We start from the raw sequence: 131,398 nt of genomic DNA, 5'->3' as shown, positions 1-131,398 counted from the left end.
GGAAGGGAAGGGAAGGGAAGGGAAGGGAAGGGAAGGGAAGGGAAGGGAAGGGAAGGGAAGGTTAAAATGGGTCTGCTTTTGGTAAAGGAGTTGAATGTCGAAAAACAGAGTGGTTTTCTCTGGATAGTTGTCAAGTCCAGGTCCTTTCTTTTCATCCACAGGAGCAAAGGAACTGCCAAGTGGTGTCAGATGCACCTGGAATCACACCAACAGGCATCACTCACCTCATGTGCCTGCAGCACCTGAAGCAAGCAGAGCTGTGGGAAAGTGACGTATAAGCCTCTGTCTAACGAGCCATAATCCAATTTCCACATTGAGAATAATCCACTCTGGCTTCAGATGGGTACTTCATGCATCAAACTGAAGAAAAAGAAGCAGATTATTGCCTTAATGAATGAAGCAACCTAATGCTCCCTAAAAAGGCCCTTTTCCATGCACTGTTTTAGCTCCTGGCTGCATGCAAGGAATGACTTTTTGTTACTGCTGCTCTCCTTTAATATATATGTATATTCATCCTCTACCACAATGATACTGCTACCTATTTCCTAGCTACCCTTTTCATCTTGTTGTTGGGAAAGAGACTTGACCACAAAGTGGCATTTGGCTTCTTAATCAAGGGAAGTCAGGAAGTTACTTCATCAAGTTTTGCCCAAGACAAATAGCAGAACTTTATATATTAGTGAAGAGTCTCTGAAACACCCCAGGTTTGTGAGGTTAAAGATGAAGTGAATCAGTGCTTACAATTTGCTATTGTTTTCTTTTCTTGGGATGTGTTGTGTATCTGTTCTTTGGTGCAGCTGGTGACACCACCTGATTGCTGTATGTCATGGAGTATGTCTATGGCTGTTGTATTGAATTTGTAGTGGCCACCAGTCAATTATTTATAGTATAACACATGCACTGTTATTTATATACCCTCCCTCTGCATAGCAAGATGAATCACTAGGATGTGGAGAGTGATTCAGGATATTCTTCACTGAGTTTCACAACAGTTTACAACTGCCAGGAATCATCTCCAAGAGGCTTTGCCATAATTGCTATAGCAATTAAGACAAGGGACTGTACTGCAGACAATTCCCATTTTGGCAACAAACATGAACACATTTCTGGAGTCTATTTTAAGGTGTACAAGAATAACTACACCAAGGCTACGTTAAGCTTCGTTCCTAGTGATCTGGACATACACAATGGCTTTAAGACCTATCATATTCTTTCCCCTTTGTATATAAAAGTAATGAATGCAAGGCTTATAAATCAAAGGGAGAATAATCCAGATTAAATTTGCTCTTGGATGTCTCAGTATGAAAGTGCATCATACGCTATTGTTCAGGTTCAAGTTCTTACTCCAAGCCTCATCTACCTCCCTGGGAACAGAAATCTGTTGTTTTAGTTTCCAGTAGTTAAGATCTATCTTTTGAAAGAGGAGGCACACTCATAAAGAAACTCATTTTTGGCCCTCTGGGTGTTTAGTATGAAAATTAGTAATATTGAAATAGGCACAAATGTTATAGACAATATAGATGGAGATATATTGAATTCTGAAGAGATAAGATATATACACAAATAGATATGCATGTTTATGTATATGTCCAAATTTATTATCAAGAATTCTCACAACTTTAGTATCAAAGCATAAATTTTACAAGTATCAATTCCCCTGTGCTATTGTGCAGGCTAAGAAAAAAGGCGTGGGGAGGGAAGTGAGGAGAAAGAGGACGGATTTAAGTAACTTGCTGGAGGACACTGGCAATCCCCTACTTCTTGCACCACGTTAATGGGATGATCACCTTTCTCACAGAGGTAATATAGATTGCAGTTTATAGTGGTGAAATTACACTTTGTTTGGTTTATCTTAATCCCACCCTCTCCTCTTTCAGTGCTGATAAGAGCGGTGAAACCCAACAAACTAAATAACAAGCAAGAATGTTCTCCCTCGATCCAAATGTTTTTCTTCACATAGGATTGTGATCCGTGCAGAATCAGCTGGGCCCAGAGCAGCCGTGGAAGCAGCCCTGGCAAGAGTTGTAAGTGGAAGATTAGATTAAATTTTACAACATTTTGCCTTGTAAAGATCACACAGATGGAGAGGCCTGTTTTTAAGGAAACCTAAAGGTCATGCATTGCTTAGGCAGAATTGAAATTTTTGTCCATTCTGCTAACTTAAAAAAAAAAACTGTTAAGAATGTAATAAAACCGGACTTAGAAATGGAAGCATTTTAATTATTTTGAAATACTTATGCATGAGACATGTACAGAACCATAGAAACAGAGAATTTACATAGTAATTAAAAACACGAGCAAGAAGACTGTAAGCTCTGCAAGACAGAAGCTGCATTGCTGTCCCAAAATCTGTTTCCCCAGATTTAGGACTGGCACCTCCAAGCACCACAATAACAGCAATGTTTATGAACAGTAGGTGCATAAGACTAAATTACTGAAATTGCTAAGGATTATAGCACCTCATCCACTGACTTCAGGGGCTTTGGAAAAATACTTGTTATCTTATATGTGATATAGTACCATATTTTTTTCTATTTAAACTCTCTGGTAGATAAGATTTTGAAGAAAGAAAGAACTCAGACTCCTGCCCCCAGAGGAAAATATACAACCCCATATCCACATCAGTTTCAATTAGTCTTAAAAGGAAAGGTGAGACCTTTTGAAAAACTGACTCAGTAAAGGATAACTGCCATGAAAGAACTCAGAACTCACAAAATTAAAGCAGTTTTTTTTCAGAGAGAAGCATTTACAAAGAGGCTGCAACTTGCAAGAATCCTCTTAGCAATTCATGCAAAGACTGATCTGATGGATGTCTCTGTTAAACACACCCACTCATCACGTATGCCTCTGAGTCTCAGGCCAGTTACCATAGGTGCAAATGGCACAGAATTTGGTGGCAGAGCTACCTCAGCTACTGGTACAGGTGTCATATAAATGCCACCTGGCTATTCACAAGATCTATGGGGGATGGAAGCATAGGAGATATTGAAACAGCTATCACTGTTATAAAATACCAGGCAATCACCATCTGATGCGTGATGCTTCCTTGAAGGTTATCAATTTAATATGATATTTTGACTAGACCACCTGGTATAGAAAGACATGCTAGATATATTATACCATCAGAACGAACTTCTACCCTAAGGGAGGCATACTGTTCTGATTTGTTTGAGGAAAGGGTAGCCTAATGCCAAAATAAGTACTTTGAGGCCTTTTAATCTACCAGCATGAGATTAGACCTCATATCCTGCAACTCAACAAGCAAATACTAAATCTATTTCATCCCCTGAGGGCTCCAGTGGAAGCTGAGGGCCTCACTTGCCTTCAAGATCTGACTGCCAGTAAGGAGGAAAGTCCAAGAGGATGGACTTATGCTCAGTATGGGCCTTGGTTCACCAAACAAAATTTGATTTCTCAAATGCATAAGACCATTTCATACATAAGCAGAACTTACCCTCATCAGGATCTGAAACCCATGAAGCAACTACCAGTGAGAGAAACTGGGAAGACTTATCTTTCAGTGGGGATGACAAGCATCATGGTAGGAAGGACAGTGGTATTTTGAGTGATACAGCCTACAGGAGACTTGCACACATCATGCATCTACGGAGAGAGAATATACTTCTCCTTCATTACACTATCACAGAATCACAGAACTGTAGGGTTGGAAGGGCCCTCTGGAGATCATCTAATCGAACTCCCTGCTAGAGCATGGTGGATCGCACAGGAAAGTGTCCAGATGGGTTTTGTTTTGAATTGTAAGATTCACAAGGAAATGTGTACCATGCATGAAAGTAAACTGATAAAAATCCCAGACTGTTTCATGAGCTTGTCTTATGTGAAATGGTGACTGGGATTTGGCCAATAGAAAAGTGGCCATCCCGAAGCACTTGTAAGTGCTAACAAAAAATTCAGAGAAGGAGCCATACATAGGTGAGACTTTTCCCACAAGACGCGGCATGCACTGACTGAGAAAATAGATGGTGATAACACTTTAGGCTTTTCCATCCTTTATCTTTGCTATATAGCAGCAGAACTTTTTGGAAGTCTTCCTATGCAGAACTCCAATCCACACTGATTGAAGTTCTGCATAGGAACAAAGATCTCAGATCCCAGAGAGCTTTGTTGAAAATGTCTTGTGTTCGAGAAGAAACTTGCAGCAGTGAAAGAACATTTGCTCTGCATCCCTGCCACTCCCCACCATAAAGCTCCCTTTCACTGCAGCCGATCTTTGCTGTGCACCTGACAAGGACATCAGTATGATAGAGAACAAATTTTGGAGAGCTTCCAGATTCAGAAAAGTGGTTTGAATCCAAACTGCAGCCAAACACACTGAAAAAAAACAAAGACAGACAGCAAGAATTCTGCTTAACAGTTGGCTTCATTTATCAGCTCCTCCAGTTCATAACCTAGATCTTTGCTCATAACATGATAATGCTATTAAACATCTACCAAAAATTGGCACAAATAGGACTTAGATGTTTTACTGGTTTATTATGCTTATTGATAAGGATTACGTCCTTCTGGGAGACTTCAGACTTCTAAACTGGTACACTGATTTTGACTGGGATAGAGTTAATTTTCCACATAATAGCTTGCGTGGTGCTGTGTTTTTAGTGATGAAGGCAATGTTGACAACACAGTGATATTTAATTGTTGCTGAGCAGTGTTTACAGAGTACCAAGGTCTTTCCCACTTCTCATGCTGCCCTGCCATTCGGGGGCTGGGGGTGTTCGGGAGCTGGGAGGGGACAGAACCAGGACAGCTGGCCTAAGCTGACCAAAGGGATGTCCCATGTCATGGGACACTGTGCAACAGCTGGTGAAAAATTTACCAGGGTTGCCATCGCTCAGGGAGCAGCTGGGGATAAGTCAGCTGGTGGTGTGCAATTGCTTTTTACATCATTTGTTTTAATTTGTGTGCTTTATTTGTTTGTCTATTTACTTTAAAAATTGTTTTTACCTCAACCCATGAGTTTTATGACTTTTGCCTTTCCATTTCCCTTCCCCTCATCCTGCTGGAGGGGAATAAGCAAGCAGCTGTGTGGCGCTTATCTCCCAACCAAGGTAAACCATGACTATCAAATTCAGAGCTAAATTTGAGTTTATTCAAGGCTGACAGTTTCTTATATAGTGTAATTGTATTAGGATCTGCATCTATCTGGTTTAATACAATTCCCTTTGTTTCACAGCCCTCAGTGATGCTTTTTGCTCCACAAATGCAACAGTCTGTAAGGAAATTAGCATCAGAAAGTGAATTCTTCAATCTGTTGGGCAGATGACAGTGCCTCTACAGATACACAGAAGAAGCCTAGAACAGAGACGCATTCCTGTTTGCACAACTCATTAATGCTGCTTTGGTTTGGACATACCTCTTTGCTTCCTGTGCTATACTGAAGTGTGAGATGAAGAAATTCACTGTGAGAAGAAAGGAGTTCTTGAAACATTGGGCCATGTCCTTGCTAGGGGCTCCCCACATATCTCTTCTGAGTTCATTGCTCAGGAGTGTGTTCTGCATACAGACGTACGATTAGCAACCTGTTTACACCCAGCTGGACACTTTATCCCCAACTAGTTCTTCCCCAAACCAGGTACACCCATCCCTTAAACATCACACAACCTTCCAAAACATTTTGTATCAGATAAAGGGAAATCTCAGGAACAAAGTACTGGAGGTATCCCACTCCTTGCTGTGCCCTTCAAGTTGTATCTTACAGTCTCACTGCAGTTTTGAAAAAGTGTGTGCCATGGGAGAGCATGGGTGGAGAAGGATGACTGCCCAACCTTGCAGAATTAATAAAGTGCACTTTGTTAATGTCTGTGAGTTATTGCCAAAGACTTGGTTGAGAAAAGAAAGGAATGCTGAGTTAATATTATGAACAAATGAAAGGCTAGAGGCAGGACTGTCCTGACAGGATACTTTCTGGGGCTGTGGGACATTTAGATTCAGAGCACTTGGAAAGGATCCATGGTCCTTGCATCATGGAATAAGCCTTCAGGGGTACGAAACAGCATAAGTCCAGAATCCTAGATTCGCTCTACCATGTATTATCACATACACTTTATCCCATACTTCACAACTTTCCACAGCAGCCTGAAGGGACCATAGTCTGTCTCCCTCAGTTTCGGCATTAAACCCAGGTATTGATCCTTCTTTCATCTTCTCCCTTGAGTCCAGGTGAAAGTACTATTGTACCTTCTGAATTCATCACAGTGTGCAAACAATATTTATACGACAGCAAATCCATACTTTCAGCTAGTAAAAAAAAAAAGGAAGCCCATCAGGTCCTTGCTAGAGGGCACAGTAGTTCCCTCTTTTTCATACCTCAGTGCAGATTCTTTGCATTACATGAAACCAGCCAACACAGAATTTTCCTTGGTTTTTCTTTGGGGGGGAGTTGTTGTTTCTTTCTTTTTAAGATGAAAAAAAACAACATCCTGGATTCTAATCAGTGATGTTTTTTTTTCTCAACAGTAATTCAGCTTTAACTTGTTTGTTTTACAGATAGCCTAGTCCTACAGTGTATTACATACTTTCCGTTATCCACAGGCATATATATAAACTAATCAAATCAAAAGAATAGAAAAGAAATATAAAACCTAAGCACAGATACTGAGATAAGGGAAGGAGGGAGGATCTTGGTCTGTCTGTGCCTTTCAATCATAAAATGATGGAAATCACTACTGTGAAGTCTTTGAGCAATCCAATGGAGTGTTTATAGGGGGCTGGAAATAAGAATTGTGCCAGAATAGCAATCTAATACAGTCTGATAGCTCCAAACTGAAAACAGGACTAGTAGATCTCAGATTAGGCACTGAAGGTGCTTCTTTTATTTTGGGGAGACTTGTAAATTTCTAGAAGACTTCTCAGTTTTCCTTGTTGTTAGTCACCTTGGTCTTCATATACCACAGTGTAGACTTGGAGGGATAGGTCTTACTGCTGTAACGAGAACAGTCAGGAAACAAGAAAGTTTTTGCTAGATAATGTCAATTTGAAATATTCATGGAAACGTGTCAGATATAGTAATCTTTCAATAAACTGTAAACTTGCTCAGTCCCTTTGAGGACTGCTCTGGAACCCTGAGCCATCTTGGTGGGATGAGACTTCGGAAACCGTAGGTGGTCTCAGGTCTCTTTTCTATACATGTAGGTGCCGAAGATTTAAATCTAACATCAGTTTCCAAGTATTCACAATTCCTTAATTAGTATGTTAGAATTTTGGCATGTATCTCAAGTCTGTTATAAAAGTTTTGAAGATTTGAGAGCTCCAGGTCAACATGAGACATTCATACCTTCTATGGATTCTGAGGTGGATGGAGGAATCTGGAGATTAAGAGACAGGCTTCAAATATTAGGAGGTATGTGAATAACCCTAATCAACAGATTTCTTTGCATTAGAGGTATTAGTTTGCCATGTTTTCTGGCTTCAGACTGAGCCCTCTCAGGCACACAGAAGCCTAATGTCCCCCACAGTCTGGTGGGATTCCCTTACATCCATTTTACTTATGTTGAGAGAGTCATTCCTGACATGGGGGCTGGAGAGTGATCAGCAAGGAAATTCAATTAGACTGGAGTTGATTAACCTGTGCATTACTCTGAAAACCATGTTTATTACGTAGCATGGATTTGCTGAACCCTTAGACTGGATTGCCAAATCCATCCTGTAAACATATTGGAGATATCTGAAACAGTCTATTTTCCCACAAGTTCAGTAACCATATCTTTACAATTTTTCTAGAACCACTTCATGGAAGAAGATGCTGGCAGGACATTAAATATCTGGTTCTGCAAAGGAAAATAACAGATTTATTCTCTCTGGCCACTGATCCTTTTTCTGCTCCCTGTTGTCTTCCTCAAATCTCACAGCTCAGCAAAGATAACTCACACTGATGGGATGAAGTACAAGTCTGTTGATAACCAGATCTCTTCCTACCCAATAATGTTTTTTAGCATGAATTTAGTATCTAAATATTAAAAAACAAAAAAATCTGCCCTAAGTGTTATTCAAATTATTGCAACGAACCAGGTTCAGTGAGTCCATGCATCAATGTTTGCTGATGTCAGAGGCATGACAGTCTGTATGAACAAGTGGAGTGGGGCTGTGGCACTGGTGGCTAGTATTACCGGAGAGTATAACTGGGGAGACTGGTATCCAGGGCCATCTACTAGGCAGACTGAGTGCCTGAGCCTAGATGTTCAATGAATGATGCTGTACATGTATGTATGTATGTATATGTATGTATACATACTCCCTTCTGCTCAGCCAGAAAGGGGAATGGGATGAAGTCGTTGGTGCTGTGTATGTTGTTCATATGTGTACTCTGTGGGTTTTCATGTGTTTTGCATGCCCAGACATGTCTCTATGTATATTTATGTGCTGAATAGGTGTGCTGAGTGTGTGTGTCTGACAGGAATCTGGGCTCAGCCTGGCCACTGCTGGGACCTGACCATAAGACCACTCCAGCATCACCACTCTCAGGTTGCTGGACTCATGGAATTACAGAATGCCTGAGGTGACAGGGGACTTCTGGAGGTCATCTGGTCCAACCCCTGCTCAAGTAGGGACACCCAGAGCAGAGTGCCCAGGACCATGTCCAGGTGGCTTTTGAAGATCTCCACTAAGGAGACTCTACAACCTCTCTGGGCAATCTGTTCCAGGGCTCAGTCTCCTGCACAGTATCAAAGTGCTTCCTGATTTTAAGACAGAACTTCTTGTGATTCAGTTTGTGCCCGCTGCCTCTTGTTCTGATACTGGGTACCACTGAAAATACCCTGTCTCTTCTATTTGCATCCTCCCTTCAGGTACTTATAGACATTGATAAGAACACCCCCCAAAGCTGCTTTTACTCTAGGCTGAACAGTCCCAGCTCTCTCAGCCTTTTCTGAGGAGGTTCCCCTGTTCCTTGATCATCTAACTGGCCCTGCATTGGACTCTTCCCAGCATGTACATTCTGCCTTCTCCTAACAGTAATTATCACCACTGACAAGACATCACCACCAAGTACAGATGGAAACTCTGTGGTTTCTGGTAGCCCAGAAAAAAAGTCCAGGGAAAGAAAGAAAGGGTAAGCACAACTACAATGTCCAGGCCATGGTGGCAACTGCACCCATCAGCCATGAGCCCATGTGACCAGTGGGTTTCAAAGCCTCAGCCTCCTTTCTTTTCCTTCCATCACCAACCGAGATAGTTCCCATCATCGTACAGGAAACGTAGCCAACAGTTCTTCTCTCCTACCTTCCCACTTTCTCAAACCTCATCTGTGATCAAATCCACCCACCAAAATCAGACGTCTTTCCAGGGATGAACTTTCACAGAGTCTTGGAAGACATTTCCTAGTTCTGTGGTTGGCGAGAATGAAAAATTAATGCAGCTTGTTCTGTGTAGAAGCATCAGTCTCACTTTGCATTTATGCTAGATTCACAGGGTCACAGAAATTAGAGATTGGAAAGCTCAGGGGAAACAGCTGCTCCAGCCAAGGAATTGTGCAAAAACATTGCCCGCACCACATTAGAGCAAGGAAGACCTTTCATGATCTGCCATGCTGTCCTTGTTTTCTTGTCATCTTCTTCCTGAAACATGGGCGTGGGTACTGCCTTTTCCAGAGGAAGCTGTTTATTAATTTTAATGAGCAATCAAAATGTGGAGTTGAGGAACAAGCTCAAATTAAAATGTTATTATTAAGTAATGAAACAGACCTTTCACAGTGACATTAAGAGCCTTGTCTTTATTTTTGGTTACAGCTGCACTGAGCTGATGTGAGGTCCATCAGCCTACCTGTCTAAAGAGCTGACCCAGATTAGATATATTTGTTTCAACTCTCAAGCTATTATTTAATTGTGGATCTCATTTTAATGCCAGTTAAATGCTGTTGAAAAATCTCCAAATGGCTTTAGCTGAGCAGGACTAGGTTCCTTTCAGACCATGTGCTTAAGGTCAGTTGCTGCTCTCAGTTATAAACCCAGCGCAGGGCCACTGAAGGCAGTATTGCTGATTTATGGAAATAACACTGGCAGCAGAAATTGACTCATTGGAAGAGTCTATCCATGGCCTTCATTCAGCACAGAGCTGGATCCATTGTGTGGTTATCTCCTGACTCTTGTTTGAGTTCTTTTTAGTTGAACTTTCTGATGACACCGTAATGATGGGATAAAAGGTGCCATGTCTGTTGCAAAATTGTTGCCCTGTGTTTTCCTAGCCCTAAGCAAGTGGCCATCATTGCAAAGAAAGTGACCTCCTTCACTTCACCTTCCTAACTGAGAGTCAGCCTGCATTTCTTCATGAAAGCTAAGACCTTTGCTCTGGGGTACGGCTCACTGCCCTGCACCCTCATGTAGCCTCTGCAGAGCCACAGGAGGTGTCTTCAGGTGCTCCCTCTCTTGCATAATACCTCCTCCACACTCCCCAGCATGGGGTGTGACTTCACTGTTTGCTTTGTTCGTGTCCCAGATTCACTCTGCTTCACAGAATTAACAGTTCAGCAAACGGGCAGTCCCACATGAGGATTTAAAGGGCTCCTAAGCTGCTGCTGCAACAAATCTTTTGCTCTCACTTAAAAGTAGCAGAGTGCTGGACATGAGAAGAAATCCACAAGGAGCAGGAAAAACATATTCATTCGCAGTGACTTGCTGACGATGTGGTTTTGCTGTCAAAACCTATGACCTGAATTACCGCCTGTGCTGCCAGAGGGATTATTGGAAAGTGGATAGCTTCGCTGGGAAAAGAAATCTGATTTCTGGGCAAAGCTTTTTTAAAAATAAAAAGAAAAAAATTACTTATCTCTCCGATAAGCAAAGAGGACATGACCTGAACATCCCTATTGCTAGACCAGGCTGCAGAGTGCTGCTGCTCCGTGTGAACCACAAGTCAGGTACACTGCAAACTGTCTTCATGCCCTCTTCAAATAAAGCACCCAAAACATCATTCCCCAACTGACAGTTCTTTGGATGCTGCTCTAGTTTCCAGTAAGCTGAAAAAATCACAGCCAAGGAAGTGGCATGGCAAAGGGTTGTCCTCAGATCATCTCCAATTCTATGTGAACATTCTCCGAAAGGAGTTCTGGAGGCCTTTAAGGCTGCTGGAAGTCTAGAATTCTCTTTCAGATGATGTTTCTGAGCTATTGCCAAAATATTGGGGGTGGAGGAACTTTCAGAGCAGCTGTGAGCATGAGAGCCTGCATCCTGCCCCACTCCTGGGGATGCATTGCCAAGAGGACACTTAAAAGGCTCAGCCACAAAGTCCTTTGAGTGATCCACAGGACTTACTTGGATGCCCTGCTCATCCCACATTTATCATTGTGGAGTCTTTTGTGCTTGGCTGCAGGATCAGGTCTGTTCCTATTACTTTTCCCTTGTTTTGAGGGAAAAAAAAAAACCACTAAAAATCTACAGTGTTTTGGAATCATAAAATCATTAATGTTGAAAAAGACCACTAAGATCACCTAGTCCAATCATCATCCTCATCATGCCCACTAAACCATGTACCTCGGTGCCACTTCTACACTTTTCTGGAACATCTCCAGGGACAGTGACTCTGTCACCACCCCCCTGGGAAGCCTGTTCCAATGCCTCACCACTCTTTCTGGGAAGAAATATTCCCTAATAACCAACCTGAATAACAATATCTTGTTCATGCTACTTTGAGTTATTCTTCTGCCTGGAGTTTAAGGGGCTCCTTGAACAGCTCGAGCTCTGCACCCTGAACAACCATGCTTGACCAAAAGAGAAAATCACATCACGAATACTGCTAACAAACTTGTCTCAGACAGGTGTCCTGGGGATGTCAAATGCTACAGCTCTTCAAATGTTCTAAAATCACCATGTGACTGGAAGTGAATCATGTTGGTTTACTGACTTCTATTTTTACCTTTAACTTTTAGTTTTATTGCACGTAGCATCACCTGACAAACCCCACAGGGCAAAGTTTAGGATACAAACCATGAACAATAAAAACCTCAGCAAATATGTTCAGGCAAGTCATTAACACTAATGTTTATGCATCTTTTCTTAGAAATCAACTTTCTTTATCTCAAAAATACTTTTAACTTTATAAAGATTAAAAGGCCTTTTCAGATCACTTTCTCTTCTAATGAATGGAGTTATTAAATATCAAAGGTTTCAGTGTTTATCTATTGTAACATTTCTGCTATTGTGCTCCTGAAAATTGGATGCTGATAGGACTCAGGACTTCAGTAAGCTTCAAATCTTCCCTCATGATGTTACCCTTTGTAAAGATATCAGTGTCTTTTTTGTTCTTGCTCGTAGACACCCTTGCTGACTCTTTAAATATTGTGGCTGACTTTGGAGAGGAGTTATTTTCGAGAGGTAAAAAAAATACATTTTTCTTTGGTGTGTTTTGGCATATTTCGACACACTGCCCTAAAAACAAACTGATGGGCATTGACATTTTTTCCCTCTGGGGTTTCAGTTCTGATGGTAGTTTATTCAGACTGAAGCTTTGTCTATAAAGGGGGATTAGCTTTGATCTCAAAAAGCCATCTTTCCCTGTCCTTTAAGATAAATCCCTTTTCTTGAGTGAGTGTTGGTATGATTGGAATCAATACGTTTGATCCTTCAAATATTACTGCTTCCCTAGTAAATACTATGTACATTCCCATGCTGATCTAGCACTTTCTTGCAGACCCCTGCTCAAAATCCTGCTGTAAGCTGCATCCTGCATCACCAGGTTATGCTTACTCAGTGCATGTCCTGAAGGCATGTGGTAGTTTTCAATATGTAGGTTGGTAATGGCATCAACAAAACTCCTGTGCCCTACTGAAACCTGGGCTAATCTCCAGTATAAACCACTGGTGACATTTTCAACAGCATTTAGGGAACACTTCAAAGGCTTTAAATTCTTATAGGCGCTGATTTAATTGGTCTACACCTAGAAAATGATACTGCTGTGTCTATACACATAGAAACCTCTAAAAGTCTGTTACTCAGTGACTTTGAAATTCATGTGTTATCTCTGAAAATGAAAGGCACTGACATGCCCAAGCATAAGTGAAAGCCAGCATGCTTTAAGTATGTAAATTAAATAGCTGATTTGATAACTTGACCTAGGAATCAGGAAAGAGATTCACATGAATTTCCATTGCCGCCCCTGCGCATCTTCTCTCCTTCTTTCACTATCTTCTTTCAAAAAATGTCACAGCTTAGCCTTTCTGTCAAATACTCCATCATGACTCATCCTCTCCTCTGTCTTTTCTCATTAAAATCTATTTATTATATCCATGAAAACATATTTGTCAAGATCCATCCACAAATGCAGCGAGCAAAGTGCCAACATACTTGAATGGAAGCTAAGGCAGAAGGATTTTTCTCCTACAGTAATATGCTTATTTGCCAAAATGTTACGTTTTCATGTCAAATTGGATAAAGTGGTCCAACCGAACAATATGTACATATGTGTGTGTGTATTAATGTATATATGTGTATAATAATTGACTATCAACTTTCTTTTCTTGCCATCATAGATTATGGCAGCCTCACATTCTGTAGGATAACTAGGTTCAATTTATATCTTTCAGAATATCACCCCAATTGTAAAACTACTAAAATCCATATTTGCTCTTTTGCTGTAGTTCCATTTTGCATAAAACATTTGAATTTTAACTAGCACAGCAATAGGAAACCAGATGGCTTACCACCCAGGTGAATCTCTGAGTATCTGACACTGTTGAACTCTCTACTCCTATCCTTTCCCTGTTTTCTAGGTCAGGGAATAATTACTTAATTTGTGCAAAAGAAAATATTATTAAGAAAAACAATAAGAAGAAAACAAATTCCAGATGCATCCACAGTACTCTGGGAGATGTAATTCAAGGAGCAGGTGAAAGCTAAACCTGTTTTTTTTTATATAACTCTCTGTAGATTACATTATTATAAGTGATATTATTATATTAGCGATATTTTTATATCATCCTCTGTAGATTGGTACACTTACATGAGGGTGCAGGGCTGTCTGGAAAGCCAGGCTATTGCATGGTGTCACGACCACTTTGTGATGGATGTCATGGGCACCTTTTCTACCCATGACTGGACACCACCTATGCAGGTGGAAGGGAATGGAAGGGCCTGGGATTCCCTCTCAGAAGTACATATTGAGGGGTTACACAGGTGCAGATGCTTGCCCTAGTTTATCTGACAGTTCCCTGTAACACTTATTGATGCTTTCACCCAGTCTCTGAAAATGCAAGGCAAACTGAGACTCAGAAATAGGCTAGGGTCACACTAACAGTTTCCCTGAGATAAAAACAGCCAAGATATAAAGGGATTTTTGTCCTCTTTTGGGAAGAGGGAGTTGGTGTCAGTTAAGCTTGACATGTCAACTGCTGCCTTAATGGGCAAAAACTGTTCATAAGTTTTTCCACTCATCTGGAGAGATGGGCAATGAGATAGGCTGTAAAACAGTTAACAGCTACAGTGCTGTTGCTGGTAATTCCCTCCTTAGCCAAGAATATCTCAGAGACTAAGCCAATATTTGGACAGCCTGAGCCCGTTCAATACTACCTTCAGTAAACCTCCAAACAGGATGTTAATACACCACCTTTTTCATTGGTGGTGTGAGAAAACAGAGAACAGAAACATGAAAAGGTTCCTTACACGTGATTTGCTGCATTTCAAACCTCATGATGGAATTCTGTCCTTGCTAACCACTACAGGTCATCCATTTTCATTCTGTTCTTGAATCCCTTACCAAACTTGTTGCTTAAGCTCATATTAAACAAGAAAGAGAAAAAATAAGGACAGGAAAACTAAAGAGTTTCTGAGAGGCTTGGGGCATCGTAGAATCATAGAATGGCCTGGGTTGAAAAGGACCTCAAAGATCATTGAGTTTCAACCCCCCTGCTGTGTGCAGGATCGCCAACCACTAGACCAGGCTGCCCAGAGCCACGTCCAGCCTGGCCTTGAATGCCTCCAGGGATGGGGCATCCACAACCTCCTTGGGCAACCTGTTCCAGTGTGTCACCACTCTCTGAGTGAGGTATCCTAGAGACACAGAACAATGACTTCACCACGTGAATTTCCTGAAAGCAGGAACTGAAAGCAGGCTAGCCATGCTGAAGTCTTCCACCTAGGTAATTAATCCTCCTTGAAAAGCAGGATAACCTAGGCAGGAAAGCCTGACTGTCTTATTCATGGCTGCTGCAGTATCACTACATGCTATTGCACTGCTCTGTGTAGATACCCTTTGACTTACAAGTTTCATTTCTTTCACTAAAATTAATGCAACAACATGCAGTTACTATAGTGATTTACACTACCTATTTTAGGCTACTCCCATACTCACACGTGAGCCAGTTCCCAGTTCTCGCTGTCCCTGAAGTTTGCTGGCACCTGACTACAACCAGATTGCAAGCCAAAATACAAGCACGGATGAATAACCAGGGAATGTGAATACGACTGAAATAGGGAATTGTGCTCTTCAGTAGCTTTGGACTTGTTTGGGTATGCCCATGTACTTAAATGCTCCATGTGCATATGGGGGACAACAACAAATGGATTTTGGTCTTTATGAAGACAACAGCAATGCAGTTAATGTCTTCCAAAGTCGATGCTTGTGGACCTGCGTATCCTGCTTTCATTTTGCCAGGCTCCTGCCTTAGCACAGGAGGAAAAGGTGCTTCCGCGTTTTGTTCTCAACTATAAAAGGCAAGACTTTGGAGGAAATGGAATTCACCCCAAGATAAGAGCCTCAATGTCTCTGAAATGCCTGGGTTACTGAGGCACTTTGTATCTCCAGGACTTCATGACACTGAATAGATACTTACATCGGCCCTCTGCATTAAAAGGCTCAAACTGTAAGTACCATAAGCAAGCAGAGGACTTCCAAAGGATCTGTTAGCCACTAGAAAGAGGGTGAACTTAATGAAAACTATGATTTGCTGTTCGTCACCTCCTCAGCTACTGCTGGTGAATGGCTTTACTCTGCTGCTTCTTCACAATCCCTGGAGTCTCCGTACCTGAACATTGCCATGGTGATTTTATTTCACAGAACCTTTTCTTTAGAAATAAATCTTTGTGTCCACTGATGGCTTAGTCAGCAGATTTGCTTCCCCAGTGCAGCTCACTCTGGCAGATGGTGCTGTTGCATATTCTGAAAAAGAACAGAGTTGCTCTGATTTACTATAATGAGGACAGCCTTCCTGGTATGGTGGCACAGAGATGTTTATTTTTTTCAAGATTGGGGGACATCTGTAGAGCTTCTACTGACAGGAGTGTGCTGCTGCAGCAGGCTGTTTGCAGAAGCACCCTTTCATTGCTCACATGGCTTTGTCTGCAGCTGCATGCTGCCAGAAGGTGGAAAACGTTAAAAAAAATAGCAAAAAATGGTAATAGGGAGGTGCTGAGTCTTCCCATCAGATCTGCTTCTTAGCTTACTTGTGGCTTAGGGCATCAGCCAATCTCTGACCAATACAGACTGCCAGTCTGTAAAATTATGCAGGAGCAGACTTTGAAAACTGTCTGTAGATGCAAAACTCTTGCCAATAATAGAAAATAAATAAATCTGTTGGAATCAAAGGAAGTTGGATGCCTAAGCAGCCGGGGATTTAAAATCCCACTTTCTGCATTTTTAGATATTGACTAGTTTTGGAAACCAATGCAGAGTTTATGAATATCTTTGAGGGCTTTATCTACAGAGAAACTGGATATCTTTGGATATTCTTCCAATTCCCAACAGGTCTGAAGAACCTCAGGTGCTCTCTGGCAGTGGAGGAGGCTGCAAGTTGCAGTTTTCCGTGGAGACATGTGACAGTAACAAAATTCTGCTTAAGAGCTCTGGGCAAGAGGAGCACTGAGTTGCTTGAAAAGCTTCAAAAGTGTTTCCTGGTGATGGGACAGGGGTGAGACAGAGCAAAGCCTGCAAAGAGGCCAGGTTTCAAAAGAGTGAGTTCTCTCAATGAGCATCAAGCCAACAACTCTAAGGATACATTTGTAGATTGTTTTAACCAGTACAAGCATCCCAGTGACCATGCAACAACAAGCCTGCTGGGAGATGCACTGATGCGTCTGAGCCTTCAGCTCTGTCATATCCCTGCATTTCCAAATGAACCATCTCCTGTGAAACCTCCTATTTCACAGAATGGAGCATCCCAGCTGGTTAACACACTGCATTCCCTCACACAGACCTTCTTCTTAATGCTTCTTTGTTGTTTTTTTTTGTTCTTTTTTTCATTCAGTGAAAAAATTTATTTTAATGCCATTTAAGCTGGAGAAATCTGCCGGCTGTTCTCATGTGCTGTAAATCTGCTGCCCTCCCAGCGCAGCACAGCCCTCCCCACCAAAACAAAAGAAACAGAGAAAGAAGCTGAGAAGTAGATGGGAATAAGATCTGAACTACACTAAGAGATGATTACTTTAAGAAGCTTATTGGCCGGTCTGTCTCCTAGTGCAGGTTACCTGCCATTAAATCTGGAAAGGAATTTGTTCTTTTCTCTAACACACAGCAGTGATTTTTGTCTCACTGAAATATAATACACATAACTGCCTTGCTCAAGACATACTTGCCTGCTCCCGGGACTGCAGATCAGAAGTCACTGCTGTATTTAACTGCTTAGGTAAAGAAAGCGGAAAAAGTATTTCCCACAGTAAGTAGAAGCAGGAGACTGGGCAGAACAAGCAAACTAACTAATGAAACAAAGACATTGTGTGAAATTGCACAGTTCCTCTTGTTTTTTTCACTGTAGGTTGACATTGTCTCAGTCTGAATTACACAATTACTTGTTCACCTCACCAGTAAAACAACTTAGGTAGCTGTGCCTTTACACATTCATTGACGTGCAGTCCAACCTACCCACGCTGGAGAACGACAAAAGTAAAGGCTTTGTTATTCAAAACACTTCACAGCTGTGAAAGCCTGTGCTGAAATGGAAATGCTCATTTTTGCAGTGCAGGAGCTAAACCACAGCTAGAAAGCAAAAGGTCTGAGGAGCACTGAGTGAAATCTTACTTGGTGACAAGCATTAAATAGGATAAGAATAATAGTAACAGTGGTAGTAAGGCTAGAAGGGGTCGTGGTGGTCATCTCTGCTGACATTCTGCATGATGTACACCAGTGTTTCACCCACACCAATCCCATGGCTCATGGCTGACTATAAGCTAGTACCACCCTATCATGCCTGGTAGATGCCAAGTGTGTGAGCCACTGTGCATATTCAAGGTGGAACAAAAGCTTCTTGGTGAATACTCTAACCTTTTGGTAAGCCTCTGAATTATCGAATCATCAAATGGCTTAGGCTGGAAGGGACCTCAAAGCCTGCTCAGTTCTAACCCCATACCATGGGCTGGTTGCCCCCCACCAGGCTGCCCAGAGCCCCATCCAGCCTGGCCTTGTACACCTCCTATGGTCCCCTCCTTTTTCTGAAAAAACTCTCAGGTCCAACCATGGCATTGTGAAATGCTATAACGAACATCGCAAGACATTCAAGCGCTGAGTAACACATGAGTCAGGAACCATACACTGTCCCATGGGTAGGTCTAGCTAGCAGCATAGCTTACCGATCTGTCATTCTTACTAATTGGCCTCACTGTGAGGAATTTTCACTTTATTTATATTGTAAATACATTCAGATTCACCTCCCAGATACCAGTCCTCATTGAGTACAGTAGATGTGAGATTTTGCATGAGAACAGCTGACTCTTTAGTAGGGTCTGTGGTGATAGAACAAGGAGAAATGGCTTCAAGCTCAGAGAAGGCAGATTTAAGTTAGATATAAGGAAAAAATCTTTCTCAGTGAGGGTGGTGAGGCACTGCAACAGGTTACCTAGTGATGTGGTTGATGCCCCGTCCCTGGAGACTTTCAAGGTAAGGCTCGATAAGGCCCTGGGCAACCTGATCTAGCTGTGGTGCCCCTGTTCACTGCAGGGGAGTTGGACTAGAGGACCCTCAGAGGTCCCTTCCAACTCTAAGGATTCTATGATTCTATGATTCTACGAAATATAATTGGAGCTGTGCCTTCACAACCTATGCCCATGCCTGCATTTGGAGTGGTGCAGAAAGGGTGGTGTAAGGTGAGCTTAAAGATCTCTGAGGTAAAATCTGGTTTAACTGGCAGGATGCATGAGCTGCACAGAGCCTGATCTCCATCTGACTTGGCTTCTGCTTCTTGGCTGCAAGCTGAGCAGCTGAAGCCTCTCCCTTGATGTGCTGTGAGCCATGGGCACTGCCTCTCCCTCTGAGTCTCTGCAGCACTGCGTGGAGCTACCAGACAGCTCAAAGGGCTGCAGTAAGCCGCGCTGGGGACACATGATGTGGGTGAGGTGGAAGCTTTGCCATGCATTGATTGCACTCTGGAGATTCTCGCTGATTTTCACAAGAATGCCAAATTCAAAACCCATGAATTAGTCCATCCCCAAATCCCCAAACCGATGTTAAGATATTTTTTTATTCAATGCTGTAATAAATGTTGCAAACTTTTTATATGCCTTCTGCTTTCTGAACCTTCTGGGCACATTCAGTACACTCATCAAAGCTAGAAATATGCTTTTCTTCTAACTTACTTGATCTTCCCCAAACCACCTATTTCCAGAAATGGGGAATTTCAGTGAAACACCAGTGAGAAGCACACGACAGACAGCAGTTCTGATGCACAGTATTTGCTCAGGTAGTGGCAATGATTTTTTCCCCTTCAGGTCTTGTTAGAGATGAAGACATCGCATGTACCTATTCTAAAGCTACCACATAAATACTGCACATTATATAAGTAATTTGAGTGCTTGGTATTCAGAAATGATAATTTAGCTTTCTATAGCTGTGCATTAAAAAAAAAAGCTATTTCCAAAAGTCCAGTCGTAACATGCATCCAATGGCATCCACAAAAACAATGTCAGAGTTTAAATTTGAACTCCATCCTCTTCAGTTTGCAGAACACACTCAGCTTCTGCATATGCTACCTTGGGAGCCGAAGATCCATCTGAAAAAGTCTATAAATTTGAAAAATAACTCTCATAAAAACTAATGTGATTTATGTAAGCACATTAAGGGGAAAATACCCTGAACAGTTGGTTTAAGTGCTTAGGCTTCCTAAACTTAATATTTCCATATGGTTACATTGTAATTTTAGATTTTTAGTGTCTTCATACCCTTCTCTGTTAAATTTGAGAAACAAATCAAGGTACCAGCACAAAGAAATTAAGATTAAGGAACAAAGATGCCTGCAATGAGTATTTGATTGTTCCCACACGAAGCGATGATTCTTTCCTCAAATTTCCTTAATCCTCTAGGAAGCATTATTCCAATTGTCACAGGATTGTTTGTGAGATGTTGCAACCAGATGATTATAAAAGTCTTTTGATATACATAGAAGACAGAAAAATAAGGGCAGAAAAGAACGCCCTACATTTTACTTTATTTATTTTAAATGCAGGATTGTATTAGCTAAGCAAAGATTAGTTTCAAAATTCCAGACAAGGCTGGAATTCTTGCTGAATATTTCACGCCTTTAACACTCATATTTTTCCCACAAGATTTTCACTTTTGCCTATTCCTTGGTGGCTTTGCAGTGAAACACCACTAAAAACTTGTTTTATCTGTAGCACCAGAATTGGCTTATGTTCCAGTTTGTAACTAAAGGCAACGAACATCTTAAAAATGATTATTTAAGCCAGCACAACCCATTGCGCGAACCTTCCCGAATCAATTGGAGCCCACGCTGTATCGACTTAACCTATGCTGATCCCTACTGACTGCAACTAAATGGATATAAATCACCTTTACAACAATGCAGAGGGATCTGCAGGCAGGTTTTGTGGTCTCACCTGCATCACCTCGGCTCACTGACCACAATGGTGTGCAGTGGAAGTTAAGGAAATACAATTCTTCCTGAGGAATCTCTGCTATGATCCATTCTTGCGTTCCCAAAAAGAAAGCCATGGTACAAGCACATTGAAAATAGTGGAATCTGCCTTCACTGTATGTATTGGACTATTTTACAGGTAAAGATGAAGCTGATGAGAAACAACATAGTGAATCTAGGCTACAGCTTGGTTCTACAGCATGACCTGGGCATTTTTTAGGGGCACAGCCACAGGTAAGAAAAAATGGCAATCATGCTTCAGAAGTGCTGTCCATTTTCCTAAAAGTGCCTGCAGTCAGGGGTAGTAAATGTGTGAGAGAGGAGAAGGCAGGGACGGGGAGACATTAGGCAAGACAGAGGGGGAGGGACAGACAGAAGTAGGGCACACCTGAGCTGTTCCTATGATTTGTGGTAGAAGACCTCCAGCAGGATGGGAAAAAAATTCTCATTTCTCCATGCCAGCAACACTTACGTAATTTCCTACTGAGCAGTGGCTGCTGCCCAGGTGAGTAAGCAATAGTCATGTAATAGTGATAATATTTATCACAGAAGAGCTTAAACAGGGCTGTTGGTCAAGAGAAAGGATTTACATTACTTCTTTCATGTAGACCTAATAAAACTCTATGAGAGTGATGGGCAACACACTGACGCTTAAACTCATCTGGTTTAAAATAAAGGGAACTTGTCCAACTACATGAATCCTTTGTCTTTTGTTGCAGAGACTGTGCAATTCTTTGGTTGTCTTCTTCAAGTCGGAGAGAAAAAAAAAAAAACAAAGTTGGATTCATTGCTCTCTGCTTTACAACTCGACAGATGTTTGTATTTATTTAAAAAAAGAAAATCTGGCAGCTGGCTGGCTGGACTAGTGGCTGAGCCTGGTGTGATCAGATACAGCTGAGCAGCTGATGCTAGAAAACCAAGTTGGATGAAAGGAACTGTGGTGCTACAGGGGATGCTAATATCAGAAAAAATGGAAAACATATAGAACAAAAATACCAAGATTAATCGTTACATAACCTAGTCTTTTTCTAGGAGGACCATACATATTAAGGTGTTGTCTCATTCTTGCCACATACTCCTCACTCAGAAAGTACAAATAACACAAAATGCAGACTGTGGGCAACATGTATTTTGAAATCCAGCTATACGTCCCTCACCAAATTTTCAGTCAACTGCCCCAGTATGCAGCCCCAGCACTTAAGTGGGAGTATCCTCATACATGGATATTAAAGTCATGCATCTGCTCAAGATGTTTCTAAGTCTCATTTGTGTGAGGAAGGAAATGATTTGAAGCTGGAAAAATCACAGCTGGAAAGAGAGGTCCATCTTACTTAAATACAGAAGTCTACAATGCAGGCTTTGACACAAGAGGTAGTCACCACAGGCTTCCTTGATTGTTGCTAGAGAGAAATAGAAATGCTGTGAGGGACATTCATCTAGCCTGTTTTCAAACATCCACTTTAGAATTAGATGAATTTCATTCTGGAAGGACTCATTTCTCCGCGCTGCCTTCAAAGGGAGACGATGGTGAGTAGTGCTGTACAGCCATCTGTTGGGTAGAAGATCACATCTGGTCAGAGGTATTCACCTGAGAGACAGGAAAAGCTCAGTCTACTTAATTCATTAGAAGCAGATCATGGTGCTAACGTGGTTATAATGCAGGGGACCTTCAGATGAAGACATTTGTTTCCGATGGATATTGTTATCCAAAAGAGATAAACAAGAATTAACAGCTGGAGGTTGAAACAGTCAGACACATGCAAAAATCCAGAAGGTTTTGTTTGTAAAATGATTGAGAAAGCCCACTGTCAGGTAAAGGTATCTTTCCAAAATACCTCTTCAGGGCAACACTCCTTTTTTTGACTTAATAAGGGCTCCTTGGATAAACCCCTGTGGGCTGGGTTGCCCCAGAAAATAGAGCAGATGACTTGTCCAGATCATTTGGCTAATCTCTGTCTTAAATTTATTTTGAAGCATGCATGCTGAAAAGTCCACACTCTTTTCCACTCTGCTGGAAAACAAATAAACACAAAGAAAACAAACAAACAAAACAATAGAAAAAATGCCCCAAACCCAACAACCAACCCACAACCAATCAACCAGCCAGCCAATCAACTGAACAGAAACACGTGAAAATGCAGCAAATTCTTTTGACTGCTAAAAAAGGAGACCTAATCTTTTTTGTCCATAACTGTACCTTATGAAGTTGTGAGAAAGTTCTCAAGGATTTGATCAGCCACTTTTAGGAAGAACTTCACAAGCCAAAATGAACAAGCTGCCTGAGGTGCCACCCCTGGAAGGAATGACTTACTCCTCTTTTACCTCTTTTAAGTGACAAATGGGGATTTGAGGGACTGAGTGTGTTCAGCCAAAAAGAAAGATTTGCACGGGACTACGCATGTCAGGCTCAGTTCAGACCTTAGTTCAGATCTGCATCTCTCTTCTCAGAGACATGAGAGCATCCCGTAAGGACGGTATCTCAGCTGGTGGTGGCTGGGGTATAAGCCAGGTTCATACTGGATAAGTCCTTGATCCATGATGGGAACTGCTGGGAACGATCAGAGTGTGAGAGATACAGATGTTGCCCAATGATGGCAGCACATAGGATTTAATACAGAACAAAGAAGAGAACAGAGAAACAGCACCTTACATGTGGCAGAATGGGTGGATTTCTGAAGTCCGGAGGGGAAGGTTATGACAGCGAGAAAACCTATGGAGATACAGTGGTAAAAAAAGAGAATGTAACAGCCCAGCATTTTATTTCTTAGAAAACTGCTTCCTCTCAGCTCCTTACCTAAGACCTGCATCCCTATGATACGTAATTTACACTGGTTAATGCTTAGATAGAAATGTTAATGATGTGAATGGCAGAAGAAAGGAAAGATATAATGAGTGTCCTACCCAATGATGAAGGTAGATCACTGCCTGATGCAGATCATCATAAAACCATGAGAGTTGCTAAAAAGCTGATTTATGCTGAGGGTGTAGCCCTAATGTCTGCAGTTATTGATAGATCAAGTTTCAGTGCTCAGGGAAAAACTTCTACCAAGGAAGAATGTCCTCCTGCTGTAAAGGGGGAAGAAAACTGTGAAGGCATTGCAGCCCTGTATGAATTCATGAAACTTGCTTTGAAACACATCCTTTTTTAATTAACAGTGGTGAGACTGGAATGTCAGCCAGTACTGTAGCAGGGTTTTTTCCCCCTCATATCTTGATCAAAACTTCTTTTGACTTCTCAAACTGCTCAAAGTATAATTGAAGGAAGGAAAAAGACAGTAAAGACAAAAAGTGTGTTCAGTGAGACAAACTAGCAGTAAAAATAGGAAAATGAATGCTAGCTCATATTTTGCTGTAAAACATTACTGTACCACTAGCTTTATTTTTTATTTTTTTAATTGATAATCCTTCTTCTGCCAAAACCCCAACATTTAGAAACTATATTTTGGAACAAGATATCTGTGGGAAACTTTAATGTTGCATAGCATGTGACTGATAATGTGAAGATACTAATAGTACCAGATCTCAGTGGCATTTCCCATGACATGCAGCTTCCTCTTTGCAGCTTCATTCCATCTTATCATAACCTCAGTACTCTCATAGGAGCAAAGCAGGCCACCCTTTGCCCCTTGGAGAGGTTGGAAAGGGTGCTGGATGGTGGCCCTGCTGGGACCTGCAGAATCCCTGCCAGGCTGTGCAATGTCATTTGTTTCTTACCCTTTTCAGTGCAATATAATGGATGCCACTTGCTATGCTGTATTTCCTTGAGCATACACGACATCAAACCACATTTGCTTATATAAGGATACTAAAGTCTGATCCATCAAGATCAGTTGTATACTCATACAGGAAACCGCATCATAAAATTTTCCCCATAAATGTATCAAGCCCCATATGTAAACATCACAAGCTTGCTCACCCTTCTCCAGCGGAGGCTTTTTTGCATCATTTTGTCTTGGTTAGTAGCATTATTTTAATTCACAACCTCAATGTATTCACCTGCAGCTGATACTCATTGCTCCTTTACCTGCTACACATTCCCCCCTTCCCTGCCATTTACTTCCCAATTAATCGACAGCAATCAGATTCCCCCTCAGCTTTCATTTCAGTAGGCTGAGCAAATCTCATTTGCCCATTTCACGGCTCCATCATGCTGGCAGCTTAGAGTCATCTCATATACCAGAATTTTCCCCCTCTTTAATTGGAAGCAAATGAAGAGCTGCTATCTCAAGGCAGATGGTTCTATTCATTCCTAAGGGTAGGTTTCACCTCATTTCACTTGGTCTAAAGTGCACATTGTCAGCTCCCTCAAATTTGCTGACTGCTTTCCAGCCATGAAGCTGGAAATCCTAACCCTAACCCCCAGCCCAAGCCTTTCTATAGATGCAGGGAGAGGGTAGAAGATTGGGAACAGTGCAAAGGCATGATAGCCTTGGATGAGGCTTATTTTGAGCCACAAGTGTATTTAATTAACAGTGGTAAATGTGGACTGTCAGCATATAATGCAGGATGGGCCTTCTTCCCCATATCTTCATAAGGAACTATTTTGAATCTACTTTTACATAAAGCATGAATAGTTTGGCTCTGTCTGTAAGTTTTGATAGCTCATACTCAGCACACATACACTTTGACCCACTAGTCTCATTCACCTCTAGCTTCTAGCAGAACCACCAGTAGTCCAAGTAGTACCAGTTCACCTGCTTCATCAAAGACCAGGCGAATATAATCTGCTACATTAATCTTCCCCTGAGAACCACTCTGTCTCAAATACACTTACAAATTTTTCATGTTTAATCTCTTTCTGGTAAATACAGGTTGCCTTTTATCCCATTATCTATGTATCTTATATTTATCTCCAGATCTTAAATTAATGTTTCCTTTTGAATTTGTTCTACAATATGACACTATAAAAATCTTAGATTAACTGTCATTTTTTTTTTTTTAAATAAATTTCTTTCCAACTTCTTCAATGTAGGTTATGATCTAACTGCTGCATCCATCTGGTTTACAAAAAGAGTATTTTCAAGTCTTTGAATTCTCTTGTCCGGCTTTCATTTCTGATCATTAAAGCAATCCCTTAGTTCATCCAACTTTGGCCTTCTGAAATCAGGTACTCGTAGTTGTAATCTTGGTTTTCTTTATCTAGACATACAATTTAAGTAAAAAAAGGTCACGATCAGTTACTGCACAGTCATCTGTTATGACAAGTCCTTCTATAGCAGCTGATTTGTTAACATCAGGTATGAAACAGCGCTATGGATGACTTAATGCAACCTTAGTGAGTAAGTCTGCAGAGAAATAATACAACCTAAATATTTTCCAGTCTACATCTGAGAGATTTAATTTTTCCAGACCACTTCAATTACTAGACTTCTTTTTTTCCTCTAGTAGCATCTCAGATACTCTGTTCTACATGGAGCTCCAAGCCTGTGGGTTAACATCAGCACTACCCCCAGCCCCACTGCTCAGCTGCATTCCCTGGAGCAATTCTGTCTCCACCATTTATCCCTGCTCAGCTTGTCCCACCAGCTGAAGGGATTGTGCAATGTTATCTCAACATTTACACCTGGCAAGACAAAAATCTTTTCTATTATATGTAGCTTATTATGTTCCTTTTCTACCAACGAGCATAAGTGTCATTCCACAGTAAACTGAGCTGTGACTAACATCTGTCAGGTGTGGTTCATAGTTCTTCTCATTGTTTTCCTAGGGGATGACTTCCACATAGAATTAGTGCTTTGTTTTCTTAGTGTGTTTAACTTAACACAGCATGTAGAGCTCTTGTAACACGTGCATTGTCCTTTGAGGGAGAATATTTATCTCAAAAACTGCATTGTGGCAGAGTTTGTGTGCTTCTGTGACATTCAAGAGAGATGAAACAGTTAGCTGGTACTGATGAGACAGGCACACAAGCCTGACTTTGAAAAGGTTCTTCTATGTTACTATATTTATTTTGTTTGAGTCACAAGAAAAAAAAAAAAAACAATCTTGTCAAAATGTTTCTTTAACAGGCTTTGCTTGCCATTCTTCTTGTGGGCTGGAGACTCAAACACAGACCTAATAGACACTTCAACCTCACCAACATTTGTTTTCTGCGTCTAAATCTAATCTCACCTTCTAGTTTATTCCTGATTATCCTGGGGGTAGCTGAAATGAAATGGAATGAAATGAAATGATGCTAATAACTGCACAGTCAGTTAATGCACAAGTTTTCAAGTCTTCAGCTGGGAACAGATGAGGATTTTGAGCTGAAGTGGCTGAGGCACTACAGGCTTAAGATTGCACAAAGATAAATCAGGTGAATTTTAATCTTGGCCCTTTCTGTAGGTGACATCTGAACTACCTAAAATGGTTCTTTATGTTGGGGAGATTGTGCATGTTACAGGTGTATAAAACACTCCAAAAGTACACATTATCCTTCTTTGCCGTAGTTACTTATTTACTACTTACCCTCTTTTTATGTGCTTTTGTCATTCATTGTTCTCCAGTAACTTATAGACAGCTGATGAATGTTTCAACATGAATTTAACCTCCTTTATTCTGGCAGATGTACCACAGTTTTATCTAATTTATAATACCCTCGAAGTGTTTTATTCCTATCTTCTGTTTATTATTTCTTTTGAACTTTATGTTGCCCTTGCAGAAAAACAACAACAACAAAACCCCACAACATTTATCTAAGAGTATAAAAGTAAGGCAGTATTTCATAGCTGGGATTGTTTTTATGTGAGTTTGCTGAGGGCTTGGCTTGAGATCCAGACTTGCTGCATACTTCTGCTAATCAAGCTTCTGGTATTTACTGTGTGTTTTTATGTGCTACAGCACTGAAACGTTTTTCTGACTTTCCCAGATACTTACTGAGAGCAAGTTGTGCCATATCACAACCTCTATCCACAGCAAATGCTCCCATATCCGGCACTAAGGAGTCCTAAAAGCTGAAAATGCTCTCTGCATTATAATTTGATCTCAAAGAAAAAAATGTTCTGATATGAGAGCCATCTCAGACGCAGTCCTACACCCAGGTGCTGAGACCACCAGCCATGCATCAGTCCCACTCAACTCTTGCAGCTTCCTTGCTTTTTGAACTCCAACATCAACCAGAGAAAGGTGTTGCATGCTTCCTTGATTCTTTCCTCTTTGCTTTTAAAGCCCCTCTATCTCAGAGTCTAATTCTGGGCATTTTGGAGGCTGAGAACTTGATCTAAAACCCTGTTTCAAATCTCTTAACAATTCTCAAGAACAGAGAACCAGCTGTCATTTGTACGTTTTGGATTAGAGGACACGATCACAATTATGCAAAATCCGAAGTGAGATACAACATAAGTCCAGGGCATTGTCTGCAAAAAATAAGCCAACACCTGAAATCAGAGTCCACCAATTCTGGCAAAGCCAATTGTCATCAGATACATCTATAATGTTTACAATCTTGTTTTTACTATGTACAAGGGCTTCTTCAAAAGTAATGCCTCCTATTTTATCATGCTGTCCAACAATGTTGGAGGCAGATGGTGGTGGTGTGGCAGTAGAGGTTGAACCTTCCTACCAATATCTCATTACATTTTGTTGCCATGTGACAGATGGCAGCAGAGGGGCAGTGTGACTAAATGGTGTCTGACAAAGAAGCGCGTATGAATCACAGAATCATAAAATCACCAAGGTTGGAAAAGACCTCCCAGATCATCCAGTCCAACCATCCACCTATCACCAATATTTCCCACTAAACCACGTCCCTCAGTACAACGTCTAAACATTTCTTGAACACCTCCAGGGTCAGTGACTTCACCACCTTTTTCCGTGAAAGAAAAGCTTGTCATTTAATTCCTCCATGAGAAAAAAATGGCAACCACTGACATTCATAGACGCTTGCTGAATGTCTGCGGAGACTGAACAGTGGAAGTGAGCACACTGAGGCGGTGGGTGGTGCATGTCAGCAGTAGCAACAGTGACAGTGACAATGGGTCACCTCCAATGGTACAGATTTTTATGAACACACTGTGCATGCTCTTGTTTGTCTCTGTCTAAATTGCCTAGCTAATGGTGGCAACTATGTTGAAAAATAGTGTTTTGTAACTGAGAATTTGTTCTATCAAATAGTGTTATTGTGCTCTTTGTATCTGTTGTAGTTTCCACGGAAATAAGCAGGAGGCACTACTTTTGGAGCGACCCCCATACTTACTGCTCTTATGAAGCAATGTACGCAAAGTAATGGCAGTGCCTTTTGTGCATTCAGATAAAGAATATTATTCATTTTCTCAGTGGAAATGACATTTATGTAGACTAACTGCCTCTCATATCAGTCAGAACAAACAAATTGTGTAGAGTTCTGTCATGGTCAATAATCCTAATGGTTACAAAGTTTTGAAGTATTTAATCTCCTTCACAGCTAAACCTAATAGACAACAGGTGTCTTTCTGTACAATACGTTATAAACGTGTATGATTAGCTGCAATAAAAATATATAGATTTAACAGTAAAACCATCTGTGGGGAGTTGGCATTGGATTGGAGACACTATATATCTCTGTGGCAGGTCAGTAATATCAGTTGTGACAGCAACCAGGCAGCATTTCAGTGTGTACAATGGTCTGCATCAGCAGAAATAGTGGGGAAGCTGGGGATGGGGCACTTGTTGGCCATGCTCCCACATGTCTCCTCTTTCCGCCATTGGTAGCATGGTTTAGTGAATCACAGAATCATAGAATCATTTGGGTTGGAAAAAAAAGATTTCTAAGATCATTTAGTCCAACCATCAACCAATCACCATGCCACTAAACCATGTCCCTCAGTACCACATCTACCCTTTTCTTGAACACCTCCAGGGATGGTGACTCCACCACCTTCCCAGGCAGTCTGTTCCAATAACTCATTACCCTTTCTCAGAAGAAATTCTTCCTAATATCCAACCTGAACCTCCCTTGGCGCAACTTAAGGCCATTATCTCTTGTCCTGTCACAGTTACCTGGGAAAAAAGACTGACATCCACCTCGCTACAACCGCCTTTCAGGGAGTTGCAGAGAGCGGTAAGGTCTCCCTTGAGCCTCCTCCGGACTGAACAATCCCAGTTCCCTCAGCTGCTCCCCGTAAGACTTGTGCTCCAGACCTTTCACAGCTTTGTTGCCCTTCTCTGGACACACTCCGGGAACTCAATGTCTTTCTTGTAGTGAGGGGCCCAGAACTGAACATGGTACTCAAGGTGCAGCCTCACCAGTGCCAAGCACTGGAGGATGATCACCTCCCAGGTCCTGCTGACTGCAGAATTTCTGATACAAGCCAGGATGCCATTGGTCTTCTTGGCCACCTGGGCACACTACTGCCTCATGTTCAGGTGGCCGCTGACTAGTACCTCCAGATCCTATTCTTCCCTGCAGCTTTCCAACCACTGTGCCCCAAGCCCACAGCAATGCATGGTGCTGCTGTGACCAAAGTGCAGGACCTGGCACTTGGTCTTACTGAAGCTCATACAATTGGCCTTAGCCCATTGATCCAGCCTATGGCACTTAAATTTCATTGTGAATATTTTGGAGCGAGCCAGCCATTCTGAATGACAATTTATTTACACAGGCGAGGAGAAATAGCTTCTTGGCAACTGCATACAGACCAAATGCTGGTTTTCTATTTTAACTTACTCTTCGTGGCCAAGACACAATGGCAATTGGCTTGTTTGAAAGATGGCAGGTTACCTACTGCAAAGAGCCCAAATGCAGAGAGACCGAACACAAGCCCAATCTGCACTCTCAACTTCCATCTTGTTGAAATACATGACATTGGTTCTGGTCCCAAAAAGCTTTTAAAATAATCAAAATAATTTATTTTAATTGCAAATCTGGGGTTATTATGAAACAGACATGACGTGCTGGTCAATCCAGGGAAATAAGGAAGTGTGTGGACATAGGTGAGTGAGGCTGAAACCCATTCTGACTTTGAGCATCTGCATCATTGGTTGCAAGCAGTCAGGGAGGGACAAGAAGCAAAGCCAATAAAATGTGAATCACTGGGTACTTACCAGCAATTAGCATCGTTTATTAAAAGTGCCAAGAGTGACTAAGCTAATGTTCCAAGCACTACATTGTTTAGGAAGTTAACAGGAGGCTGGCAAAAAAAAATATGTCCAACCTTAAAAAAAACAGCCCAAAGTCATCATACTGTGAGCGTCAGGGTCTCACAGATCCTCCTCTGCCACTGCCTGGGTCCGGCCCTTCCGTAGCTTAACACTGAGCAAACTGCAGCTCCTCTGGATGGGGTGTTTCGAGGTGAGCGAGCATCAGTTCTGCCCACACCTGGTTTACCAGTGTGTAAGGGGAGAAAAGCAGTGAAATTGCTTCATTTCTCCTCTTTTCTGATCAGTGCCAGTGATAATGATTTCCCTGCTACAGCTTGTAGACATCAGCACACCACTGTGTCGATGCATAGGAGGGCTCAAATCTGAGTCTTAAATAAAAAGGGTTTTGGTTCCAGCACAGCATGTTTGTGAAACATGTACTGACAAGACAAAAAAAATTGTTCTTCATGGCTTGTAAAACATATGTTAAAAATTCTGCATCATAGACCAGCTTTAAATTATTCATTTTTAATTCCTTCAGCCTTGAAGAGCCTTTAAACAATCCTGCCACCGAGGGAACAGCTATAAAATAAAATACTGGCTACTTAAAATTATAGAGAAAAATGCTTTACCTAGACAGTTTCTGAATTTTAAAATATGAACAAAGAGCTGGATCCCCACTTGGTGAAAGCTGATAGAGCTGCTTTGATGTCTGCATAGTGATCCCCCATCAGCAGCTGAAAGCCCTGGCCCTGAGTTTAGAATAGATTGCGTTTATCCACATAAGAAGACAAGCAAGATTTGCATGGTTAGTTCAAACTATTTCATATCCACTGAGCTGTTGAGGAAATATTGTCTGTGAAACAAATCCTGGAGTCTTTCCCAAAAACATCTAAATGACACTTGGTAGGGAAATGCTGAGATACAAAGGGGAGCAGATCCAACCCTCCAGGCTGAATCCTGCTGTAATTACTACGACATTAGCAGAGAGCATTGCTACCTGCACACACACTGGGGAGCAGAAGAGAAGTTACAAGCATCCAAAGAAGTTAACTGAGTGCAACACGGATGGAACAAAGAGAAATAGGTTCCACGCTTGCTGTTGCAGGGGGATGTGGTCTTGTTCTCTCTTCCTGGTTCAGCTTCTTGCTGCTTGTGGTGGCGGTGGTTGAGACCTGAGATCCTCCTCCATGCCCCACAAATGTCCTTCTCCACGATTCATCATGGCACTTCTCCATGCCCCACCAACTCCCTTCTCTGTGCTCCACCATGGCACTTCTCCATGCCCCAGCAAGGCCCTTCTCCATGCCCCACCATGGCACTTGTCCATGTTCCACCAAGGCCCTTCTCCATGCTCCACCATGGCACGGATACAGGATATCATAGAATCAGACTGGCTCGAGTTGGAAAGGACTTTAAAGTCCATCTAGTTCCATCTCCCCAACCTTGGGAGATCTCATCTCTCTCTCCATAACCTCAACATTTTTGTAGGTGGCAACCCACAGGCCCGATAGCTGGCAAGCCATTCCCAGAGACGCCCTTGCAGACAGACCCACTTACCCACAGTCATCAGGAAGCAAACGAAGCAGAAAACTCAACCACTTTGCTCGAAGGTATAGGAGGGTTACAGAAACTGTCATGGTTGACTGCACAGTGTTCCTTCAGGAGCTATACCACCTCCAGCAGCTCCTGGGGAAAGAGCTATTTAATACTCCACTTCCCCCCGACAGTAATTCTTTGTGTTAATATGCTCTTTGTAAAATATTTTTTAAACAAAGTATTTTTTTTTACCCTCTTTACTTTTGATTTAACTTCTTCCGCACCCCGCTTACGAAGGGCACAACATGATGTTGCTCTGTAGCAACCAGAGGCAGAGTTGGGGATGGGGGAGTCCCCCTATGGGTTTACGAGCTAGTTCATGGATCTGTGGGTCTGTGGGTCTATGCTCAGCCTGTTGCAGGCGCTTAAACCCAAATGCAAATATCTGCACAGAGCGGTACACAACGTGGCACCGGTCTGCAATCACACTTTACGCCTTTCACTAATATAACTCTATGGAAATGAGCTCGGCAATGATTGATGACTTACAGCTCCTACGTAGCGCCTTACAGCTTCCAGTGGAAGTCAGTTGTGCTGGATGCAATAAACCAACAACGTGGGCAGTTTCAGTAAATAGATTAATAACTGTAAACTCATATGCATCACAGAGCTAGTTACTCCCCAGCTGCCCAGCATCCTTCAGAGCTCACCCCTGCCATGTGCTGTGGATGTGTATGTTCTACGGCCCACAGTGGGACCGGGGAGAGGAGCAGAGCAGTACTTGCTTTTCTGGAGGTGCTATAACCTCCGCGCTTCTCGGCTTGGCTCCAACCCTCGCACACCAACACTAAAAAAGCCGGCATTATGTTGTTAAATAGTTAGAGCAGACACTTTATCAGTTGAATGTATCTGTCGGGGGGTTCCTTTAATGACGCTTTTTAATTCGACAGCATTTTATAGCAATCTTAAAAATGTCAGATGCGAGACGCAAGAAAGATATTATTTATGACGCGCACTTCTTTTATTATTGTTATTAACGACGCAAAACACACTTTTGCCCCTGGGAAGCACTGAATTTCCTTCCAATTTTTCCTGCTGCCATCATCTCCGGGATCCCTGCGAGGACAGTCTTGGTGACCCAGCGATGCGGGCGGACCGAAGGCCCTTCGGGGTGGTGACCTGAGGAGCAGGTAACGGGCCTCGCGGGGGGGGGGGGGGGGGGGGTGTCTGGGCGCCCACCGGACAGCGGAGCCCCGTGCACAGCCCGCGGGAGGCGGCTGCCGATGGGGGCCGCCCCGGTACCGCCCTGCCCGGCTCCGAGGAGGAGCCGCGGGGGCCCCGCTCCGTCCACGTGGCTGGCTGGGGGCGCGCTATATGAGCGCCGGGCGGGAGGGAAGGGGAGGGACGGGGCGCCCGGAGCAGCTCCGCGGGCGGCGGAGGAAGCAGTAACAGTAGCAGCAGCAGCAGCACCGCCGCAGCGCCGATCGCCCACCGCCGGCCATGGGGTTTGGCCGCCCGCCGGCCCCCCGCGCCCCGCCGTGAGTACCGCGGGACCCCTCCGCCGCCTTCCTCCTCCTCCTCCTCCTCCTCCTCCTCCCGCTTACCTGCAAATCTCGCTCACCCCGCCGCAGACGCGCGGCGGGAGCCACCCCTCCCTCCCCGCTCCTCGTTAAGTTCTTCCTTTGGGGGCTATTTCTCTTCTCACCCAGAAGCAGAGAGCGGTTCCGACGCCGCGCCCGCTCCGTTGCGGGGAGGCAGCGCCCGCGCAGCCGGGAGAGCCCCGCGGGGAGCGGCCGCGGGGGCGGCGGGAGCGGCGCAACTTCAGGACATCCCCGGGGCCGCTCCGGGCCCCGCCCGCCGCCCCCGAGCCGTCCGCCTGCCACAGTCCCGCTTTTCTATTATCATTATTTTTTCTCTTTTTTTTTTTTTTTCCCCTCATTGTGCCATTATTGCTCCGTTAGAGGAAGGAAGCGAATCTTAGGTACCCGCACATCTCCGCCGGCAGAATTAATTTCCAGCAGAGTGTAAATAACTAATCTTCGAGGCCAGCACTTTGTGAGGTGTTCGTACGGCTCTTGGTGTCTCCTGTGTGGCGAGCACACAACCTTGGTGCGTGCCGTGGTGGATCTCAGCTGTGGGGAAAATGCAAACAGAACGGTCAAAATCGCCTTGGAGCGCATCGACTCACTTAGATGTGTGTGGGTTTTTTTCAACTCTGTACGGAGCTTGAGTTTCTGTGTGTTCAGTACTCCAAAATAACTCACTCCTATATAACCGTAAGTCAAAAGTATATCTTTGCCTGCTGGGCACACATGTGAAGGGAAAACCTCCCGAACTACGGATGGTTTCGGGGAGATTGGAAGGGTGACAAAGCCCTTGTAATCTGTTGGGTCCGTTTTCATAAGCTCCGAAAGCTCTCTTGGAAAAGGAAATTAAATTTCAGCATGGAAAAGAGACAGGAAATTTGAGGATATGAAAAAGAAACTCCACCTTTTATTTCGATCCCATCCTCGTGCGTTCCTCCTGAGCATTGGTGCTCTCCGCTGACATAAGGCACAAGGAAGCGTTGCCCCTTACAGGAGCCTTCCTGCCATTGACAGCTGGGAACCCTCTCGATGAGCAGCGTGCTCCTCCTGTGTGTTACGCACATGGCTTTTGCTGGAGGGCTACCTCTGTGCAGAGTGTTTGCTTTGGAATAGTTGGATCCCTGCTTGGTGTCCCGTGTGGTCTTTCTTCACCCCGTCTCAATTTTTAGGGCCTGACCCAAAGCCCGTGGGGTGCTGCCCACTGTAGTGCTTTGACAGAGCTGCTCTTGTGTTAGAAGCTGGGGTTTGCCCCAGGTCCCCTGTCCCGCTTACGCCTGTGCTTGAGGTCCCTTCTGGGCTCTTCTGGGAACATGATGGTTTTTAATGGTGGAACACATTTTCAAGCTTATGAATGGCTGGGTGTGAATTAAAAGGGTTTGTGAGTTTTCTTGTTTTGCACTTATTTTCTTGGTTATTGTGGAGATGGCAGAGCCCCCATGTAGGTCCCTGGGGAACTAGATGCTGTATCCCTCTCCCACTTCCTCACTCCATTTGTTCCATGTGGGTGCTGCGGGGGGGGGAGGGGGTAACATTTCAGCAGGTTTAAATCCTAAGCAGTGACAGAGCCCTGCTCTGTAGCCCTACCCAAGCAGCTTCTGGTGTCTTTACCACCAAGTTTCTGAAGGACGCTTCTGTCAGACAGACTTACGTTGCACTTTTCTGCTAGGGGCACGTGAGAGCACAGTCCCTGAAAGAGCAAAAGGAGAAAAAAATCCAATCCCTTGTTCTTTGGGCTTGCTGTTTGTGCGTGGTCTGCTTGTGCAAGGGAGCAGCCAGTTGCTCTGTTTGGACCAACCAGAAGGGAACTCACAGCCTGGATTGCATTTTTTCTTCCAAACTTGACGATATTAGTAACAGTGGGAGAACCTCAACTGCAAAGGTAACTTTTAGCACTAAGCATCATTTTGTTTAAGGCTTTGCATCTGCTAATCAATTTGCTTTTCTGTTGCTGGAAAACTGGGAGTAATTTGGGGGGAAATGAGGGTCATGCAGATGGAAGTTCCATCCTCTTGGCTATAAGAGCATCCTTTATCCCCAAAACATTGCAAATGCTGCTATTAAATGATAGTAGTAGTACCTTTTTTATTAAGGGCGTCTTGCAGAAGTGTTTTCAGAAGTGTGGTGAAGCAGAAATGTGCTTCTAAGAGCAGATCCGGCTCCACAGCAAATTTAACATGCTGTTAATCCCACCACCTGGTGGAGCTTTTTATGGCGCCTGCTGAGGAACGCCGGATAAGCACGCGTTTTTGTTTGGGTTTGCTGGCCAGATGCCGTGAGTAGAGTTGCTTTAACTTTTTCCTTCCTCGCACCAGGCTGTTTTCTGTGCGTTCTACATATCCTATACTTTGCAGAAGGAAGCACAAGTCTGTGAGCGTCTCATCTGAAACATCGTCATCATTTCTGTGCGGACAGATAAATCGGTGACAGATTCCTTCCTTCCTGCCCTTCTCTTTCCCTTTCAGCACACTTTTTTTTTCCCTCCTTTTTCTTTCAGAAGTATGATGTTGGCATAGAGCACAGCTGTAACCTGGGCATCCAAAAGCCGTTTGCTTTCACTTAGGGGCAAACAACTTCTTGGAGGAAGCATCTGATCAGGAAGGGAGAAGCAGCGATATTTTTTTGCTTATCTGAGATTACTGGTAGAGGCTAAGGCATGGAGGTGCATGTAGGAAAAGTGTTGAAGAGATTCCCCTGCCCTTGTCTGATGTATGTAGTCCTGCTTGATTGTATCAGAATATGTAATGTTTGTTATCTGCTCAGTGAAGATGCTGATAAGTCAGAGGTATGCAAATGGATAAGTCAGAGGTATGCAAATGGATAAGTCAGAGGTATGCAAATTGACTGTCACTTGACAGCTCATACATCAGAATGGAATTAAGTACCACAGTGTGAAACTTTCTGTTAGCAGACATGGTCCTCAGAAAACATCTGTACAGGACAAGAGACTTGAAACATGCAGGCAAACTACTGTTGTGTGTGTTTATATTGCTTTTATTGCCTTAGCGTCTGTTTCTGAAGACAAGAGACTGACCCAGGCTTCAGCTCAGAAAAGTGGCAGCTCCCGTGTAGTCTGCTCCAGCGTACTGTGTGAGCCATGTTCCAGGCTTCAGGGTCTGCTCATTTGATCTCCTCAAGAACATGGGGGAAGTGCAGTTGTCTACCTGTAGGAACCTGTGTTTCAGCATCTTGAACGCAATGTGATTTTTGTTTCCTAACCATACCCACTTAGTGCTATTTGAACTGACCTGGACTACCTGTCCTGGCCTTCTGGAGTGGTCTAGAATACAGTCTGACACCTTGTGTCATGTTAAGGTCTCTAGAAAGGTGGCTCTTGTGTTTAGGGCGTTTCCAATGGCATTTGCAAACACTGTTTGGCACCTGTATTGACCCTCCCATGAACTGTGGGAGCTGGATATGTTTTCTGGGCACTAATCTTTAACTTTTAAAATATATTACCAACATAAGTGGTCTTGTCTATTTAGGAAGTAACTACATGTGACTCTGAGTTGTTCTTGTGGGCTCTGGACCAGACTGACATCCATCAGTGGCATCCACTGAGGAACCACCATCATTATTCTGATCACCCTTCCCACTCTTGCCCAGCCTCTTCTTTCTGTTGGTACTGCCTGTGTTTTTCATGCTGCAGTTTTTAAGTAACAAACTGAAATACTTAATGGAAAATACCCTACAAGCTCCTGTTGGTTGCGTTTGTCCAACATGCATAGGTATGAATTGCTGGGAAGTGCAGAACACGAGGAAGGGATGGCTGGGGTCAGAGCCCACAAGGACCAAACACGACGTTCCCCATATTTTGGTGCCTGTCCTAGAGCTGCTGCTGCCATGGAGGTGCCCACACGTACTTTGGGTGTCCCTAAAACCCTCTGAGCTGGAACCATTGTTATCTGCCACCTTCGAGGGTTGTTCTGCAGAGCAAAAGCCAGCACAGGGAAGCTTAAGTATTCAACTGGATGTTGGAAGCAAGCTTAAATGCCTCTGAACTCAATAATTGCTACTGAAATTTTCCCAAGATTGGTAGATTTCTTTAAATTATTACTTTTTTAGCTGTGATGCACTAATACAAAACGAAGGTTGTTCCTTTTAAAGGACACAACGTTATTTCTGGAAGCTGGATCTTCAATCAATGACTTAAACTTACATATCTGAAGTGCTGTATGTGCTGACACATCACAGTGCTGCACCAGCTCAACAGAGAAATCTAATTCTAGCAAATCTGCCAGCTCAGTTAATATGACCCTGCTAGGGAAGCATAAGGTGTCACCTCCTGATTTTTAGGTAAGAATCAGGTTCTCTATCTCCAGCTCAAATTCAGTGAGCACTGCACGTGGCCAGAACTGGATTTATTTTCAAGGTGCCTGCTAACAGCATGGCATGCAAAACTGAAGGTCATGTTAGAAGATGTCGTCTGAATGTTAGGGTTGAAGTACACCAATTGGAGTCCTACAGAAAGTCCTTGTTTGGGCTTAGTCTGGAAATGGAGTACTTTGTCCTGAGAATTCTACAAAATTGTATGGAAAGAACATGGTGTAGAGCTACCTGCAACTTGAATTGGAGCTGACCTCACTGCATGAGTCTCTTTTACGGCGTCTTGCAGCTATCGGGGTGCAATAAGGACATTCACGCCTATATCTTAAGTTCCTTTAATCTGATGGGATATAGTGATGCCTTTCACATGATCTGCCCATGGGCTGCAGCACACACTAGTGCGAGCCTTTAGCTGCTATTACACCATGCATCTCATGTTTTCTCTTATTAGATCTTGCTAAATAGGTTTGTGCAGATGATCTGGCTTAGCTTTTGGTTTGATGGGGAACCTGAGAAAAATGTTGGTTGATATTGACTCAAAGGAAACCTTAATTAAACGTAACCAGGTCAAGATAATCATCAAATCATAATTTTGATTTTGAAACAACAAGGCATTCTTGCTTTCTGGTTCACTTAAACTTAATTCCATGTCAATTTCAAACCCTTTGAGATAAAGCAAAGAATTTTGACTAGAAGAACCAAAAGGAAAATTTGCCTTTAGAAATATCAGGACAATCCCCGCAGGCACACAAGGTCGATCCATCCACATTTGTGTAGCTCTTCTGCTTGGCAGCCAGCTGCATACCTGGTCCAAGGCCTGCCACTTGGGTTTCTAACATAAAATGGCAAAACTGGCAAAAAATAGCAATGCTTCTGTGATGGAGAGTCAGGCATTAGTGAAATTCACGTGTCAGTTAAGTTCAGATTTCTCAGGAAGCATAAAGTATGGACATACAGCATTGTGCCCTGCTGTCAATGACGCACTGTGAGTTTGGGTCAAAGTTAAAGATACTGGGTGTAGTCTGTGTGTTTTTTTGTGCTGAAAGCCATCAAAGCACTGTGTGTGAGAGGCTGAGATCCTCCCTGGAGCTTTGGGGGGAATTTTCCTTGTTTCCTCTCAATTTCTCTTCCTTCTGATCACACACTGTAATGTTTTTCAGTCTTGCCTTTCCAGTATCCCTCTGATTCTCATCCCCTCTTTTGCATGTGTTCTTTCTCTCATCGGTCCCTGTGCCACTGTTGCTCCTTTCTAGGGGAGAACAGACTATTGCAGGCTATTTCTGTCTCTCTTCTACTCCCTTTCCTCTGCAGTGTTTTGTCCTTTGAGAGCCACGGTCAGAGCAAGCTGAGACATCAGGAGGGCCGAGGACACTTAAACTTTGCACCTGAGGTGATGTCCTGAGTTTGAATCGGGAAAGTCACAGGAAATCTGCAGCCTAATGGACAGAAGATCTTTAGGGACAGTGGCTACAGTGATTCACTGTCAGCACTCCATTGAATAGTGCAGTCATTGGCGATGTGCAAAAACTTGGCAACAAAAATCATTTGAGTTTCTGCTCTGTCTGCTGTAGTGATACCTGTGCTGCAAAGATTGTGCAGTTTGATACTTCTTCCAGATGGCTGTTGGTGCACTGCTTTTGCTGGCTTGGTTCCTGAGATCCTGCAGGGCAACAGAGAGCATCTCTGTCAGTCAGTCTCTGTGACTGCTGCAAAAGATTTTATGTGAATATTGCAAAAATATGTATGTAAAAGTTAAAAAAAAAAAGCTTCAGACCAGAAAAGCTAGAGGAAACTCCTGTAACGTGGTAGCAGGATGTGTGAGATAGCACAATAAAGGTTTAGGGTTGCTAGAGCCATCTCAGTGGCCACTCATTAGCTTGCTAGGGCAGTAACATGTATGGGTCTTGAACATAGGAAGTTCCATTCTACCACGTAGAAGAACTTCACAGTAAGGGTGATGGAGCACTGGAACAGGCTGCCCAGAGATGTTGTGGTGTCTCCTTTTATGGAGATATTCAAGACCCATATAGATGTCTGCCTGTGCGACCTATTGTAGGATACCTGCTTTTGCAGGGAGGCTGGACTCAATGATCTCTTGAGGTCCCTTCCAACCCCTGCAATACTGTGATTCTGTGTGTATACTGAGAGATAATGTAATCAAACCCATTGGAGAGTGTACTGATTACAGGCGGACTTTCTGCAAGCCACCACATTAGGTTTGATAAGATTTGTTTACATAATTGTGTGCAGTATTCAGGTGCTCTTTGGCCATTTTGTGGGACTGGAAGTGTTTCATTCACCTGTAAGATTTGTGTACTGTAAAATATTTTAAAATTTAAAATTTTTAGCAGAGAACTGTGGTGTGTAGTCCAGACAGAGGGAAACTTGGGGTGATTCAGATCTCTCACAAGTGGGAATTTCACTCCAGTTACAGGAAATAAATGTGATTTGAACAGACACCTTCTTCTGTTTTCCTCATGATCCTTAAAAGCCATGGAGGTTTTTAGAAAAAAAAGTACTGATCAATATATATAAGCTTTCCAAATGTTGCTGTGATTTGACGCAATGTTCACAATTCAGACTAGGTATTAGGAACCTCATTTCCTTATGGTGAAGGTCAAACACCGGAACAAGCTTCCTAGCAAGGTGATCCATGCCCCATGCCTATCACTATTCAGGAGATAGTTGGGTAATGCCCTCAATAATATGCTTTAACTCTTGGTTAGCCCCAAAATGATCATTCTGTTGGGCTTGATCTTTGTAGGCCCCCTCCAACTGAAATATTTTGATTTCTACTCTATTCACAGTTAAACTACACCATCATGGGTTGGATGTAGACACCCACTTGAGCCTGCCTGGGCTTCTCATAATGCACTGTCACTCTGATGTGAAGGATGGCCAGTGCTTCAAATGAAAATGCGCCTCAAGCAGCTACATAAGTGGTTGTGAGGCGAGGAGTAAAGGAGCAGGAGATCACAGAATCACAGAATTGCAGGGGTTAGAAAGGACCTCTGGAGATCATTGAGTCCAACCCTTCAGCTAAAGCAGGTTTCCTACAGCAAGCTGCTCAGGTAGGCATCCCGATGGGTCTTGAATATCTCAAAGAAGGAGACTCTACAACCTCTCTGAGCAACCTGTTCCAGTGCTCTGTCACCCTCACTATACAAAAGTTCATATCTGTGTATTTGTATGGAACTTCCTGTGTTCCAGTTTTTGGCCATTGCTCCTTGTCTTGTTGCTGCACACCACTGGAAAGAGTCTAGCTTCATCCAATTGCCTCCTGCACTTTAGATATTGATAAACATTGATCAGATCCCCTCTTAGCTTTTTCTTCTTCAAACTGAACAGACCTGTTGTCCACCAGAACACCCAGGTCCTTCTCTGCAGGGCTCCTCTCCAGCAGGTCATCCCCTAGCCTGTACTGATGCAGGACTCTATGCTTGCTTTTGTTGAAATCAGGTTCCTCTCCACCCTGCTATTCAGATGGATGCTGGCTGTTGAAAAATGCAAGACCGTATACAGTAACTGCAAAATTTGTTAAAACATTTGCTGGTAGCATGGAAACAAAGGAGTTTTGAATAAGTTACCTCTCTGCAACTCAGGAGTCTCTTGTCAATACTGGGTTGAGTGTAAATATTGGCTGAGTAAGCTACTATGTAAATGTGATTCATTTTGGGATTTTTTAATAGGGAAAAACTGGAGGTTTGGATGGAAAAGAATCAATAGGCTGCAATTACCATCTCAGCTTGTTTGGAAGGGGATGCCTGTTTCTTTTTTGCACAGCCAGGGGAGAATAGGATGCTCTTTCCTTCCACTGTCCCACTGTTGGAATAGAAGAGGGGCTCATCAGTTGTGTCTATGCTTCAGCCTGCTTAAGAGGAGGGCATGTTTGTCCTTTACCTATAGCCCTAAAAACAGTGGATGAAGAATGCATTGTTAGGCAAAAATATTCCCAGATGAAGCCAGAAGTGCTCAGTGCGGTCACTGCCTCTGTTGTTTCTTGGAGAAGAGTTTCCCTCTGCCCCAGTCTAGGCAGTAGCCCTTTGTCCTGTGTGTGGGGACTCTCACTGCACTAACTGACAAACAATCCTAGCAGGTCTCATGTTTGCTTCATTTACAGTTGTTATTTTTGGGAGGACAGTTCTCTAGTGGGAATGAGCCTGACCGAGAGTTAGATGCTAGAGCAGCAGGGAGCAAACCTTGGATTGTTGTTAGGCGAGCTGTCAGGGATGTGCACGTCCCAGCTTTCTTCTCTTGTATGTGTGAATTTCTTAAAGAGGCTTTGCTCAAAACATCAACTTCCATTATTTATCTTGCCATGTTGAAACTAAGGGATTTTCTGCATTTTATGAAAAAGAAAAAATGCACCACAGCTTCTCTTTGGAAAGCTGCATTTCATCGAGGTGTCAGTCTGCCTCAAGATTGTTCCTGGAGCCATGAACCATGCTTTCGGCATGTCTCTGAACGTGGCAGTTAATACTGGGAGTCTGACTGTCACCTGCCAGCAAAGTTTTGTGCCATTACTGTCTTGCTTGGAAATGTAGTGGCTGTGATGCACACATGCAGGAGGTGTGGGGATGTATCCTCAGGGAACAGACCAGAGGCAGAAGGAGAGACCCTCTCCCCAGTTCCTCCTTGAACTTCCTGTACGTGCTTCACATTTGCTTGGCATAAATGCATGCGTTAAGTGTTGGATTGCCAGGGTGGAGTGCAACTCTTCCTGCTTTCAGAAACTACTGAAACTTGTATTGCCTATTCCTGTGCCGCTGACATCTGTCTCAGTTGAATTATGAGATTTTACATTCAGGCATCAGTGCTTGAGGGTTGCATCAAGGGTAAAACCAGGTGAGACTTTTGCATTTTTGAAAAGCATCGCCCTCTAACCTCCTCACCTCTACCAAAGGAGCTGCTTCAAATTTGTCGAAGCCAGGATCCCTTTTTTTTGTATTCTTGTATCTAATCAGGTGTTATTTGACAAGTGTAGCTCTTAGAGATGGAAATTCTGTTATTAGGGTACTGACGCTTTTCTGAATATTAAAAACCCTCTTGCTTTTTTCAGCTATCAAAATCAATCTTTCTGATCTCCCCTTGAGCTGTTATGCTGTCTTCCAAGCTGATTGCTGCTCCTGGGCAGGTGCGTGGCAGCATTGCTTTGGCTGGCACTGACAATATTGACTTCCAAGGAAATTAAGGTGTTTCTGCTTCCAGTACCAACTACTGCTTTTGGTTTTTAATCCTCTCTTCCATCAGTAACAAATGCTGCATGACGATTTCACCTTTCTTCAAGAGAGAATAGGGTTGTGCACAGTAACCTTGAGTATAGACTTGTCATATCTAATGAGCTCATTAAGGCTTGATCTGCTCATTACCTGGGGACTCTTTTAAGCCTGAAATGTGTTAAGGAGACAGAGTGGGTAGGATGCTTCTCTCTGAGTCAGCACGGGGCTATTGCTCAGCACATGTGTTCGAATCGATTGCTGAAAGTCTCATCTGCTTAATGAGACTTGCAAAGCGTCTCAGTTCTCATAATCTCTGGAACACATGGCACTTTTTTGAACAGGCTCATTGATGCTGTTTTTCTTACCCAGTTCCAACTGGACTCTTCAGTCTGTCTAGCAGAGTTTGTTTTCCTAGGCATATCTGCCATCACTGTCCAAGAGTATGGGTAGAGGTAAAAAAAGATAAAATCTCCTTTCTTGCAAAGTTACCTCATCAGATTTCCTCCCCTTCTCAAAGGAAATTCTTTTGTTGAGGTGACAGTCCTTGGTACTCTACTTATAGCTCCTATTGAAATTCAACTTACTGTCCAAAGTGCTTGGAATGTGAGATTGTTATGTTGCCTTGAAGGCCACTAGATCCTTGCAAACAATGCATGGTAAAAGATTTCAAACCTGATAAGTGAACTTTAAGGCATGCAGCAGGGACCTGCAGAAAGCGTCTTGTGTGTTGAAAGAGCTAGAGACTAAAAAATTGGTTCTTCTTGACACACTTGGTATCCAGAATTACAGGTGTCCTTCAGTCAGGCTGCTCAGCAGGCTGTCTTGGGAGGCATAAGCACAGTAAGCATTATGGCAGAGACTGAACTACTCCACATCAAATGAGGATAGTATTCATGTAGGCTCATGCTGCCCGCAGCACGTAACTTCACAACCCTCACAAGAAATGAGGAATTGTATCTTGATCTAAATAGGAAAGAGATTTATGTCTTAGTCTTTTACGCCAGGTTTCCCAATGTGCACACTCAGACTGGTGCATTAGCACAGTCATGAATGACAAAACTCGTATGCTTCTGATACAGTGGTACAGGGATGCATAGTTTTATTAAGACGGTGACTTGCTGATATGTTTTTGTTGTTGTTCTTGCCTGAAGCTTCAGAAGAGAAGCCGAAAGGGGAACAACTCTCAGATAGCCCTGCATTCATTCATATCAGCACTGGAATTCCTGTTGAGATGCTTTGTAAGGAAGTTACATGCATCTGGCTAAAGCTCCTCTTATGCTTTCCTTTGATATATGCCCAGAACCAGAGACATATACTGTAAATCAAGGTAATTAAATGTGTTGGTTTCTTGTAAAAGATGGTTACTGCTGTTCATTTCATGGTTCAGGGGTCAGGAGGGATCTTTAAATGAAATGTTGCTCTTCCTGTGTAATTTACCTTTTTAATTTTTTTTGTTTTTTAATTGCGAGGCTTACTCAATACATATGTAGGCAGAATTATTTTGCAATAATGAATGTCTTCTGTTGGGTGTTATCAGCAGCACTTCTGAACCTCAGTTCAGAGTGCTTTAGGCAGGATGGAGAGGGACATGTGGAAGAAGAATTTCTTTGTGCATAGAAGAATTAGAATAAGCCCAGCACATGGTTTGTACTTAACTCTGCGAGCCTGAATCTGATCTTCCTTTTACTAATCTCTAAAGGGATTATTCCTGATTTACACCATGCTGAACAACATCAGAATCTGGCCTTGAAAGCCTCTTTGTACTTCAGACATTGTCTCTAAGGAGCTGGCCAGTGAATATGGAAGAAGCAGCTTGGCTCCCCGCAAGTTAATTGTTTTAATTTTGTCAAGCTAAGTGGACTATAGCTTGTTTAGCAGGGTTTATTTTAAACTACAGGATCTTTATCCAGGAAACGCCTGTAAAAACTCAAGCTAGAATCCATTTACTTCTATTGGACTAACAAGAGATGGTAATCAGAGGACCCTCTTTGGTACATCACAGTGCTCTTTATTTGCATAGTACCTTTCATCTGAGGATATTAAATAAATACTTCATTGCAATTCTAGAAGCTTCTTGGCCAGACAAGTCTTGTTAATGACCTGAAGTGACTCTAGTTGCTAGCAGTGAAGCAAAAGTAAGCTATTGCACTAGGTCTGTGGTCACAAGTGACATCTGTAAGAAAAGGTCTTCAACCAAGAAGGGAAGGAAGCTGTTAGCTAAAAATACGGGGGTTGTGGAGTAAAGATTATGGCATGCCTGTTCACTGTGGAGAGAAATGATCTTCTTAGCCCAAGGTCACCGAGACAAGTACCAAAGGCAACTTTGGGGTAGGAAAGCTCAGGTTGTCTTTGTATATTCATGGCCAACACCTTTACAGCTCCCAGCAGATACACTTTCTGTTTACACTTTGATTGTCTACGTATTCCTTTCGAAGGCTGTGTTTATGTCATAGCTGTTTGCATTGTCATAAAGTGAAAATGGAATACAACTTTTCCTAGGGACACTAAAATCTCGTACACCCTTGCATGTTTCCAAATGAACAAGTCTCATCTGTCATTGCTGTAAGGAATGATTTTACTGTAGTGATACACTTGTACACTATTTGAACTGCATAAATATAGCCATATAATCTCAGGAGACAAGATGGGTGGCCTCATGCAATGTCTCTCTTTATTTCTTTCAAAATTTTTCCTCTTGCATTCTGTTGCCAACTTTGGTTTCCTGGGAACTGTCTCATTGTCATGACTATTCAAGATGCTCCAAGCTTTAAACTGCAATAGTACTATATAGCAATCAGGGTTATTAATATTTATAAACACTAAAAGCATGGGTGACATAAGTGACTGAATCACATGTCCTCATTACTGTCTTTACGACAAGATGGTACCTGACTCTCAACAGGCATGAAACTGCTTAGATGACCATAGAGAGTCGTGTGTTTATGGACCAGATACCTATAGCCTGCAATTCACCCAGCATAGTGAAAAAACACTGAGTTATGGGATACCTGTCCAAAAGGCGCAGTACAGGAACATTTTGCTTATGTGGAATCACTTATCCTGTACAAACATACGCTCCTGGCTGAAAGCATGGCTGTGTGTAGCTATGGCATTAAATATGTGCCGCTGTGTAATAAACTAAATTTGATACACACAGCCATTTGGCTGAAGAGTACTCTTAATTTTCTTTACAATGAGTACAGAAGTCTGTTGTTTTGTCAGTCATAATTTATCTTTCTTGCTTGTTGCTATGAGCTGACAGCCAGGAGAAGCTGGATTTTCTTTTGGAGCTCTAGCCATTTGATTATGTTTCTCTAGACAAGGGAGCATGGTTTTAAATTAAAAGAAGGGAGGATTAGGTTAGATATTAGGAGGAAATTCTTTACTCAGAGGGTGGTGAGGCACTGGGACAGGCTGCCCAGAGAAGCTGTGGATGCCCCATCCCTGGAGGCGTTCAAGGCCAGGTTGGATGGGGTCCTGGGCAGCCTGGTCTGGTGGGTGGCAGCCAGCCCATGGCAGGGGGTTGGAACTGGATGGGCTTTAAGATCCTTTCCTTCTCAAGCCATTCTGTGATTCTCTTCATCTGTATCTCCTCTGTAGAGTAAGACACACTTTTTCCCAATTTGTCTCTGCTCTCAGATGGTCCTTCTAAGGCTGGCATTACAGCAGATGTAGGGGTGGAGCAACTTGCAAATGCAGCATGTGCCACATATGAACTCTGCCACTTTACCCAACTGGTTAATGTTGTTTAGCTGACAATTTTATAACGTAGAAAAAGCTGCATTTTATTGGTGAAGCACCTCATAATTTTCTGGTATTTCTAAAATGGATGACAGCACTTGGAAATATTGAGTAATTTTTAATTGAAAGGATATGATCAGTAGGTGATTAGTTTGTAAAGTGCCTTGGATGCATGCTGTGTTGTAGAGACAAGCCATCTGGAGTGAGCCTGTGGTTTGGCTTCTGTAATGAGTACCCGCAGACCACGGTGCCAAAAGGGAACCAGCTTTATTATGTATATATGAAGATCTTAAGTAATTCAGTTCATTTTCATAGATCTAAATGAACTAAAATAGGAACATAATTTGGCCCAAACTATTGATTTGCTGCTCTAAACTATTAAGTTGGGATCATCAATGTATCTTCCAATATCCTTAATAAAGCCAGCCATACAAATCAGACTATTGAGTTGCTGCTTCAGTCTGTAGCTTTACCATGTTGCTATGGCCAGGATTTCACTCTGATTTTAGTTACAGAGCCCATAGCTTGCACTGCTGCAGGGCACCTGAGTAGTTACTATTGTGGGTTACATGTGTGGAAATACAGGGATTCTACATTTAAAAACCTTTAGCACTTCTCATCATGGAAGTAGTTACAGAGCCAAAAAGAAATTATTAGAGCTTTGGATTGTTTGTAGAATCATTAAGGTTGGAAAGACCTCTAAGTTCATCTAGTCCAACTGTCGACCCATCCCCACCATGCCCACTAAGCAGTGTCCTTCAGTGCCACATCTACACATTTCCTGAACACCTCCAGGGACGGTGACTCCACCGCTTCCTTGGGCAGCCTGTTCCAGTGCCTTACCAGAGTGACATTGTCACTGACTTAGAGGGACATGTCTCGTCACCCAGAGACCAAGTGCATCTGCGATCCTCTCTTTGCTATTTCTCCAGCTTTTTCTGGGCTCGAGTGATGTCCATGTGAGAGATGTAGGACGTGTGGGCACCTCTTGGGTTCTTCTGCTCTTAGTGGGTACCTGCAGCAGTGCTGGCTGTGTTGCCGCTCTTGAAGCGGCTGGAGTTAATTACTCTAAAATGGAGATTGATTTGCAGCATCACACCCAAATTAATCCTCCCTCTCTCTGAAATTATCATTACACAGTCATTTTGCTGAGGTCCAATCAATCATACTGATGTACAGCATTAAGACTCAAATCTGAAGGGCTGCCCTGTACCCGATCTGTTAGGTGGTGTAGGAAGGAGCAAGCCGAGGGAGAGATAGGAAAGTAAAAAATCCTTAAGAAGGCTTCAGTCTGAAGTTGGATGTCTGTGCCCTGATGGGGAGGGCACTTGTAGGAGAAAGGAAGCAGATGTATTCTATTTGATGTGCGAGATCAAGGCGTCGGAGCACTTAGCTGCTCATCTGGCTATTTTATCTTGCACATTTTTCCTCTTAATTTCTCCCTAGTGTTTAGGAATTGTTTTTCCCCCTCTTCTGTGAAGCATTCTTATGCAAAGCCCAATCTCCTGCAACTCAAGCAAGCTGTTTGTAGCATAAGAAGAAAGAGGTGCAGGAGTTTTGGCTCGGTATAAAAATATTTATTTTTTTTTCTCCTTGTTATTGAGCGAGCAGTACTTTAATGAAGCATTTCACAGGGGAAAAAAATGCAATTTTTTCCTATAGATCTTTTCCAGATCTGCAAGGGAAAGATTATTTACAGATTAAAGCCTTCACTGTTTCCTGTGTCACTGCAAAGCAAATAATGAGCAGAACTTGAAAAGCTCTGCTGTCTCCTGGCTTGGGGTGCCAGCCCCTCTCAGAACATCAGAAATGCCAGCACATTTTCATGGTACCAGGTGACTGTGTTTCAAAGCGGATTCTTTCTTGATTTAATGCTGCTAATGATCATGTGAACTGGATTGAAAATGTATGTACACGTTTCAAATCTCAGCTTTTGTGTTTGAATTTAAGTCTTACAAGAAGAACTCGTTTGAAAAGGAAGCATGAGTTTAAAATCTCATTTTTTTTCAGTTTTTTTTTTAATTGTGATTTCTTCAAAGCCATGCAGTCCATAGAAGATTATAGATCAGGAGTCCAGTTCTTGCAGTAAGCGTGGATGTGTGGTGTGCTGGCACGTGACGGACAAGCAGCAGTCTCTCCACAGAAGCTGAGTCACTTGGGTAATTGGGGAGTTTCTTTTTTAAACAGCAGTAGTGAATTCATGCTTGAAGCAGCCTCAAACAGACAAAGAAGAATAAACTTTAAGTTTAAATCTTCTGCTTTGTGTCATTACTTTCCCCTTCCTTTTTACCCTGCAGTGACAATGTATCAGTTAACAAAGGAAAAGTGAACTATGTCATTGGTGGGAATAATAAGAGCTAGCAAGTCTGTGGGATAAAGGTCCCAAACTAAAACAAGAAATATAGAAGCATCTAACTTCCAACCTATTGGAACGGAAAATAGACATAGAATTATATGGAACATTTGGGCAAACCGAGTACAGATTTCCTCTATACAAGATATATCTTAAAGCAGGTGAGGAAATAATCCAGCTACCCATCCTTGACTAAAGGAAAAACACTTCTAGCTAGCTGACATATGTTATTTATGAAATATCCAGAATATATCTGTAACACATTCTGCTTCCGAACTTACCACACTTGGCCCTTCTACTTGCAGTGCTGGTATCGCCACTGCTTTGGAAAGATTGGTTTCAGTGACAATGTTGATCTGAGTTGTCTACTGTATAACCATGGGATGAAGACTTGCGACCTGCAGTCTAAGGTACAAAGGATAACATTTGCTTTGTCTTTGTTCCAACAGCAACCTGTGATACAATCTCTGATGATTCCAGCCCTTGAAAGGGTTTGTAGAGATTAGGTAAATAGAGACTTTGATCATTTTTAGAACAAGTGAAATGAGATAGAGTTTAGATAGGACACTGGCTTGAAGATGCATGCACAGAAGATCTGGGAAACTCAGCTTTGTCTGGTGTGATTTTGGCAGCTATGGGCTGGAACTACTACTTTCTATCTCTTTCAGAGCTTATCTGGTTTTAATTAGTATTTCTTTTCAATCTCATTTTCAAATGTGCTATCACATTAAACATTTTTGAAACAGCGCTGGCTGGGTCTACATTCTGAAGTACTGAAAATCCTTAGTCATCTGCTATTGAAGAGCTGAAATGCAGATACTTTATTCCATGGAGAAGTCACAGATGCCAAAAGTTTTAAAGTAATGAAGAAATACTGGGAACCTTTGAATTTGCAGTGTGAGAAGACTCTGGTAACACAAATGACACCATGGGCTCTTTTTTCTCTTTTTAAGGATTCTTCATATCCCATGTTGTGCAAACATGACTGATGAGGTGTTAAAATGTGCTAGAACAATTTTTCTAGAGATTCCACTGTTCTGGATGGGGAATAGAGAGCTTAATGCCTACTTGGTTGCAAATACATCTATTTATAAAAGATAAATGTGCTTCCTTTAGACATGTAGATTGGTATTTTATAGTACCTAAGCTCTCAATGTATGGAAGTCTTAAGTAAATGATTTTTGGTTTTGTAAGTTATAACCTTATAAGCCTTTCTATACTAAATGAGAAGAGTGAATGTGACTTACTAATAGCTCTTGATAGGTAGCAGCCATGGTAGCAAGTAACAGAATGTGAATGGCAGTGTGATGAGAGCAAGTGGCCCTCAGCAGGATTTGGTGGCCCTGGAGGAGCTGCTTGGCAACAAGGAGGGAGGAGGTCTCGAAATGGGATGCTGCTGGCTGCCTACCTATGAAAGCAGAGGTTAAATCCAGCCAAGATGACCCTGGACTGGTGAAAGATGCTTGGGTGAGGGAATGGATCAGTCCAGGTGCAAAGTAACGCCCTGTGAGATCATAGTTTGAGGTCTACCAGGCCTAGAGTGGCTTCGAAGGTGTCAGCCTTTCAAGCAGAAAACCTTGGTGTGCAGAGGAGTTGCTGCTGCCCTGGGAACTCAGTAATTTGAGGTGATAAATAAAGTGCTGTTAGGCTGCAGTTACTCTGGTACCAAACTCCAGATTTCACTTGATGTGGAGCAATGGAGAGTGGAGGGAAGCTGTCAAAATACTTTCCTGGATGAAACCTATGACAGTGTTTTCTCTCTCTTCATGACAAGTTTGTAGGCCTTCACTTCCAAGTCTCTCTCCAGCCTTAGCAGGCCAACCACACACATGGCTGTAGGGAACAGGGCTTCTGCTGCATCACACCAGTATTGCTGGTGACCACTATTGGCAGAATCAGTATTGTGAATAATATACCACTGTGACACAATAATTTAAAAATGACCTTGCAGAAAGAAGTATGTTCTCCTGCATCACCAAGGGAATTGGGAGTTTATTTTCTTTCAGGAGTGCTTTGGTTTCTTTTAATTAGGAGAAAACTGCTTGTCTTACAAAATGAAAGGGAGTGTTTGGCGGACAGGTGTAGCAAGGGAGGTAATTTGTGCTCCTTTTGGAACAGAGTGTTTTCCTGTCCTGTCTGGGACTTTGCACAGAGCGTGGGATGCAGCTGACCAAGTGCATCTGCAACACACGGGTTTCTGTCAGAGCTGGTTATATGGTCTCCTTTTGTAGGCTGCAGAGATAAATAAACACTGCAGCAGTTGATTCCTTGAATCACTCAGGTTGGAAAAGATCACTAAGATCATCTACTGGAACCATCAACCCATCACCACTGTCACAACCATGTCCCTTAGTGCCACATCTCCACATTTCTTGAATGCCTCCAGAGACGGTGGTGCCACCACCTCTCTGGGCAGCCTGTTCCAATGCCTCACCACTCCTTCTGAGAAGAAATTTTTCCTAACATCCAACCTGAAATGGTCTCAACCAAAGGATCTGCTTGATGTTTCTTTAGGGGGGAACAATATTACTGGCCTGACTGCCTCAGAGCTACCCTGCAGACCTCTGGACCCCTGTTTTTCTTAAAAACTCACTACATATAAACAAAGAGTCAAAACCCTAATAACCAACCCTTCTGTGATGAACGACGTAGCTGAAAATTTACCCAGCCGTTGTCTTTCCAGTGCCTGACACCCCCCTGTAGGTGTACTCTTAGACAAGAGAGGTCCAGGCTGAGGGAAGCCTTCTTTAAGGTTTCCCACATCAGAAATCAGCTTCCCCGCATATTGTATAGTTGTTCTTGTGCCCTACTTGTAAAGATGCTGTTGGCACTCTGCCAGGGGACATGCGTTTGCCTTTTTTTTTTACTGAAGAATAGCAACATTTGAACTCTAGTGAGGTATTGCTGCTTTGTCAGTGCCTGACCCTGAAACTTGATGCTGCACTCCCGTTTTGAGTAAGCCTGAAAAGCAGTGTACATGGTGTGTCAGACACTGAATCTCATGCTTTGCGCTGTACTGCTGTCTCCAAAAGTTTGAGGAAGAGATCCTTTTTACTATCTTAAAGGGCTTCTCACAACTTTCTACTGATTATCTGAAGCACCAATTGCTGCTGATAACCTGGGGAAGGAATTTCTCCTGCAAAAACATCTGATCAGTCGTAATTTCTGTGGCAATCTCCCTTTGTTTGCACCATCTAGATGCTTTTTTGCCATGTTTTGTAGCAGAGCTGGCATGAGCTCTTTTCTCAGTGGGATGCTTCTGTGGTGTATGCAAGTCACCACTGATATTATAGCAGGTTTGCCTTTAATTTGATAGCCTCGTTGTTCGTACACATGTTCACTGTCATTGCAAGAAAGCTTTTATTGGCTTTTCTCAGGAAGAGATGTGAGGATGCAGGAGGAAAATTTCTCTAGTAGTGAAATGTCAATTCTCTTCTCTGCTAATATCTACATATGTAAAAAAATGAAGCTAAAAATATTGATTGATCTATGGAGAAGTAAAAGGATGACTAGCTTGCAAATACAGTCTTGGGATGCAAAAACATGATTCTCACTGAGATTTTGGATTCTGCATTACACTTCTATTCAGAGCTTTACTCCATGTCCCTCTATGAGTTCAGCTCTCATATTGTTTTGAGTGTTTGTGACGAGCTGGACAGCTACAGTTTTAGATACGATGTAATTTAAAATCCTCTGAGATGCTGAAATACTTGAAGGAAAGAGAAGACGTGGATAAAGAGTACATGATGTAACTGGAAAGTCTGACCACAGAAGCTCAAATGTCTGCTGGAGGCACTGTTTGCTTAATTACTTAATTTGGGTTGTTTAAAGCTGTATGTAAAAATAATAATAAGTTGCAGGCAGTTCTTTTGAGGTCTAAAATGACTGGGATGGATGTATCCTTAGACTGTGAAAACACAGATGCATCCAGAAAAACAAACAAAATCTTCTGCATGATTTTTATTTTTAATTCTTATTATTGCTTTTACATCACGTTCATTGGCATTTTGAGTTGCTCTGAATGCTCAGTCTGCTTCAGAGGGATCCTTTCCCTATTCCTGAGGCTTGTGCTGAGCCATTGATGAGGATCTGGTTTCACTCATCCCCAAGCTGCTCTCTGTGTGGCTTTGCACTTGGCTGGCTTGCTGTACGCTGGCTGCTGCCATTCCTCAATGCCAGACCCCAGGGAGTGACGACTTCCCAGCACAAAGCACTTGGCCTGTAGCTCTGCTTTTACATCGTCTTATATGTTGTTGGTTTTTTTCCCAACCTGCTGCTGATGAATGTGTTGAACCTGTGCCCTCATATGTAGCCTTCCCACCCTGAATATCTTGAGCACAGCAAGCATCTGGCAGTTCCATGCTGATGGGGAATTCTTTTAGCGGATTATCTTTGTTTCATTCTGGCATAAAGCCCTGAAAAAGTCATTTGACTAACCCAGGCTCTGCAGATCCACATCACCCATCTCCCTCTGCTCTTGTGATGTAATTCCTCCACGCTCTGCCCGGGTGAACAGCTGCTGCTTGGAGCTGCCTTCTCGGGAATCCCTCAGATTTTCCCCTTTCTCATTGCTGTACCATTTAAAAGAGGAACTGGAGGTCCCTAGGGAATAGCTGAATCAAAATAGATTAGACTTCAGGAAATGAAGTTTGGGATGAGGTGAAATTTTTGAACATCTGCTTTCAGTATGGGTAATGCAAGGAGTGGTATTCCCCTCAGCTCTGCATTTGCAAGTTTTCCATTAAGAGAAAAGGGAAGTTGATTTCAGTTTTGCAGGTGTAAGAGAAAACACATGTCTATGGCTTCCTTCCGATTTCATGTTGACTTCTTTTTGTTTGGCATAACCGCTCTGCACAGGCTTGGCAGGTCCTCAGCTGTCTGTGCTTTCTTTTGTTGAGTCAACAGCAAATCTGGCCAGAGGAGAACAGCTTAATAATCTGTAGTAATCATCCAGCCAAAAAATCCTCTTCCCGCTAACCTGTATCTCTCCTGCATTCATCCCATAGGGGATGGCACTTGTGTAGGCAGTGGGGTTTTGGGGTCCTTTTGCCCTGCGTAAGGCAGGCGATGCTGGTGCAAGACAAAGACCCCCAGAACCCCCTCATCCCTGCTGAAGCCTTTTCTCTGGATAAAATATATTCTGCTGGGTTTAAGCAAATTGTTTAAGCAAATTTCACTTTGACTTTGGAGCTGCAGGTTTTCGACTTGTGGATTGCTGCTGTACTGAGGAGATGCATGTTGTGCTTAAGGTGTTTCAGCAAAATGTCACCTTTTCAGGTTGGGCAGGAAGGTGGGGTGTTCTCACTTCACTTTTTAAAGTTACAGCAGGAGAAGCTTTGAGGTGAGATTCCTAATGCTAAGATCAGAAGCTCTATTCAGAGAATGCAAAACCCCATGATTTCCGAGGCCTGTCTGAAGGGTATTTAATGTCTGGGGCTGCTGACATGCACTGAACCCCTCTGAGTATGCCTGCAAGGAACAAAAGCCTGGGAGAGACACAGTAATTCATTAGTATGTGTGCTCATACATTATAAAGCTTAATGTGTGGTTGAAGCCTGGGTGACAGGGACTCCATTTACGCTTTGTTTGGCTCTTAATCATTATGATAATTCATTATACATCATTTTTGAGGGTAGATTAAGTCCAGGCTTGACAAAACCTCCTATTGGGTTGCTGCTGAGATCTGTCTAATAAAACCAGTGTTGGGCTTTTTTGAAAAGCAAAATCTTATTTACCTGTTACCAAGCCATGCAATTACTTAAAGACGTTATTTTTCTGCTCAGTGAGGAAATCAGCCCCCAGGATGTATCAGTGGGGTCACCCCTCTACCTTGCAAACGAGGCCTCACAGCTTAGCAGCGCTTTGCTAATGACTGCTGATCCATTGCCCGGTGCGCAGCAGTCATTAGCAAGACGCTGTTGGCTGCCGGCAGTCCCCAGGCTGGATGCTGGAGGCTGTGCTGTCTTCAGCATTACAGAAGTCCTGAAGCAGGGATAACCCTGCCATCGGCACAGACTGAAAACAGAGAGGACATCCTGACGGAGGCCAGGCAATGCTGTTCAGTTCACAGCATGGTCTTTCTTCATTGCAAGAATTTATTTTCCCATTCGAGGCCCCTGGGCTGGCCTTTGAAAATGAGAACCAGATTTTGAGCTTTTGTTCCAGCAGAGTATCAGCTCACTTGCTGCTGCTGAACCTCTCCTAGGGCTGCAAAGGTGTAAAAGAAAACCGCTCTTGCTCACACGCTGAATTTTATTTTCCATGTGTGCCTGGCGAGTGTTTTCAGCTGGCCCCATGCCCACAGGGCGGGCTGGCAGAACAGGAGAGGTCCCATGGCGTCAGTGCACACCACGGGTTTGCTCCCTGCCTGCAGCTGCCTCTCTTTGCTTTGTGTGAGATGTCTCTTCCAAGTGAGCAAATCCAACTTTTACGGCGAGCTCACGGCTCCCCACGAGGGCTCCTCCTCCTCCATGCTGCTGCTTTGCTGGAGGCAAATTAAACAGATCTATTCCTATCTGACTGAAGCCATCGAGTTACTTAAACAGATTGACCCGACTTAGGCTTATCAATTTCTTTAATGAGGTATCCTCTGCAGCTTCTGCTTGGCTTTTCGCCATCCTTCTCATTAAAAAAGTTTATTTTGAGATCACTTTGTTCCAGGTGGGTTCATTGCCAGCCAGTCGGCTGACCCTTATCCCTTAATAATGCTCTAATTTTAGATTTCAAATCACAAGAAATTGAAAGCATATGCACTCAGAAATAACCTTATTTATAAATTAATGATTTAGAGGACATTTTAACTAATTGTAACCCATTTAACTCATTTTAACCCAAGAAGTAGGAATGGAGAGAGGGCTTCCTACTTCTGGCTGCATGGAAATAATCCTCAGTAGTTTTCAGATTAAGATGCTTCGTCGTGCAGCTTTGGTGAGATGCCTTCTCATGATAGCCTTTGAAAATGACAGAAGTGACAGATTCCACCCATGGTGGAGGACAACAGCCTCCCACGGCAACTTCTTCACCAAGCGAACTTGCAGGATTCAAATCTGTGAAGGGCCTACCCGTAAGATAGGAAAAAAGTCATTATTAACATTTAGAGAAACCGACGTGTTTCTCTATGATGAATATGCATGAAAAATGGCTGAATTCATCCAGGTTTACTTGATAAAAATGTGTTCTGTCCTGGAGCCCCGCTCCATCTCCCAGTCTTTCTTTTGGATGCTGATGGAGCATTTCCTAAAGCTGTTTGGAGAGCTAGTGATTATCAACCCTGTCCATGACAGGGGGTTGGAACTAGATGATCTTTAAAGTCCTCTCCAACCTAAGTTGTTCTATGATTTTATTAAATAGATTATTGTTAGGGGGTTATTCTGCTTTTTTCCTTCCGCTGCTGGCTATCATATATGTATGTCATGCATCAGCCAGAGCCAGATCCTCTAAAGGACTTTTATGTGCATGAACTGATGCCTTTTTGAAGGCCTTATTGAGGGCTACACAGGGGCCACCTTCCCTGTAATCCAAATCCTTTGTATTGAATCTTCACTCAAAGGTACTCCCAAGCGTTACATCCACGTGATGTAAAGCATTTACCTTACAAGCAGATCTGTTCTCTTTAGGGAGACAGGTTATTAATCCAGCAAGTGAGATATGAAGGTGGGAATCCTGCCAGGTGGAAGAGGACATTTGACTTAAATTAGGAAAAATTTCTTTTCAGAAAGAGTGGGGAGGCATTGGAACAGGCTGCCCAGGGAGGTGGTGGAGTCACCGTCCCTGGAGGTGTTCAAGAAAAAGATAGATGTTGCACTGAGGGACATGGTTTAGCAGCCATGGTGGGGATGGGTTCTGATGGATGGACTTGATGATCTTAGTGGTCTTTTCCAACCTTAATGATTTTATGATTCTAACTGCATGTCCTGCCTGAGCTGAGTGGCGGGAAGGGAAGAAGCTCCCTCCATCTCCTTCTCAGGAAGGCTGATGCCTGTTGGCTTTTCTGCCAGTCATCTTGTCCACTTGTGTTAGTCACAACACCTGCAATGCTAAGGCCCTAAGGAATGCCTGATTTTTGAGTGCATGCTGTGTGCAGTCATGACATGGATGCTAAATGCTCACTCATTTTCAGGTGCAGTGTACAGGGTCATTGCTGTGGACACATCTGGGAACCTGTTATTTCAGGATTTACTGTATTCCTTTATGCAAAATCCATGCACAGCTTGGGGTGCCAGTGTCAGAAGAGTGCTGCTAAGCAGAGGGTGTTAGACATGCAAGTTTGCACTAAGGCATCTGTCTTAGTCTCTTTTTGTTGGTTTTAGCTCTGACCTTTTCCTGGAGCAGTCTATCAGAGCTGACCAGGCTTACAGGGACCACTTTAAGCTTCCCCAGCGTGCAGCGTATGTAGTGCTGGTAGAGGCAGGATGCCAGTTCCAGTGTGGTATTGCTTACATTTATTTTCAGGTTTGCTCATTTATCCTGGTTGAAATAAAGCCAATTTAATACAAAGTTGCTGCCGAAGAAAAGCCTTATGCTTCGACAAATATACCACCTCTGCTTCTGCCCCTCTCCAGCTTCAGGCACCCAGCTGATGCACTCACACTATCTACATCTTGAAAGCATGGTAGCAGGGAAACCCAAGATAAATCTTGCATAATAGATGCCTTCTATATTGAGACACATCTTATTCCCAGACAGGGAGAGGAGGAGGAGTGTGTGAGGCTCTCAGCCTGTCTCTGCACACCCAGGGAATGAAGTGGGATGCAGGGAGCAGAGGCAGCCCCATGGCACTGGCATTTCAGGGCACAGATTCACTCCGTCCTTCTGACTGCGGAGCAGATGACTCTTGTATGGCGCAGCATTTATTACTGGCTGCTATTGGATTTTTATAGACCTGATTCAGCAGTGCATTTGCATCTGCATTATTTAAGTGAGTGGGAAACCCACTCTGTCTTTATAAAGTTGGATGTGTGCTTAAGTGTCTTGCTGAGCTCGGATTAATTTAGGGAAAATAAATAGCAAGCAGTCTGGGGCCAGCGTTTGCAAGCTGACTAGATTTAGGATGTTTTGGTTCCAAGTACCCAACTTGAGATTCCTCAGCACAGAAGTTTATCAAAAATACAGGCATTGGTGAGAAAATCAGGGCCTTAGCTGCACTGAATCCCACATGGCAGCTTGAACACCAATTTACAGAGTGTTTTCCGAAGTCCGGACAGTTGGATAATGAATACAAAGTTGGCCACAGGGCCATGTATATTGGGTCTGTAGGCAGCATTATTGAGTTGTGGTCAACATGACTGCAGATAGACCTATTCCGACCCAAGTAACCCTGCATCAGTCTTTGTGTGATCCAGAATAGCTTGGAGAAGGTGTTTCTTGTCTTTGTGTGTGCTCAGCAGGCCCAAGCCTGCTTTGCTGTGCAGGGTCTGAGAGAGCTCCTGTTAAAATTAAAGAGGTTTTTGAGTGAATAGTGAAAGAATTTTAATTCTTTCCATTCATTTTCCTTTGATTGTTGGTACAACACTTTATTTTTGCACAGTGTAATATTTTATTAAAGGCACATTTGTAGTTAATAACATTTATGAAGAGGCGGCTTTGACTGAAACTGCATCTGTATGTCACTTAAATAATGAATGGGAATGCCATATATTCATTAAAATTTGAACAATGATAACTGTATGTCTGTTAGAATCCCCTTTTTTGGTGCATGTGGCCAGCAGCCATTAAAATACAGTGGAAATTCTTGTTTGCAGACTCACAGTGGCTTATAATAACACTCTTGATAAGCATTTGCAGCTCAAGACACTGAATTTACAAAAGGGATTCATCATAGCTAACAGTGGCTGTAAAGATGGAAATGTTACCATCACTCAGCTTGACTTCTTTATTTTTTTATAGTCTTGTGTGTTAAAAGAAAGGATTTCACTTCCCTGTCTGTCTGCGGAGTTCATTTTCTGCTGGCTCCTATGGGAAGCCATGCATGTTCCAAATGGAGTGTTGGCCTGTGCCCCCAGATAGTGCAAACTGGCCGCAGTGGGAGACATGGGATCTCAGTGCATGATGGTGTTTGGTGAAGATCTACACCTTGCCCAGGCTTTCGTGCCCCCTTTCAGAGCAAACCATGCATAGACTGAATAGGTAGCATGCAGGAAGCACTAGGATGTGGTTTTGAATGACTTGGCACCTGATCTCAAGCAACTGTGATTACCATGATCCTTAGTATAAGTAACACTGTCCAACAGGCCTGTCCTTATTCTGTGGACAAAGCAGTGTTTAGCATTCTGTCCCTGATCTGTTTCCTCCAAAGAGAACATACAGAGTCGTTTGGCCCTCTCAGCCTGTAACGTGGCACTTGGTTCACAGGAAAAATATCTACTTCTCAACCTATTTTTAACACAGAAAGTTTTGTGGAATTTAGAAGTGGAAGTGACTTCTTGGGTCATCTCATCTGTTTTCTCCACTCCTCCACTCTTACTTCCAAAAGTTTGTGTTTCTGGGCTTTTTACTGTTTATAAATGCATTGCTACTGCTGCTGTTTCTCCAGCTGTGTGATGTGTGGGTCTCATTTGGCTCTAACAAGGAGACCCATGCAGCACTTTGAAACTGGAAGTAAATGTGGAAAAATGCTCTAAGCAACATCCATCCCAGAAAGTGATTTTGCTTAGCTTACAGTAAACATGACATTATTTAAAAAATGTATTAATTACAGATTCATGTAATACTTTGCATAGACCTCCAAAGCTGACCCAACAGATAGTGTGGTGCAGTGGTTACCGTGACTGACAGGCAGCTGACAGACTTGTATGTTCACTTGACCTTCAAAAAGCCACCTAATAGAGCTTTTCCTTTCCATGCTTGACCATTCTGCAGGGCAAGGTTTATCTGAGCAAGAGCTGCTTGCTAAGCATCAGTACAGCATCGACAGGGCCAGGACCCTGAGCTTTATCTCTCAAGCCTGCTCAAATAAAAGTAAGTTGGACTTCTGAAGAAATAGAGCTCTGAGAGAATCTTATAGGATTGGATTTTTGACTGGCACAAAGGATACGCCAAGACATTTGAGTTTAGCATTTTCTCTTTCATCAAGGATATTGTCTGTTGACTTTGCTGATTCTTTCCCCCATTCATGTGTTCAGTTCCAATCTGGCAGCAGGAACTGGAAGGCTCACATCCTTGTGCATTAAACAGGATGCAGTGCCTAATTATTATCTTGATTAAATTTTGTGATTAAGTGGTCTGTAATTGTCTGTAGGCTCAGACTTTCCAAGAGATTACTCAGAGCTGCGTTGACTGATCATCTGGTCAGGGCTGAGGTGGCCATGCATTGATTAAATCCTACTTGAAAAGGAAATGGCACACATCTCTACATGCACACAAGCTCTGTGGAATTTCATTATATTTATCTTTGGTGAGTAATATGTACAAGTCTTATCAACTGCAAAGCTAGATAGGTAATAAGAGTTGAGGAAGAATCTGTGGAGAGATGCATGTGTGATGTTTTAATGACTCCTTGTTTAATTTCAGGAGAGGGAGAAATATCAGTTTACTGATGGAACATACGAACACAAAAAAAAAACAGAGAAATAAATATATGATAGCAACGTGACTTCCTCTTGATGATATAGCTACAGAATGTTTAAAGCTAGGGAAGAAGCAATTTTAGGGGTGATTAAATTGAAGACTCTCCTTTTCTATCCTCTTAGGCTAAATTATTTAAAATTTTGTTCCTTTAATATGCTATGGCATATTGGTTATTAATAAGAATAATAAACAGAGCTCATTTTAACAAAGAATATGCAGTTTGGAAGTCAAATTAAATTTTTCAAGCTCTTTCAGCTTGGGCTTAAAGGCTCAAATATCACCCAACAATAACAGTGTGGAGATGAAGTTCACTTGGATAAAAAGTACAGAGCAATGCAACTTGACAGGCTTAGTCCTAAAGGGCAGTAGTCTTGGATCCAGTAGTCTCTCTTGTTTTGAATAATTGCTGTTCAACCTTAAATCCAACATTTATTGCTGAGTACAGGCACATTTGCTCTCCCTGGTGATCCTCCATAAGCAATTGTGCAATACGATTTTATTACGAGGAGCGCATTTCGCACAAGCTGTTTGCTTTACAGAATTAAATAAAGGCGGACAAAGGACAGTCAATACGATTGTTTTGCCTTCTTACATTTAAATGCTCTATCCTAGGCAGTTCAGTAGCAAGCCAGGAGAGAGTACTGCTCTGTCTAAATGGTTTGCACAGAGAAATTCACCTTTGAGGAAAAGCTCACAGGACCACTAGAACCAAGGGGTTACTTCTCTGTAGACCAGCAATGCATTCAGACTGGTGCCTTCATCTCAGCAGCCCGTTGTGATTGATGGCTTGTGAGGATTAGGTTGACTGAGGAAATCTCAGCCAAAAAAAATTGTTTCCAAGCTGGAATGGCCAAGCAGTGGCCAAGCTTTGATTTTACTGCCAATGCAGAATTTGAAGAGTGAAACCATATTTGTGGCTGTCGCTGAAAGAGCTTCTGGGAGACATTTTGAACCCCTGCCATGAATTTATGAACTGGAAACATTTTTCAGTGCAGAGAAAAGAGGACATCTCAGATTAGCATTTGCTTTGGGGAGGGGTTGAGAACAGTCTTGTCTTTGGGCTGAGCCTGCAATGAGGCAGGTGTCTCTTCAGAGCAATTAAAAATGAAGGCGTCTGGTGCCTCCCTTGTCACGATGACAGCACACTGCACTTTTGTGGAGGGACATTAGGAGCCACTTCAAGTGCCAACAAGTGCCTTACTGGCTGTGCTCATGCATCAGCCCTTGTCTTTGATAGTTGTGAGCACAGAAGGGTTAAAGCATCCCAAAACATGGAGACGGGGCCGGTATATTGTCTCCATCAAATCTTGAGAACCCCACTCAGAGCTATAGGTGCAGCACAACACCCTGAGCTCTAAAGTCTTTTCATTGTTCTGGTACACATTGATGTTGTTTCTCACCCACGACCCTCCCCCACCACTATACTTCATACAATGATAAGGTGAAGTCAAACAGAGGTGCTGTAAAATATATTTTGTATATGATTGATAGCACTGCAGGAAAGCAGGGGTAAATTTTGAAATATTGATTTGACATTCAAAGACCTGCAATTGGGCTTTTTGAGAGCCTTGGACTCAGGAATATGAGCACTATATGACAGGCATTCAGGTTGTACAACCACACTTTCCTACTGATACTGCAGAAAATAGCAGAGAGAAGCCAGCAGTACTTTGCAAGAAGCCCTCAGCTGCTGCAGGTCTGCTGGTGATGCAGAGATGAGATAGAGTCCCAGGGGTCAAGCTCCCATATTGTGCCCAATACATGGGCACAAGGTGCAGGATAAGAGCCATTGTGGACCATTTTCTGAGAGTTTGACCCCAGGTGTAGGCACTGCTTGAGCAGCTGGCTTTGTTGTGAGTGAAGAAAGGAGGAGGGAGATATGTAACGTCAGCACCTGGCATGTGTGATATGGCAGAGGAGTGCTTTCTGCTGACATTCCTTGTAAACATGCATGAGTTAAATAAAAATGAAGCATTACCCACAGCTGAATGAAATGGAAGCTAACGCAAAGATAGTTGGGGGGTATAAATGGACTTTTCTCTCAGAAAGGTGGATGAGGTTGTGGATGCCCCATCCCTGGAGGTGTTCAAGGCCAGGTTGGATTGGGCCCCGGGCAGCCTGGTCTAGTATTAGATATGGTGATTGGCAGCCCTGCCTGCGATTCTGTGATAACTGGTGACCCAGACCTTCAGGACACTGTTTGACACAGTTTGATAACTGATTGTGGCCTGTAGAAATTCTCTTGTTACTCAAAAGCTCCCAGATCCTGCCGTCTCAGTAATGTGCTGTTGGGACAGGTAGAAAGGACTGCTTTCCAAAAATAAACAGACGTTATGCAATAAGCTTAGTTACGATAATAACTAAAAGACAGATGTACTACTTACTATGAGTTTTAAAGTCCAAGCAGGCAGTCGTACTGATGATTATGGATTTTTTTCCTGCTCTGACATAGGGAAACGTGTGGGGATGGCTGAACTCAGTATTTAGCATTCTACTTTTGGTTCTGTATTGCAGCTCAATAATTGATGCCAGATCGTGGTACATGCTGCTCACAGCTTTTCTGCTTACTTTGGGATTTGAACTAGGTTTAAGAAGACACATCAGGAATCATTCTCAGGTCCTCTGCTCTATGCAGGGTGAGATTCTTGCAGGACCTGCTTCTGGAGTTGTCAGTGAAGTGAATGGAATGCATCTGGATAGAAAGTGCCCATCTGTGGTCTGTTACTTCCTATTTTTTCCGTCCTGATTATGTTGAATATGGGAAGTGTCTTCCACCTAATGTCCAACATTGTAAGCATGAGAAATCTTAAAATACATCCTGAATTTTAAAAAGGGAACAGTGGATTAAACAGCTGGTGGAGATCATTTGTAAAGCTCATCTGGTAGTTCTTGGACTTGGAGCAGGCTCAAGATACAATCGCAAGTCCAACAGTGAAAAAATTTCTGTGTTTGTTGTCCGTCTATAAATCCTTCCCCTGCACTCTGGGTTATTCACACACTGCCTGTGTTAGGCAGTTAGCTTGATGTCTAAATTGGGAAGCTGGTAAATGAGAGGGCAAGGGGAGCCAGTGGAGGGGGAGCCCCGTTACGAGGGTTGCTCAACAGAAGAGTTTGACTTTGAAATTACAAGCGTGAGTTGAACATTTGAGATGTATCATAGAATTGTAGAATCATTTGAGTTGGGCATGTAAAGGTCACCTAGTCCAACTCCCCAGCAACAAGCAGGGACAGCTACAGCTAGATCAGGTTGCTCAGAGCCCCGTCCAGCCTGACCTTGAATGTCTACTGGGACAGGGATATCCACTGCCACTCTGGGCAACCTGCACCAGTGCTTCACCGCACTTCATGTAGAGAAATTATTCTTTATATCCAGTCTAAATCTCCCCCTTCTAGTCTGAAACCATTTCCTCTTGTCCTCTCGCAACAGACCCCGCTGAAGAGTTTGTCCTTTCTAATCTGACAAGCCTTCACCGCAGTGGATACCTGCTGATTTACATCAGCAGTCTGTGTGTTTCAGTATATGTATCTATGTATAAACCCACACAATCTGGGCTTCTCTGATGAGCCATGACTAAACTTTTGTAGGCAGCACAGCCAAGGAAGTTGTGAAAGTCAAATTCCACAGCAAGACAGCACCAGCCATACATGATACTGCTACTAATACTCTTCTAGGCCATTTGGGTTGGCTCTGGATGGCTTTGTTTCCAGTACAAACATTTTTTTCTCATTCTCTCTCCTTGCTTTTGGACAGATGGCAGAAGGACTTTTACCTTTCCCCCCTTATCTTTTTTAGGCTCTCTCTGTCTTTCCCAGCTTGCATCTCGTCATGGATGATGCCTCTGACAGCTGACCATTCAATCCTATGCTAGCGAGCTTGCTTCTCCAGAAACCAGTCTGTTACAAGGCTTCCAATAAATAACCCCTTCTCCTGCCTCAGGCAGCCCCCTTACCCTGCTCAGTCCTACAGGAGGCACAGGGATGGGGCAGATGCCCACCCTGCAGTGTTGCAGCACATGCAGCCCAAGCTAAATGACCAATGGCAAAGCCAAACGAAGTGACACAGTGTTCCCTTCATCAAGCTGTTGTCACCTGGCGTCTTGGAGCTGATCACATTGGCAGGGGCCATTGTGGTTTTTTTCTCCTGTTCTTGTCTTGTTTGTTTAATGGTAAATTAGAGCAGGCAGGCATGCCATCTATCAGGCTATAAATGCTGCCGAGTGTTTTGGCTTTGTGCTAAATAATTGTGCATTTTATTGCTATTTACATGTTCATTTTCCTGGGCAATAAAATGCAAGCTGCAGTCCCTGGTACTTTTTCTGTTTTCTGTATGTATTGTGATGGCCGCATAGGCTTAAGCAGCATCATGCAACCAGCTGCCATAAATTCACTGTTATTTGAGCAGGTCTAACATTTATTTATAATTAATGTCAGGGACCTTACGTGGTAATGCCAATTATTGATTTTTTTTTTATTATTTAAGGAAAAGAAATGACTTTTTTCCTTATTACTGCCATAGCAACCCAGTCGAGTTGCAGTGGCTAATCTTGTCCAGGGCTGTGGGAGAAAAGGGTCTCGGAAGCTGGTGATAAAGTTACAAAAGCAACCTGTGAACCCTTAACCCTGGGATCAGTATAGGTTGGCAATACTGTACTGGGGAGGTGGTAACCAAAATGAGCAGCTCTGATGGTGAGTATCAGTGCAGACAGGTGGCAATGGGAAAGCTCTGCTGCAATCACTGCAAACCAAGTGCCTGTGCAAGAGGCAGTGGGTTTGGATGTCTCATGACAGGACATGTCCCAGACTCCTGATAATTTAGCATTTGCTAGGCTTGGCTGCACAGGGGACTTTCTTTTGAGAGCTGGATGCAGCTCTTGCATGCACTGCAATGAAACACAGTTGAAGTGGAGAGGAGCCACGCACACATTCACAAAGCTGCGTATCAGGACCAAAGAAACCTGAAAATACATTCTAGACTTTGAGTTACCTTCCTGGTATTACGGTAGCTAACTGAGTGTTTGCAAGCCACGTTGCTCTTATCGCTAGCCCTTGCATGGCTTATGCTTTTTTAGTCCTATTGTGGCCCATCATACCAGGAAGTTTGCAAAGGGCAGCACTGGACATTGCAAAGAGCTCTGGGAACAGCAGCTAGCTCCATCTGAAACCAATTTTCCCCCTTCCAGAAATGACTGCCTAACAAGTGCAAGGACCCAGGCTGAGTCACAGTCCTGGTGCTTTGCATGTTTCAGGCTAGATAGGGCTGCAGAGAATAAAGTAATATTTCTATCATTTCTACAATTCCTAATGATTTACCTTCAAAATCCCTGGCAGAGGGAAGGAGCAGATTGGTGAAGCAGTGAGGTCAGGAGCAAGGTATGGATGCTTTCAGCCAAGAGCACTGTGATGGTAGCAGTAGAACTTTTGATGGCAGCAGTAGGGTGGATGTTTGCTTTGCAGAGGCTTCAGTCCCAGATTAGCCCATCAGCATTACTGAGTGATTCTGCATCATCTTCTTGGGGGTGTTGAGTGACCAAAACCATGGAAACCAGTGAGGAGTAGGTGCTCAGTATCTGTGGAAACTCATAGAAACTCATAGTGTCATTAAGTTTGGAAAAGACCACTAAGATCATCTAGTCCAACTATCAGCCCACCCTCACCATGCCCACTAAATTTTGTCTCTCAGTGCCACATTAACACGTTTCTTGTACACCTTCAAGGACAGTGACTCCACCACCTCCCTGGGCAGCCTGTTCCAATACCTCACCAGTCTTTCTGGGAAGAAATTTTTCCTAACATCCAACCTGAACCTCCTATGATGCAACTTAAGACCATTACCTCTGTCCTATCATTAGCTACCTATCCCCCACAAGCCTCCAAGTGCATTAAATGGCTGCAGCAAGTGTGCTGGCTAAAGTTACTTGTTGATCATAATGCAGCTGATTAATGCCACTTAGGTTTTGTCACTTTGAGTTTCTAGGTACATGTTTTTGAGGTCCCGGTGGACGAGAAGCTGGACATGAGCCAGCAGTGTGTGTTGGCAGCCCAGAAGGCCAACTGTGTTCTGGGCTGTATTAAAAGAGAAGTGGCCAGCAGGGAGAGGGAGGTGGTGGTCCCCCTCTACTTGGCTCTTGTGAGGCCCCATCTGGAGTACTGTGTCCAGGCCTGGGGCCCCCAGCACAAGAAAGACATGGAGCTCTTGGAACGAGTTCAGAGGAGGGCCACCAAGATGAAGAGAGGGCTGGAGCACCTCTCCTATGAAGAAAGGTTGAGGGAACTGGGCTTGTTTAGCTTAGAGAAGAGAAGGCTCCCAGGAGACCTCATTGTGGCCTTCCAGTACTTAAAGGGAGCATATAAACAGGAGGGGGAACGATTGTTTATGAGGATGGATAGCAATAGGACAAGGAGGAATGGTTTTAAACTGAGACAGGGGAGGTTTAGGTTAGATATTAGGAGGAAGGTTTTCACTCAGAGGATGGTGACACACTGGAACAGGTTGCCCAAGGAGGTTGTGGATGCCCCGTCCCTGGAGGCATTCAAGGCCAGACTGGATGTGGCTCTGGGCAGCCTGGTCTAGTGGTTGGCGACCCTGCACACAGCAGGGTGGTTGAAACTCAATGATCTTTGAGGTCCTTTTCAACCCAGGCCATTCTATGATTCTATGTTTTCATTATTTTTTTGTTTTGTCTGGGACTATTAGGATTTTTCTCTTTTTGCTTGCTCTTTAGGAAGACAGCTCTGTTGTAATTTCTGAGTTGGCTTGGTATTTCTGCAGTCATTTAAAGATGCCTGGCCAACTTGAAGTAATGGGCAACACCTGTCAAGCCACAGGCTTTGCACATCAGAGCAAGGCAGTCTGAAGATAGGACCTTGTGTGCACTCAGTCAGCTGTGTATTATGAGCTCAAGGCAGGCGTTACCTGTAGGAACCTCACCCGCTTAAATTACTGATGGGTGCCTGGACAGCAAATTCCTCCCTGTGGGCACTGTTGGGGCTGCAAAAACTTCTTCATCCCTTTTGCTGTGACAGTGACAAATGTACAAGTTAACTCCATGTTTTCTTTCAAAGCTGTTTCTAAAAGTTTTGCAGAGTGCAGGGTTGAAGAGAGTACCTGCAATAGTAGCCATGGGGAGAAAGAGAGCTGATTCCTATTCCTCTCTCCTTTGTTTCAGCCTTTTGCTTTGAAGAGGGTTTTATCCTGGCTAGAGTTTGCTTTGGTTCAGCCTAGAAGGAATTTGGACTGTGGGTAGATATGTGCGTAACTCCTCACATCCATGCATGCAGCAGCACATCCCACCTAAGGGTTAACTCCAGCTGTAAGCTGTCAGCATGGCTGTAAGCTCGCTCTCAGACCCTTCCTGCTCCCAGCTAATCCCAACAAATAAGCTTTCCTTGTACATTCTCCTCTTTCCTCCACAACCTCGGGGTAGAAAGAAGGTGGGGATAAAGGAAAGTTATGGAAACATGCTTTAACTATTTTGTTATGTACATGAAAACAAAATGAATCTCCCTCCAGGTACAGCAGCCCCTGATATCCCTACGGGCTACATATATGTGGCTGTGTGGTCCTTCCCAGTTGGCTACTTGACTCAGGCATCCCAGGACTTTTCCTACAGTTACCAAAATAATGTCATGTCCTGTGAATGAGGCAAGGGATCTGAGGCTGAAGCTGTTTCCCAGGGTGCCTGTAGCTGGAAGAAGGGGGTGTTCTTACTCCTTGCCGCTCTGCGTCACTGTGGGGGCTGCAGTGTAGCTTCAGCAGCAGATTGCTGTTCACCAGGACCATAGAACCATAGAGTCGTTTGAGTTCGAAGGGACCTTTAAAGGCCATCTAGTCCAACTCCACTGCAATGAACAGAGGCATGTACAGCTCAGTCAGGTTGCTCAGAACCCCATCCGGCCTGATCTTGAATGTCTCTAGGGACGAGGCATCCACCACCTCTCTGGGAAACCTGTTCCAGTGCCTCACCACCCTCATCATAAAAAGTTTTTTTACTTATATCCAATCTAATTCTCCCCCGTTTTAGGTTGAAATCATTTCTCCTTGTCCTGTCACAACTGACCCTCCTGAAGAATCTGTCCCCTTCTTTCCCATAGCTCCCTTTAGATACTGAAAGGTCGCTATCAGGTCTCCACGGAGCCTTCTCTTCTCCAGGGGAGAGCCCTCCTCATAGGGGAAGTGCTCCATCCCTTGGATTATTTGGATCATTTTTGTGGCCCTCCTCTGGATGCACTCCAACAGGTCCGCATCTCTCCTGTACTGAGGACTCCGCATCTGGATACAGTACTCCAGGTGAGGCTTCACCAATGCAGAGTAGAGGGGCAGGATCACCTCCCTTGACCTGCTGGCCATGTTTCTTGTGCTGAGAAAAAAAATAGCTTGGAGTGGCAGAACAAGTTAGACAAACATCTTGCAAAATGGCTCTATGTCACTGGCTGGTTCCGCCTTCACGCCTCTCCCAGCTGAGCCTTCTTCGTTTCTATGAACGAATGTCCAGAACCAAAGCCAGACTGTCTGTGTTCCGGCCATATCACAGTGCCAGCCAGGAACCACACCTCTCTGTGTGACTGTGAGGGCTGAAGCATCCTCCTCAGCTGCTTGTCTGAGTGGCAGAAGTGACTGCATGTATTTGTAAAACTCAGGCAAGATAATTTTGCCTTCATATTCCATGTGCTGTCACCATGAGCCCTGGTGCTGTCTGTCTCCCACACTTTCTTCACTGTTTCTCACACAGATCAGTGATGCACCAAATTTGCCGTGCATGTAAATCGGAACAGGGTTGATGAAATTAAGTAAGAAGCACAGGAGGCAGGAAAATGAGAACAATTTCTGTCAGTTGCAAGTTTGGAAATGTCTGTGCAGTGGTGATGCTGATCTCTAGGAAAGAGATTTTTTAAACAAACATCTGGAAGCAGTCTGGCAATCTATCTGGGACCCACAGATATTCACTTCTTGGAAGAGAACAGCCCAGTAGCACTAACTGCTCACTGCTGGATGAAGCTCTTGTAGCTGTATGTTGTGACGCCTCTGGGCTGGGGGCTCTTGCCCCTTCTTAGACCGGCTTGGAAATAGCAATGTCCTTGAGCCAGTGCTATGCTTCCTGCATAAAATGTCATTGATCACTTCTCCTGTGAGAACTTGTAAGGATTGTTTCTGGGATCATTTATTCTGGAGGAGACTCTCAGGGTAACTTAACACTCTCTATAGCTCCCTGAAAGGGGGTTGTGGAAAGCTGGGGGTTGGCCTCATCTCCCAGGTAACAGCGATAGGGCAAGAGGTGAAGGCCTCAAGTTGCGCCAGGAGAGGTTCAATTTGACATAAGGAAGAATTTCTTCTCAGAAGGAATGGTGAGGCATTGGAACAGGCTGCCCAGGGAACTGGTGGAGTCACTGTCCCTGGAGGTGTTCAAGAAACATGGAGATGTGGCACTGAGGGACGTGGTTGAGTGGGCAAGGTGGAAACGGGTAGGTGGTTGGGCTAGATGATCTAAGTGGTCTTTTCCAACCTGAGTGATATTATGATTCTGTGAAATTCTGTTTGCAATGATTTCCTTCTGGATGCAGCCATTATTGGTCAGCATTCAGCTTTTTTTGAGTGAGAAGGACATTTTAAAAAAAAGAGATTAAAAACTCATCCTACCTGTTTAAAGCCAAGCCAACTGGAACAGTGTATTTTCAGGAGTTCACTGTATATACAATTGCTGGCAAATCCTTGAGACATTTTAATTAAAGGTGAAATGACTTTTCTTTTTCCTTTGCTTAATTGAGGCCACACAAATAAAGATCCTGTAGCTCCCACTTGCAAAGCAAACTTATCGATTCAAATTGATTGCTCATTTTAAAAGCAAACCCAAAGCCCCGGGCCACTGCTGTGGCTGCTGAGACCCTTATTTTCCGTTACTTTTTAGTGCTGTGCCCATTAAAACTTGCCTGGAGCTTTAATGCTAGACCAAGAGGTGACATTTTTGTAAGTTCCATTTTCAGTGACACTTTTCATGGGACTGAGAACAGGAGCACTGAGACCCCACATTGACTGCAGTAGCCTTTCCTGGTCTGAAACAGCTATTCTTCTTCAGGATGACGAGATAGCTTTTTATTTATGTTGGAAACTTTTGTGCACAGTAGCAATATTTGTGTGCATTGCTAAGTAGCTTCCGTGTTGCATCCCAGATGAAGCTTGCTTTTAAGCCTTCCTTTACGTGATTCTCATGCATTCACAGCTCTTGGAAGCTGCTCAGGAGGTTTGACACTTAGAATCATAGAATCATAGAATCATAAAGATTGAGCAAGACCTGTAAGATTGTCTAGTCTGTCACCTATCACCTATGTTGCCTGGTAAACTATGTTCCTTACTACCACACCTACCTGATTCTTGAATGCTTCCAGGGACGGTGACTCCACCACCTCCCTGGGGAGCGTCTCTCTTCCACTCCTTGTCAATGACAAAAGAGTAAATTTCCAGCATCTAGCCCACTACAATTTTATTTCTGGGTAGCATCAGAGAATCATAGAATGGTTTGGGTTGGAAGGGACCTTTAAGATCCTCTAGTTCCAGCCGTCCTGTTAAAGGCAGGGACACCTCCTGCTAGAGCAGGTAGCTGACAGCCCCATCCAGCCGGGGATGTGGCTTGGAGCAGGGTGTGTGGCTGGCAGCCCTGCATAGGGTGAGACCGAGGCACTGATGTCATATGTGTAAAATGGAATTAGTGACCATTTTCTTGTGGTAAAATTTCTGCTTTTTTTCAAAATCAATGGACTATAGTATGATACCATTCTAGAGTTCAAAATTTTACTACTAAATAAATTAAATTTTTCTCTGCTAATTATTTCTGCATGGGTGATACTTTGAATTTCTCTTTGAACCAGGAAGCCCTTAAATATTCTAGAAGTGCTGGTTACACAGCTACCTTAGTACTCTCTCTTTTTGTGTTTTAACCATCTAAGTAAGGTAAGTGGAAAAGATGCCATAGTTCTGTGCTCGTCTGTGTGTGTTTCTCCAGGATGCAATTATCAGCATCCACATACTTCAGTATTAGCATTTTTAATGCACTTCAGGATGCCCAATCGAGCTGCCATATATGCGGTTCTGATGTATGCAAATCCATTTTGCATGCAGCTCTTGACATATTTTCATATGCAGGATTACGGGAAGCCTTTTCTGCGCCACTCTGATGTATGCTAATCTTTGTTTCCCTACAAACACTTTAAAAGTCCAGACAAAAAGACAGAATTTCTTTCCTGAAATACTGCTGTTTTCTCTACCCAGGCTGGCATACAATCCAGAGCAAAGCTTCCATTCACAGAGCATCGTAGGTGCTTATTCAGATTGCCTGCTCCAGGCATCTACTTCTATCCAGCAGGTATTAGAGACAACCTGAGATCTGGCTGTCCTCTGGACAAAAGGCAGCCTGAGTCATTCATTTCTTTCCTGTCATTGTAGATGTAGGGCAAAAGCTGGCCTGGGAAGATTACTGTGCACAGAGGCTGGATGATGTGTGAGCACAGTGCGCTTGGATCCAAATAGGTCAAGTGCTCCTCTTAAGGGTGTATAAATGATCAATCAGTTTAAAGGAGCTGCATAATGGCTTTGTAATTCTGGCTTGTAGCATGGTGTATTAATTACTGCTTGCATTACTTATGTCTGTTATATATATTTTTAATGTGTTATTTATTGATTCCTTGAAATTTTCTGTGACTGCTAGTCTCTCAGAGGCATGCACAGTAAATGGAAAACTGGACGTATTTGTATGTTCTGTATCTTGCATAGGCTGAAACCCCTCCAGATTTTACTGTGGGCAGTCCAGCACCTATGCCTTCACAACACAGGAAAGGCTAAACTTAAACCCACATTAATGAAGGAGCAAATCCCTGTGGTGCTATTAAACCTTCTCCAGCATGAGTGCAGCATGTCTGATGAATAAATGTTTAACGCAGAGCTGTGTTGGTCGGTGACATTGATTCTAAGAGAGAGGCTGTTGGTTTGACAAGGAGCCCTCAGTGTGAATGCAATGAGTTAATGACCCTGTGGTGCCAAAAACTGTTCAGTAGAGCTTCCAGGCAGAAATCCCAGGGAAGAGAGTGAGAGATGCTCGCGTGGGTCTGGAAACAGATTTCCTAGATTTGGGGGATTATTGACAATACTGTTACCATTATTATCTAACCTTTCTCTGGATTTAGATTTACAATGCTCTGAGGCACTCTGCAGCATATTAATCACACCGTTAGTATCAGAAACCAAGATTCCTCACAAAATATTCCTTGCAGCATCTTCCACGTCAACAACTGTATTTCAGCTCACATCCATTTCCCTTGGTTTTAACCAAGAAGCAGAGTGGTGACTGTATGGAGCTGGTGACTGTTTGGGGGATGGATACACGTAGATGAACTAGCAAAACACGTGCTGTCAATGTGATTGAATTCTACCTTTAGTTTAGAGTGTCCCGTAATCTGAAATAATCCTATATCCTCCGCTGTAATCCTGTAAAACTGAAACTAATGCATGTACAGGAATTCTCTTCTACAACATTTTTAACTTGCCTCTATTTCTATTACTGCTGTTGCCACCATTAATTTGTCTTTTTGTACTTGGATTACCTGTAAGTAGTGTTCTTACTGGCTCTGGAGAACTGGTGCAAGATTCATAAATATATATACAGTCAGTTCAATATGAAGTAAAACCAAAAGGAAAATGTGAAAATTTCTTCACTCTTCTACTACCAGGAGTAAAAATAGTTGGTTTTTTTTTTTTTCATTTTGATCATTTAAATATTTGGCTTTCCCTTATTTGTCATAAACTATACATTTTCTAAAATAAGATTTTTTGCAAGATAAAAACGAGAGTTTTTCATTTCAAATGTCAAAGGTTCTTCTCTTTTTTTTTTAAAGTTTCCTGAAGTAGAAAATCAAGATGGAAAATGATTTTGTCTCCAAAATACTCAGTTTTGGCAAACTGATCAACTTTACCTCCTAAAGAAAGAAGGAAAGAAAGATTGTAGGAAAGAAATTAAGAAAGAAATGAAGACAGGAAGAGAGAAGGACAAGCAAACTGTTCTTGAAAAGCTCCTTGTCTAGGATTATTCCTATCATGAGCTGTTGAAGAATTATGCTTGGTGGAAACACACGTGAGTGCCCTGAAAATCCCTTTGACAGCTCCTGATCTCCCAAGCAAAAGCCAGCAGAGCTTGATCTCCGATTAAATACCACCTAATGGCATGGGAAAGATTTGAGAGTACAGAAGCTCTCTGTCCACCATGGATTCTCTGCCATCAAAGGGTGTCAAAGGAATCAAACTGCCATCTTTAATTTGTCCAGTCTTCTGGTTGGTTGTTTTTAAGAACTGTTACAAGTTGAACAATTCACAGAGACAGACATAATGAAGGAATTTCAGTTTAGGATTTTCACTGCGGAGTAGTTGTATTTGTTGCCCCAGCTTTGTGCTCTTGTTGTGCCAGCCTGTATAAAGACTGTGCCAAAATCCCAGCACAGCCCATTGGTGTGTATTGGCCCACCGTAGAATAGCTTTCCTAGTCCAGCAGGTTAATCCCGAGCCTGTCCAGCATTGCAGACTGCAGGATGAGGAAGGAAAATAATATTTTTAAGAGTTTCTAGTGATGTATTTTCTATTTAAAACATAATGTCTATTTGAAAGAAAATTTGGAATATATGAAAGAAAATAAGGTACCACAAGGGAAGCAGAGGTACTGGTTTTGAGTCATAGAGTGTGTGGAAAGAAGTAGGGCTCCTCATCCAAAAATCACTTTTTAGCGGGAGAACATTGCTACCTGCAGCATGTTTTTCCCTTCCTGGTCTCCAACACAATCCAAGTGAGACCTGGGAGCCTCCCACCTTTCCTTGGCCATAATCACTGCTATTCACAGTGCGACTGCATAGCTTTTGCTCTGGTGCTGTCCTTTTGTGTTGAAAATGCTTAAACTGAGGGTTGAGCCAAAGGAGTGTCTCAGCGGCGGAGTTGCCCATAAGACAGAATTAATTGCCCATCTCCGTGGTCTCTCCCAGTTTATCCCATGGACAGGACATGCAGGGGCTGATTTGATCACAGGTTTATCTTCATGGTTGCAGTCACCTCTGTGTTTTCCAGTAATAACAGGGACCCAAGGGGATGTCAGCCTTAGGCAGCTGGTTTTCTCCTTGCATCCTTCCCCTTCACCCCAAACCCAGTTTCGCTCCTCTCTCAAGGCTGAAGACCAGAGGCTGCAAAGAGATGGCAGTAGGGCACGTGGTGTTTATCAGAAAGGTGACAAGTTGATGGGATCCTGGAATGATTTTGCAGCTTCAGCATCTTTTTCTTTTACTGAGATCAGCCAAGATTGCAAACGCTTAAGCTCATGGTGTATGTTTCCCTAAGCTATTTTTCATTTAGAGTCTGATCCAAGCTCCACTGCTCAGAGCAGACTTTGTTTCAGCCCCATTTCTGGCTGCACCAGCTCCCTGTTGTCCTTTATCCCTAAAAACGGTTCATTTGAGCATCTGCCTTTCTGCATGCCCAGTTCCCAAGATGACCTCTGCCATACAGTTGATGGATAGGGAAGAGCAGAAATATTGTCCAGCCCTTCCCTCAAGCACTGTGGTGGAGATTCCAGTTCCAGACACCTTAGTAACACGCCTGTTAAAGATTCCTAAGATAAAAATTTATTTTGAGGTAGTAAAGTACAACTTCCCCACCCAAGTTTCTGTTAATATTGTATGCATCTTGCACAAAAAGCTGTTTGCTTACTCTGACTGCACTGACCTGTTGTGCATGTAGGCAGGGAGGGCTCTGTTAGTACCTAGGAGATCTTTTATCTGCCAGGACAGCCCAAGTGTGACAGATAAGACACAGGTAATAATTTTTTTCAGATCACTAGCACCTAAATGCCATGCATTTATGCTCCATAAACCACCTCCAGTTTTTCTCCTATTCGCTGTGATGGATGAAACAGTGCCCAAGGGCTGGCTCCAAACTCAAGAAATGTAAAGGAGTTGCTGCCTTGAAATTTGTGTAAAGCAAATTTTTCTTGTGGCTTAAATATTACCAAATGTGTAATTTTACTTTTTGTTTTCATTCATTTTTTTTGTATTTTGTTTTGTTTTTATATAGGCAGTGCTGATATGATAAACTGGAGTTACTTGAGGTGAGCATTTTAACAAATATGATCAGTACTATCAGTGTGTTAGACTGACTGATATTGTATCCCCTTTTGACAGCAGTGGTCAAACAGGTTCCTCACAGCACAGTCAGAGATGTAGCAGGGGAGGTACAGATCATGTTCTCACTGATTAAAACACAGAGAGGACTTGGAGCTGCTGTTCAGTGCCCACAGGACAGGAGCAGCTCTGTCACCTCTATCAGAATGGACAAGAGCTTCTAGTTAGCTCTGAGAAACAAAACACAGTTTGGTGTTAATTAAGTTATGGATGGAAAAGAACAAATTCATGGAATCATAAGAGTAGTTTGAGTTGGAAGAGACTCTTCATGAACATCTAATCCATCTCCCCTGCCATGGACAGAATCAATCCACTACACCAGGTTGCCCAAAGCCGCATCCAGCCTGACTTTGAATACTTCCAGGGATGGGGCATCCACAGCTTCTCTTGACAGCCTCACCATCCTCATGTGCCAGCTGGTGCTTTTCCAAAATTGCATCCCTAGGGGATTTTGTTGGCAGAGGCAATGGCACCTGTTGTGCTGGGGCATGGGCAGCGTCCCCTGGTGTCTGCATCCTTCGTGTGGTCCTTGGCTCCTTCTGAGACCGATCAGCTGGAGATGGAGGAGATGGCTCTGAGGTCTTGCATGGGCTCCCAGCGTTGTCTGTTTAAGGGAGATTCATGTTGCTGCCCCATGTTTAATTCTGAGGGGTTGCCAGGCTGTCTTGTAATTGCTCAATCCATCTCACATAGCAAAAGCCTCATGCTCAAAGGTCTCTGGCAAGGTGTCAGACCAACGAAGTGTTTCTAAATGTCAGCCAGCTCCTAGCAGTGGGAAGGAGCCAGCGATGAGCTGGGGCAGGGCAGACAAGCCCATGGTTTGGAATAAAACAGTCCCATCCATTATTCCTTTCCAGGATTTACCACAAAACTGACGTGGGAAATTACATGTGTTTTCCCAGGGGTAAGCTTTCTGCTACCCTACAGTGATATCTTCTAAAACATTTGGTACCTTCATGTGTACAGTAAAGCAAGATTTCTTTTTGGATCCTCATGGTGCACCCCATGACAGGGCTCTGAGGCCCAAGGTTGGTCAAGTAGTTACTCAGGAGGAGTGTGAATGAGAAGAAGTCCCAAAACAAGAGGAAGCGTGCTTGAGGAAATACAGCTTGTGTTACCAAAAGGCTTGACAACAATAGAGCTGTCAGTAGCTTAGCTGGAAAACTAATTTGGGTTTGTTTTTTTTGCAGGGAGGGTAATTGGGGCTGTGCTCCTGAAAATGGGCATGTGCAGTTCTGCTGCAGTCTTTCTAACACAGAGTAGTGGCTTGAAATAAAACGGCAGCAATTCTCTACTCCTTGACATCTTCGTTTTCCAACCATGCAATACTAGGGCTTGTACAAATGTGCTGTACAGTGGTTACCTTCATGAGAGAGATGAAGCAAGTCACCTTGTTCCTCAGAACCTCCTGTGGGGTGACACAGGCCAGAGAGGATCAGGATGTGGTTTGTGAATGCAAAGCTGTGAGCTGTTCAATGACTGCATGGAAAGCTGGCAGTGCCTCTGTACGGGGATGTTGCTTCTTGTTGCCTTTGTGCTGTTCTCACCAATGTGCTGCATCTGGAAAATGATGACATCAAACTGGAGAAGTTTGTTCTACACTTAGATTTTAATGTGGGTTGTAGACCAGGAGGCTGGATCCTGAACTGTCAGCATCAAATGCAGGCTGGCAAAAAACTCACCACTGTGCTAGTAATTAGTACTTCCCTGCTAGCAAACAGGCATTAGGAAGTGGTCAAACTCAACCATAGAAGGCCATTTACTTGGGGAGATGAGAAGTGCAGTAACTTCTTTTCATTGCTCTTATGATTATTTTAATTATGCTTTTTTGTTAAAGAAAAAATCAAGGAATGAAGCATTCTGCTAATTTTCATAGAATCATAGAATTATTACATTTAGAAAAGGCCTCTAAGATCATTAAGTCCAGTCGTCAACCCATCACCACCATGAAATACTTGTGTCTTTAACACACAAAGGAATATTTCTAAGCATTTCTTTCATTTCTGAAATAATTCAGAATAATTTTGACAAAGAATTGGCACGTTTAGAAACAAAAGTCGTCATGAAGTGATTTTAATGTAAGCAACATTAAGCATGTAGGTTTGACCTCAACAAAATACCACTTGCATGGCTGAGATTATTTTCAGTCATTCATTCCTGAATGATGTTTTCTTGAAGATTTGTATTTCCAATGAAATGACCTGTGGTCTGTGGGCAACGTGATTTGAAATGCCACAGAGTAATTCACTCTGCTGTTCTGACTCAGTGTTGTTGGGGGACAATTGGGCTGGATCCACCAATCAACAGAAGGCGAGGCTGGGGCAGCACCATACCTGGATCATAGAATCATTGAATGGCTTGGGTTGGAAGTGACCTCAAAGATCATCTAGTTCCAACCCCCCTGCCATGGGCGGGGTTGCCAACCACTAGATTAAGCACTAGATCAGGTTCTACCATCCCCATATGCTTTTTGCTTGCACCCCATACTGTGTCCCATGCCCCCAGGCAGGCAGAAAGGTGCTCTGGTGTTGGCTTATCTGGGTGGGTTTCACACCTGGACGCAGGCTGAGGCTGTCCTGGAACAGCCAAGGACTCAGACAGGGTAGCTCTTCTTCTGAGTCCTTATTTCACGGTTTCATCTGCCCTTGTCCCCTGTGCTTGAGGAAATGGGCTCTGATGGGCTGATGGCTTCCTAGGATGGGCCAGGTATTGTTTGGGCTTCCCCAGCTGTCCTTGTCACCTTGTGCTCCTTTGTGGTGTGCAGGTGATCTTTCTTCACATTACCTAATGAATGCAATGAGAATATATTGTATTTCTAGGTGGATTTATAAAAAAAAAGTATTTCCTGAAGGTGTTACGAGTTTCTTTATATTAGTCTATCACATAAATGTGGTTTTATCCTTGTCTGTTAATTCCAAGTTGGCAAAGACCAAAGGCTTTCTTCAGATTTTGCAATACAAATAAGATCTACCCTAGGAGGAAAAAAATGGTATTTCTTTTCCTCCTTTCCAGAATGCAAGAAAACAATGAACACAGTCAATTGCAATGGATTACTCCCAGGATATTTTATTTCATTTCATAAAACCTAGACAAAAGACTAAGATCTGCCCTCCTTTATGACCATGGAGTCACACTGGAACCATTCCTGCACTTAGAGCCCACCACAAAGGAAACTGCCTCACTTTTGATCTAGCCTGGGAAATGGAATTTTGCATTCTCCCTGCACTGCATGCCACTATATATTGTGAGTTTGCTGCAGAATTAAGTTATCCCCGCATGTCCAAGGGTATTTTACATGAGGACAAGGGTATATTTAGAAAGCAGGAGGAAGTAGGAAAGGAAGTGAGAGAAATCCAGACTACAGATAAAACCTTAAGCACACAATAGCTTAAGGTAGCTTAACCTGCTGCCAACAGACAGAGCTAGGCACAGGCACACTGCAGTTCAACCCCATTTAACTGTCAGTGTGTCATAGCTGAGCAGGGCTGGGCACGTCATTTAAACCTCTGCATCTTAAGTTCCCAGGAATTGTTCCTGGGTCCAACGCCAAAATGACCTGTTTGCAGATATATGAATGCCAAGGTCACGGTGAGTTGTGCTGATAAAAACCGTGTCTGGTTGCACGCTGCTTCTTGGCAATAACTTAAATTGACTAGCGCAAATAGTATAGAGAGGTGAAACAACTTCACCAGAGTGGGAGTTGTAGGCACTAGCCCCCTGCCAGGTCTCACGTCTACAGCAAACACAGGGCTGCTACTTCAGCATTACCCTGCTCTTTTGGCACTGTGCTTGGTGTCAGATGCAGCAGAAGCCTCAGTGCAAGGAAGAAAGACAATCCTGATCTCTGGGTTGGATCTAACTTCTGTTAAGAATGGAAAAAAATGGGCCTCATCCAAGTCACAGCAAAGTCGATGAAAACTTTTTCTGTTCATTTCAGCATGCCTTTTCCTCAGGTCCTGAATCATATTTATAGTCCCGAGAGCCTTTCTGTCAGGATATATTTATATATATTTTTTCCTATTCTGAGTACCCATAGGAAACATGACCGTTCATAAGAAAACGGAAATAGCGAGCATTAAAATAGAGTGTGTGGTGTGCATTTCCACGCTGGAGAAGGGCCATGAGAGTTCTGCTGTTTTCTCACCTTCACCCCGCACTAAAACAGGTGGTATGATTAGCAGTTTGGAGTCACTGCAGTCCATTGTGTAAACACAGCAATTTTTTTAAATTTTAAATATACGTTTAACCAAAGATCAGTTAAAAAAAAATCTAGTGAAATGGATGTTTATTCTGGAGGCTGCAATTGTCGTCTTTTATGAACAATATCCCATTTTATACGCTTTTCCAAGGAAGGCCCCCTCCCTCCTCCACTTAAAGCTGCTGAAGAACAGCAACTATGTTTACAAACAGTGACTTGGCTCAACATTAACAGCAGGAGGGGTTCAACCTGCCAGCATTGCAGCTTTTGAATTATCTGGCCAATAAATGGAGAATCGATCTGCTTCTGGGACTTGGCACTGCTTTGGGAGGTTTGGGGCTGTGTTTTTGTTTAGACTAGCAACTGCATCCATACCAGTAAAGCAAACATGTTTGGGACTGCTCTCTGGCACAGAGGCCAGCTGGCATGGACAGGGCTTTTAAAATCCTGTTCTTACTCTCCAAGGCATGGTGACTTTGTACCCGGTGCCTTTTGGTATGTGAATCCCAAACGTACCCAGGGAGGTCTCTTGTTAGCACTAAAACTCACCACAGGCCCCTTCAAAATGTTCATTTTAGAGACGGGCACGCAGGATTGCTCTCTGCAGTATAATTCACTGCCCGAGCAGCCTGGGTTAATAAAGCCTTTTGTTATCCAGGTTGACCCGCTTGTCAGCCCTGGTTGCATTTGTTTGGTCCAGGCTGCAAATAAATCTCAGGACATTTGGCAAGCAACAACTAACCGGGTGGCACACACTGCCCATCACAGAGGAGAAACTCGGAGTTGAGCAGGGGTTCACGACCATGATCTGAAGCTCCGGCTTTCAGGTTTGGCTTTACAGAACTAAATAAATAGTAAGTAAATACTTAAAAAACTCCTCTAAAAAACTGTGCTGTTTCCATGTCTGACCCTTTGGAAAAGCAGTTTGGCATTGGGGATCTCCTCGCAGATCCCCAAAAGAAGCAGCAGCAGCCTCTTTCCTTTGTCTGGAGGAGCCTCAGTTCTGGGGGTGAAATGGGAGGGATCCTACAAGCAGCAGTTTAATATGGGAATTTTTGACAGATAACAGTTGCTGTTTTGCTTTCTTTGCTGGCTGGAGGCCTGAAGCTAAGTCCATGAGACTGTGTTTACTGGACTTTTGCTTTTTCACAAATTGCACATATTCTAATGGAGGCTCTTCTTCAATGTTTTTCCTCATTATTATTATTTTTTTTAGTCAAGACAATGTTGATTAAGCGATGGCACTTTAGGGGCTTTATCTGCAAAGATCTAAATTTTAAAAAAATTCTCTGCTCCAGGCTGCTCAGCAGCCCCCACATCCTGCCTCTATGCCTGGCTGGGATCTCAGGGGAACTTCTGAGATCAAAAGCTGGCCATACCTAGCCTAGCCTGGCAGTAAGATGGAAAATAACAATAATCCATGCAAAACAAAGGCCATTTATGCTTTAACTTCCCCCATTTGTTCCAGAACATATGAGCTGTTCTTGCTTAGCTTTCTCTGAACCACAGATCCAGCCCCAATACTTAGGAAATGAAGCTGGGGGAGAAAGTGAAAGGAACCAGTTCCTCTTCCTTCCTTTCCCTCCTCTGTCTGGCGCTTTTTGTTCAGCTGCATCACGTTATGCATACTTGGCGTATCTGGTGGCTATCAAGGTCAGCCTAAGGGAATAAGGTGTTTCATTGCTATTCAAATGACTGAACTGTAATTCAAATAAGGCCAGAGAGCGGCAGCTGACTCAATATAAAGGGACTCAATGTCCACAGGTCAGTGTTCTGCCTTTTCGGAAATTTCAGCCTGAAACTCCTTTGTATGCATGTAGGGCAGCTGAAGTCGTAGCTCGTGCCATGTTGAGGGCTCAGAAATTTTGGGATGGGCAGTGAAAAGCATGGAAACTCTGACATCTATTTTTCTCTCTTTTTATGTGTGTGTGTCTCCAGGCTGCAAACTACTCTGTATGGCTTAAATGGACATCAAAGTATGTCTTTCTGCTGGAATATACATCCCCAGATGATCTGAGCCTTGATGAACTAACTTCAAGGAAAGAAAGAACCACATCCTGCTTTCTGCAGTTTGAGTCCTTTCATTAATGGCTTGCTCCCACACAGAAAACTTGGAACGTGGAAAATCAAGGATCTATCTTTCTTGAAGCCACAGTGGAAAAGACTTCCAAGCACCGTGAGAAGGGGAAAAGAAATACCCAGCTTTGCCTTTTTTAAGTCTGTCTGGGGAAAACGAAGCTTCTTCCCCCATGGACAGAGGTACTGCAGTCGGTAGGTGCAGCCTAGGCCCCAGGTGGTGACTGGCCCTGAGAGGGCCAGCAGACTCTGTCCTTGTTGCCTTAGCTTCCCCCCACGTTTTGCTCCGCCAGCAGCAAGATGGTCACCGTCAGGAAAAGGAATGTGAAGGTCTTCACATTCGCCTTTGTGCTCATCACGGTGACATCGTTCCTGCTGAACTACAAGCACCAGGTGACCATGACTGCTTGGGATCCTAAACATATCATCACTCAGTTTTCTGAACAAGTCAGAAAATTCATCAAATATCCTAGGAGGCCATGCAGCTGTAGCACCTGTATTTCTGAACTGGGACATTCCCTTTGGTTCGACCAGAGGTTTAACTCAACTATGCAACCTTTCCTGACCTCACAAAATGCCTTGATCCCAGAGGACAGCTACAGGTGGTGGCTGGTAAGTGGAAGGCGTGCTGGCCTGGAGGTGGCCTGCCCGTGGTGTGTTGCAATTTAGGGCCTGAGGTGATATCGAGTAGGAGGTGGTTCCTGCCATAACCATTTGTGGTCTCAGCTGACAAGGCAGTCAGAGGTGGGAGAAAATGAGTGTTTTTGCTGTTGTTTACCACACAGGTACTTGTTGCACATGTTTGTTTGCTGCAAGTTAGGAAGATCAACCCGTTGGAGTGTGTCCAGCAGAGGGCCACAAAAATGCTCCAAGGGATAGAACACCTCTCCTGCAAGCACAGGCTGAGAGAGCTGGGGCTGTTCACCTGGAGAAGACTCCAGGGAGACCTGAGAGCAGCCTTTCGATAGCCAAAGGGGAGCTATTAGATAGAAGGGGACAGATTCTTTAGCAGAGTCTTTTGTGACAGGGCAAGGGAGAGTTGTTTCAAACTAAAAGAAGAGTAATTTAGACTGAATGTGAAAAAAAAAGTATTTTACAGTAAGGATAGTGAAGCACAAGAACAGGTTGCCTAGAGAGGCAGTGGATGCCCTGTCACTGGAGACACTCAAGGTCAGGCTGGACGGGGCTCTGGGCAACCCGATCTAGCTGTAGCTGTCCCTGTTCAGTGCAGGGGAGTTGGACTAGGTGACCTTGAAGGTTCCCTTCCAACTCAAATGATTCTATGAAATTCCCTGGCAGAGCTAGGGATTTGCAAACCTCAGTATTAACTTTTCCTCCCTTCGTGTTGTAAAGACTAGAATTTGTAATGCAGCTTATTATGCTTCAGATGGTAAAAAAGGACTTTTGCCTTTTTCTCGAGGCAGCAAAGAAAACTTATTGGGAAGTGTGTAATTCGCTAGAGGCTCTCCCGACTGTAAGACATGTAAATAATTAGCAGGATTAAACAGAAAATGATTCATTCCATGTGTATGAGCACAGGCTGCATTGTTGCTGGTGACGTAAAACAGGTCTGCGAGGCACACAGGCATACAGCGGGTCACAGGGAGGGAGCGGCCCATATGTGTCCTTGGGGCTGGGCAGTGCAAAGAGCTGGATCTGAGCATTGTGAAAGCTGGTGCATATCTTGTTCCAGAAACACAGGAGGGAAGAAGGCGTATCCTGACGGTTTGTCTAATTGAAGCCCCTTTTGTGTTTTCTTGAAATGAGATCTTGCATTAAATGATTTGCTGATGGCCCCTGCTGCCCAGCTGCTAAACCACAGGTTCTGGCTGGTTTCATTATGAGTTGCTTCCTTGCTTGTCAAAAAAAGTAGTTTCACAGTGCTTTTCTTTGAACACACAACTGCCTACAACTTGGTCTCCCGTGCACAGCCCTTAATGTGGAATTAAGGTGGACATTCATGGGCATGTTGGGGGGGTTCAAGTCTCAGAGGAGGCGTCAGGTGTTGCAGAAGCAAGGCTGAATCTGATTTATCACTTCTCACTCCATTGCCTGTTGTATTTTCTGGTGGAAAATAGCTGCCAGCAAACTGCAATGTTTAATGGTTACATAAAATATATCCTCATTTTGTGGAAAAGCCCACTTTTGGGCTATTAGCCTCATATTCCAGCTCTTTCATCCTTTCACCTGCCCTTTTGCCATGACAGCTGTTTCCAGTCACTTGTGTATTTTCTTGCTGCCCTCATACGCTCTTCCTTCTGGTGCCCCTACTTCTCAGCTGGGCTGTGCTAGATCCATTAAAAGGGAAGATGACAAGCTCAAGTTCTGCACTCAGACCCAACTTTGATTTAAACATGAGGCTTGAATGCATTCTCTCTTTAAAATAAAAGTTAAAAAAAGGAAGAAAGACTTGGGACTTTCAGTACTGAATTTCTGATTCTCCTTCTTGTAGTGAAACTGAAATAGAAAAGGCACAGATATCTAACATCAGTTCAACTCGAAACACATATTTGGAGAGGAGGGTTCTTTTTCAGCTAAATGAAAAATTAGAGGCCTTTGGGATAGTCCAAAGCCTTTTTTTTTTTTCCTTCCCCCTAAATTTTCAGGGCTGTCTAACTATTTTTAGTGTTTTCGTTCATTTTTTAAATTCAGGTCAAGTTCAAAGGGAATACGCTATTTCCAAACACAAAAGCAAAGCAACTTTTTCTTAGATGGAAGATTTCTACACTTTCTCCACCTTTTTTTTTTTCAGTCAGAACTTACCTTCAGCCAGAACATGTGAAATGTTTTGGTGCTACCCAAAACTGCATGGTTTACAGGAAATCAGCCCCACACTGAAAACACTTGCCCTAACCTAATGTTAAATGGTGAGTGAAGGAGCCCTGCAGCTCCTGGCTGCAACCAATTTGAGCAGCCTTTCTGAGATGGAATTGTGTCTACAATCAGTATGTCCCAGGTGCATCCTGGCTGAGCTCCTTTTCTGCTGTTCGGTTTTAGTCTCATTTTTCAAGTTTATTCAGAGATTTCTGCCAGTCTTAAAGAAAACATTGCTCGTGGCTGCATTTTACGGTCGCTTGGTTTGCTAACTCAGTGATTTGCGACTTTTTACTATATTTATACTTAAAAGATGAAGCACGAGGAGATCTGAAATTGCTAGTTGTTACTTAAACTTCATTTCAAGGCAGAGATGCTTGCAGGACAGACTCCAGACAGTATGATGCTTTCATTACCCTGTAATTGAGAGGAGGATGACTGCACTGGGACTCTTGTGCTGTCGGGGTGTAACTGGTATGATGGGAAGAGCCATGTGATATGGGCTAAATGCATGCAGAGCCCTTGCTGGAGAGGTTGCTCTGTCAAGCTTAGTCCACCCTCCCTTCTTATTTACCTTGCTGCTAAAGTTATGAATAGGGATTATTCAGCCAAATGATGACATGGCATAAGTATTCCTCCACTTCTAGCGGAGCCGTAACTGATTTCAGAGCCTAATGACAAGGATTTGACATGAAGTGGCATGTGGGGCCAAAGGGCAGGGTGGTTTTTCTTGCTTGCAACTCTTCGCATGGTTTCCTGTCTCCTTCATGGTGTATTTGTAGAATATATGGCCAGCTTGGTGGGATGTGGCTTTTGGAGGGAAATACTCTTGCTATGTGTGAATGTCTAAAAATCTGCCTGGTTGTGTCTGTGTTCACAGAAACAAGGAGCTTATTTGCACCACTGTTACTTGCTTTTCATTTGCTTAAATCTGCCTAGGTGATAAACCCTCCCTTGATTTAGTCTGTCTTCCTTCCTTCCTTCCTTCCTTCCTTCCTTCCTTCCTTCCTGCCTTTCTCTTCTCCTCTGATGTGTCCCTCTGTCTTTCTCTCCATCTGCCTTTCTGTCCATCTGCCTTCACTAATCTTGCATTTCAGGGGCTGTCAGAGTCTCAGTGTTTGGAAGCTGGCACCTCATGCCATGTGCTGCATTTCTTCCTATTTTCTCTCCCACCCTCCTGAACAACAGGCTCACTTTCAAGTTTTCCATTGTTCTATGAAGCAAATGCCATGGACAATCCCTCTGAATTCAGTAACCCATATATAAGGAACGGGGACAAAAAATAAGTGCTGTAACACAGCATAGCATTTATTTATAGTTTTCTTGTTCTGTTCTGAAAGTTTTTCTTCATTGTTTTTAGTGGTCAGAGAGTCTAAAAAATGCAAGATTGGAACTCGCTGTTCTAAATTCCAAATAACTCCACTCAAGCTGATGGATTAAAGCTACAATAAGTAAAATCGGGCTCAGAGTTCCTTGGCAAGCTTATCTGCAGCACATTGTTCATAAACTTCCACATTATAATATTTTTTATCTTGAGTCTGATATTTGAGGGGTTTGTTTTCTTCTTTTTCCCTTTTTTTTTATTTCAAGAAAGCTCAGCTCTTGTGGACATTTGATTAGCATATCTAAAAGAAAATGTTAGTTTTTAGGCCTCCTGGCTGTAGGAAAAGGTGTAATGTATGGCTTAAAGATTTCCTCACCAGACAGTGAATAGAAGGGCATACCCACCACGTGCACATGGAATTTGCTCTTGTTTTTAAGACAGCATTAGAACTACTTGACACCTGAGTCATGCATTTTGAATGCTGTTTGTAGAAAATTTATCCAAATACTTTGATCACAAGAAATCTTTAAAACTGGGATGCTGTCTGTGATACTTGAAATGCAATACCAAGCTCAGCACCTCAAAGTTCCCTTCAGGAGGTAGAGCCAAATGCAGTCCCAGTGCCTGTACGTACTCAGTGTGACCTGGTGTTATCCTGCTTGGGTGCAAGCCTGATGTTCAGACCAGCCTCGGACATACTGAGAGAAAGAAACTGACCTTGTGTTCCCCCTTACCCTGGCCAGCAGTGCTGTGTGTGTCCAGCTGGGCTGTAGCACCTAGTTCTCCTGTAGCAAGGACAGATGGATTTGAAAGTGCTTTGAGCCTGCAGTCCCTCTGAACTGCAAGCTCAGTTCTGCTGAGCTACAAGCATCCTGGAGCCAGAAACACAGGCAGACAGAGCTGGCAGAGGTAGGGTCTTTGCTCTTGTGGAGGTGGCTTGTACCAGCCATGGAAGCTGGAAATCATACAATTTGGCATACACACATTACTGTGTGCTATTTACATAATATATGTACATTACATTTATATTTGAAAATGCATATTTTATGACAGACACAAATCATTCCACAAAGCCAACCCAAACCCTTGAAAGGCACTATATTCTTCCCCTAAATCTTTTTGATGCATAGTAATTGCAGGACATTAAGTATAACAATAATAATGTCATATTTTCCAGACCAAGGAGACATTTTTAAAATTGATGGTCTCCTTTTAACCTTTCCTTCGGTCTGCAAAATGGAGATTACCTGCATTTGCCCCATCAGGCTGTTGCTAGGATTAATCTTTGTACAATGTCTTATGGCTGGGATGTGCTGCCTGAGTGTTAATGCCTCCAAACTGCTGCAGTGAGGCAATTAGTAGCATTGCAAAAGAGGTTCTCATGAGGCTTAAGTCTCTATCTTTTAAAGACATTAAAAAAAAAAAAAAACAAGGAATAGCATTGAAAAACAGTATTTCTGCACTTACTTCCCCAGGCTGCCTGGCAGTGTTCTTACAAAAGAGCTGCCCCAAATGTGCTGCGAGGACCATACCCATGGCTTTCCACCACTGACGTTGTGTTCTGACCCACGCTTGACACATTTCCATCTACATTCAGGTTAAGCAGGATGTTTTCTACATGCTAATACATTGGGATTTTGAAGGTGTGTCTAATATGATGCTGTGCTGAACTTAGAATCGTGGAATCTCTGAGGTTGGAAAAGACCACTAAGATCATCTAGTCCAACCATCGACCCATCCCCACCAGGCTCACTAAATTATTTCACTCAGTGACACGTCTGCCCATTTCTTGAACACGTCCAGGGACGATAATTCCACCACCTCCCTGGGCAGCCTGTTCCAATTCATTACTGCTCTTTTGGAGAATAAATTTTTCCTAATATCCAACCTGAACTATCCAAATTGCCCATGAATATAGGATGCACAAGCATCAGGAGACCTTCCCTTCCAGACTCTCTTGACTTTACCTTCATCCTCACTGCTCCAAGCTATTAGCTCTGAGCAGTCTTGGTTGAATTCACATCTTCCCCTTTCATTCCCTTAGTTAGTTTTTGAGTATTGCTTCTTAGCAATACTTGGTACCATCACTGGTGGTGTAGTGGTACCAGAGAGCCTAGGGAAGCCTTCCAAAAAGTTTATAAAAACAACAAATCCCAAGGTGTCTGGTCTCTCATTCTTGGAGGGCTAAAGACAAAGTGTTTTGCGATCTACAGATATTTGATATGTGGACACAAGTCAGGTTAAAATTCCTTTTCGACTTGGGCAAGAGATTAAACTGCACCATTAGACAAGGCTGTTGATTGTAAAGACTTTGGAGAAAACCAGTGACTTCACCAAGGACACAGGGTTCAGATAATTTCAATGTATTTAAGCCCATTTCCAGCAGCAATATCCATACGTGTATCCCCGCTGCACACCTACAGCACTTGGAGGGAAAACCCCATCCCGGCAGAGCTCCAAGCAGGCACCGTGCTGCCTTCTGCACTGCCAGGGTTTACATGGCTCTGCTTTGCATGACATGGATGGACTTACTCACTGTTGTTCATTTATTGGAAATGCCAAAATGGTGGGAGATTGTTAAAATGACAACACTACTCCAAAAAAAAAAAAAAAGATAAATATTTGGCGTGGGAAAGTGAACTATAATTGGCTTGTAATTATAATGCCGTTAAAATAGATGTTTTCAAGAAGTCAGATAAACATTGTGAAATAAGGAACTTGGCTGCATATTACATCTGAAGTTTTAAAAGATATCTCCCTTGGAGTTAACCATCTTTATTGCCTGTTCTGCTTTGTACTGCTGAAAAGTCAAAGACTGATCAGTTTTGACTGAAGATTTGTCCTGATCCTGAAAAATAGAGTCCAATCAGATAATCGCAGAGGAAATGAAAACAGCACTTTTAATGAGGGTCTGGTGTTTTCCTGAAAACACAAAACACAAAGTCCTCATCCTGTTTAAGATCTTTGCAATCTGTAAAGCCAGTACTAATCTCTGCTGGAGAAATTCTGTATAACTTAGGACAGTGGTATCTTGCCTCCTGCCTGGGCTTGGTGACCACATTTTAACTTGATTGCAGTGCAGTTACTCTAGACTGACAGCAGCGTAACAGAAAGACAAGTCAGATCTCAGTTCTGTGCAAAGGAGGTGCCTGTCCATAATGCTTGGTATCATTTTCATGCACCTAACAAAAGTAAGTGCTATTGTTCATTTCCTTTACTGATGCTATCATTCTGTCTGAGAAGGCAATTTAATATAAAAAGAAGGCTTGGGTGCTTAGAATTTTCTGAAAATTACTTTCTTTATCTGAATTTTGTTGGGCAAAATCAGTTCAAGAATAGATTTTTGTTTTCCCTAGAATGATTATGTTCTTTAAAACGTTTTAAAACCATGGTTGGTGGTTTTCTCTTTCATTTCTTAGATGCATTTAAAGTCAGTTCAATCTTTACAGAGCGAGGAGTATGCAAATAGTGTGTGCACATGTGTGTTCAAATAACTCAAAACGAGTTCCTTCTTCAAAAATTGGATTTTTTTGTGTTGTACATATGATGCTGCATTCTGTGATATCTACGAAAAGCCCTCATTCATTTTGAAGGCTGTGGGATTAGGCTAACATTAAGTACTTTGCTTATAGCCAGATTAGTTTTGAAAATTAAGTTAGTCTGGTTTCATAAAGAACACACAAGGTTAGATATGTGAACATATGTTCGTAACATCACACATGCAAATTTAGGAGAATATGATTCTTTGTACTGAAATAAACTGTCCACAGAATACTGACACATGTAGTAATAATGACAGTGCTTATCTGGGCATCCTAATTACCTTTTAGCTGTAGGTGCAGCCGTTTCATTGCTTGACCTGGCTTTTCTAATGTATTGCCCTCAGGGTGGGTGGAAGGAATAATGTGAAGGGGTGAGTTATTGTTATTAATGCACCTAGAAGAAGGCAGTGCCTATTTCAGTGATGCTATGATTGACATCAGTTCTCAGCACTGCTCAATGGACTCAGAGCTGTGGTAACCCAAGCCCTTGATCTTGTCTCTGCCAATGCTCAGCATCAGTTGCAAGCCAAGACAATAATGAATAATAATTTCAGCCCAGCAAGAGTTTTGTGCTGACTTCTTTTAATAGAGGACCACCTTATGCAGTCCATGAATGAGTGTAGATTAGCAAGGGCTAGCAGGAAGTTGAAGTTGTTGTGGGTAGGTAGTGATAGGACAAGGGGGAATGTTTTAAACTGAAAGAGAGGAGATTTAGATTAGATGTCAGGGGGAAATTTTTCACTGAGAGAGTGGTGAGGTGCTGGTGCAGGCTGCCCAAAGAAGCTGTGGGTATCCCATCCATGGAGGTGCTCAAGGCCAGGTTGGATGGGGCCCTGGGCAGCCTGAGCTGATGGGTGGTAACTCTGCCCATGGCAGGGGGCTGAAACCAGGTGTTCTTTGAGATCCCTTCCAACCCAGTCCTTTTTATGATTCTACTATTCTATGAATTTGTTAGGTAAGATTTCTTTGGCTCCTTTGTTCTCAGTCCTTGGCCTTGTTGTCCTGTAGCTCTGAGCTTCATGGACTTGTTGTTCAATTCAGTGCAAATAAAATACTTTATGTAGATCTGCAAAGAGACAACACAAAATTTTGCTGATCAAACAGAATTTACAGTCATAGTTCCTTATGTGTGCATAGAGAGAGGAGGACAGATTTACAGTTCCTGGTGCAGGCGAGAGAAATGCATCAAAACTAAAGCCAAATTACCCCAGGCCATTGCTAGGAGTCGTGGGAAAAGGCATTTTTCCTCCCTCTCTCCCTGTCTTTCCTTGTTCTGGGTTTGGAGAGCAAGGGCAGAGCCTTTTGGCAGATTTTGTCTTGGAGCCATTCTCCTTTAAGGAGCTTTCCATCCTGCTTGTGAGCAGGTGATACCACGAGTGTGGGTAGTGCTTTGCATGAGCATGCCAGCACTCCCAACCTTTTTAGCAGCCCTCAGAGAGCAGATTCCCAGAAAGAGAGTGAATGTAACATCACCTGCCCTGCACCTTGCCCGAGCCTTCACCATCTGGCCATTGTTTCCACCACGCACCATGGAATTGATACAAAGAGCTTCCCTCCATGGCAACAGGCACAATGACTAAGGTCCGGGGTGGTTTTCTTCATCCTTGAGAATTTTTCAGGTGGTTTTGCATCTCCAGCTCTCAGGGTTTACTTCACTTTACTATAGTTTTCTATTGCACTAGCATCTGGTTTCTCTGCAAACCAGAACAGAAGTGACAACTCACAGCCCCACTTACGGCATGTCCGCCCTTGGTCCCGTTACAGAATTCCCTCAGTCAGTGTGGCATCAGAATAGCAAGTCTTCTGAATAGCAAGTTCTTAGAATAGCAAGTTCTTAGAATAGCAAGTTCTTCACAACAACGTAGATAACAAACAAAGGATTGCTTAACTGTCCCAGAAGTGACACATTAGCTGTGCATACTAAAGAGTATTCTGTTTACACCTTAGCCCTGTCTCCAGACTCCGGAGGCCTCATAGAGATAAGATCTACCAGAGTCTGTTGGGCTCTTTGTTGTTAAGTCTCCCCCCACAATGGCATATGCCAAAACATGAGGGAAGGGTGTCCATGGTTACTCTTACTGTCTCAGCCCTATTTCTATACTCCATCAGGTACTCTTCGACTGTTTTGTCCTTCCTAGGAGGGTTAAAAGCAATCTTATACATGTCTTAAAAGAAGATATCTAGCCCAAGGCAGTACAAGGCTTTTAGACTGTGGAGAAACTTTAATTCTGCTAGGGTCGGCCTTGAGGAGAATGTATGATGTGTTCCACTATGGCTAGATAGAGACTGAGGATGAGAGGCAATTAATGGAAAAGGAGAAGAAAAAAAAAAAAAGGAGGGTAAGGTAGAAGAAAAATAAATGGGAAAGGGCTTTCCATATTTTTCCTTCACGTTTGAAGATCCCACCTGAAGCCTTGTAACATACACTATGGGAGACAGTGTCTGCAGCAGCATGAGCAAAAGCGGTCTTTGGTAAGACATTTGAAGCTATGTCTAGCTCACAGAGAAGCTGGCTGTATTGGTGTAGTGGTAACCTGGAGTGATTTTTCTCCCTAACAGAAACTGCAGGGAGAGAAATCTCCGAAGAATATTAATGATACTCTCAAGGAGTTATTTGGGATCATTCCTGGGGATGGGGACCCGCTGCAGGAGCGAGGCACTTTGACATGCAGACGGTGTGCCGTCGTGGGCAACTCTGGCAACCTTCGTCAGTCTCAGTATGGCCAAGATATTGATTCCCATGACTTTGTGCTCAGGTAAGTAGGCACCAATTCAGCTCCAGAGGTCTCTGCTGTTTTAAGATGCACTGGTATTTTTTGGTACAGGAGAGCAAAAAATATTTCAGGGGCTATCCAGTGAAATCGGCTGCTTAGATCCTGTCTAAACTGTAGGAACATGAACTATGTGTGTTAAAGATAATAGCCTCTTGTTTTAGTCCAGAAGGAAAACATGACCAGTCTTGGGTTTAGAAAGGCTTGATATTGTAGCTTATTCTGCACTGTTCATAATTGCTTATGTTTTAAAAAAAACCCTAAAAAAACTATAATTTTGGATAAACATCTTCTCTGTAGCTAGTGCTTACAAATGATATTTTGCACGCATAACTGAGTTTATCAGATCTTTCTTTCTTACACTGGTTCACTTATAAGCAGTGGTAGGTTGAGAAGGCCAAAGTCACTCAGCTGCAGAGAGGAGACAGCTTACTGGCTAGAGCTACTTTATTATGGGTTGCATCACCTCTGCCTTTTGTGACAATGAGTGTTGTCTGTTTTTTCCTGCTGAAAGACTAGGAGACATGAGGTAGGCAGAGAGAACCACCCAGAGGGCAATCAAGATATTTTTGTCTGACTAAGTTCACCTTGCCAAGCTGTCAGTTCACTGGACCACAGTAGGCCAACATATTCTCCACCTCTACACCGCAACTGCCAGTGCAGCACAATTCAGGGAACCTTGAGGGCAGGTCAGAAGGCCTTCAATGGAGGAACTACTACTGTGTGTGAAATTATGCTCTCAGAAAGAGTGTAATGTTTAGCTGAAGGCAGTTGAAAGTGAGTCAACAGAAGATCAGCACTATTTGACCTGTTAGGCCACCTTAAGCCTTTTGTTTTTTGGTGTGGCTTGGATACCTTGATGTGTTTGATAAATTATTTCAGGGATTGCTTCCTTCATTTGAGTGCCTTGCCCTCAGCAACAAATACCTTCCCAGAGGCAGTCAGCCAATCAGATCTTCACGTACATGACGAGAAGTGAAGAGCCTCCCACCTTAATCCCACAGGTTGTAAATGTGTAGCAGTGGAGGTGCATACGTGCTTAACTCGGTGTCCCTTGCTATGGAGACCACCTTATTCCTATGTGGACTTTCTTACCTTGCCTGGCCTACATTTCCAAAATTTGTATAGAAAAGCCTGGCAGTCTCTGCTGGAATCAAAGTCATATATATATGTATTTTTTTTTTAATAGTAACTAGGGAGATGTGTGTTTCTGCTCTGAGGTTTTAGGCTTCCCGGAGTTGTGCATCCCTGGCAAAGAGGAAACTCTCTGTGGGCCAAGGTAAACTGCATGAGTTTCAATAGGGCCAAGTGTCAGGTCCTGCACTTTGGTCACAACAACCCCAGGCAACCCTACAGGCTTGGGGAGGAGTGGCTGGAAAGCTGCCTGATGGAAAGCGACCTTGGTGTGCTGATGGACAGTCAGCTGAATATGAGCCAGCAGTGTGCCCAGGTGGCCAAGAAGGCCAATGGCATCCTGGCTTGTATCGGGAATGGTGTGGTGAGTAGGACTAGGGAAGTCATCCTGCCCCTGTATTCAGTACTGGTGAGGCCCCACCTCAAGTACTGTGTTCAGTTTTGGGCGCCTCAATACAGAAAAGACACTGAGGTGCTGGAGCAGGTCCAAAGAAGGGCAACAAGGCTGGTGAAGGGCTTGGAGAATATGCCCTATGAGGAGCAACTAAAGGAACTGGGGCTGTTTAGTCTGGGGAAGAGGAGGCTGAGAGGAGACCTTATTGCTCTCTTCAAATACCTGAAAGGTGATTGCAGTGAGAGCGGGGTTGGTCTCTTCTCACTGGTGACAGGTGACAGGACAAGGGCAAACGGCCTCACGTTACACCAGGGGAGGTTTAGGTTGGGTATTAGGAAAAACTTCTTTACAGAAAGGGTTGTTAAGCACTGGAACAGGCTCCCCAGGGAGGTGGTGGAGTCACCATCCTTGAAAGTGTTTAAAAGCCATTTAGATGTGGTGCTTAGGGATATGATTTAGTGGTGGGTTGTTAGGGTTGTATGGTTAGGTTGCGTTTGGACTTGATGATCTTGAAGGTCTTTTCCAACCTGAGCAATTCTATGATTCTATGATTTGAAACTTATTGTGCCAGTCTCTGACTTAGAATCATAGAATCTTAGAACCCTTATTGTTGGAAGGGACCTTCAAAGATCATCTTGTCCAACCCCCTTGCAATGAACAGGAACATCCACTGATAGATCAGGTTGCCCAGAGCCTGATCCAGCCTCACCTTGAAAGTCTTCAGGGATGGGGCATCCCCCACGTCTCTGGGCAACCTGCGCCAGTGCCTCACCCCCATCACTGCGAAAGACTTTTTCCTCATATGTGACTTCTAGTTTAGCTGTCTCAAGCCATATCTGAATGATGGCATAAGATTTTAGGATGTGTTAAAGGAATTTGTGCAGAGGAGGTGACCCCTCCACGTGCTAATCCAACAAACGAAATCCGTGGTGACCTGATAATTCACTTGCATGTGCTCTGTCAATAGATCCAAGTGTAGGAAAGAGCCTGAGGTGACACTCTTCTTTCCATACACTGTGTTCCAGGTCACTTTTATTTGTTTAATTGTCTGTTTTCTTGACAAAGGGAAATCTCAGTCCTTCCTGTTGGGACTGTTTGTGATTGCTGCCTTCTGCTGTGCCTGCCTACCTTTGCTCCCCTTGTAAGTGACACAGACCTGTGGGCAGATTGTGTCCGTAACTGAGATGCAGTCCTTGGCTTTGTCTTCACAGAAAACATGCCATGTATAATATACTTCAGACTGACTAATCTCAAGATAGAAATGTAGGAATTCTCATACTTTGTAGAGTACTTTTACAGATTACAGTGAGGATCCCTAAAGCTGGCGAGGAAGAGACAACTCAGCAACAAGCCCACACAGGCCATCAGGATGTTCTATCTATGTTAATAACTCTGTTTGAGGAAATTAGAATAAATTTAACTAATTCACCTGGGGGAGCACTGCAAGAACGCAGCCTGGCATAAACTTGCTAAAGAGTTTACCTCCCTGTTAGCAGTGGCCACAGCACTATGTTATCCAGCAGCGTATGATGCTGACCATCATTTCATCAGCTACATCCTTCCTTGTCCTCCTTCCAGGAGCTGAGCTTCTGTCTCTACAGGAGACTCCTTTGGGCAACAGAGAAACTTATTTTGCTCAGAGCCGACCTGAGGGTTTCTCCTGGTATTGTACTGTACCATGGAGATATGCAAGGTCAGTCACACTGTAGGGTTCTCTGATCTGCAGACTGGGTATAAAGCAGATATTAGCAAGCTTTGAAGCTGGTTTTGTAGTGCTCCTTGTTCCCTACATACATGATCAAAGTTGAGGAAATGAAGGGTTTGGCAGCAGATCCTGCATTTACCACTGAGAATTTAGTGATTTCTCATGAAAGGACCATAAGGAGTATTTGCTGCTTCTCATCACACATAACATGGTTTGTTACCTTCACCTTAGGCATCCAAATACACCTGTACAAATGAGGCAAATGAAACTGCATGAAGTTAAGTTGATGGATTTGAGGGCAGTAATTTTCTCACCTACAAGAGGTGTAATTAATACATTAATTAGGGTGAGAAGATGTTTGTGCTGATGTAAAGGAGACTGTAAAGGGGACCCAGGGACATGCTCAGAGAGACACCTTCCTTGCAGACAAACCCAACTGCACACTAAAGCCTATCCTTTATTTGCTTTTAATTTATCCACTGTGAAGGTCACTTCATCTCCCTGGGGAGCCTTACACCTGAAGACCCTACATACAACAGTCTCTTTAGCCATGGGAGAATTTTCCTGCTGCTTCAAGCAAGAAAAATCACGTTTGTGCCTATCTAATTCATTTCCCACTTTCTTACTCTCTTACTTCTTGTTTTTGGGCTGTAGAATGAACCGTGCACCCACCATTGGCTACGAATCAGATGTTGGGAGCAAGACCACCCACCACTTTGTTTATCCTGAGAGCTACAAAGAGCTGGCAGAAAATGTGAGCATGATCGTGATCCCCTTCAAAACCCTGGACCTGCGCTGGATTGTCACCGCTCTCACCACAGGCACTATCAATTTGTGAGTAAGAGCAGTCCCAAGTGGACAGGCTGAAGGATGGCTGCTATGAGGGTCTGTGAAGGTCCCCTATAGGTTAATCAGAGATGGGGATTTGCCCAATGTAGTCTTTCCACTCCTACAGCAACATAAGGTATGGAATCAGGCATTTTATGGGTTAATCATTTAATGGAGGTCTTAGCCACCCACATTATCCTGCCTGTGACATTTCAATGGCCAAATGATACTCCAGCATACTAGCATACCATGGCCAAATGATACTGCAGCATTATCCGCCTTGCAGAAGTGGACAAGGGGGCAGAGAGGAATCATAGAATCATTTAAGTTGGAAGGGATCTTTAAAGGTCACCTAGTCCCCCTGCACTGAACAGGGACAGCTACAGCTAGATCAGGTTGCCCAGAGCCCTGTCCAGCCTCACCTTGAATGTCTCCAGGGACAGGGCATCCACCGCCTCTGTGGGCAACCTGTTCTGGTGCTTCACTATCCTTACTGTAAAATACTTTTTTTTTCCACATCTAAATCACTCCTCTTTTAGTTTGAAACGGTTTCCCCTTGTCTTGTCACAACAAACCCTGCTAAAGAGTCTGTCCCCTTCCTTCTTTTAGCCCCCCTTTAGCTGTTGAAAGGCTGCCCACAGGTCTCCTGGAAGCCTTCTCTTCTCCAGGTTGAACAGACCGAGCTCTCTCAGCCTGTCCTGGTATACTGTAGAATGTTGCTGATGGCTCGTGTAAGGCAGCAAGAGCAGATACAGACCACGGCGCTGAGACATCCATCCAGAGCGTCTTCCCTTGGGCATGCTGATCAGAAGCTCGATGCATTTTACCTGTTCAGAAGACACCTACTTCTCCCAGGTCTTCCCTTAAAACATTTCTCTGAATAGACCCATACCCATCTGTAGGAAAGCTGGATCCATGTGAGAGCATTATTTTGCTCTGAGACTCACTCTCAGGTTGGAAAGCCCCTTCAAATTCTTTCGCTTCCTACACTCTTTCTCAGCCTCTCATCCCTTCCCTTCTACCTGCTTCAGAGACCAAAGCCACCATTTGAGCTCTCTGTCTGGTGTTACTTTAATTTCATGATTGGAAATTGTCTCCAGTCCAGGTGCTCTGGCACAAATCCATATCAGAGCTCAAATGTACAGTGGATGTCAGAGATGTGGTGGGATCAGATCTGTAGCTAATTGCAGGGCTGAGATTGGAGCAGGCCTTTGGGATAGGTTGCAGCAGAGAGGAGCGATGGAAAATGAAAACTTGACTATACTTATCAGCTGTTACCTGAGCAGTACTGATCCTTTCTTGATTTTTCAGGAGAGGAAGAACAGTCCTGCCTCCACCTTTCTCAAGAAAATCAACTGTTCCTCCTTTGTGTGACTCAGAGCCACATGGCTCAGAGCAGAGGGAGAGCTGGAAATGGCTCATCCTGCCCTGACTGCTCAGTGCAGCTCTCCACTGGCTGTGCTGGTGTCCTCCTCCATATCCTGGGCTTCAGTGCCTGAATCTGACCAGAGACACTCAGAATCACAGAACCATGGAATGGTTTGGGTTAGAAGGGTTATTAAAGCTTATCCAGTTCCAACCACCCTGCCTTGAGCAGGGCTGCCACTCACCAGCTCAGGCTGCCCAGAGCCCTATCCAACCTGGCCTTGAACACCTCCAGGAGCAGGGTATCCACAGCTTCTCTGAGCAGCCTGTGCCAGTGCCTCACTACATTGATAATGAAGAAATTCCTCCTAACATCTGCCCTCATTCCATTTAAAACCCTTGTCCTCACTACATCCCCTTGTAAAACATCCCTCTCCAGCTTTCCTGTAAGCTCTGATCAGCCTCACAGCCACTTCTGGACCTGCTCCAACAGGCCCACGTCCTTGGTGTGTTGGGGGCTCCTGCATTATTCCAGGTGCAGTCTCATGAGAGCAGAGGTGGAGTTTTACATCCTCTCAGAAAGGATTTGCAGGGAGAACAAACAAATAATTATTCTAAGAAGAGGCAAATCTGTCTTCAGCTATCCTGGGACTTTCAGTGGGGAGTGATGGTGATGGAAGAGGGTGAATTTGGGTTTGGTGTAGATGAAGACAGAGGATTGCTCTGTGTATCCTCCACTAGGTTTTTATTTCTCCTTTTCCCATTCATGCCTTGCTCCCTCAATTTGCCTCAGATAACCCAGCTGAAAGCCATGAACTTCTGCTCAACTTTGCCACAACTGAGGGGCAACATCTTTGCTCTATCGGTATGAAGGTATCTCAGGATATCATGGCACATGGTGACTGAGAGCCACACAGAGGAGCTAAGATTGTTTTGTGTGGCACTTGTGTGACTTAGCCTTCAGTTAACACATTTTACCTGGCAATAATGCACCACAATGATATTTGTTCTCTCTTTCTTCTTTATGAGTACTTTCAGATTGAAGTGCATTTTTGGCAGCACTAGAATTAGAAATGTGAACAAAGGATTTGTTTCTTCTGGATGCTTGCTAGCAGATTCTCTCCTCCCATAAAATAGCTTTTTGTAATTCAGAGAATGAAATATGTGATATTTGTGCTGTGTGTGAGGTTATCTGCTGGCTGTAAAGCCACAACCTTGTAGGATTGCTACACACAGACAGCAACAGCAGATCAGATTGTTTTATTTCAAGGAGAAGTATTTTAAGACATTGCAACTTTTGTCCCAATCTCAGATCCTCAGAAGATGAAAAACTTGCAAAAATATATTCCTCTTGACTGAGGATTAGACCTTCTTTGCATTTCTAAGGAAAACTTTTTGATGAGACAATAAATAGAGTTTTAATTCTTTTTTCATATACTTTCCTCTTAGCAGTTGCATTTTTGATCCTCTTTATTTCTCATTAAGATTCTCTTAATTTGTAATAAATGTGATTTAGTTTCTTCTTAGCTTTTTTTTTTTTGTCACTAGCACTTATTATGTCCGGTCATAAGTTGTCTCAAAAAGTTCATTTTCAGAACACAGTCATAACTCAGATAAATCAGCCCACTTAGAAAATCAGCTAAAAAATATCACTGACCTTTTTTTGCAAGGCTTAATTCATTTCTTTCATAAGCTATGTTGATAGAAAGGTTGAAAAACTCTGGCCTTAAGCCTGGATCCAAATCCTATCAGGAAGCAGTGGAAGGCTCCCAGCTGCTTTCAGTGGCCTTTGAAGGAAGCCCCTTGCTGCATCTTTGTCAAATCCATGTCTGTGCTAGGAAGAGGAGCTCGCTGGGGGCCAGTTCATACAGTCATTGAATCATTACCGTTGCAAAAGAACACTAAGATCATCTAGTCCAACCATCAACCCATCATCAGTTGCTGCTATCATCACCCATCCATGTTTCCATCACTGTTGCTGCTCTGTGCCCAAACTGCAAATCCATTCACTGTGTTCTGTGGAGTATTTACCTTTCAGAGGTCACAGCAAGTGGGTTGCAGTGAGTGATTAAGTAGAGTGAGCCCTAGCCTGGCTGAAACATACAATTGGTTAACTACAAGTCAATAACAGGAATTAGAAATCAGCACATAAAGGGAGAAATATCTCTGCTTAGTAAGTTGCAGGATATGTATTTATAATTAGATTTTATTAATAGGCTTGGTAAGCAGCTGGTGTAAATCAGTATGTATTTATCACATGGAAGGAATAACAGTATTTTAAGATTTTTGCCATACTCATAGCAGGGCAATTGCGTAATTAATAAGTTTGCACATGCTGGATAATAAAACCAGACAATCATAAGCACACAAATCATAACAATACATTAAACAGAATTTTAGACTAATGGTGTAAACGTCTGAGGATGCATTAATCGTAATGTCAGATACAGTGTATAAGGAAACTGCAGACAGTACACTGGAGAAAGAGAGAGAGGATCAAATAAAAATAAAAGCCATCTGAAATGTGATATTTTGAAAGAGAAGAAGTGTTCACCTCCTTACTCCATGTGCATGGCCATTACGTATCACACACAGGCTGTATAGTATCAACCGAGGCTGGGTTAGCAGCACTCATAGTTCAAAAAAGTAGGCATCACTGTTGGTTAGACTTCTGTGCAATGTTCTATTTTCTATCTTCTATTGAAATGAAATAATAAACTCCTAAGACTCAAATCTGTGAGTTAGCTTATTCACTTCCCAGCGGTGTTATCATAGAATCACAGAATCGTAAAATGGTTTGGGTTGGAAGGGACCCCAAGGATCATCAGGTTCCAACTCCCCTGCCACAGGCAGGGCCACCAACCTCCAGATTATATTATTATTACACTATTATTATATTATTGTTATATTTCATACTTTTTTTTACTGTCCAAAAGAAAAGCCAAACAGCAGATATTCCTATAATTGATGGCTAATTGATTCTCTCAGACTTTTACCACTTGATTGATGGATGTCCTATTACAGAGTAGGTCTCTAAGACTGATCTATTTACTAAAAGATCACAAGCATTCTGGCTGCTCACCGGCCCAGATTTTACATAAGTTTAACAGTGAAAGTCTCCTTTTGGCTTTGAGCAATGTGCCAGTACTCTATGCAGTTGTATGAGATTCTGCAGCTCTTGGGTATTGCTTCTAAAAATATATATATATATCCCATGATTAGCAAGACTAACTTACCGCCTGACAAGAGCTACAGGAGTCCCAAGGGTGGATTAGAGCTGTCTGCCAATATTATCTTGAACACTTCAACTGGACCTGGCTAGATGCCTATGAAATATGGTCTCCTTGTTTCCTCTACATCACCATCACCTTTCTGGAAAATACTATTTCTGTAATAACGAGATTTTATCAACAAGGAAGCCCTTTCTGTCCTCTTAACCACAAAAAGGTTCATCAAGCTTGCTTCTAATGATCAGGGTCAGGCGTGGAAGCAGGTGCAGATTTGCTGACAGCAGACTGGGAAGTCTGCTTGGGTGTTCCTTTATCCATTAGTGCTGACAAACCCTGTGCATGTCTTGTGTCACACCTGCAGGGACTGTAACCCATCTGTCCCCTCTCCCATTGCATCCAGCCCAGAGTGGATGTCTCAGGTCAGGGTGCCCAGAAGTAGTTAAAGAAACAAGGACATTGCCATTTTCACCACTGAATTACCAAAAATCACACATAAATATTTAGATTGCACTAATGGAAGGCTCACAGCCTTTGTGTAAAAAGTATACACTGTGTGTTTTGAGATACACTCCAAAAGTCCACTTCACCAGATTTTCTCACTTGACGCAACCTTGGGGAGATTTTTTATCAGCACTTGTGATGAGCTGTGCAATCCCAGCATGTGCTGTTCATGGGACACAGAGAAGTAAAGACTTTTTTGTTTCGAGACACGACTCGTGATTTCAAGCCAGTCATAAGGTAAGGCCTGAAAGGCTTACACTGGGGAACTGCTGGCAACCATCTGCATCCCCCTAGGAGGCAGGGAATAGCTTGTTGGTGAGAGGCTGTGTACTGGCGTGCCCGAGCTGCACATAACTGCAGAAATGAGCTCTGCTACCGCCTACTCTGAAAATAATGCAGCTGCTACAAGTATTAGGAGGGGAAAAGTCTCCCCCTGGTGGGAAAAGGTTTTTCTGCCATGAAATTAAACTGAAGGCCTGTCATCAGTGTGCAAAAGCTGCAAAAGCAATGGTCCAAGAATTAGAAGACATGAGCTCTATGTAATAGTGAGTGTGTAATATATACTCCACTACATCCTTGATGTTCCAATGTCAATAATTACCTTGAAAATTAAAAAGAAGCTAATGTCTTTCTATAAACCTTGCTTCAATAAAAGCTCAGGGTTTTTTTTTTTTCATGCTCTGTTACTTATTTTCAGCCTCATTTTCCAACCACTTATGGAATTTGTTACTTTCAGATTATTTGAATGTATTACTTTACGTGAAGAGTATTTGTTCTCTCTTGGGAAATACATGACATCATAATGTGCTGGGTTTTTACTAATGTTGGTAGTTTTTGCTTTTGTTTTTTCTTTTAACAGCACATATGTTCCTGTTCCACGGAAAATCAAAGTCAAAAAAGAAAAGGTGAGCTATGGTCGTCTGTTAATTTGTTCTGCTGGTCCATCTGTAGATGTTTTGCCTCTTTGGGAGACTGCGAGAATTCAAGGAAATCTTTAACATCCATGCAAATTGCTACCAAAATACACACTCTTTACAAGACTCAGCTAAGCAAAAGATTTAGCTCCTATGTGCCATTCAGGGTATAGGTCACCCACTAAATAATTGAGGATAGGAAGAAACTGTTCTTGTGACTATGCCATTGCATAACTGCTGTTTTGAAGTTTGCATTGCCTCTTCTGGTACTGCTCAGGGACATTTAAGGCTGTCTGTTGGTCAGTGGTACTCACTCTCCATAGCAGTTGTCCTGTTCCCACTCACTGCAGTGTTTTAGATATACAGACAGTTTGACCTTTGAAAGCTTTTGGAGCTTTTAAAAGCGATTTGACTATTTGATCACTAAGTATTTTTCTTACTCCTGGTCAGTTCCTTGCAATAAAGGAGCTAAGTGAACTCTGAATAAATAAAAGTTATGTAGAATTCATGATGATAGTATCAGTGGTTCCTGGGGAAGAACCGTATGTCGCAGCTGTAGTAACTGTCTTCAGCCAATTAAACTAGCATGGAGATTGGGTGTATGCCAAATCCAGGCTAGTTTTGTCCCAGGTGCATTACTCCAGTCCCAGGCAGTGTTCAGGCGCACTTTGAAGTAGTGCACAGACGAGCAAACATTCCCTGTTTTTCATAAGGACAGAACTGAGTAATGTGGACACAATCTGTGTCAAGCCACTTATCTCAAGACTAAAGAAATCCCTCCAACCCATTTTAGTTCACGGCATGGATATATAGAGGACAATCAGTCAGGGAACCTCATTTCCCTCAAAATGGCAAAGGAAGATGGACAAACCCGGTGCCCACCCTACAGCAGTCAGAAGAAGGTTCATCCTGTGCTGCAGACTGACTCATTTTCCCAAGTACACTGTGATTTAACAGACTGTACTGCTGGAGGCAGGATTTCCAGTAGAGAAGGATGGCCATTCCCATGCTGGACTTTTAACCACCATGCAGTCTTTTGCTGTAGCTGAATGGCCTAAAGACATAAGCAAGGCAGGCTGTGTAGAGAGAGGTTAAAGACATTTCATCTTCCACAGACTTTCCAACAACATGGAAGTCTTGTTCCAGCAACTTTTGAAGAGGCTGATTTTCAGAGAAGCTTAGAGCTCCTAGTGTCTCAAAGACTGGCACAGTGTGTTGTCAGTTGCAGAGGATTATGATCACAAATTAAAGCGCATCCTTCATTCAGCAGATTGGGTTTTGCCAAAGATTTCAGATGAGACCTTTAACCAGTATCAGTTTATATCATTCTACTTCAACCGTGGACCTCTGTGGGGTATTAAATAATCACTCAGCTCACCTCTACCTGTGGTGATGGACACATTAACCTCCGCAAAACCCTTGTGAGATAGACCGTGGCAAGTTGTTAAACTGGTGTCACAACTGTGTAGCACCAGCCTAGCCCTTGGCTGGGGATGTTCAGCAGCTTCCTGAACAAGGGAGACAAGAAGTTTGTATTTCCTCTCACACTGTGTGATCCTAAGCACCATTCTAGGAGCGATTACACACAGATAAAATATCAGCAATTAACCCCTGACTTTGTAAAAGAAAAAGCCCTGCAGCTAACCAGATAGCGCTGAAACACTGTCACTCCAATTACAAACACAGCATGGAGGGAAAAGCCTCTCTTTTCCCAATTCAGTACAAGAAGGTTGAAAACAAGGGCTCCCACCAGTCCTTGGATTCACTGTTCTATCTTGTCTGTTCTAAATTGCTGTTTCCATTAGATGACCCCATAATTTCCCCTGGAGATAACAAGGGGTGATGTATGTCTTGCTAAAAAAAAAAAAAAAAAAAGCATAGAAAAATATTATGTTTGGGAAAAAGGAGAAATGCAGCTGATGCTCCCTGATAGGCTTCCTGATAGTTTATACCTGACCCTCAGGTTTGCTTTCACCTATAAATATAGACACCAAGATATGGTTGGTGTGCATTGCAGAAGATGTAATTGCTCATACAGCCCCCAAATGCAGCATGGCATCTTACATTTCCCTTGCTCAGGCCTCAGACTCCCCAGAGCTCACCTGCACTATGGAAGGATGCTGCAGGGAGGGCTGAATGGCTTATTTTTTTTTCTTGCGCAGTCTCGTACCCATTGGTTTCAGGAGGAATCCCTTGGGATTTACATTAGTGCGATCAAGTGGGGTACTGAGTCTGAAGAAGGAATAGGCATGTGTAATTGCACATGGAAAATATTATTGAATATGCTTAACCATGGGACTTTATGTTTCCCTTTCATTTGACCTTAAAAAATACCTGCTAGTCCTTTCTCTCACACTTCCCTACCCCAGTGTCATGAAATACTGCACTTGTTTTTTTCCCAAGGTGTTTTGGTAATGAATCCATCTCTCCAATTTTGCCTAGATCCTGATTTATAATCCATCTTTTATCAAATACGTCTATGAAAACTGGCTTCAGAATCATGGGAGATACCCTTCCACAGGCCTTCTTTCAGTGATATTTGCACTCCATGTATGCGATGAGGTAAAGTCTGGCTACATCTGGATGTATGGGTTTTAAATAAGGATGAACCACACTGAGGTGCCAGAATCATGCTCTGGCCCTTGTTTGCCACCTTCTTTGCCTTTCTCTTCCTCAGACAGATGCAGAGTCCTCAGTAACATTCAGATGTGCTCAAGTGACAGTGACTGTTTCTTTTAATGTCAGTGACTGGTAGGGTTTTAAAATGCATTTCAGGGAAATTTACCTAAGCATAAAAGGTGGTAGTCCATTTGGGATTAGAAGACGTCTAAAGATGGATCATGTCTATATCTGCAATTTGTTGTTTCACATATCATCAGTGGAAGCCCAGAGTATATTGTCTGACTTTGGGTGCCCAGAGACATTGGCAATGCCCTGAATGTGCCGTGTACCTCCAGGCGCCAGTCCAGAAGAGTGAGATTCTCTTGGTCCTGTGTGACATCTGCCCCTCTTGAGTAAATGTTGAGTACTCAAGGATATTTCAAATGGTACTATGTTTGGACAATTGCATTGAGGTCTTACCTATTTAGTCAGTGGAGTCAAGAAGCAAACCAGCTACTTGGTAATACATTTGGGGAACAGGATTGCTTCCTGAGCTCAATGACTGGCTTCAGAATCATGGGAGATACCCTTCCACGGGCCTTCTTTCTGTGATATTTGCACAGAAATTTTGCCTGGATCTCTTCTGACTGTAGTGGATGCTTAAGCACATCCATTTTGATATCTGAATCTTAAACATAATCCCAACTGAATAATTTTATTTACCAGCTCCTACATAAATCAGTTTGAAGAATACAAATGACTTATTTTCAAATCCTTTTCTGTTTCCATGTTTGTGAGTTTATACAGTAAATGTCTCTGTTCCATGAGGTTGAGGAAATTCCCTTGACTGAGTAATGTGAGGTTATTAAGTGATCACAGGCTTAGTGTAAGGCCCGGTCGACTATACAAAATAATGCAGGCATGAGCTTGGTAGCATGGGGGAGAAAAAACACAATGCTGGCAAAATCCCTAGCCTGGACACAGCTCTGCTGATTAAAGCAAGCTTTTGTCTCCTTGGCCTGTGTTGCTTGGAGAGGTGATGACAGTATGCCAACAGTAATATTCTTAATGACACTGGAAGAAATCGTAGAGTGGCAAGGCAGATAGGATGGGCAGCTTGGGTGGAGATCGGTTTCTGTCTAGCAGGCAGTGAGTAAAGCTTTGACATTATCAGAAATAATGTAAAGACACTCATATTTGAGTGTGTACAGATGTGGTCAAGTTAGAGCGCTTGTTTCATGGGCTGTGACTCATTTGAATCCAGCCATATCACCACACCTAGTTTACATGGAAGTCAACTATGATGTTTTGAACTTATCACCAGAAGAGACAGGCATAGCCACTTATGAATGAGCAACTGGGAGAGGAGAGGCCACAGGAGAATACACACAGAGAAAGCATAATGCCCACCCACCTCTGGATCAGAAGTGACTGCAGGGCTTGGCAGGTGTCATTGTTTGGAAGACTAGGAACAAAACAGAAGATTTTTCTACTCTTTGTGGCCTTTATCTGTTAAATAGGAGATTCCCAATCTAGGTTGTTGATCTCCTGACATCAAACGTCATGCTTAGGGAACAGGATTCTGTTTTCTATATTGCTAAACATAGTCATGTCTAAAAATGTCCTTTTCTGTCTGGCTGCAGGTATGGCAGTTCTCAACACAGCTTAGAATGTAATGTGCTGTGATTAGACATTGGGCCATTGTCCTGTGGCGTCACCATCTCAGTCAATAGAACAGCTTGGTATAACACCGAGGTCCTCAGGTGGTGATGTCTGTAGATGTACTGACAACCAAGAGAAAGCTTTCAATGCTTCAGATGGCCAATTGCTTTCTATGCCATAACAGTAGTTCTCTCTTATTTCCTAGGTGAATGTATATGGTTTTGGAGCAGACAGCAAAGGACACTGGCATCACTACTGGGAAAACAACGCTTCAGCTGGGGCTTTCCGGCAGACAGGTGTCCATGACGGGGATTTTGAGTTCAACATAACTTTGACTCTTGCCTCCATTGAAAAAATAAAGTTTTTCAAGGGCAGATGACCCTAACCACAGGGACAAGTAGGGGCTGCTATTTCCAACATGCAGCAGCACAAAGCTCAGTGAAGATGATCTGGATGCCAGCCAGGTTTGAAGGTGTGAATCTGGAGTGGATTCGGAGTGTCTCACTGCTGCAATGCTCACCACAGGGAGCTCAGCCGAGGACCAGCTTCAATGCTGCACTTGATTTGCTGTCTACAGATAGCTGGGAACTACCAATCAGTTGTGGGAATAAATGACATCCTGAATCACTCCATAGGCTCTCCGGTTTGATTCCTGAATTACTGGTGAAAGATTTACGTGTTGCAATTGGAGGACACCTAGGCACAGGAACTGCTGTTTGTATGTCCATTCTTTCCTTGAGTAAGGCAAGAAATCCTTGAAGAACACTGAAAATGTCTTTTGGGATTTGGCACCTACTGGAGTAGCTCTGAACATCATAGTAAGGATTACCTCAAAGAAATGAATTCACTTCTGCTGTTAATCTTCTTTTTGAATTCTCTTCTGTTTCCTCTATTACTTCTGGTTTCATGCACTATAAAGCAAAAACGTGATGAAATTACCTGGAGTAGTAGCTGTTTCTACCATTGCCACATTCTGCATTGATGGCATCTAGAAGATACAGATCGAATCACCTATGATCATTACTTATTTATTGTTGCTTCCTATACAGCCATAGTAAGAGAAAAAAATGATACTGAAAACTCCAGAAAAAAAAGAGAAAAAACAAAGGCCTTTCTAGCCTGTTTAATTGTCTTGTTTAGTTATATATAACTTTAAATTTTTTTGTGTGTGAAAATTACTCCAGAATGCTTATTTTTATTTAATCAGTTTGAGGTTCAAAAGTGGACTGTTTTCTCTTTCAGTCGTTTACATGTGCCTTTTATAGTTGTGCAACATATGTGATTTTTTTTAATGGTGACAAATGGTACTTTTTTTTTTTAATAAAGGGGAGGGAAATTAACCAAAGTGTAGCCTCCAAGTGGTATACTTTTGTAGTTGAAACTAAGAATAATAGCTCCTATATTGTATTTGAGCAAACACAAACAAGGCTAATTTTTAAAGGTAGCTGTTACCTTTTTTATGGGAAAATATCTAAATGTTCCAGGGAATCTTTTCCTCTTATTTTTTTACAAATTTAGAAAGTGGTATCTCTTTACATTGTCTACATTTGAAGTGGAAAAAATAGCATGGGTTGGAATATCAGATGGTGATGCAATAGTGATGAATCCCTTGCACAGTAGCAGCATCTAGGAAGACACGATCTACGCAAACTGATCCTACAGTGTAAGCCAGACTTCATATGCATTGCTGGAGGAATGAATGCGTTACTGGCAGAGCTTCTATACAGTGAGTGGAGTGACAGTGGAGATTTTACATCTGAAGATTTGGCTGGATTCAGAGAGTCCAAGAATGAAGTTCAGGTACTAAAGAGTGGAGAACAGTGGGTTTTGCTTCCCAATATAATGAAAATAGAATTTATGGATTATTGACCAATTTTCAGCTCTGGTGAAGCCAGTGGAGTTCTTGCCACAGACTTCAAGGGACTTTAGATCAGGCCTGAAAAAAAAATGGCATATTTCATTTCTAATGTATTACAATGATTGGGATTTGAGGTGATTCAGAAATTGTCATATAAATGACCTGTCTTTCATGCACTGGTTGTGTCTGCACGTCCTAGTGGGTAGGTATTTTGATGTGAGCTCAGTGAAAGCCCAGCTCTTCAACCAGTGGTGTGCTTCAGTCCAAGATTTGTCCAGCTTCCCAGCTTTTAACAGCAGTTCATGGCATAATGACACAATCAGATGGAATATACCTGTTTCACCAAGATGAACTGCTTTACTCACATGAGTATTACTGGTCTCAGAACATAAAAAGAGCCACGGATGCCAAACATCTGTGCAATGTACACGTATAACTTCAGTTTAACAATGTGGAAAGGGCTGGATTTTCAAATCATCATTATAAGACCTGTTCATGATCCTCATGTCAAGAAGCTCTTCCTCAGCATGCTGGCCATCAGAACTACTCACCCATGTCACAGGTGGAGCAAATTCAACATGCTTTAACATTTCTACCTGAATTTTGCTTATGTGTTTGTTTTAAGCATTCCCACCATTAAAATTGTTGTTAGTCAATATGCTTCTGGAAAGATGTCACCCTAATATTAAGCAAAGACACTTTAGGAGGAAAAAAATTCTATGAAAGACTCCAACAGTATCTTCACCCTCTGACTGGATTTTGCATTTTTTTTTACATCATTAGTTTGAAATATTACAATGTATTTTCTCATTGATTTCTTCTCTCAGATGTCAGTAACAGGAACATTTCATTGCTGTTCCAGTCATTTTCAGAAAGATGTGGAAGAGAACTGTGGCTTGGTACCATTTCCCATTGATTTTTTGTTACAAGTGGCAGCTTGCAATCAAGAAAAATAATATAAAAAAATCAGCTGTCTTCTAACCTGTATTATTTTAAAAGTTTCCTGTTGCTTTTCAAATTAAATTTCCAACTTTTCCCAGAATATTCTGCATCTGACAGCACATACGAAGCTCTTGGCTCATACTGTTCTGGATAGATTTAATGTCTTCACGTGACAAGCTGCAATTTGTGTTTTTCTTGCCAACAACAAATAGTAACTACGTACCACTGAGGTCCATTTTTCAGAGGAGGAGGAGAGCAGAGGGTGGACTTTAAAAGCTGTAGGATGAAGGATAGTCCACACCATTATATTTCTATTCCAGAGGAACGTTTTATGCAGTCCTTAATGTGACTGTTATCATTCAAATGCCTTCAGAATAAGGAGATACCAACAAATGATGCTGGAGGAAGAATTCATTCTCAGTATCAGTGCTGAAGACCGTCTGTCTTCCTGCTATAAATTTTCTGGTTTTATTTTGTTCAGAAGAAGAACAAGTTGCTAAGTCAACATGTCAAGGCATCAAACTCTTGAACTGTGTTTACCACCCTTGAAAATTCTCTGAAGCACTCCTTGAGTGTGTGTTGTGTTCTTAACCAAAGCCAAATGTCTTGAGCACTTTTTTTCTCTCATGAACATTTTCTTCCTATTTTTTCTGACTACATGATTGATTATGATAATCATTTTTTTGTTGTTGTTTTGTTTGCTGTGATGGTGGGGAGTCTCACTCAATCGTTCTTTGACATTTTATTTATTTAAATTTTCAGTATGGTATGAATCAAAATAAATTTTTTACTGTAATCAAATCAAAGGTGTTTTTCTCTGTCCACACTTGTCTTTTTCCCCACAATATTTCCATTAGCTCCTAGGACCTCCTCTGACCCATAACAGTGCAATGAAGCCTTCCATCTTCCTTCTCATGACTCAGTTCCCTCCTCCCATGAAGGAAACTACCACAGTCGTGATGTCTGCGAATCGTTCCTCACTCCCAGAGTAAAGTTTAAAACAGTAAAACTTCAACAGAATTGAAGGTTCCACATTCTTCAGCAGGTTTAGCATTCCCAGTTCTAAACTCCCCCAAATGGCTTCCTAATGTGCAACAAGTTGCATTTGGGTCTCCCACTCTTACTTGTGGGTAAATCTCACTTCTCAACGTCCTTCAGGTATCTCTGGCTCTTTCGTCCAACTGATCCCAGTCCTACTGCATCTTCAGTAGCTCTCAGTAACTGCCTAGTTCGTCCTCTCTGACTGTCCCCACAATCACTCACATAATAGGCTGTTCCTTAGCAGAAGGTCTTACAGCCATCAAATGATAATGGTCTCTCAACCTGTGATTCCAAACCCTATGCATCTAGCTCATACTTAGCTTGGCCTCATACCATGTCAAAGGTTGAAGCTGCAGAGGGATAGTTACTGATTAGAGGTTCCCCATTGGCCAGCCTCTAAGCCCACATAAAGCCCACTAATACCAGCATAAAGTTTCTGGAGTTTTAACCCTAAATAACTTCCTTATGTCACTATTAGTCAAACTTTAATGCTGTTGGGAGCTTTTAAGCTTTTAAGTAATGGTAAAGCTATTGTCAGTGTGGCTACTCTTGTCTTTCAGGAGCATCTTGAAAAGTAGCGTACCTACCTAGCATGCTGAAAAGGAAAATAGCCCCACTGTTAACTGACCAGATGTGTGTGTGAGGCGGGCTCGAAGTCTCATGACCCCTGCAGACCTCTCTCCAGACATGGAAGCATAGCTTACCCAAATGTGTATAAGGGATGGGCCTTTGCTCTGCTGGGGTCCACAATTAGGTGGAAGGATCTGCTCATGCATCTGGTGCCATATTAACACCTGCTTCTTAATACGACATTGATCTTAAGGAGTTTTATTTGTGCTGAGGTTTTGCCAGCAACAAAGTTACTCCAGAAGGGTAGGAGAAGGTACCATCACAGAATCACAGAACTGTAAGGATTGAAAGGAACCTCTGGAGATATTCTAGTCCAATCGCCTGCTAAAACAGGTTCCCAAGAGCAGGTTAGACAGGAAAGCATCCAGACTTGTCATCAGAGAAGGAGATTCCATAACCAATCTGGGCAACCTGTTCCAGTGCTCTGGAACCCTCAAATTAAAGAGGTTTTTCCTCATGTTCAGCTGGAACTTCCTGCGTTTCAGTTTGTGCCCATTGCCCCTTGTCCTGTTTCTGGGCACCACCGAAAAGAATTTGGCCCCATCCTCTTGACTCCCATCCATTAGATATTTATAAGTACTGATGAGATCCCATCTTAGTCTTCTCTTCTGCAGCCTGAACAGTCCCAAGTCTCTCAGCCTTCCCCTGTCATCGTCAGCAAAGCAAAATAAAATGGGAACAGCTTGCCATTCAAAACCATGCTTCATGTCCAATTGCAAGAAGTACACCAAAATGCAGATTCCAGGTCTGAAGTGGAGGGTAATTTGCCTAAGTACACAATCTAAAGATCCAAGGGATCAGTAAGATACATAGCAGCAACAAGAGCAACATCTAGACAGATGGACTGACCAAAGGAGTTGGACAAAGGCTTTTGTTTTTACAACCAACTGAAGAAACAGCTACCCACGATGGGACAATATGGCTTCAGTTCATAGCATGTGTTCCTCTGATGGCTCACACTGAGGGCAGCAATTAAAGCAAACCAATGAAAAGGCAGGGGACTCTCCTGTCACCTTTAAAATGTGTTCTCGCTTGTCTCTCCTACAGACATTCAGGGAGCAGATCTCATTACGTTTTGTTATCTTCAGGCAATGTGAAATAAAATGCGGTCCCCTCAGTGGGAAGTTCTCCAAGGTTAGGTCATTTTGTGCAGAGGTAAACCTCTGTGTTTTCAGTTTAATTTTCTCCTATAGGAAATGTTGCACATTGTTTTACTCCTTAGTTTCTAAGGCAACATTTGGCAGGCAGATTATAAATGTATCCGTATGGGAATTTGGCTGGACCTGTGACACTAACACTTCTACTAAGACAGAACATTTCCCACAGCTGTTACTTTTTCCACATGATCAGACACTCCTGTGTCACATAGCAGGCCCATAGCTGTGCTGTCAGCCACCTCCTTGTCCACCCAGACACTAAATCAGCAAGAAAATCATCCTGCCCTGTGCCACCAATGCTACATCCCACAGCCTCACAGTGTTTATCCTACAAAGTCTCAATCAAGTGCCTGCATCAGGTTTTACATCAAGGAATACTTATAGCAGCTTCTCCCCATCTATTTTTGTTGTGTTCTGATCCTGTTTCTCCTTTGAGCATTGGAGGACTTGTTGGAACACATCCTCATTCTCAGACATCAGAGGGTGTGTATGGCTGAGCAAGGGCCCTGGAAGGCTGATGAAGCACCGAGTTTCTGGCTGTGGAGTCACAGTCATGGGAGTGGCTGATGACCAGTGGTTCATCACTGGGGATTTTGGAGAGCTGTCTGTGACTGACAGGGTGTGTCACTCAGGGTTTAATTCGAATAGGTAGACAAGGAAATAGGAATAAATGGAAGGTTGAGACAGGCTAAATAGAATCAGTAGAACTTCAGAAAACCTTTGGAAACAAATGTGTTTTAACCATTTCTTTGGTTGGTCAAAGTTAGTAGGCCAGGAGAGAATTAGACTGCTCTTGGCTTTGGGGCAGTGCGTGCTGTTGGAGGTTGGCCACAGGCAGCAGCCAAGCATCCACACATCTGCTCCCTCCTCCCATTGAGATGTATGAGAGAACAGAAAGAGCAAAAGTGAGAAAACTCATGGGCTATGATAGAAGTTCAATCTGTTAAAAGAAGCAGAAATCAAAGACATGCAAAGGTGGTCACTCAGCATCTCATGCCAGCAGGCCAATACTAAGCCAGTGTCCAAGCAATAGTCACCTCTGAAGACAACCCTCCATCTCAGGTTATTGCTGACATTATATGGGATGGAATAAGCACTAGGCCAGTTCTGCCTGCCCTGGCTTTGTCCCCTCCCGGCTTCTTACCCACCCCAGCCTCCTCACTGGGAGGCAGAGCAAGAAACAGAAAATGCTTTGATGCCATACAAGCACTGTTCAGCAGCAGCCAAAACTGGTGTTCTGTCAACACTCGTACAGCCATGAATGCAAAGCACAGCTCTATATGGACTGCTGCGAACAAAGTTGACTTCAACCCAATCAAACTTTAAGCTTAAAATGGACTCAAGGGACATTAAGACCTTCCCAGAAGTCTGAGAGCAGGTAATATCAATAACACCTGAGAGAAATCAAGTCAAAATCGCACCAAGATTACAAGTTACAAGTTGTTCCCAATTACCTTTCCCACAGATAACTCACTGGAATCAGGTGAAATAACTGCTCATCACTAGCAGGAATGACGTGATCCAATCTGGAAAGAACTAGGAGTTTCATCAGGAGGAGTGCAACTGGGGCACTTTGCATGCTCTTGCTGAGGTGCTTCTGAAGTTGCAGTGAAATCAGTAGTGGCAGTTTAATTCTTGTTGCTGTGAGAGCTGGAATAATTTTCAAAACACCATTTCCTACACACAGGGACAACAAGAAACCACTTTCAGTGTGACTGTGTGCATGATATTTGCTTCCCACCCTGTACTGGTGCAACACCTCCTTCCCCACAAATGTGTGCCAGTGCACCAGTGATAGCATTCCCCACAGGATGCTATTCCTCAGGAACTGAAGGAATTCACAGCTGGTCACTGGTTGCAAGCCTGGCCATAGCTGTACGACTTCACAGCTTTGTGGGGAGATCCAACAGCAGAAATAAATAAAGACAGAATGTTGTTTCTATTTCCTGTAAGAAACAAAGGAATTGGAAACGTGAGCATGCATGCAGGTTAATGAGTCTCTGAGCAGTGAGATGTGATTAACTTATTTCAGTCAGAGATGGAGATCTCAGCACCTCTTTAGCTCTTCCATTAATGGTTACAGCTAATATCTGATTAGTGTCTCAGTTTAGCCTGTAATGAGTTCTTCATCTTAATGGAGAGGGAGTTTTCCACTGGGTGATGGTGAAAGGGAAAGAGAGGAAAGGAGCCCTCTCATTGCTGTGCTAAGGGAACATTCTGACATCATCTTCACTGACCCATCTGTTCTCCCTTTGCCCTTGTACCTGTCCATACACTGGCACAGGCATGGGTATGATGTGCCAAGCACATGCGTGATGCGCCAAGAGTGAGACCAAGGGAGAAGATCCAGTTCTGGTATCTTGAAAAAGAAATTAGCCAAAGCTGCATGGCAGCAGGTGGGACAGCCCAGGAGGTGCTACCTTCCTCCTTGGCTAAATGGAGGCAGTAAGTGACCAGAGATGCACAGGGAAGGAAGAAGGAACACTGGGTAGAGATATGAAGCAACAGCTGCTTTCATACGGAGAGCTTCAAACTGCGGTTGTTTGTTTTCCAGTCAATTATTTTATTTGCCCACTAGAGAGTGCTATTTTTCCATTCCCAGGAGTAGCAATCCCAGTAGCTGTGGCTTCTGGAGCACACAGCTCACTCGTAGCAGCGCGGCTGTGATTTATTTGCTAGATCTATCTTTTTGGTCCCTGCACGAGGTCTGTCTGAGAGCTGAATGCAGGAGCACGCTGGCAATGAAAGGGACAGGGGAATGCTACTGGGAGGAGTCCTGCAAGGCTCCACACTGTGAGGGTACACATCAGAGCTATTGTTTATGCAGCTTTTCTTCTGTGCATTGAGAGGGGATAGCACACCCAGTTATGCATTTGTTGTCTTTCGTAATGAGTCTTTAGAAATGATCGTCACTGCAAGAAAGGAAATTATTTTGCCTTTGAAATTTAATTTCTTGACCATGGACAGATGTTTGGCATTCCTGGCGATGTGGCAATGCTGAAGTCTTTTTAATTAGAGACCTATAAGACTTTAGTGACAGCAGATGAAAATGCCTTCTGTGGACCATAAAGGCAGCTTGCTTGTTTCTAACAGGGCTTGTATGCTATGCTACCAATATAATCAACTTGTGTGGTTTGGGATCTTTTTGTTCTCAGGCACAGTACCCACATGTTAAATGAGAGGCAAATATATTGCAAAAAGCAATCAATGTCACAAATTAATTAGCTGGGCTCAGTGAAAGCAGAAGTCCTATCTGCCCCTAGCTGTGCCCTAAAGCCGAGGGATCGGGGAGCAGCGGGGGGAGCAGCATGGCCCACTTGGCAGAGCACTCACAAGGACCCAGTGCTCCTGTCTCCTGCCTTGGGTTCCCCAGTGGTTCTGATGGTGACCACACCAAATCCCATCAGTGTCTGCCTGTGCAGGGGAAAGAAAATACATCTTGGGAAGGCACTGGCTGGGGCGTGCTGGCATCACCCATCCTGCCCCTGTGGGGATGTGGAGCTGTGTCCCATCCGCTTGCTAGGAGGGGACACTTGTGCCAATCCCAAGAGACCCACAAAACAGCAATTTATTGCAGCACATGGAGATGCAGGATGCTTCATCTCCAGAATTGTTCAAGGCCAGCTTGCATGAGGCTGTGAGCAACCTGATGGAGTCAGAGATGCCCCTGCCCGTGGCAGAGAGCTGGACTAGATGATCTTTAAGGGCCCTTTCCAATGCAAACCATTCTCTGATTACAATGCGATGCAATGTTCACCAGCCTGGCTTGTAGATGCTCCAGTCACTGTTGCCTGTTGTTGGACATTAGGACGTCAGGGTAAACTTCCTCTCAAGGAGGATGAGAAGGTAACAGGTCAACCAGAGAAGTGATGGGACATCTGTCACTGGAGAGCTGGATAGACAAAACCATGACTGGTCTGATGCAGCACTGGGGCTTGCCATGGAGATTAGAAATCTTCAGAGAGTCCTTCCAGGCTGCGCTTGTAGGAAATTCTGATGAACAGAAGATCTCCAGTATTTTTCTCTTGATTTGCAAAACTGAGTCTGTATTTGGGTAGGTTGCCTGTCCAGGGGTGGGATAGCTTTGTTGAACCAAACATACCACAGAGTTTTGAACAGAAGATGAAAATATTTCTTCAAACAAACCAAACTCATCAGCTCTGCATACCTACTTAGTGTAGGGATGAAGGCAGCACATTATTAATGGGCAATCTTCTCACTTGATGCACAACAGCTCCTCTTCCCAGAGCTCAAAGCAATCATATCCATATATACTAACCAAAAGGATTTTTCCATTGCATCTTAGCAAAAGCAATACATTGCCTTTTTTTTTTTTATCATTGTCTGAACTCTATCTCTGTGAATTTAACTTTCTGATTATTAATTTGCGGGTTTATGGAGATGCCATTTCTGGAAGTGCCATACCCTGGCATCCCTTCCATTTGCCCACTTGAGTTTGTCTTTTATCACGCCTCTGTGTAGTGCTTAGCGTGGAAGGAGATGGGGCTGATCAGTTTTGATCTGTTCAAGAGTCCAGCAAAACCTGTCTGCCAGTCAAACATTTTGCTGACTCTTAACAGGTTCCTAAAACTCGTATCATTTGTATGACATGCTGCAGGGCAACAGGTTGTTCATAAAATGATAGAGGAACAAATTATTTTCCTTCTCATCGTTAAAGCAGGCATGTCCTGCAGTTTCTGTAATATAGACATACGCAAAGACATATATATGCGTTTATGCAATGTCTGATGTATACTTATCCTTTCTGAGTTTTGCTTGTTTGTTTTAATATATTGACCCAATCTTGGTTTTCTCCCAGAATTCTAGGAGTTTGGGAAGACTTTTAAAAGCTAGAGGACAATATAAAGGACCTGCTTTTACAACAGAGCAAAAGGCACTGAGGCAAAATGAAATTTTTCCTTGGAAAAATGTGTCATATCTAAAGTCTTATTCCCTTTTGAAAGAATCCTCATTTGTGAAGGAGGAGTGCAGAAGGCTGCTTTAAGCACAGGTTTCACAGATTTCACACTACGATAAGTCACTCCTGCTCTGTAGAACAGGCATTAAAAATCATCCAGAACATATTTCTAAATCTTACCTTGGCTGCACTGTGTCCTGCTCACAGTTACAGATTCTTAGAGCTGATATAACGCGTGAATACTTTGCCTTCAGGAAGCAATCACCCTGCAATTCAAACCCTTCTATTGAAAATTCGTATCAACATCTCCACTGACATCAGGCTAAAGCTGCTTATGTGAAGTTGGCCTGGCCTGAATTCATTTTAGAACACGGCATGGAGACTGCTGAAGTCATTTGGACATCTTTGCATTTTGTTTAGTGGGTTTGGATTAGCACTGAAGGCGATGCCTGCACCAGCAAACAGAGCAGTGCATGGAATTCCCCTGGCACTTGTGCAGTCAGTGTCACACACCAGGTACTGCCTGGTGGGAACCCCTGGGCAGTGCTATGAGGGGAAAAAGGGAAATAGTTTCAAACTAAAAGATGGGAGATTTAGATTGATATAAGGAAAAAGTTTTTTACAGTAAGGGTGGTGAGGCACTGGAACAGGTTGCCCAGAGATGTGGTGGATGCCCCATCCCTGGAGATATTCAAGGTCAGGCTGGATGGAGCTGTGAGCAACCTGATCTAGCTGTAGATGTCTCTGTTCATTGCAGAGGAGTTGGACTAGATGACCTTTTGCGATATCTTCCAACTCAAACGATTCTAAGATCCTATAGTTCTATGCCTGGACACAGTGCTGGTTGCCCCCTACCAGAACTGACTGAACAACAGGAGCACCTGTGGGACAGAGCTTTAATCTGTGTTGTGTTTTGTTTATAAGTATGGGCTCAACACAGTCAAATCCTGAACACTCCAGAGCAATGGAAAAGGCCACTCTGCAGCAGGCAGGTGAAGCCTCCCTGTGTTCCTTGCCATAACCAGCACAATTCCTCCCCTCAGCACAGCAGGAGCCAACCAGTTTCTGTTAGATTTGGCTCAGAGATCAGGTTTTGCATTTCTCCTCTTCTGCACTAGCATAAGAGATGACAATCAAAGCCCACGTGTGTTTGTTTTTCCACTGGAGAGTTGGACTAGAACAATAGCAAGCAATTTATGCTGCAAATTGTAGAGAGAAAAAGACACCATGAACTCAGACCCTAACAAAATGAGAATGAGTAAGGGAAGATACAGTGCATGGATTAAATACAGTACTGGAATGATACACTACTGGGACTGATTCTGTTTAATATCTTCATCAGTGACAACAGTGGAATTGAGTACACACTCAGCAAGTTTGTGGATGACACCAAGCTGTGGGGTGCGGCCAACTTGCCCAAGAGATGAGATGCCATCCACAGAGACCTAGATAGACTGAGCAGTGGGCCCAGGAGAACCTCATGAGGTTCAATTAATTCAAGCGCAAGGTCTTGCACCTGGGTTGTGGCAACCCTCACTGCCAGTACAAGCTGAGGGATGAAAGGATGGAGCACAGCCCTGCTGAAAAGAACTTGGGGGTCCTGGTGGTTGGAAAGCTGGGCATGAGCCAGCAGCATGCCTTCACAGCACAGAAATCCAACTGTATCCTGGGCTGCATCAAAAGGAGCGTGGCCAGCAGGGCAAGGGAGGTGATCCTGCCCCTCTGCTCTGTGCTGGTGAGGTCTCACCTGCAGTATTGTGTCCAGATGTGGAGTCTGTACAGCAGAGACACGGACCTGTTGGAGCCCGTCCAGAGAAGGGCCACAAAAATGATCCAAGGGATGGAACACCTCTCCTATGAGGACAGGCTGAGAGAGCTGGCGCTGTTCAGCCTCGAGAAGAGAAGGCTCTGGGGAGACCTGAGAGTGGCCTTTCAGTATCTAAAGGGGAGCTTATAGGAAAGAAGGAGACAAACTCTTTAGCAGAGTCTGTTGTGATAGGACAAGGGGAAATAGTTTCTAACTAAAAGAGGGGAGATTTAGACTGGATATAAAGAAACAGTGTTTTATGATAAGAGTAGTGAAGCACAGAAACAGGTTTCTCAGAGAGGTGGTGGATGCCCCGTCCCTGTAGACATTCAAGGTCAGGCTGGATGGGGCTCTGAGCACCCTGCTCTAGCTGTAGGTGTCCCTGTTCACTGCAGGGAGCTGGACTAGATGACCTTTAAAGACCACTTCCAACTCAAACAATTCTATGATTTGTAAAATAGCTTATCCAGTTTAGAGGATTGGCCGGTGTATGGTTCTAGGTGCTGTATTAAAGGACAAAAATGTCATTTCCTTCTTTCATTCACTCTTGTCTACAGAAAAGACTACTTCTCTCAGAAAACTGTCCATTCTTTTCACAGCACATTTAGCTTTAGTACAAGAGCCCTGACATGGTTTGGAGAAGGGAAGGGCAGAGAGCTCAAGTATCCCATCCTACCTATAGCCCCATCCTTATGTAAATCCATGGCCAGTATCTGCCTGACCAAAGAAGGAAGTGACCAGTCCTCCTCCTCCTCCTCCCTGTATCTTCTCTTTCTCATGATCTCCAGCATGGTCAGATCTGCAAGCTGATCTTATTGCTGACCCTGACTTGAGAGGAGATAGTGAACTAAAAGCTGGAAAATACCCTGCTCCATTCCCTGCCGCTTGCTCTGTGCAGTAGCCTCAGGAAAGGCTCTTGCTCATCAATTTGTTATCGATCCACAGCAGTTGTAACTGCAGAGATGGGAGCTGCAATTAGAGCAGCGAGAACAGCATAACCTGTTACTCTGAGGTTGTGGTTACCAGAGGAGGCGCATCTACCACATGGGAGTGGGCAGAGGTGGTCCAGAGACCTTGTGGTCAGAAATAGTATGCTCAGCAACCGATTTCCACATAGCAAATTACGACTGAACAGAGGATACCCCATTTTCCTCAACTCATACCTTGGCACATAGGTGTCCCACCTCATTTCTCTTGACTTGCACAGAACTAAAAGGTCCTTTCAATTGCTGAGGATTGACTGAAATTCGGGAGGACTGAGAATCTCTGGCATTCACATGTCATTTGGAAAGAAGAACCTACAAATTCAAGAAGACTTCACTAACCTTGAGATGAGCTGGACAGTCAGTGTGTCATAGAATCATAGAGTCATAGAATGGCTTGAGTTGGAAGGGACCTTAAAGATCATCGAGCTAAAATCACCCCTGCCATGCGCAGGGTTGCCAACTACTAGATCAGGGTGCCAAGAGCCCCATCCAACCTGTCTCGTTGCTCTGTACTGGATAAGGACTTGAAACAAAGGCAAATAGCAGTGGCCACTGCTTGTAAATAATCCAGATCTCTTCTTTCCCTACTAAGTGCATGCTTGTGCTTGCACAAACCTCTCCAGCTCTTCATGATCTTGTCCCAGAATTGTAAACAAAGACACAAGACATACGTACAGCCCATTTATCCTGTCCCTAACCTGCAATTTCATCTTGATTCTCGTCTCTTCTCTGCTGAAAGCTAATAAAATTCCATCATGTGCCTGTTCTGGTTTTCCCCCACACCCCTGCTCCCATTTCTGAGATGTCCTGAAAATAATTCAGTTAGCAGGAAAATAAACAGGACATTGCTTCTGATGGTTTTCAATTGTATTTTCTCTTTCCCTGATGTCAGCCCCTGGAAGAGGGGGCGGGGGAAGAGGAACTCAGGGCCATCAGAGAAGATTTTCTGGCACCAGTGAGAAACCTGTGTGCTGCCAAACCCTTCGCTATTGTTCAGCGTGCACCCTGCTGTTCGCCTGAAACCTGAATAATAGAGCCTTACTGTGAAATTGTTAAAGAAATAATTAAAGTTGAGCACAGAGAAGGCAGGTCAAGCAGCAGAATTAACTCGTCCCAGCAAATGCACATTTTTGCCTAGTAGTGATGAGAAAGGATGGGTATTTTTTAATAGCTGTTGTTTCTTCTTTAGTATTGGGAAGCATGTGGACAACACTCTCAGACATAAAGTTTGAATTTTTGGTGGTCCTGTGTAGAGCCAGGAGTTGGACTTGATGATCCTTGAAGGGTCCCTTCCAACTTGGCATATTCTGTGGTTCTATGTTTCTAAGTGAAGGGTCTGGAGCACAAGTCTTCTGAGGAGCAGCTGAGGGAACTGGGATTTTTTAGCTTGGAAAAGAGAAGGCTCAGGGTTGATGTTATTGCTCTCTACAATCACCTGAAAGGAGGTTGTAGCGGGGTGGGTGTCAGCTTTTTCTCCCAGATAACAGCAACAGGATGAGAGGGAATGGACTCAAGTCACACCAGGGAAGGTTCAGCTTGGACATCAGGAAGAATTTATTCTCTGAAAGAGTGGTGAGGTATTGGAACAGGTGGTGGAATCACTGTCCCTGGAGATTTTCAAGAACCACGTAGATGTGGCACTGAGGGACATGGTTTGGAGGGCATGGTGGTGATGGGTTGATGGTTGGACTAGATAGTCTTGGTGGTCTTTTCCAACCTTAATGATTCCATGATTCTAAGTATTAATAGAGACTGAGAAGTAAGATAAAACCCAAAACAGACTTGCATCCTTTCAAATTCCATTCACAGGGTAGACTCTAACCCTGGAGACACAGGCGACCTATGTCCCTGGTGACCATGGGGACCTCCTGGGCTCAGCTCACCATTGTCCATCATCCACAGTCTGTGGAGTCCTGGGTCCCACCAGCATAGAGTGGTGTCCTGCTCATTCAGCAAGCCTGCGTCCATCTGTATTGATGATATTGAGTGTTCCTGCTCACATCTTCAATATTTCTTGCTATGAGTAAAACAAAGATTAGGGCATTTCAGGATCAGTTCCTTGCCAGAGTAATTTTTCTTAAGTACATCCTATATTAGTTAAAAGCACATTATTAAACTTTAGAAGGACTTCCTCTGCACCACAGGACAGAGCTGACCTACTGCATTCACACCACATTTAAAAGGGTTTCATCAGTTGCCTGAAAGAGCTCAGTACACATCAACCATTGTAAGGGAGAACCAGTTTCTGAGGCTGCTCAGCTGAACCTGTCAGGCTGGACCTGGTTCTGAGCAACCTGGCTGAGCTGTAGATGTCCCTGTTTCTTGCAGGAGAGCTGGACTAGATGATCTTTAAAGATCCCTTCCAACTCAAACGATTCTATGATTCTATTTTGTAAATTGCAGTGAAAACCACTACCTCACTTCTCAGTCTGCAGATGGCAACCAGTGTGCTCTCAGTTAAACCAAGTGACAGGCTGCAATTACAGGTGGAATAAAGAAAGACATCAAGAGTATTGCTTGAGGCAACACTCCAGGTTGGATGGAGTTGGGTTGGGTGCAGGAGAGCAAGCAGATGGAAGAACTCCAGGTGGAAGAGGCAGAAGACGACATCTGAAATCACTCTTTGTCTTTCTTTCTCACAAATGAGTATCAGCCTGTTCAGCATCCTGCTGCATTGCTTTACTAGGTATGATTGTTCCCAAAATATCTGAGTCTCCCCTTTTCAGCCCAGATATCAACCTAGACCATGAGCCGCAGTGTTTAGGACCAGTTGCCCAGCATCCCATCTGCAATGAATGCCCTGGAGCAGATGCTTGAGGAGCATTCCTTCCCTTTCAGCCTCCGGCAGCTGGCACAGTGAGGAGGAAGTTGTATTCAGTCTGTCCTGTCCCACATGTATTTCTCGCTTTTTTGACTCATCTGTCCTCCAGCATTGCAGGCATTGAAACAGGTCTGAATCGTCAGTAGAGGGCAGTACTGTCCCAATCGTCCCAGCACAGAGACGTGTTGCAAGAGCGATAGAGTGTTTAATTAAGGGTTGAGGCCTCCTTGGCGTGGCTCTGTGCTTTGGTCTCCTAGTAAACCAATTTAAGAACTGCTCGGGTTACAAAAGCCGGGAGTTAATCAGTAACTCAGGCTTTTATCACTTGCACGTTTAGCTATTTAGTCCTCCCTGGTAAGACCTGCTTTTTTTTTTTTTTTTTTTTTTTAAATCTCCTATTTAATGAGTAACCACCGGGAAGGAGATGAAATGCACCTGTTCTCCCAACATATAGTAACTTTTTCACTGTTGGCCCAACTAACTGTATCCCAAATTCATTGTCAAACAGAAAATCCAAGTGTTTATAGGGGAAAAATAAAAATAAAAAAAAATCCCTTGAAGACTGCTTAGTCCCTCCTACAGTGTTACCTGGCACGTTCCCAGCTTCATGCTGTTCCACAGGCTCATTTATCTATGTACATCCCTTGTATGTACAACCAATGTCTTTTGCTTTCTTTTCCTTCCCACCTATATTCACAGAACCACAGAAAAAAAAAAGTGAAGCAGAAGAGATCCTGGGAGTTTATCTGGTTTGGCGATTTACCTTCCCCCTGCTCTATCCCAGTGCATTCATTTACCAAGAGAAGAGCAAGGAAGTGAACCAACTTTGTTGTGCAGTGTGCTTTGGATTAGGTACTCTCTGTAGGAGAGGACTCAGGACCACTGCTCCCAGTTTTGCCATTACTACCTGTGGGAATGTGGGCAAACTGACAGCTCTGCCTGTTGGTGGATACCCTGAAGTAAAGTAGAATCATATCAGTCAGAATATCCCAAGTTAGAAGAAACCTATAAGGATCATTGCGTTCAACTACTAGTGTCTGCCTTTGAGCCCTGGGATGTTCCATCATCTGAGTATGAGCTGTTTTAACATCTATAAAAGAGTGTTATTAAGGCAGTATAAAGTATTAATATCTTCCTATGCAATTCTTCCTGTACATGGGATGTGCTGATCTCTCTGTGCCCCCTTCCCACCTGATCACTCCAATTCCTTCTCTGACATTTCTCCCCACAGTCCTCACCACGTTTGGTTGCTTTTCATAGAATCACGGAATTACAGAATGCCTTGGGTTGGAAGGGACCTCAAGGATCATCAAATTCCAACCCCTCTGCTGCAGTCAGGGCTGCCAGACACTAGATCAATGACTAGATCAGGCTGCCCAGGGCCCCATCCAACCTGGCCTTGAACACCTCCACGAATGGATCATCCACAGCTTCTCTGGGCAAACTGTTTCAGCACCTCACCATACTCTCAGTAAATAACTTTTTCCCCTGACATCTAATCTTTTATCTGTGTGCGTTCAAAACATAGCTCTTAAAATGAGTGTTGAAAAGGTTCATGGTGCCAAAGCTTATTCATACATATTCATAATACAGTCACTACTGATAACAACGTGCCTTCTGAGGTTTAACTCCTCTTTGCCCAGCAGAACCAGTATAGCTACTTGATGTCATTCTTTCCCCTATTCCCAGTCAGGGCACTCTGTCCCCGAAGCCTCCCCTCACCCACATCACCTCCAGCAGAGAAACAGGCTGTGAAGATGGGAAAAGTAAGTGAGGGGGGCAGGAACATTTCTGCAGTCTTTCCTCCTGGTGACAATGGCTGAGTCTGAAAGCACACAGCTGGATGCCAGCAGCCCAGGCAGAGTTTGATGAAGAGGTACTGTGAGAGGAGGGGTGGATTGGTGGATGTGTTCTTCCTGTAAACTGAAAACTGAAAGTGTCTGACCACAGAGAGCCAGAAGAAACAAATCCAGAGCTCTCCAGGACAAATTTTATGGTTGCTTTTGACAGAAGAAATTCTTTCAACCTGGCAATGACGGCATTAACTTCCCAGCATTGATTCTGAAATTCTCCTCTCTTTTTTAGCGTATGTTAAACACTAATTAAACCCACTTATTGCAAAAACAGCCTCAGGTTCATAGTGATATTTATGAAAATCCTTAATGAGACAAGAGGGAAAAATAGTTTTATGTTATCAATTTTTAATTAACACTATCAGTTATGTGCAGTCAGCCTTGCCAGCTGCCTGGGAGAGGGATGCAAAGAGAGAAAAAATAGGGAGAGATCTCACAAAAGAAAGGGACTTGGGGATTTTCCCAAGTCCAAATGTCATGTACAAAACCATTTGCCAGGTAGAAGAACTTTGTTATTAGAAAAAAAAACAAGCTTCATGTAAAAGCCAAAGTCGTCCCTGGATGCAAAGTTTTCTTCAGTGTTTTCCCTAAGTATGATATATCCTAGAACATCCTGAGTTGGAAGAGACCCACAAGGATCATTAAGTCCAACTCTTGGAAGACATCAAGGGAGCACGGGAACCAGTCTCCTGCAATGGCAAAGTGCTTGATTATTAAATATTTTATTCTCTGCTGAGACATTGTCCAGATATAAACACTGTATGGGCTCTCCAAAGTGTTGAACATTAAAGTGTCTGTCTGTCTTTCATCACATATTTACAACAGATTTGAATTTCTCATGGTAAGAGACAACAGTGAACATCTGCACCTTTATCTGAGCACAGTGTCTTGTACACTGTTGATAGCATCACAAATTCTCTTACATAGCCATACAATTTCTAGTTAAAAAGAAAAAAAAGTGAGACAGGACCAAAGGCCAGTGGGCACCTGGCAATGGGATGTGAGGTAGTGTGTGGACCTGTTTGGATCAGTCACCTCACCCCTGTGACAACAGAAGCATCTCATCTGGCAGCAGAAGCTCCTGGGAGGTCACTGGTGCCTGCCTACAGCCCCAGCATGGATGCGTGCAGACCACATTTCAAGGGCATAGGGAAATTCCAGGCTGCAACTGTGAGAACTCTCTGGGTACCCAGACCCCAACCACGGAGCATCAGCCTTCCTGACAGCTGGGAAAGGGCAGTGGTACAGCCACTAAAATGTTGCCCTATTCACTGATCATTAACAAGTTAGTAATGCCTTTGTACAGATGTATGTACATTCATCTCTTCTCAATTGCTCACATGTCATTATTTCTGTAAGTACATTTAGTCAGGTGACTGCAGGTGAGGTAAGCACATATTTACTGACACAGATTGGAAAACACTTCCTTTGGAGGCTGTAGTATTCCTTTCACTGTGTTACAGTGACCTGGAAGATGCTGTCAGCGGAGATAAGAGAGTGGCATAATGGCTACAAGAGCCAAGGGTCAAGAAAGTGTACTCCCTGTGTCTTAGTCTCCTGCTGGCCAGAAAAGATGTCTTTCCATCATAACTCATTCTGAAATCCTCTGGCAAGTGGATCTTATGGCAAAACTGATTGTTATGGGCAAATATTATCTGCAAATCAGGAGAGAGAATCTGCTGTATTTGGGAAGTTTTGCTTCATACCTTACTCTTTGCTTTGTCCTCTATCTGCATTTCAGAAAAAGACATTATCTTACAGGAGCTATGAAGGTAAAAAAAAGAAATAAAGAGTTGGATATGAATACGGAAACAAATCACACTCAGACCCATAGTCATTGTATGTGGTCTGAAGAACCTTTTTATGGCCTTACAGTTTAATTCTCAAAAACAATCATGAAGAAAAGAGGGAGAATAAAAGAGAACATTTAATCAGAAGCTATGACGTCTTCAGAGCTAATACAAGTAGAAACAGGTCAGGCAGCATTGTTCTTTCAGCACTGATCACATGAAGGGTGTGTGTCCCAGCACTGCGGATCATTCACTCCAGTGAGACGTGATGGACGTGCTTGCAGGAAAATTCACTGATTTTAGAGAATTGGTTGCTGATTTACCACTGGGATTTTTTATTGCATTAACATTTAACTTTATTTTCCTAACAATACACAACTCAGCCTGGAGGTCACCAAGCATAGCGAGGTTTATAATCGGTTAATGTTCAACTTTGTCTGCACTTTTCTCTTTGTTTCATATCCTGTGTTACTACTGATTGCTTTATTTCTAGACATGGAGAGAACTGGTCAATCAGGCACCGATTTCCAGTCCTTGCTAATGCTTTGGACTCTAGGCACATTTGCAAAAGCTTTATATAATCTTAGTACTTGCACATACATTGTCTCCTGGACCTGATGCAGAGCCCTCTGTCCTGCAGCTTCACTGTTGGTTTTATCACCGTTCCCATTGTGAGAGATGCACAGGGGGAGTGTTCAACACACATGCACATGTATCAATACACAAGACCTTCACACTAGGTTTCTCAAGTCATCCTTTCTCCTTTTGTATTCATATGAGGAAAACAACAAGCATAGACCTAAAGAAAATCCTAAACTCAAGTCACATCCTCCATGGCAATTCTCTGAATTCCCAGGTGCCTTTTACCTTCTCTAATATTAGTTTGTTCTCCCAGTAAACAATGTTGATCTTTTTCCCCTCCTGCTAAGTGGTTCCCGTGAGTCTAAGATCCTTATTCTTTCTGTTTGAAAATTCCCCGTACTTCCTTAAAAATCTGTGGCAGGACTTTCACCCATGAAACTGCCTTCCAGATGGAAGTAAGAAACAGGTCATAGAATCATAGAATCGTAGAATAGTTTGGGTTGGAAGGGACCTTTAAGATCATCTAGTTCCAACCCCCCGGCTATAGGCAGAGACACCTCCCTCTAGACCAGGCTGCTCAGAGCCCCATCCAGCCTGGCCTTGAATGCTTCCAGGGAGGGGGCATCCACAACCTCTCTGGGCAACCTGTTCCAGTGTCTCACCACCCTCACAGTAAAGAATTTCTTCTGAATATCTAGTCTAAATCTACCTTCTTCCAGTTTAAAGCCATTTCCCCTCATCCTGAAGGTCATTAGTTTTCTCTACCTCGTGTGTGGGTAGAATTATGTCATCATGTCTGATGACTCATCTTACTCCTCTAGCTGAGATGAGACATTTATTTGTCATCAAGGCTGGCTGCACGGAACAATGTTGATTTATACGTCAGCTGCCTCATAACAGAACCATGTCTCTAATCCACGTGGTGCACATGCCCTGACCAGCGCACAAGAATTCAGAGCTGAGAGATTAAGAGAGTTCAGATTATTCAAGCCATAAATTCTTAAGTCACTTCTGCAACACTCTTCATTGAAGTGAAGTGTGCAGGTCTAGGATCAAATGAGAAGAAAAAAATCTGAGCACATGACTGAAGAGCGCAGAGGTGTTGATCCTCTTAAGGAAAAGAGTGTCCTCAATACAGGAGAGACATGGTCTTGTTGGAGTATGTCCAAAAGAGGCCCACAGAAATGATCCCAGAGATGGAGCACCTCCATTGTGAGGACAGGTTGAGAGATCTGGGGCTGTTCAGCCTGGAGAAGAGAAGGCTCTGGGAAGACCTGAGAGCGGCCTGTCAGTATCTAAACAGGAGCTATGAAAAGGAAAGGGACAGACTCTTCAGCAGAGTTTGCTGTGGCAGGACAAAGGGAAATAGTTTCAAACAAAAACAGGGGAGAACTAGATTGGATATAAGGAAAAAGATTTTTATGCTGAGGGTACTGGAACAGGTTGCCCAGAGAGGTGGTGGACGCCCCATCCTTGGAGACATTCAGGCTGGACGGGGCACTGAACAACTTGATCTGTTTGTAGGTGTCCCCGTTTGTTGCATGGGCATTGGTCTAGATTACTTTTGTGGGTCCCTTCCAGTTGAAACGATCTGTGATTAAATGATTCTATGAGTGTGGACCAGGTATATAGACCTGTTAGCCACTATTGCTGCTAGCAAACAGAGAGTAGCAGGCTTCACATATGGACAATAATACCATATTTTATTATTCTTTATTATATTCAAAAATGAAAGAAAATCTTATATTAAAGCTGAACTTGAATTCTTGCTATTAAGAGTTAAGCGTGAGCTCCAGGATTTGAATGGGAAATTCCTACTTGTGGGTCCACACCAATGAATCATACTTGATCTGCTGGTAGAAACAAGTCAAGCAAAACTGGATAAACTGAAATGTTCTGAGTGGCACTATCTTCACAGATCAGATCAGCAAATAGATGATTACAGTGAGGGAAGATCTTGCTTCAGCAGCGGTAAGATTGGGTATGGCAATAGGAATAATGAATTTCCCTAGAGACCGAGGAATTAGACCTGATTCTAAAAGGATCGGGGCTCTCTGAGTTCAGGATGCATCAGTTCTGACTCCTCGAACCAAGAAAATACATTCTTTGCTTCTCCAAGTTTCAGGTATGTTTGATCTCCAAAGAAGGCATAACAAAATCATTGACACTCTGGACATTGAGGAGGAAGATGTGTCCGTTCTGCCATCTCTAACTCTGCTCCCTTGTATGCTGAAATGAAAACAGTTATTCTCTGGATGAAACTAATGTTATTACCACTGGTGCTGAACTCCACTAAAAATCTTTCTTACTGAATAGCAGAGGTCTTGTGTGGAAGGGAAGTACTGGCCTTGTGATGAGACTGCTTGAGTGCTGGATGCTATTGTAAGTCAGAAACAAAATAAAACAATTGCCAGTGGAGTCCAGACTGAAGCCCAAGTTTCTTCTTTGCTATACAAGTCCCCAAATGCGTAAGTACAGCACAAAACCCAGTGAAGGAAACCTAAACTCAATAAAACCTAGGACAAAGAATTGCATTATTTCAACTATCAGCATAAAATTCAAATTGATTCTTTCTTTTGGTTCCTCTCCATTTTCTTTCCATCCAGTTTGTTTCTTGACTAAAGCTCCTCAGGGCCCAGCTCAGGTCGGCTCACTGTCAGCAGCTGCAGTGGAAGCCAGTGTCAGAAAAGTCACCATCACTCAGGAGTCTAATTTCTATTAACTACACAAGTAGCTTCTTTCTAAATTATGCCCATAAAATGTTAGCTGGAAAACTTGGCTGGATACTGGAGGGCATTGCTCTGAGTCAACACTACCAAATTTCTGGATGCCAAATTTTCCCAAGACTGCTGCAGACAATACCTACTACCTCCTAACAAAGGACTTTGCATACTTCTACCTTTCTCCTCCAAAACATCCTTCCAAGAGCACATAATTAGGAATATCTTTCCGAGAATGTCTAGCTGAGGTGTCTTTAATATATTTCATATTTCACTGAGAAATATAGTCTTCATCCACAGCAGAATTTAGGGAATAGTAGGATGCAAGATGTAGGCTGTGATCCTTTAAAGGACCTATGAATATGGAGGAACAGATGCTTTAGGGAATTACCATATGAATCCATGGCATGCACAATACCATACAAAAAATGCTATTTATGATGATTATGTCATTTTTGTGGAAACAAAACCTGCAGCAAATGAGCAAGAATAGCACTATTCAAATCCTTCAGAAATGCAAAGCTTCACCAGTGTTAGCTGCTAGAAGCCTGACCTTTTTGCAATGTAAATATTCTCTGGGAGGATAAGAGGTACAAAATATGTCCCCAGGTCTCTCAGTTTGCCTTGAGAGTTTCAGCTAGGATTAATTCTTATTCTTGCAAATTGGATTTCAATGAGCAATGCTTGATGTTCACTGCAATGAAGGCTGCAGGTTACCTGTGCTAGATGTCATCCAGCAAATTAATCTGGCTTACAGCAGTCTTTCTTGTTAGTTTTCTGGCTGTCATGCTGTTTTCATCACTCCTAGGAGCTTCATCAAAAAGAAATCCATGTTGGAAGAAGAAATTCTTTTTCCTCATCCTCCTCTATGGGTATGC

The 131,398-nt window shown here is 43.2% G+C and overlaps 1 protein-coding gene and 2 long non-coding RNA genes across 9 annotated transcripts; 1 reads left to right on the top strand and 2 right to left on the bottom strand.

Annotated features, from left to right (window-relative positions):
• On the bottom strand, window positions 18,854–34,183 carry LOC110393610. Of its 4 annotated transcripts, XR_002435059.1 has the most exons (4): window positions 33,976–34,183; window positions 23,443–23,507; window positions 23,216–23,342; window positions 18,854–22,805 (listed from the first exon to the last, which is right to left on the bottom strand). It is a non-coding gene; the product is annotated as an uncharacterized LOC110393610 (long non-coding RNA). The 4 variants fall into 4 exon arrangements; XR_002435058.1 differs by having other exon boundaries at window positions 18,854–23,342; XR_002435060.1 differs by having other exon boundaries at window positions 18,854–23,342; window positions 23,448–23,507.
• ST3GAL1 (ST3 beta-galactoside alpha-2,3-sialyltransferase 1) lies at window positions 33,751–111,016 on the top strand. Of its 3 annotated transcripts, none has more exons than XM_021386622.1 (7): window positions 33,751–33,909; window positions 82,493–83,242; window positions 92,870–93,066; window positions 96,969–97,148; window positions 103,098–103,143; window positions 105,595–105,714; window positions 107,621–111,016. In XM_021386622.1, exons 2-7 carry the CDS (start codon window positions 82,931–82,933, stop codon window positions 107,792–107,794), a joined length of 1,029 nt encoding a protein of 342 aa, XP_021242297.1. In that variant the 5' UTR covers window positions 33,751–33,909; window positions 82,493–82,930; the 3' UTR covers window positions 107,795–111,016. The 3 variants fall into 3 exon arrangements, with proteins under 3 accessions (XP_021242297.1, XP_021242299.1, XP_021242298.1); XM_021386624.1 differs by lacking the exon at window positions 33,751–33,909 and adding an exon at window positions 35,686–35,836; XM_021386623.1 differs by lacking the exon at window positions 33,751–33,909 and adding an exon at window positions 81,254–81,408.
• On the bottom strand, window positions 47,008–52,306 carry LOC110393611. 2 transcript variants are annotated; one of them, XR_002435062.1, is made up of 3 exons: window positions 51,002–52,306; window positions 49,875–49,998; window positions 47,008–49,454 (listed from the first exon to the last, which is right to left on the bottom strand). It is a non-coding gene; the product is annotated as an uncharacterized LOC110393611 (long non-coding RNA). The 2 variants fall into 2 exon arrangements; XR_002435063.1 differs by lacking the exon at window positions 51,002–52,306 and adding an exon at window positions 50,841–50,992.

Source organism: Numida meleagris, chromosome 2 (assembly GCF_002078875.1).
Source record: "Numida meleagris isolate 19003 breed g44 Domestic line chromosome 2, NumMel1.0, whole genome shotgun sequence".
In the NCBI taxonomy this organism is placed as follows: Eukaryota; Metazoa; Chordata; class Aves; order Galliformes; family Numididae; genus Numida; species Numida meleagris.
Note: the sequence above shows the minus strand (reverse complement) of the source record. Positions and strands in the feature narration are given on the sequence as shown.

Excerpts from the sequence above, each read along its gene's own strand:
- ST3GAL1 (XM_021386622.1), top strand. The coding sequence starts at position 82,931 with ATGGTCACCGTCAGGAAAAGGAATGTGAAGGTCTTCACATTCGCCTTT. Across the intron at positions 93,067-96,968 it reads TCCCATGACTTTGTGCTCAG|AATGAACCGTGCACCCACCA; the intron begins GTAAGTAGGCAC and ends TTTGGGCTGTAG. Across the intron at positions 97,149-103,097 it reads ACCACAGGCACTATCAATTT|CACATATGTTCCTGTTCCAC; the intron begins GTGAGTAAGAGC and ends TTCTTTTAACAG.